The sequence below is a fragment of the Cervus elaphus genome, chromosome 13, assembly GCF_910594005.1.
Source record: "Cervus elaphus chromosome 13, mCerEla1.1, whole genome shotgun sequence".
Lineage (NCBI taxonomy): Eukaryota > Metazoa > Chordata > Mammalia > Artiodactyla > Cervidae > Cervus > Cervus elaphus.
In genome coordinates this window covers 58,773,300-58,907,419 of record NC_057827.1, presented here as the reverse complement: position 1 = coordinate 58,907,419, position 134,120 = coordinate 58,773,300, and the positions used below count along the sequence as shown (strand labels likewise).

At 38.3% G+C, this 134,120-nt stretch overlaps 2 protein-coding genes and 1 pseudogene across 4 annotated transcripts; 2 read left to right on the top strand and 1 right to left on the bottom strand.

Annotated features, from left to right (window-relative positions):
• The first annotated feature begins 3,280 nt into the window (after window positions 1–3,280).
• On the top strand, window positions 3,281–47,659 carry ATXN3 (ataxin 3). Of its 2 annotated transcripts, XM_043922325.1 has the most exons (11): window positions 3,281–3,376; window positions 8,865–9,029; window positions 9,258–9,302; window positions 10,812–10,897; window positions 11,316–11,382; window positions 13,976–14,063; window positions 21,862–21,994; window positions 22,340–22,506; window positions 24,129–24,225; window positions 31,916–32,007; window positions 43,428–47,659. In XM_043922325.1, the coding sequence occupies exons 1-11, from the start codon at window positions 3,353–3,355 to the stop codon at window positions 43,520–43,522; spliced, it is 1,059 nt and encodes a 352-aa protein (XP_043778260.1). In that variant the 5' UTR covers window positions 3,281–3,352; the 3' UTR covers window positions 43,523–47,659. The 2 variants fall into 2 exon arrangements, with proteins under 2 accessions (XP_043778260.1, XP_043778261.1); XM_043922326.1 differs by lacking the exons at window positions 10,812–10,897; window positions 11,316–11,382.
• An 11,101-nt stretch (window positions 47,660–58,760) lies between these two features.
• TRIP11 (thyroid hormone receptor interactor 11) lies at window positions 58,761–127,954 on the top strand. 2 transcript variants are annotated; one of them, XM_043922324.1, is made up of 21 exons: window positions 58,761–59,335; window positions 63,322–63,380; window positions 70,125–70,235; window positions 73,552–73,830; window positions 76,137–76,205; window positions 77,585–77,750; window positions 79,540–79,899; window positions 83,328–83,368; window positions 83,914–84,000; window positions 87,986–88,198; window positions 88,793–91,813; window positions 94,985–95,125; window positions 95,732–95,925; window positions 99,257–99,420; window positions 101,570–101,673; window positions 106,503–106,602; window positions 118,142–118,223; window positions 119,465–119,579; window positions 120,036–120,152; window positions 121,167–121,311; window positions 124,527–127,954. In XM_043922324.1, the coding sequence occupies exons 1-21, from the start codon at window positions 59,197–59,199 to the stop codon at window positions 124,745–124,747; spliced, it is 5,928 nt and encodes a 1,975-aa protein (XP_043778259.1). In that variant the 5' UTR covers window positions 58,761–59,196; the 3' UTR covers window positions 124,748–127,954. The 2 variants fall into 2 exon arrangements, with proteins under 2 accessions (XP_043778259.1, XP_043778258.1); XM_043922323.1 differs by having other exon boundaries at window positions 58,762–59,335; window positions 63,319–63,380.
• On the bottom strand, window positions 93,357–94,686 carry LOC122707006 (annotated as a pseudogene).
• Window positions 127,955–134,120: the final 6,166 nt, after the last annotated feature.

The window sequence follows — 134,120 nt, the reverse complement described above, 5'->3', positions numbered from 1 at the left end:
AAGCCTAATGAAATAATTATTAGTAATTCAACATTACTAAATATTGCCAGGTACTGTTCTATATGCTAAGGATTTGAACAAATCTACACAGTCATTTGGGAAAGTTTATTAATACATTCCAGCAAGGAATTAATCTGGCTTCCCAGGTGGTGCTAGTGGTAAAGAAACCTCCTAATGCAGGAGACATAAGAAACGTGGGTTTGATCCCTGGGTTGGGAAGATCCCCTGGAGGAGAGCATGGCAACCCACTCCAGTATTCTTGCCTGGAGAATCCCATGGACAGGCTACAGTCCATAGGGTCGCAGAGTCAGATATGACTGAAAAGGACTGAGCACACACACACAAGCAATTCATTCCAGAAGAGTTGAATCATGATCCTCCAAAACTCAAATCCATCCAGAACCAAAGACATTATTTGGAAATAGAGTCGTTGCCAATATATTTAGTTAAGGATATCTACTCGAAATTACCTTGGATTAGAGGAGAACCTAAATTCAATGATCAGTGTTTTATAAGAGGAGAGGTCACAAAGAGACACAGAAAGAAGAAGGCCATGTAAAGACAGAGGCAGAAATTGGAGTTAGGTTGTCAGAAGCTAAGGAACACCAGGAGCTTCCAGACGCTGAAACAAGCAAGAAAGGACTTGCCACTAGAGGCTTCAGAAAGAGCAGGGCCCTGCTGACACCTTGGGTTCAGCTTTCTGGCCACAAGGACAAAGAGAATAAATTTTTGTTTTAAGTCACCAAGTTTGTGGTAATTTGCTACAAAATAGGAAATGAACACAACTACATATTTTTCTGAATTAGTAATACATTAATTAACTCAAAAATCAAGACTAGGAACTTCCCTAGTGGTCCAGCGGCTAAGACTCTGTGCTCCTAATGCAGGGGGCCCAGGTTTGATCCCTGGTCTGGGGATTAGATCCCACAGGCCACAACTGAAGGTCCCACAGGCCACAACCAAGACCAGGTACAGTCAAGTAAACAAATATTTTAAAAAATCAAGACCAAAATTGCATACAATAAAATACAATTGTATATAATACAATACATCCCACTCTTACCACCATTTGCCTAGCTCCTTTCCCACTCAAACATGTAACCTCTGAGTTTTCTGTATATTCTTCCAGAGTTCTATAATGCATATACATGAAAAAATAAAAACAAAACATGTTTCTCTACACAGACATACATTTTCTTTAAAAAACAAACAACAACAAAAAAAAAAAACAGAAAAACCTGTTTGCATATTCTTTTTCACTTCCTGAGACCATGATTTGTTTCCCCAGCTAGGCTACAATTTCTTAAGAACACTATTTCCAATACAAGACTGTGGACTGTACATGCAGAGACACTTGACAAATGATAACCAAATCCTTCACTTGAGCACCTGGTCCTCAAGAGGAGTTTCATTTCCTTCCCTCCCATTGCCCCTTGGACATGGACTCACCAAGGTCACCAATGGTCTCTGTAGCAACACAATTTAGTGGGCTCTTATAAGTTCCTATGCTGCTGGACTTCTGGACAGCAAATGACACTAACTGCTCTTTGAAACATTTCCTTTCTAGGTCTTCCATAACATTACACCCTCCTGCTTTCCTCCCTCCTTAGCTATTCCTTTTCTACCCTTAGGGCTCTGCTAAATCCGCTTCCCAGTTTCTTCCTTTCCCCCAAGATGATTATATTCACTTTTGTGGTTTCAGTTCCCTTTTTTTATGCCAACAACTCCCCATTCTACAGCCAAACAACATATCTATCCATCCATCCACCTCAACACTGAATATCTCATAGATATTTCACATTCAACCAATATCTGCAAAGCATAAATTCTTTGTCTTTTTCTCTTCCCCAAAGATTCTCCTCCCAATTATTCCCCACCTCAGTGAATATCCTTCCTGCCACAGTGGCTACCTAGGGCAGAAACCCAGAAGTCTGACCCTAACACTTCTCTCTCTCTCATTCCCCACTCTCCCACCAAGTTTGGTTGAGTCTCCCTACTTGGTGGCTTAGATGGTAAAGAATTTGCCTACAATACTGGAGACATGGGGTTCAAGTCCTGGGTCTAGACGATCCCCTGAAGAAGGGAATGGTTACCCATGCCAATAGTCTTGCCTGGAGGATTCCATGGACAGAGGAGCCTGACAGGCTACAGTGCATGGGTCACAAAGAGTGGGACACTTTCATATTTTCAGTCTCACTTGCTAATTATCTCTCAAAATGGTCTCTCTCTATCACTAAGTTATGATGCTAGTCCAAACACTGTCACCTCTCCGAGGATTCCTCTGACAGTAATGGCTCTCTGCTTTGGCCAAACTGGATCATTCTAAAACACAAATCTGAGTCTGTCTCACCTCCTTGTAAAATCTTTTTATAGCTCCCCATTGCCTGTAAAAAGCATACCTTCCTAGGGCTTCCTTGGTGGTCTAGTGGTTAAGACTCCATGCTTCCAATGTAGGGGACTTGGGTTCAATCCCTCACCTGGGAACTAAGGTCCTACATGCCTGTGGTGCCAAGGAGAAGATTAAAAAAAAAAAAAAAAAGCACACCTTCCTTAACCTGGTTTCAGGGTACAAGACCTGCTCTTATCCTGCTCCTTCAGCTTCCCCCACCACTATATTGGGCTTTTCACCTCCCTCAATTTTATGCTTCCACTTCAGGGCCAGAAGAACACTTACATCTAGTAACAAGGTGTCTGGACTTTCTAGTTGTGCTGTACTTTCTTCATGACTCACTTTCCCCGTGTGTAAAATAGGGATAATAATGCCTACATCAAACTTTGCTGTATTAAATTTCTTAACATATGCAAAGCACTTCCAAGAGTGCCCACCTGGCAGTAAGTCCTATGTAAATAATAACTCTCATTTTCACACACGTGGTCGGTATTGAGATGCAATGAGAATTTCTGTGGGGGAGGAGCAAGATATTAAATCACCGTAAGCAAATATGATAAAAAGACAATACAAATACAAAGTAAAAGTAGAAAACAAAAAGAACATAGAACCTCAGTGATCCTTATTCAAAACAAATCCCCAGAAGCTTAAGAATCCATCACAATGAGTGGGAAGGGGAGATGATCCTCCATTCGGCAGGCGGCGCTGCAGCACTCCCCAGCTTGCGGGGATAACCCAGGGATGCTAGGATGCGCTACGAAGGTCACGTGCCCCTCATTTACCGCCCAGCGTTCACGCCTCGTCGCTCCACGTGACTCGCATTCTCGTGGATGATTGGTCTACGTGAGGCACGTGGGCAGGGCGGACCGTGGTGGGGCGGGGAGGGGGCGGAGAGGTGGGGCCGGGGGCGGAGCTGGAGGGGGGTGGTTCGGCGCGGGGGCCGTTGGCTCCAGACAAATAAACATGGAGTCCATCTTCCACGAAAAAGTGAGTGTCCACGTTCGGTGGGGAGCTGTCCGCGGCGTGGTGGCGGGCGTGGGGCGCGGCAACACCGCCTCCAGGGGAGCTGGGTGGGGCCCGAGAGGCCCCCATCCAGATCTCGCCGGCGGGAGGAGCTCCCCCGCGAGGGGAGCTTCACCGATGTCCCCATTGCACCCCAAGGCCCGTGCCCGAGGATCCGGAGGAGACCCGGTCCGGGGATATTTAGGAAGCCGGGAGGGGATAAGGGCCGGGCCGGGGGCGCCTCCGGGCACGAGAGAGGGGATGGCTTCAGCGCTTCCCCTCCACTTTCCGTGGGATTTCTTCTCCTGTCTCCCTCTCTCCGTCTCCCCACATCCTAGCTAATCACCTCTTGGACATCTCCCTCTATCCTTCCCAACTTCACCCGACTCTGCCAGTCCTGGTCCTTGGAAGAATTAACTTTTCCTTCTCTGGTCTCCTCAGTTCTATATTGGAATCTCCCATACCCTTAGATCCTTGTCCTGCACTGGGTCCGTAAGCCTCCCGAGGCTGGGACCTTGGCTCGTCCCATGGAGGGCGTGACACTTCAGCGAAGTGAAGTAGGAAACCCGGTGCGCCTCTGCACTGGGAAGTCGTCACAACAGTTTGTGTTACGAGATGTTTGGGTTTCGTTTCTTTCGGTAGTGGCATCTTTCCGGATCAGGAGGCCAGCTTTCTTGTTAGGTATTAAGGATGGGCAGGAATAATGTTGTTGTTGTCTGCCTAGCCCATTGTGCTTTGATTCTTCCATGACTATGCACTTGAAGATTAATGTTTGTGGCATGTGGATAAACTCGTCTTTTTTCGCATACAATTACGATTTCATTTGAGTGTGAATGAAACCTTCCTCAGGTCGGCTTAAACGCGTATCTTATTTCCTAGTAGTTTCATGTTTGGAACGAGTTGCTGCTGAGGCTGTTATTTAGTAGGAGCAAAGAGGTTTTGTTTTGTTAAATACTTATATATCCATTTTAAAATGCACACACACAGCAATCAAAGCAATAAGAGACAAAGGAAGTGCAGTATAAATTCAAACAAATTGTTATGGAATGCTTTTCTTTATAGAAAACATTTCAGAAAGTTTTTGTTTTGTTTTGTTTTGTTTTGGTGGATGAGGAAGGACTCAGTGTTTGGTTATCACTAATCTTTTCAGTTGACTGACATATATGAATCTTGGAGAAGAAATTTAGTTGCTTGGCTAAGGAGGTTGGATGAAAAGAACCTTAAGTGGACAAATTTTTATGACTAATTTCAGAAGCTTTGCTGTAGAACCAGATATTTCCCACTGAAAACTTTAAATTTTTCCACATCACTTTTTGAGGACCATGCAGTGGTTTTTTTTTGTTTGTTTGTTTTTTAAAAAACAATATTGATTAGTACCTAGTCTGGTTAGATTGCAGTGGAGGTAACTGCTTAATTATGATATCAGAAGAAGTTGGACACTAGCCTAATGAAAATCCACTAAACTTAGAGAAGTCACCCTGAATTATCAGCCTGAATTTAAAGACTCTTGAAGAACACATTTACCCTCATCACCTTACATGTACTTAGCAAATGAAGACTCTTCAGGTTCTTCAGGCATAGTTCAGAGGTAGGGAAAGCACCTATAACCATAGGACCCGTTGCCCATTTTCTACAGAGGCCATTTTGGGGATGTTTGAGCTCAATATGACATTTTCCAGAGCACTCCCTTCCCCTGCTCCTCATATAGAGTCAGAGAACCAACTGTGGCCGATAGGAATCTGTGCATGTAGGGATGTCTACCTGCAGAGAACTTTGTAGTCACTTCCTCTTGGAGTTCTGATTTCCCCATTTTCAGAGTTGTCACTTTGAGTGCCCTTTAGTAAGTTGAAATGTAAACTCAAGAGTTGTTCATTGATATGTCCCCAGTGTCTGGCACATGGTAGGTGCTCAATAAAAATCTAAATGAATCAAGAATGTTCCTTGAGCATCTAAGATGATATGGTGCTGTTTATCTAAACAGTTTTTCTGTAAATATTTTAGACTTTCCAAGTCATTTATGTTCTCACATATTTGTGTGTGTGTGTGTATCTGTATGCTTTCCCAACCATCTAAAAATGTGAAAATCATTTCTTAGCTACTGGTGCAGAGTGAATATGGCCCAAGGGCTAGAGTTTGCCAGTCCCTAACTTAAACCCTAATGCTACATGGCCACCTAGTACTGGTTTTTTGTTGTTTGGATTTTTTTTGGCGGGGGGTGGGGGGGGGGTGGGGGGGGTGGTGTCTGGTACCTGCTTTCTGTCTTTATCAGTTCTATTGCTGACTGCTCTCAGTGAGGTTATTTTTGTGCCATCTGAATTGATACTTTTATGCATTTACAACTGAGAATGATAACCGAACTTGTTGGGATTGTATTTAAAATTAGTGAAAATACTGGAAAGATGCTGAGCTTTGACTTTATGACATTCATGATGTTTTTGTTGTGTGAGAGAGAGACTACACTTTCCTAACCATCTTCAGGCTATTTGAGGTTTAAGAATCACCAAGTTCCAAATAAGTGGCTTAAGGAAGTGTTAATAGTACAAACTCTGCCTGGGTTTGAATACCACCTCTGCTGTTTGTAGTATCTGGTCACTGAATTAGGTAGCTCTTGAAGTGAAAGAGCGTATCTTAATAGAGACTTTTTTGTTATTTTGTTATTTGAATTTTTTATTAAGGATAACACATGTAGGGGCACAGCTCAATGAATTCTCATGAAATGGACACGTGTGTAAATAATATTTACATCAAGTAATAGAACATTTACCTGCATCCTATAAGCCCCCTATGTCCTCTTCCAGGATACCACGGCTCCCTCCACCCCTGCAAGGGTAACCTCTATCCTGATTTCTAACATCATTGGTTAATCAGTTTTGTCTGTTTTGAGATTTTGTAAATGGAATCATATATAGTATACTCTTTTGAGTCAAGTCTGGTGTTTAACACTGATTGAGTTACCCATTTTGTTGCAGGTAGTTGTGGTTAACTCATTATTATATAGTATTGTTATGTTATGTAGTTAACTCCTTGTTACATAATATGTTGTTATATAGTATTTCTTTGTGGCTATAACACAATTTAGCCATTCTCCTGGGAGGAGCCTTTGAGTAGACTCAATTTTACATAGTATGTTGTTATATAGTATTTCTTTGTGAATGTAACACAATTTAGCCATTCTCCTGGAAGGAGCCTTTGAATAATTTGCAGTTTGGTGGCCAATATAATAGGGCTTCCTTGATGTCTCAGATGGTAAAGAATCTGCCTGCAATGCAGGTAGACCCCGGTTTGATCCCTGGGTCTGGAAGATCCCGTGGAGGAGGAAATGGCAACCCACTCCAGTATTCTTGCCTGGAGAATTCCACAGACTGAGGAGCCTGGTGGGCTACAATCCATGGGCTTACAAAGAATCCGGTTGTAACTGAGCAACTCACTGTTACACAGTATGTTATTGTATAGTATTTCTTTGTGACTATAGCACATTTTAGCCATTCTACTGTGAGGAGCATTTGCATTTGGGTAGTTGTCTTTTGATGTACATCTGTATGCATTTCTGTTGCTTATGCTATGTACCTAATGGTGGAGTTGCTAGATCATAGGGTTGGTAGATGTTAAGTTGTAGTAGATACTCCAGATAGTTTTCCAAAGTGGTTAGACTAATTTATACTTTTGTCAGTAGTGTGGAACAGTTTTGATGTCTAATCCTCTCCAACATTTTAGTCATTCTGGAGTGTGTAGTAATAACATACTGTTAACATTAATATGCATTCCTCTCATAGTTAAAATGAAGGTGAGCCCCCTTTTGTGTTTTTTAATCCATTGGCTATCCTCTTGTGAGTACTTGCTTGTCTTGCCCATTTTTCAATAGAATATAAGTAGGACATCTGTTCAGTTCAGTTCAGTTCCGTCACTCAGTTGTGTCCGACTCTTTGTGACCCCATGGACTGCAAGCACATCAGGCCTCCCTGTCCATCATCAACTCCCGGAGCTTGCTCAAACTCATGTCCATTGAGTCAGTGATGCCATCCAACCATATCATTCTCTGTCGTCCCCTTCTCCTCCCGCCTTCAATCTTTCCTAGCATCAGGGTCTTTCCCTCCAACCTACATATTATTTGGTGGGAGGTGCTTTCTGGTAGTAGAAATACAGTAGAAGGAAAAAGAGGTGCAGACAAGTCCTCTCTCACCATCGTAACTATGATTTGAGGGGTAGATAGTGCCTTCTTTAAGTTCAAGCTGTTTATTCAGTACCAAAATAAGAAGATAAACTTGTCTCAGCCCCCTAGCTCACACTCAGACTGTCTCAGTGCTGCATTCCTGAATTTTGTTCCCAGAAAATTAAATCAGGAAAAAGATGTGTCTTGCATGGTGTTGGTCTTTGGGGTCAGATCTGTTGTGTGACATAGCTCAGAATAAATTGCAGGATGTCAGACAGGCTGGGTTAAAGAATAGACTTTTCTAGGGAAATGGATAACTTAGAGCATCAGGGTTTTTAGCAGGAGAAGGTATTCTCCCAACTGTCATTATCCCTTGGAGTCCAACCTGGCGCTGGGTGCACGGGGAGGGACCGCATCCACCCATGAGTCTCCCTTCTTATAGGGAAACAGGAGAGCAGCATTGTTGAGGGGAGAAGGGTGATACTCAGGCTACTTAGTTGAGGGTATCCTGGGTTTAGGTTTGGGTGCCAGTTGTGTGAGAAAGCCAGTTGCCAGTGCCCGAAGACCTTGGGGCTTGTGGAAAGTTGAATTCTTCCCACCCCCATAACAGGAAGCCAGTGATCCCACGGAGACCCGAGCTTGGATGCAGTCTCATTGCTGCCTTGTCTAGAAGTGAGCTCCAAGCATGATTTTCTGAGCAAGGGATTTTCTGAGCAGTGTGTGCCTTATCTTTCTTTAAGAGAACCTCATTTTTTTTGTAGCTACAAGTCTCCATAAACATGGAACAGAATTTGTCTTACTGTGTCAGTTCTTGAGATTCATCTGTTCATGGATTTGAAATTCCATGAATGAACATTTAAATGTACTCATTAAATGAAGTACATAAACATCCCATGAACAAACATTTAAATCTTATTGAAAGAACAAATGTTCTAGGGATTAAATGTTCTTTTCAGCATTAGTAATTTACCATGGAATTTCCAAAAGTGAATTTATTTTAGCTACTGAAAATGAGGGAGGCTAAATGTTTATTGTAATTTTTAGTAAAATATAAGATTTGATATAGATGATGTTTGTTTAATATAAATCATTGTTTTTGACCATATAATTGATCATATAATTGTAGTTACATTAGTGGTAAGAGTTATAAAATAAATGTTAGCAAGTGGAAACGCCCATACCTGGGTTATTCATGGTTTCTAAAGCTAAAACTGTTTGGTTTGGCTGTGTTAAGAAGTTAATGATTACATATCTCTTTGGAGAAGATATTGTACAAATCTGTTTTACAAATCACATTTGAATTTTTTCTTTTGGAAATATTAGCAAGAAGGCTCACTTTGTGCTCAACATTGCTTGAATAACCTACTGCAAGGAGAATACTTCAGCCCTGTGGAATTATCTTCAATTGCACATCAGCTAGATGAGGAAGAGAGGATGAGAATGGCAGAAGGAGGAGTTACTAGTGAAGACTATCGCACATTTTTGCAGGTACCGATTTTAAACTCACTAAATCATGCTTCTTAAAAAATGTGGGTAGTGTTTAGAAAGAGATGAGCTTCTCTTCCAATGGGGATCTGACTTGTTAATTATAACTCAGCTCTCGGCTTTGTAGATGGGAATGCACAAGATGTTATTTTAAATACGCACACTAATGACACTTTACTCTTCTCTCCCGACCCTTAATCCCCGCCCCAACCACCTCTCCAAATTCAACAGCAGCCTTCTGGAAATATGGATGACAGTGGCTTTTTCTCTATTCAAGTAAGTAGTCACAAGCATGTGCTAAGTGTTGTTTATATCCCAGGCTCTGAGTTCAGGGTGTGCTTTTCACAGACTTTCATAGTCACTTTATTGATGTGACCGTCAGAAGTTCCTCCAGTACATTGAGTATAAAAGTATATGATTATCCTTTAGAATACTAGTTTTCTATATAGATAAACATGAAAATTAGGACAGTAGATTCTTCGTTTTAGAGAAGGCCTTCCTTTTTCAAAGGAGGTTGGTAATTTGAATCTGTGAGCTAATAACTGTAATTCCAGTAAGTCACAGTATTTCAAAGGCTTCCCTCATGGATCAGCAGTAGAGAATCTGCCTGCCAATGAAGGAGACGCAGGTTTGCTCCCTGGGTCAGGAAGATCTCCTGGAGAAGCAAATGACAACCCACTCCAGTATTCTTGCCTGGGAAATCCCATGGACAGAGGGGAACCCTTTGCTAACCTTGCATTTAAATCAGCCTACCAGGATTGGATTCCTTCATTATGGTCTGTGGCTTTCGTCTTTTCCCTTTTTTGGAACTTATCTCTCCCCTTGAATTCTGTGGGTGAATATATATATGATACTCGGGAGACTGATTCTTTCATGTGTGGATCTTTCATTCCATTCCTAACACCTGTGAGGTGTATCCAGAGTTCTTTAGAACCTCTGTTGGGGGACCTGCAGATATCTCTGTATGTGTTCCCCTGTTCCGTCCTCCTGGACTCCTCGGTCACCAGCATTTCCAGCCAGGGCTTCACTGTGGATGGTTACAGGTAACAGCTGCTATTACCTGCTGTTACAGGTAACGGGCCCAGAGCAGGGGCCTGAATGGGCTCAGCGCTTGCCATTTCCTGTTTGTGCAGTGGGCACAGATCATTCACTTTTTGTCTATACTCATGCCTGCTTCACTTGCTGCTTTGTTGGATACCTTGGAGGGTAGGTGGTGAATTTTCAAAAATTTTCCTTTTTTTTCCTCCTCAGTTTGAAATAATCAAGTGTATCTTTTGGTTTCCTACAAATCACAAACCCACGATAAAAGAAGTTTAGACTTGATGAAAACTTCAGTTTAAATCCTCAGAAATAACTCATTTTAATAGATGTAAAATTATCATTATTCCGTATAGTAAGTTGACTGTCAGTTTTCTAAAGCAGGACTCATAGTAGCCAAATGAATGCAATGGACTTGCTTTAAGAATAGCACTAACTGGATGGAATATACATCTAGATTTTGGAGGCAGTTCTATCTAGGACATGTATGGTTCTCATACAATTCCAGAAACTTGGTGTAAAAGGTACTCTTTTAAATGTTATGTCTATATTGTTATATATGGATATTTGATGTATATAGTGATATATCCACATGCACACACACACACATACACACATGCATGTGCACTTTAAAACCCGTAGCCTACTGGGGAAATTTATCTATGAACTAAAATTGTTTCTACAACTAACATGCCTTAACACTACTTATTTGGAATTTAAAAAAAAAAAATTTTTTTTTTTTAACAGGTTATAAGCAATGCCTTGAAAGTTTGGGGTTTAGAGCTAATCCTGTTTAACAGTCCAGAGTACCAGAGGCTCAGGATTGATCCCATGTAAGATTATTTTGCTTTTCCTATATTTGATTTTTAAATTTATACTTTCTTAAAGGGGAAAAATAAGTCTGGCCTGCTTTTGTTGTGATAGTCCCCATTTTATCCCCTCAGGTGTTCCTGGTTTGCCTTTCGGGGCTGTCTGTGAACATCTGTCCCCGAGCCTCCCTGACCCCTCCACGTGTGGCAGCGCAGAGCTGATCCTTGAATGGGGTGTGGTGCTGTTGTTTTTGTATGGCATCACCGATCTCCAGAGATTTATACTGTTTTGTAATTCTTAAAAAATCAGTGATTCTTAAAACTGTAAATATAATCCGAAGTCATCATAGGTCTTGTATAGTATTTTCTAATTGACAAACTAAATGAATATGATTCTAATATTTCAGCTTAATATTGCATATGTGCTTTTTCCTGTTTCTAGAAATGAAAGATCATTTATATGCAACTATAAAGAACACTGGTTTACAGTTAGAAAATTAGGAAAACAGGTAACTCTTCCCCTCCTTGCCTGTCTTTTTTCTCATTCTGTACCTCATTTGCAACTAAAGTGTAAGGGATTGGTGCCTTAAAGATGAAGAAACTCACCAGTAATGCGTATTTGTGGCCTGGTTACAATCTAGATAGATAGGACGTAAGTAAAATTCTCTATTTAAGACAAGACAGCCATATTTAGACATAAGTAAGTTTTTATGTGACAAAGATGTTCTGTCAGCTAACTTCTATTTTTCTTAGGTTTGTGTTAAGCATAGCAGTGTCACAAAGCCTGAAATAGTGTCCAGTATGAATAAAAATTTTCAGCCAATTTGTTTTAGCTTAACAAGGTTATTCACATTCCAAAATGCCATGTAATACATGTGTCTACATAAATCATTTCTATTAAAAAAAAAATGGAATGTGTCTTGAGCAAGGTTTTTATAAGATCAAGAAAAGTACCAAAAGTGTTATTTTTAAAAATAATTACCAGTGGTCTTTGTATACCCAATACCATTTTTGAGACAATTTTTAATGTCCTTTTTCTCAGAATTTTGACTCTTTGAAAGAGGGTTACTGAAAACAGATGAATGTAATGAAAAAGAATGAATTATTGATACATGCAACAGCGTGGATGAATCTCAAATTAATTATGCTGAGTGAAAGAAACTAGACACAAAGTACTATATACCATAGAAAAGAAAAGAAGAAAGTGAAGTTGCTCAGTTGTATCCGATTCTTTGCGACCCCATGGACTGTAGCCTGCCAAGCTCCTCCCTCCATGAGATTCTCCAGGCAAGAATACTGGAGTGGGTTGCAGTTTCCTTCTCCAGGGGATCTCCCAACACAAGGGTCAAACCTGAGTCTCCCACACTGCAGGCAGACTCTTTAATGTCTGAGCCACCAGGGGCTCATTATAGTGTTCCATTTACATAAAAGCATAGAAAATGTAACCTAATCTATAATGACAGTGATTGCCTGGATGAGGGAGGCAAGGAGCAATGGATAAGGAGGATTACAAGGGGCACGGGAAACTTGGCAGTGACAAAAATGTTCACTTTCTTGGTGGTGGTGATGGTTTCATGGGTATATACATATGTTAAAACTTCAAATTGTACACTTAATATATGTGCAGTCTATTACATTTCAAGTACACTTAAATAGAGCTGTTGTTTTTTTTTTTTTTTTTAAATAAGCCAGTATGAAACAGAAAAGGAAATTAGGAAAGAGTACATTGAGTTAAATCAATACAAGATAATTCTGAAACAAAAGCCCTACTATTTTAAGTTTGCTGCTTAGAAGCAGCTTCATCTTAAATGGTCCCTCCTGGGTGGCAAAGAGCAAGTAAGTAAGTGTGGTTTGGTGCAGGAGAGACCCACCCAGGTAGGAATCAACCCTGGGAAAAACCAAGGCAGGACTCTCCCAAGTGTGTTTAACCTAGGGGTTTTATTTAAATATATAAAAATATGATCAGCTGTTCTTCACTTTCAAGATATGAAGTCTTAGAGTCTGGAATTCCTTTGTATTGATTTGCATGTAAACTTACATTATTATTTTGAGAAATTTTGTAAATGTTAGTTCTTCAAAATTGAATTTACACATTTCACATTATCTTTGACAAACTCAGCTTCCCTGGTAGCTCAGATGGTAAAGAATCTACCTGCCATGCAAGAGACCTGGGTTCGATCCCTGGGTTGGGAACTGCTGGAGAAGGGAATGGCAGTGCTGGAAATGTCAAATTATGGCTTATCATCTTTGGTTCTAATTTATATTTTTGATTAAAATTGTATTTTTCACTATAGACTCTTGTCTGAGGCCCCTGTGTAAAGAAAAAGATGAGAAAAATAATTATCATCTCTGGTAAAATTCACAAAAAGCATTTGGTGATGGTGCTGACAATAACTTCTGAAACTGCTCTATCTTGTGGGTTAAATTAGGATGCCCATGAAATAGTGAACAAACGATGTTAATTACATGCAGTAGTGGTTTAGTGATCTTTTAAAAATGAGTTGGTGATTAAAAATTCTCTTCCTGGAATGTCTAGCCTTCTCACAATTAAAATATTTTGACCAAAATTATCAGCAGTGGGAAAACTTCATAGTTGTCATTTTCCTTCCACATCAATATAATGTGATCGGGGTTTTGTTGGACTGTTCCTTTGAAAAAGATTTAATTATGGCTACAATAAGGATACTTTCAAATACTATCAGTTTCTTTTCTTTTTTGAAGGGGGGATTTAAAGTTTATGACTTAAAGCAGACTTTTAAAACATTTAATAGTGATAAAATTGCAACATTTTATTTCAGTTTTTAAAAATTGTATGATTTGGAGAAGGAAATGGCAACCCACTCCAGTGTTCTTGCCTGGAGAATCCCAGGGACGGGGGAGCCTGGTGGGCTGCCGACTCTGGGGGCGCACAGAGTCGGACACGACTGAGGCGACTTAGCAGCAGCAGCAGCATGATTTAATTACTTTTAAAAAATCTTAATTTGACATGTTTCAGTGTTTAAACAGTCTTACTAAGTTTAGATGGGTTATATCAGTTCATAACATGTGAAACTTATTACTTACAATGTGCACTAACTTAAATATTGACAATTTGTCTTCCAGTGGTTCAACTTGAATTCTCTTTTGACGGGTCCAGAATTAATATCAGACACATACCTTGCACTTTTCTTGGCTCAGTTACAACAGGAAGGTAAGTAAAGACTGAACACTTTTTATTATCTTTTGAAGTAGCTAAATGAAACTGTCTCACTAGAAGTGAGTATAGCAACTGTGTAGCAACCGTCTCAATAGAAGTGAGTATGGCTAAATAAAACCTTCTCTTTAGATATAAGCGTAGCTAAATGAAACCATCTCTTTAGAAGTAAGTGTAACAATAGTGCTTTTGTGACAGAGGCAGGAAAATAATCTTTGTTTTACATGGTGAGCTTTAGGCTGTGATTTGAATCATCCTGCTCTTTCACTTTTCACTTTCATGCATTGAAGAAGGAAATGGCAACCCACTCCAGTGTTCTTGCCTGGACAGTCCCAGGGACGGGGGAGCCTGGTAGTCTGCCATCTATGGGGTTGCACAGAGTCGGACACCACTGAAGGGACTTAGCAGCAGCAGCTCTCTTGGCATTCTTGCTGACACCTGGCCCTCCCCTAATGAGGCTGATTCCTTTGCAGACCTTCTATGTTATGGCTTTTTTGTCTTCCAGACCCCACATACCACAGAGCCAAGGGGAAGCTTAGGTATTCTTGTTCATCCTTACCCCTTTTGGGTCACTCTTCTTCCCTAAAAACTGCAGCTCCTTTGAAATATATATCACTAGAGTAAAGTCTGCCCCTTGCTCTTTTGCAGTCTTTTAAAGTCTGATCTTCCTTCTTTTCCACTGAAGATTTAAGATCTGACTCACTATCATGGCTCTACTTCAGCTCTTTTCATCATTCTTGGTGATTTCTACTACAAAAATCAGTCCAATCCAATCTCTTGCTTTTTACTTTCAAAGATCATTTTTTTCACTCTTGCTTGCCATTACTAGTAACTGTACCACCTTCAAAGTCTAATTATAAGTGTCCTATTCTTAGACTATTGTCTCCTATCTTTATACCATATTCTCTCTGGTTTTTTCCTTTGTAACAATTCTTTAAACCATATTACAAGCCTAAACATTCCCCTTAGGTCCTTACTTCCTATATTACCCCACCTGTTTTCTGTAATCATCATTATAATTCATTATCATTCAGTGATTATCGCTATAACACACTGTTGCGCTTCTCAGCTCCTTTCTCTTTCGCCCTCCATCATACTTTTATGACAAAAATCCCAACCCTGGTTAAAATCCAGTCTTGGACTTGTCCAGTCCTTCTCCATCAGAGCAGTTGAGCATGGTTAAAGATACAATATAAAATATGATCAATTTTGCTTTAAGTTTAGGATCACAAATTTCTAATGAGCCTTCAGTGCTACTTGATATCCTTACCACATTCTTGCAGTAAGCTCACCTACCACTTCCCAGGATGATGATTGCACAGCTTCTCCCTTCAGACCTCTCACCATCCCCTCCCGTTTCCTGACTCCTAGCTTATGGCCATCCTTTATGTTCTACTATGGAAACAGGAGCAATTGAAAGAGAACATCCTCATTCTTCTATCAGCAGATCATCACCCTGCTTCTCTCTCTCCTGTGCCTTTAGCCTGCGAGAGCAGGTGAGCTGTTCCCTCTGGGAACACTCTGGGGCCAGATCTCAGCTCCTCCCACGTACTCAGGATCTTTACTCCTGCTTTTGTTGCCCTACTCTCCTATGTGGTTTCCCGCTTTTATCTTATTATTCCTACTGTAGAGAAGTAAGCTCTTTCTCTCCATTGATTAAAAAGAAAAAGCTGCTTTTAATGCCAGGAAACTCCAGCTGACTCCCATTTTTACTTTCTCCTTAGAATCATCTCTAGTGTATTGTCTCCTATGCACGAACTCATTCCAGTTACACTGTGGTAACCAACCTGTCACTGAAAACCCTCTTCCCAGTGTCTCCAATGACCTCCAATTTGCCAATGCCAGTATTCAGTTCTCAGTCTTGCTTTGACATCATCTTTTTTAAGAGTATAGTTTAGTATACCCTCCTTTAAAGAGAATGAAACAAAATTTTGTTATCAAAAGTTTCAAACAAGTATAAAAGTATAGAAAACAATGTGATGGACCCTCATGTACCTTTTGCCAAACCTCAGCAAATATCTCATGGCCAGTCTTATTTTACCTATACCCTACCCACTTCTGTTTCCAGTTTATTCTAAGAAAATACTCATCATCTTAGCATCTTTGTAGATTTTTTAAATTAAAATCTTTAAAAGCAAAGACTCTTTAAAAGTATACATGTAGCCACTACACTCTAATGACATATAAACATTTAATTACAATTCGTTAACAGCACCAACTAGTCAACTCAAATCTCTCATTGCCTGTTTTTGTTTTGTTTTTTTAAGAGCAGTGATAGCTTAGGTGAACAGTATGTTCTGTTTTTTATCTCCAAAGAAGAGAATTTAGCATCAGGACTAGAGACGATGCTTCAGGCACTCAGAGCTTCCTATGGCAAAAGTTTTATGACAGTGGAAAAGGGTTAGGGAAAGCCTCTGACATGAACAGCAGAAGAGGGCAGAGAGTGCCCCACTCACTAGTCTTCAGTCAGCTCAGTCGCTCAGTCGTGTCTGACTCTTCGGCCCCATGGACTGCAGCACTCCAGGCTTCCCTGTCCATCACCAACTCTCGGAACTTGCTCAAACTCATGTCCATCGAGTCAGTGATGCCATACAACCATCTCATCCTCTGTTGTCCCCTTCTCCTCCTGCCTTCAATCTTTCCCAGCATCAGGGTCTTTTCCAATCAGTCATTCAAATCAGGTGGCCAAAGTATTGGAGTTTCAGCTTCAGCATCAGTCTTTTCAATGAATATTCAGGACTGCTTTCCTTTAGGATTGACTGGTTGGATCTCTTTGCAGTCCAAGGGACTCTCAAGAGTCTTCTCCAACACCACAGTTCAAAAGCATCAATTCTTTGGTGCTTAGTTTCCTTTATAGTCCAACTCTCACATTCATTCATGACTACTGGAAACACTGCAGCTTTGACTAGATGGACCTTTGTTGGCAAAGTAATGTCTCTGCCTTTTAATATGCTGTCTAGGTTGGTCATAGCTTTTCTTCCAAGGAGCAAGCGTCTTTTAATTTCATGGCTTCAGTCACCATTTGCAGTGATTTTTGGAGCCCCCCAAAATAAAGACTGTCACTGTTTCCACTGTTCTCCATCTATTTGCCATGAAGTGATGGGACTGGATGCCATGACCTTGGTTTTTTGAATGCTGTTTTAAGTCAGCTTTTTCACTTTCTTCTTTCACTTCCGTCAAGAGGCTCTTTTGTTCCTCTTCATTTTCTGCCATAAGAGTGGTGTCATCTGCATATCTGAGGTTATTGATATTTCTCCCAGCAATCTTGATTCCAGCTTGTGCTTCATCCAGCCCAGCTTTTCACGTGATGTACTCTGCATATAAGTTAAATAAGCAGGGTGACAATATACAGCCTTGACGTACTCCTTTCCCGATTTGGAACCAGTCTGTTGGTCCATGTCCACTTCTAACTGTTGCTTCTTACTTGCATACAGATTTCTCAGGAATCTGAGAAACCTTGCATACAAGTTAGGTGGTCTGGTATTCCCATCTCTTTAAGAATTTCCCACAGTTTGTTGTGATCCACACAATCAAAGGCTTTGGCATAGTCAGTAAAGCACAAGTAGATGTTTTTCTGGAATTCTCTTGCTTTTTCAATGATCCAATAGATGTTGGCAATTTGATCTCTGGTTCCTCTGCCTTTTCTAAATCCAGTTTGAACATCTGGAAGTTCACGATTCACATACTGTTGAAACCTGGCTTGGAGAATTTTGAACATTACCTTGCTAGCATGTGAGACGAGTGCAAATGAAACTAAACAAAGTTAGTCTTAGGCAAAATAGAGTGTCATAACAACTCAGCGTTTAAGGGGGGAGAAAAGTGTTATGTGACTAAGACAAAGGAACATAGGAAAAAACGTTTGTCCCTTTCTCCTCCTCGAGCGCCCCAGATCCCTTTCTCCTCCTTGGGAGGAGATTCCTTGTCATCCTACCTAAGAATTAAATTCCTCAGTAGTCTTTTACAATTTATTAATTTTTTATTTTTGGACGTGCTGGGTCTTCACTGCTACTTACGGGCTTTTGCTGGTTGTGGCGAGTGGGGGCTGCTCTCTAGTTACCGTGCACGCCATTCTCATCGCATGGCTTCCCTTGTTGCAGAGCACAGGCCCCAGGGCACGTGGGCACAGTAGTGGTGGCTCACAGGCTCAGTCGCCGCATGGCGTGTGGAGTCTTCCTGGACCAGAGTCTAAACCCGTGTCCCTACATTGACAGGTGAATTCTTTAGTACTGGGCCACCAGTGAAGTCCTCTAATCTCCTTTTTGATTCTTCTTTTTTTTTTTTTAGTATAGTTAAACCAGGTTGAAATAAGGGTCATTGATTGCATTGGATTGCTGTGTCTCTAAAACCTATCTATTAGTTTCTTCTCTTTATTTTTTTCCTCATTCTTTTGAAGAAAATGGGTCATTTGTTCTGTTTCTCACATTCTAGATTTTACTTATTGCATACTTTTTTTTCCCCCCCCCGAGCCCTTGATGAGCAATAGACTGGTCCTTAAATCTAGAGACTTGATCAGATTTAAGTTGATTTTGGGAGGACAGAAGACTCTTCATGGATGGTGTGGCACTTAATGTCCAGTTGTCTCTCTTTTTGTGATTTGAGTAGCTGCTAATAATAAATGCCTAGTCTGTTATTTCATTAATTAGATTTCCATCATTTCTTCATTTATTAGCTGGAGGACTCCTATACAAATAGACTTTCCTTCATCAACTATTTGGTTATCTTGAAGTATATAATTCATATAGAAAAAGCAGGATAAATATTTCTTGCCTTTTATCAGTTTTAAATATTTGCTCATAGTATCTTGTCTCCAAAGGTAACCAGTTGGTTTGTTTCTGTACTCTCATTGTAAACTAATCTATTAAAATCATAGTTCAGGGTTCCCCTGGTGGCTCAGTAGTAAAGAATCTACCTGCCAGTGCAGGAGACACGGGTTCCATCCCTGGTCCAGGAAGGTCCCACATGCCGTGGGGTAACTAAGCCTGTGTACCCCCACTCCAGTACTCTTGCCTGGAGAATCCCATGGACAGAGGAGCCTGGCTGGCTACAGTCCACGGGGTCGCAGAGAGTCGGACACGACTGAGCGACTCACCTTGTTCTTCTTCACCACAACTCTTGAGTCTATGGTCTAGACTTGGAACCACAACTTCTGAGCCCATGAGCTACAACTACTATAGCCCATGCTCTAGAGCTGGTTCTCCACAACAAAAGAAACCAGTGCAATGAGAAGTGTACACACCACAACGAGAGTAGCCTCTGCTCCCCAAAACCAGAGAAAAGCCAAAGCAGCAACAAAGACCCAACACAGCCGAAATAAATAAACCATAGTTCATATGTTTTAGTCTGTTGTAATTACTGTTGATACTCAATATTGTCACATCCTGGATGAGTGGGAACCTTTTGAACTTGACTCTCAAGCTTTTGAAATGACCACTCTAGCCTTTTGAAGCCCTTTTTAGGCCATATAATAAGAATTTTCAGTCTTGTGTATTTCCTTCCCTTTTAGTAATGGTGATGCAAGATCACAGTCTGTGCACTGGTATGCTTATTGCTACTAGGTTGGTTATCATGTAGGTCTCTCCAGTTTACATGTAGGATCATTATGTTGTAATGTCTTTGATTTTATATACTTTTATCTCTTTGCTTTTATGCCTAAAACCTTTGTTCCTAACTATATCTTCCCTTTCTGAAATACTGTCTATACTACTCTTCCAAGACACTATGCCCTAGTTTACTTCATATCATATTGGCTGCTGCTTTCAGATGCCTTTTGTGGATCTCTATCTAATGAAGTGACCCAGAGTCAGTCTTGGACAACTTCTTGACTGTGTGCCATCCCGTTATTTTAAATATCATCTCTAAATAAAGTCTATCTGCCAGTAATTCCTTAGACTTTTATCTTTTGCCGAGACATCTACCCTAAACACCAAACTCCTAACTTTCTCATCTCCACTCAGAAGTCCAGAAAGCATTTCAATCTGAATAGGTTTACAAAAGACTCATTTTTTTTTTCTCCCCATACTTGCTGTCCCTCAGACTTTCCATTTTCATAAGCCCCACTCTTCTTGCACATTGGTTCCTACATATTACATTGAGAAGGCAGCCTAGAGTAGTCTTTTAAAATATAATGCACATTGTGGTATACTTGTACTCTTCAACCCTTCAGTGGCTTCCTAGCACACTTAGAATGAAATCTAATCTTGAATAAAACCCAAGATCCTCACAATGTCACCTCTGTAAAAAGCAGTTTCTGCCCTTCATGATGCTGTTCATGGAATAGCATGGGGAGCTAACATAGTGTCTCCACAACCTAGACAACAGTTTTACTGGCATTAAACCTGTTCAACCATCTGAACTCTGAGTATACTTGTCCTTGTGAAAAAAAGTGTTAAGTGTGTTATGATTTACTCTTGAGTTTTCCATTAATAGGCCTTTTAATCTTTTTTTAATTTTATTTTCTGTTAATGCTCATAAAGAATATCTATAATAAGCACCAAAGTTGAAGAAAATTCATGGTAGAAAAACGAAAATTGGTCAAAATGACTTACGTATAGCCCACCCTTATTCGGCTATTGTATGGAGTAGCCAGCTGGGAAAACCTTGGCTTTCCAGAATTGTATTAATTAAAAAATTACATTGAAAAAAAAAAAAAAATTACATTGGACGAATGTAATTTTTTCAAAATACGAACCACATCTTCAGCACCTTGGCTAGAATTTCCAGGTCCTGTTTTTTTAGTTAGAAAGGGTGTGTGTCAGGGTCAGCTATTACACAGATGACTCACTTTACCTGTATCGCAGATTTTTACACACATCCTCTGATTGTATCCTCAAACAGCGCTCTGCAGAAGGTACAGCATAATCTGTTTAACAGTTGAAGGAATCAAGACATAGAGAGTAAAGTGATCAAGAGAGGCAGTTAGGCAACAGAAGCGCCAGGGCACTGAAACCCGGGCTGTCTGCGTGCACACTCCTTGCTCTTCCTCAGTCCTTTCGTTGCCGTTCTGTTGTCCCTTATGGAGTAAGCTACTTGGTCAAGCACTGTTTTAGTATGTTTTAAGTATATTTCCATGGAAAGTGAATGTAAAGTTGCTCAGTCATGTCCAACTCTTTGCAACCCCATACAGTCCATGGAATTCTCCAGGCCAGAATACTGGAGTGGGTAGTCGTTCCCTTCTCCAGGGGATCTTCCCAACCCAGGGATCGAACCCAGGTTTCCCACATTGCAGGCAGATTCTTTACCAGCTGAGCCACCAGGGAAGCCTCTTAATTATTGCCCCAGTCAGATTCTCCACAAATTACTAAGCACAAATTAGGTATGTTTCCATGTTCTTACTTAATTAGAGCCCTTTTCAGATTCAAATACTTCTCATAGTCACTCTGTGAGATGGCTCTTCCCATTTTACAGGTGAAGAGGCTTAGAGAGACTTCCTTGGTTGTCCAGTGGTTAAGAATTTGCCTTGCAATGAAGGGGACATGGGTTTGATTCCTGGTTGGGAAACTATTAATAAGATCCTACACGCAACCGAGCAGCTAAGCCCACATGCCACAACGAAAGATCCAACTAAGACCAATTGAAGAAATCTATGTATATGGAAGTGAGGCTTAAAGACCTTAAGTAATTTGTCCTAGGCCACCCCACTGGTAAGTGTAAGAACCGTTATTTGGACCCAGGCCTTCCTCACTCCTTGGTCTGCGGGCTTCCTGCTGTTGTGCTGCCTCTCTATCTGCTGTCATTTTCAATCAATTTTTAATCACTTGCTGGCTCTTGTAGATAATTTTTGCCTTTTTTTTTTTAGGTTACTCTATATTTGTTGTTAAGGGTGATCTGCCAGATTGCGAAGCTGACCAACTTCTACAGATGATCAGGGTCCAACAGATGCATCGACCAAAACTTATTGGAGAAGAATTAGCACAACTTAAAGAACAGAGGTAAAGCTGGGCTTGTAGTGTTGGGTATATGATAGTATTTCATTACGAGAATTAACTTTACATGCTTACATTGAAGATGTGGTCCTTTTATTGTTGGTGGGGTTTTTTTAGACCTTTCTGTTTAAGTGTAGCTTATTGGTTTAACTTTGGATCAGTTCTCTGAATTATTTAAGTGTACTTCCCAACACAAATTCATATCACAATAGGACCTTTGTATGATTAGACGTTATCTGCAAAAAAAAAGTGTACATTTTCAACTTACATAAACATCTTTGGTTTATAAATGTCTCTATAGCTAAAATAGAAGAACGGTCTGCAGTTATTATTTGTGCTTTTATTCTTTAGAGTCCAGAAAACAGATCTAGAACGCGTCTTAGAGGTAAATGATGGGACAGGAATGTTAGACGAGGATGAGGAGGACTTCCAGAGGGCTCTGGCACTAAGTCGCCAAGAAATTGACATGGAAGATGAAGAAGCCGATCTCCGCAGGGCCATTCAGCTCAGTATGCAAGGTATGGACATTCCAGCACTTACTTTATTTGTTGTTGAAGCAATTGATTTAGATCATTTTTAGTTCTTCTGGAAGTTAATATACTATTGGTAGAAGTTCTTTGACAGTCACTGCAGAAGCAGTAGCTATGTATAATCAGGTATTGTTTTTTTAGATATTATTTAATACAAATAACTTTTGGATATTATTTAATACATATAACTTTTTATGACTTGTGTTATATTAGGACTAGTTATATTTTTATTTCTGGTCATTCAGTTTGGTTATAATATTGTGCAAACACAGTACTAAATGGAACTAATCATTGTGAGGTTAGTGGACCCTTGCCCAGACCAGCTGTTTAAATGCATTCTAGTGGCTATGAAGGAAGGTCTGGACAGAGACTATAAACTGATTTTACAAAACTCTGAAACTTACTGGCAGTGGAACTTTTAGCTTAAGCTCACTTTGGTGGGCTCACTCTTTTAGCTCACCACACCTCTTCCCCCACCCACTCCCATCCCTCTCCCACCCCAGGGAATCCAAGTGGAGGGAAATGTCTGGGACGCTGCTCAAAGGGGCTTACTTAAAAAGTGTGACGGGTTTTCTTTTTGGGAGGAGTTGTTTTGTTTCTGTCTAATGTGAATTTGCCTTTTACTTTCTAATGAAATTACTCATCAATTGAATTCCTTAAGGATCTAAATAAAATTGGGTTTCTGTTAATATGAAGATTATCCTTTTTATGCTATATTTTATCCTGAACTGCTCATGCCTCCTGGCCACGTCTGAGTACTCTGTATGGTGCACAGGCCCATTTTGGATTAGCAGAGTCCTGCTAGGTTAGCCCAGTGGTGGACAGACACCAGCCTTATTAGTTTTAGATATTTTTGTGTACTTTACTCTTCTTCCCATGTCATTTCACAATTTGTGCAGAATCTGATTGGAGCAATAATTTAGTAAGAACACAGAAACATACTTAAGTTGTGTCAGTACCCAAATGTTTGAAGATAGAGGAATACACAGAATGGGTTTATTTTACAATCATCCACTTTAAGTTACTTCTAGGAATTCTGTGCCTTCAAAAGTGTAGATTGATTTCTGGGACTTCCCTGGTGTGGTACATTGGTTAAGAATCCTCTTTGCAATGCAGGGGACACGTGTTCAATCCTTGGTCAAGGAACTGAAATCCCACATGTCTCAGAGCAACTAAGCCCACAAGTGCTACAACTACAGGGTCTGTGTGCCTCAAGCAAAGATTCCCCATGGTGCAAGGAAGATCCCACGTGCCATAGCTGACTCAATGCAGCCAAATAAATTAATTAATTAATTTTTAAAAAGTGTAGATTCATTTCTAATAAGAGCAAGTAAGTGTGGTGCTAGTTATTTCTCCTACCAGATGGTCGTTGAGCTTACCTCATGTCCACTCTGTCACAAATGGTAGTAGGTGTGGTTGCAGTGGACACAGGTTAGATTGAACTACCTTATTCTGATTTTCCCTGAACCTTTCAGAGACTTTCTTACATTTACAGAATGGTACAGAATAGTTTTGAGAAGAAAACTTTTTGAAACCTCCTTCACCTGGTATAAACACGTCATGACTTGGTAAATAAAACTGTTTTTTGTTGTGTTTTATTTGGTTTTCAGGTACTTCCAGAAATAGATGTCAAGATATCCCACAGACATCGGGTTCACATCCTACTTCAGAAGAGCTACGGAAGAGAAGAGAAGCCTACTTTGAAAAGTAAAGTAGTTGGTACCATATTAAAACTGCATATTTTCTATTTATCTTGGCTATTTTGTCTATTTGTAGACATATAGCTTTGACCTAACCATTTATTTTATTTAGAATTCTCTCCTTTTTAAAGACTGACTAGTGACTGACCCTATGAACATTTGAATGTAGTTTTTAAAAGTTTATAGCTAATAAACTGAAATCAAATATAGTTTTAGGAGAAAACTTTGCCTCAGTACTAATTAAATTTTCATGAAATAGGGTGAAGGAAGTCTTGTAAAATTTCAGTCATCAAAAGAGAAATGGAATTGGATCAAGGCAAGAACAAAGCCCTGTGGTCCTTTGAATATACTTCTTGGTTACCTGACCAACCCTACAAAGTTCTCCTGTCAATTAATAGGAAAAACACCATTTGTCATAGAACACACTCTCAAATAGCGCTGGTGCTTAACCGCTCTGCTCGTTACCACACTGGGGGGTGCCACAGGCCCATCAGCATCGGGGGCATGAGAGGAACTGTAAATCTCAACCATCAGCTCCTAGGACCTAACTTTGTGCCAAGCTGTATAAGTGCTCTCAAAATAGAAATTTCACCCATATCATTATCCTTGCCAGTAACCATCATTCACAGGTCTTCATCCCCTTTTCTCTTTTTTAAAGATAAAACTCCATCTTACCATCAGAAGATCTCTAATAGATGTTCACATCCTCTGATCCCAGCTCAGAGAACTAAGGCAGTGGCTGAGTCTGGCCTGTTATTTACTATATTTTCTCAATTCTAAGATGCACATATTTTCACATTTCAACATCTCTGCAATGCGGAAGACTCTTACACATCATATTTGGTAGTACTTTAGCTGTATCTAAAATGTTGGCGCATTTTACATTGGATGGTGTAATGAAGATAATATTTACCTTGTTTTCTGTTTTTTTTTTTAAGTCACAACTCAGAAGTATATGAAGGAAAGTTCTGATCAACTGACATCCTCTTAATGTGAGATATTTCTAGTCTTTATTCAGTGATAGATTAATGGATTTAACTCTGTATAAAAATCTCAAAATAGTGCTTATTAGTGCTTGTCACTCCCTTTACAATTTTAAAATTAACTTTTTTATTTTTTAAATATGATAAACTTCAAATTTATGTGCAAGTAGAGAAGCTAGCATAAAGAACCCTGATTTACCTGTTGCCCACATGTAACAGATACCAGCACACTGGCCATCTTGGTTTTTCTGCCCCCGTCTCCCATGCTGTTTACTCTTGTACCACCACCCCCCCACCCCAGGGTGGGGTTATTTTGTAATAAATCTAAATCATAATATTTCATCTGTATTGATTTTCATGTCTGTCTCTAAAATACATGGTTTTTTCTTAATATCACCAAATGCTTTTGTCACACAATAGTGGAATAAAGATCACATGATAATTATTAATGGTAGTTCTATAATATCATCAACTAACTAGTCAGTGCTAAAAACAGCTTTCAGTGTTTAACTAGATAAAAAATAATATTTTGGAAAATTTATCTTATGAGATATCTAAATCTAAAAAACCACAATCCTACCTTTAATAACTAATGATAGTGTTTTGACAGTCACACACTTATAGTCACACAAATGCACGTATATTGTATATCATATGTTCTCATGATTGTGAATATTCTTTGCAAGAGGCTGTGTTGTAGTTCATAAAATGTATGTATCACAATTTATGAACCCATTGATTTTTGCTATTATAATTAATAATGCAATGAGCAATCCTTGCATTGACTTTATGCCTCAAATCTCTCATCATTTCTTCTAATTATCCTGAAAATTTCAGATTACTAAGTTAAAGTGCAGGAACATTTTTAAAGCCTTGGTAAAGATTTCTAAACTGCTCTCCAGAACAGTTTCCAAGTGATACCTCTACCGTGCTTTTCTGAGACTTTAGTTTTTTCCAGAATAAACATAGACATACTTTATAGAGAAACTGTTACATTCACAAGTACATCCAAGAAAAGGAAACCATCTTTAAAGTATAAAAACAAATCCCTCTTTTGTTAAAAAAAAGTTTTTAAGGGTTAAAAAAAGTTTTTAAGGATTAAAAACATAGAACTTTCAGTAAATTAGATTTTTTATAGCACAAAGGATAATGCAGTAACTAACATTTCATAATAACTAAGTAAGTTATAACAAGCACAGTGCTAGCTATAACTAATGCAGATGTTTTATTCAATGTTGTGCCCTTTTAAAAATGTCTGAGTCTCCTTTCTGATTGGGGGTAGTTGATTAGGTAAGAAAGTACAGTGATGGTTCCAGCTTCAGCTTCCTATCCCCTACCTCCTAGTTTGACTTTGAAAATACTGGTGGTAACTTGAGTAGACATAGAGAATGTTTTACACAGTTGTTGCTGAGAAGAGTTAAGACCTAACTTCTTGGGGTTGCTTTTTAACTTTGGTTAGTGTTCAGAATCCTGTAGGACTCATGATTGAAGGAGCTGAGAAACTAATTTTTGCCTTTCACAGAATTCCTGATTACTAAACCTAGATGGGTCCTTGTCACAATAGCTTGTATTGTGGAGAACTTGGCTGTAAGGCTGTGGAGTCATTTCTTACTTCTGATCTTTTCCAAACTTACCCTGGTGCTAATTTATTATTCATTGAAATTTATAGTTGTCTTTTTTTCTGTAGAGTATTTGAAGCTTCATACTTAATGTAATAGCCACAGTGTTCATGGATTAAGCGTGAAAATACTGTTGAAAGTCTACCTGTTAACAAATTTATAGTTTATGAGTAGGCATTGTTAGCTGATACTTTCATAGCTGTGATATTTTTGCCCAGTGGTAATCTCCAAATCCATGGTACATATAGACCCTGAGCAAAACTACTTTATCAGCTATATCATTGTGAAACCTTAATTCCCGTGTTATGAACATCAAATGAGGCAGTGTATGTAAAACTGTTTTGTAAACTGTGAAGTAGCCTACGGATACACTTAGCATTATTAATGTCTTCTCCAGATGTAACTCTGATATGATGCTGATTCTTTCTTTCTGTCACTTAAAAGAGTGGTTCTTAACCAGGAGAGAAACAAGGGAGCCATTCCCTTCTCCAGGGGATCTTCCTGACCTAGGGATTGAACCCGGATCTCCTGCATTGCAGGCAGATTGTTTACCTTCTGAGCCACCAGGAAAACCCAGTGTTTTCATAGTCATGGATTACTGTGATTTTCTGATTACCTAATACTTGAACTACCACTTCAGTGGTGTGATGTAGTTTATCAGAGTCCAGCTTAAAAAACAGAAACTACTTAGAGATTTTTTAAAATGTTTAACTGGAGGGTAATTGCTTTACACTGTTGTGTTGGTTTCTGCTGTACAACAGTGTGAATCGGCCATAAATATACATCTATCCCCTCCCTCCCTCTCAAGCCTCCTTTGGACAAAGCGGAATCAGGATATTGAGTTTAAGAACACACTGCTTTAGCTGTGCCCCTAGGACCAGGAGTAGCTGCCACCACAGTTGCCTAGACATGGGAACCTGCAGTCTGGCCCCCGCTGCTGCTGCCAGGAAGCAGGATTGTGGAACTGGCATCTCCATGACCTTACTTCCCAGCAGAGACCCACCAAAGCTGCAGGAAGAAGACTGTACCTCCCCTGCTGTGTATGTCTCAGGCGTGTGTTTAACTGGTAGCCAGACTTCTAACTTGAAAACAGTCTAAGATGTGTAGTTTTCAGTTTTCCAGCCTTTCTCATGCTGAAGGCATGTTAGAAGGCACAGGGGGGAAAGGATACTGACTTACCATTTGAACATGTTCCATCTTACAGTGTCCCCACATAGGAAAGTTGTCAAAATACTCTCAAGGCTGGCCGTTGATTTACTTCTCACTTTGAAGTAGAATGAAGGTTGTTTCTCTAAAGGCACTGTCTCACCTATCACTCCCTTGCATTCTGAAATACTTTCTTGAATGGAGGGGGAGGAGGGCCTGGACAGGATGTGCCAGGAATTCCTCGTACCTCACAGCCTGTCTTTTTCGTGTCACATTCCAGAATCAGAGTATGCTCGTGGGAGCCCACTGCCGCTGTGTCCCTTGTTAGCCAGGCTCACCAGAACCTGTGCATACATCAGTGTCTGGCTCAGAGGCCAGCAGGGAAAAACTGCAAGTCCCACTGGCTGAATTTGCCTCGTTGCTCATATTTAAAACACAAGATTAAGAGGGGCCCTAGATAAAAGTGTGCTATTCTATTCTATTTTATAGTGTTGTATGTGTTAGTTGCTCAGTCATGTCCGACTCTTTGTGACCCCATGGATTGTAGCCCACCAGGCTCTCCTGTCCATGGGATTCTCCAAGTAAGAATACTGGAGTGGGTAGCCTTTTCCTTCTCCAGGGGATCTTCCCAACCCAGGGATTGAACCCAGGTCTCCTGCATTGCAGGCAGTTGCTATACCATCTGAGCTACAAGCGAAGCCCTATTGTGTTATTGGTCATTTAAAAATGCTGCTTCTTCCTGACTTCAGATTATACTAAAAAGCTACAGTCATCAAGACAGTTTGTTACTGGCACAAAAACAGAAATATAGACCAATGGGACAAGATAGAAAGCCCAGAAATAAACTCATGTGTCTATGGGTACCTTATTTTTGACAAAGGAGGCAAGAATATACAATGGGTCAAAGACAGCCTCTTCAATAAATGGTGCTGGAAAAACTGGACAGCTACATGTAAAAGAATGAAATTAAAATACTTCCTAACACCATACACAAAGATAAAGTCAAAATGGATTAAAGACCTAAATGCAAGACCAGAAAAACATAGGCAGAACACTGGATGACATAAATCAAAGCAAGATCCTCTATGACCCACCTCCTAGAGTAATGGAAATAAAAACAAAAGTAAAGAAGTGGGACCTGATTAAACTTAAAAGCTTTTGCACAGCAAAGAAAACTGTAAGCAAGGTGAAAAGACAACCCTCAAAATGAGAGAAAATAATAGGAAATGAAACAACTGACAAAGGATTAATTTCCAATTATACAAGCAGCTCATACAACTCAATACCAGAAAAACAACCCAATCAAAAAGTGGGAAAGAGACCTAAATAGACACATCTCCAAAGAAGACATACAGATGGCTAACAAACACAAGAAAAGATGCTCAACATCACTCATTATTAGAGAAATGCAAATCAAAACCAAGAGATACCACCTTACATCGGTCAAAATGGCCATCATCAAAAAGTCTACAAACAATAAATGCTGGAGAGGGTGTGGAGAAAAGGGAATGCTCTTGCACTGTTGGTGGGAATGTAAATTGATACAGCCACAATGGAAGACGGTATGGAGCATTCCTTAAAAAAACTAGGAATAAAACCACCATATGACCCAGCAATCCCACTCCTAGGCATATACCCTGAGGAAACCAGGGTTGAAAAAGACACATGTATTTCACTGTCATTGCAGCACTATTTACAACAGCTAGAACATGGAAGCAACCTAGATGCCCATCAACAGATGAATGGATAAAGAAGTTGTACATATACACAATGGAATATTATTCAGACATAAAAAGGAGTGCATTTGAGTCAGTTCTGATGAGGTGGATGAACCCAGAACTTATTATACAGAGTGAAGTGAGTCAGAAAGAAAGATAAATATCGTATTCTAACGCACGTATATGGAATCTAGAAAAATGATTCTGAATAATGTATTTACAGGGCAGCAGTGGAGAAACAGACATAGAGAATAGACTTGTGGGCATGGGGAGAGGGGAGAAGAGGGTGAGATGTATGGAAAGAGTAACCTGGAAACTTACATTGCCATATGTAAAATAGATAGCCAATGAGAATTTGCTTTATGGCTCAGGAGACTCAACTAGGGGTTCTGTATCAACCTAGAGGGGTGGGATGGGGAGGGAGATGGGAGGGAGGTTCAAAAGGGATTGGATATATGTATACCTATGGCTGATTCATGTTGAGGTTTGACAAAACAACAAAATTCTGTAAGGCAATTAACCTTCAATAAAAAAATAAATTTGAAAAAACAGTAAAAAAAAAAAAAAAAAGAAAGAAATACCTTAGAGGGTGAGGTTGATAAAAAACAGAAAGTATCATTCATTAACCCATTAAAGAATTTTGTATTCATAAAAAAAAAAAATCTGCTTCCTTTAAAGATCCTTTTATGCATTTTTTTGAAAGCTATAGCTTCTTGCTTAGATTGTCAGCTGTTTATAAGTTTTGTTTTTTGAAAATTTTTAGCATATACATATGTATGTATATGAAGTAATTGTAAATTGATGTAAAAGCAGAAATAGTTCAGAGTTCCTTATACTCTCCACCTAGATTTCCCAATTGTTGATATTTCTGAACCACTTTAGAATAACTTACAAACACAATTTTCCATTATATTTCTCAAAACTTAAGTACAAACACAATTTTCCATCATATTTCTCAAAACTTAAGTGTGTATTTTCTGAGTATAAGGACACTCTCCTACCTATTTACATCATAAACATCATGTTTAAATGCTTTAATGTGTGAATTGTTATGACATGGATTTTCCTTTTGAAAAAATACAGGGAGAACTTACTTTAATGCAGCAGGTATTACTGAAACTTGATAATGCAGGTTAAATAGCTGTTTTAATTTCTTTCATTCATAAAGTACTTGGTGACGAGCACAGGTTTAGGTGCTGGAGAAACAAGCAGGATAAGCTTTGTGCTCTCATAGTTTATGATTCTACGGAGGGAGACAGGCAAAGGAATATCAGATGATGATAGTTTATACTGAAAATTAAATGAAAGTGTGAGAAAGGCAGGTGGCTGCTTTAGCTCAAACAGTCAGGAAATACCCTGTGTCCATGGGATTCACAAGGCAAGAATACTGGAATGGGTTGCCGTTTTCTCCTTCAAGGGATCTTCCTGACCCGGGGATCAAATCTGGGTCTCCTGCATTGGCAGGCAGATTCTTCACCATCAAAGCCACCCCCGAAGCCTCTGAGGAGATACTGAAGCCTAGATATGAATGACAGGGAGGAGCCAGCCATGGAAGGATCATTTTAATCTGCCCATAATTTGAGATGCTTTATCTTTTCAAAGGTGCTTATTTTCAGTGACTTCCAACAATATTAAGGACCTGTAAACCAACACATTTGCATAAAAATAGTGACTCCATTGGTACAATGTGTTATCTTTATGGTGAAAGTACCTATCTGTTAATTTGTCTGATAAATGTGAATTTTCTATCTAGGTTTCCTGGGATCAGCACTGTGATGCTTTTCAGTAACTTATGTCAGACTGATTGCTCTTTCTTTTAAAAATTGAAGTGTAGTTGATTTATAATGTGTTAATTTCAGGTGGACAGCAAAATTATTGAGAGAGATATATATATACATATATATATATATTCTTTTTCAGATTCTTTTCTGTTATAGGTTATTATAAGATATTGAATATAATTCACTATGCTATACAGTAGGACCTTGTTACATATTTTATATATAGTAGTATATATCTATTAATCCCAAACTCCTCATTTATCCCCCCCTTTACCCTTTGGTAATCATAAGTTTTTTCCATCAGCATGATTGCTCTTGCCTTCTTTTGGGGTGTTCAAGCCAGTGACGCTTTTGTGGAATCATTTATTTTCCATGGGAATGGTTTTTCTCATGGCATATTTATTCTTAGGTTTTGTTTTTTAAATGTGCATTCACTCTTGAATGTTTCAGGCAGCAGCAGCAACAACAAGCTCCACCAGGACAGCTTACGCATCTGTGTGAAAAGTCGAGCACAAGTTCTGAAGCACCAGACAGTGATCTAGGTATGCCTCCTGACCATACATCACGTCTGTTACCTGCATGCTCTCTTTGACACACAGGCTTCATGTGATTTTTGGCTTTATAGGCTTTTTTTCTCCTCTCTTTCATTATACTGAAAATCGTGAATGAATTTGTGATCTACTAAACTTTCTTGGATTAAGGAGCAGGCTGACTCCTTAATATACTTGTGTCTTTAAAACACTCAATGAATGTTTTGCTTTAAAATTATAAGTAGTACTTGCAATGTCATAGTAATTAGTACATTTTCCAAAAGTTTCTCAAAGATAATGAATAATAGTAGGTGGAAAATAAGTTCATTTTACTACTTGGAAAACTGAAAACACTTGAGTGTAGTCTTCATTACAACATAGAAGTCTAGAATTACTTATTAGACCTTGGTTTAATAAATAGGTCTTGAACATTAGCCAGTTATTGGTAGTAGAAACTGAGTGAAAAAAAAGCTGTATCCAACAAAGAACTTGTAAGTAGGACATAAAAAGAACTCTCAAAGCTAAGAAAATAACTCAAAAAGATAGGCAAAGGATTTGAACACTTTACCAGGTATATGGATGAAAATTGGGCATGAGAATATACTCAATATCACTAGTCATTAGGGAAGTGCAAGCTAAACTCACGATGAGATGCCGTTACACACTTACAAGAAAGACTTAAGAAAATAATTAAATTGACAATACCAAATGCAGGCAAGAATCAAAGCAACTGGGACTGTCATACATTATTAGTATGAGTTAAAATGGTACAAATCTGGAAAAATGCAAACTTAAATGTACACTTAACCATGGGATCCAGTAGTCCGACTCCTAGTATCTAACCAAGAGAAAAGAAAATTAGATTCACACAAAAACTTACTGTGAATGCTTTAGCAGATTTTTTCATAATAGCCCCAAACGGGAAGCTACTTAAAGGTTGTCCTTCAGATGGTGAATAGACATAAACTGCTACATCCAAACAATGGACTACTATTAGCAATAAAAAGGAATGAGCTGGTACATTTTCTTACACATTCTGCTAAGTACAGCTAACAACCCTGGGCTTTTGCATAAAGCAAATATAAGCAGAATCTGAAAGGCAGAGAGAAGACAAACTGGCTGGGAAGCTCAGGACCAGAGAAAGACAGAGTAGTTAGTAGCCTCGATTTTCTTTTTGCCCCAAGAAAAGCCTACTCTGTGGAGTCATTGATCATAGAGAAAGCAAGGAAATTACAGAAAAACATCTGCTTGATTGACTATGCTAAAGTTTGGCTGTGTGGATCACAGCAAATTGTGGGAAAGTATTAAAAAGATGGGGATACCAGATCACATTACCTGTCTCCTGAGAAACCTATATGTGAGTCAAGAAGCTACAGGTAGAAACAGACAAGGAACAATGGACTGGTTCCAAATTGGAAAGGAGTATATCAAGGCTGTTTATTGTCACCCTGCTTATTTAACTTATGTGCAGAGTATCATGTAAAATACTGGGCTAGATGAATCACAAGCTGGAGTCAAGAGAAATATCAACAACCTCAGATATACAGATGATGCCACTCTAATGTCAGAAAGAGAAGAGGAACTAAAGAGCCTCTTGATGAGGGTGAAAGAGGGGAGTGTAAAAGCTGGCTTAAAACTCAGCATTCAAAAAACTAAGATCATGGCATCTGGTCCCATTACCTCATGGCAAATAGATAGGGGAAAAGTGCAAACAGTGACAGATTTGCTTTTCTTGAGCTGCAAAATCACTGCAGATGGTGACTGCAGCCATGAAATTAAAAGATATTTGCTCCTTGGAAGAAAAACTATGATAAACCTAGACAAACCTCTGGTGTCAGTGGTCACAGGGAGCCTGGACTTCTACCCACAAAGAAGGAGGCATCCCTCTGGCTTCTTGCCTGGTTGATATCAGAAGAGGTCTATTGGAGAATCAAGTCTGTCACTGATTCGAGGCAGTAATGAGGCCATTCCCACAGTGTCAATGAGAAGCAGAAATGAGGCATTGCTATCCCTCCCAGTCAGGGGTATTAGCTGGAAGCCAGAATTCTCACAAGTGTTCAGCGGTAGTAGTCACACCCCATATTTCCCACATCCAGCAGCACTCTTTTTCCTCCACTGATGCTCAGGTCACCTGAAGCCTGCTGAAAGAGGAGATTGAAATAAGATTCACATTCTTGAAATGTAATACCCAAAATATCCAGGGTTCACTTGAAAATCATTTGTCATATCAAGAGCCTGGAAAATTTCAAGTTGAATAAGAAAAGACAATCAATAGATACCATCACCAAAATGACACTGATGTTAGAATTATCCAACAGGATTTTAAATTAAAAGCCATTATAAAAAATGCTACAGTGAACAGTGAACGTGCTTGAACAAGTGAAAAAAATAGAAAGCCTTAGGAGAGAAACTGAAGATATAAAGAAGAATCAAATGAAAATTCTAGCACTGAAAATTAACAACTGAAATTTTGAAACTCAGTAAACAGATTCAATGAATGAAAGGACAGAGGGAGGAAGAATTAGTGAACTTGAAGACAGAGTAGTAGATATTACCCATTTCTGAGCAACAGAGACAATTAGACTAGAAAAAGTTAACAGAGCCTGAGACCTGTGGGGAATATTTATTATATTTGTGTCATGGGAATTTCAGAAGGAGATGAGAAAGAAGATGAAACTGAAAAAGTGCTTATGGAAATAATCACTGAAAATCCCCCCAATTTGGCAAAAGATACCAGTTTGCAGATTCTAGAAGCTGAGCAAGTCTCAAACAATAAATCCAGAGAAATCCATGCCAAGATATGTCATAATCGTAACTTCTGAAAACTGAAGACAAAAAAGTAATATTACAACCAGCTAGAAGGACTTCCCTGGTGGTCCAGTGGCTAAGACTCTGAGCCTGGTTGACAACAAACTGTGGAAATTCTTAAAGAGATAGGAATACCGGACCACCTTACCTGCCTCCTGTGAAACCTGTATGCAAGTCAAGAAGCAACAGTTAGAATCGGACAGGGAACAATGGACAGGTTTAAAATTGGGAAAGGAATACATCAAGGCTGTGTATTGTCACCCTGCTTATTTAACTTATATGCAGAGTTCATCATGCGAAATCCTGGGCTGGATGAACCACAAGGTGGAATCTGGATTGCAGGGAGAAATATTAATAATCTCAGATATGCAGGTGACAGCACCATTATGGCAGAAAGTGAAGAGGAACTAAAGAACCTCCTGATGAAAGTGAAAGAGGAGAGTGAAAAAGTTGGCTTAAAACTCAACGTTTAAAAAACTAAGATCATTCGCATCCGGTCCCATCACCTCATGACAAATAAATGGGGAAACAATGGAAACAGTGACAGACTTTCTTTTCTTGGGGTCCAAAATCACCACAGATGGTGACTGCAGCTCTGAAATTAAAAGATGCTTGCTCCTTGAAAGAAAAGCTATGACCAACCTAGACAGCGTATTAAAAAGCAGAGACATCATTTTGCCGACAAAGGTCCGTCTGGTCAAAGCTATGGTTTTTCCAGTGGTCGTGTATGAACTCTGTCTCCAGAGAGAAGAGATCTAGCTCCACCCACCAGACACCAGTTCCCCCAACCAGGAAACCTTGACAAGCCACTGGTCCAACTCCACCCACAGGGAGCAGACTCCACAATTAAGAAAAACCACAAACTTCCAGCCTGCAGAAAGGGAACCCCAAACACAGCAATCTAAACAAAATGAAGAGGCAGAGAAATATTTAGCAGGTGAAGGAAGATGATAAAATCCCACCAAACCAAACAAAGGAGGAGATAAGGAGTCTACCTGATAAAAAATTCAGAATAATGATAGTAAAGATGATCCAAAATCTTGGGGGGAAAATGGATTTACAGATAAATAGACTAGAGACAAGGATTGAGAAGATGCAAGAAATGTTTAACAAGGACCTAGAAGAAATAAAGAAGAGTCAGTCAATAATGAACAATGCAGTAACTAAGATTAAAAGAACTCTGGATGGAACCAACAGTAGAATAACTGAGGCAGAAGAGAGGATAAGTGAGGTGGAAGATAGAATGGTGGAAATAAGTGAAGCAGAAAGGAAAAAAGAAAAAAGAATTAAAAGAAATGAGGACAACCTCAGAGTCCTCTGGACAATGTTAAACACCCCAACATTTGAACAATAGGTGTCCCAGAAGAAGACAAAAAGAAAGGGCATGAGAAAATACTTGAGGAGATAATAGTCAAAAACTTCCCTTAAATGGGGGAGGAAATAACCACCCAAGGCCAAGAAACCTAGAGAGTCCCAAACAGGATAAACCCAAGGCAAAACACCGCAAGACACATATTAATCAAACTAACAAAGATCAAACACAAAAAGCAAATATTAAAAGCAGCAAAGGAAAAGCAACAAATAACACAGGGGATCCCCATAAGGATGACAGCTGATCTTTCAATAGAAACTTCGGGCCAGAAGTGAATGGGAGGACATACTTCAAGTGATGAAAGAGAAAAACCTACAACCAAGATTACTCTACCCAACAAGGATCTCATTCAGATATGAAGGAGAAATCAAAAGCTTTATGGAAAGGCAAAAGCTGAGAGAATTCAGTACCACCAAACTAGCTCTTCCACAAATGCTAAAGGATCTTCTCTAGATGAGAAACACAGAAAAGGTTTATAAAAACAAACCAAAAACAACAAAGTAAATGGTAATGGGATTATACTTACCCATAATTACCTTAAATGTAAATGGTTAAATGCTCCAACCAAAAAACAAAGACTGGCCAAATGGATGCATTACAAAAACAAGACCCCTATATGTGCTGTCTACAAGAGACCCACCTCAAACCTAGGCACGGACACAGACTGAAAGTGCGGGCCTGGAAAAAGATATTTCACGCAAATGGATACCAAAAGAAAGCAGGAGTAGCAATATGCATATCAGATAAAATAGAATTTGAAATAAAGACCATGATAAGAGACAAATAAGGACACTATATAATGATCAAAGGATCAATCCAAGAAGAAGATATAACAATTACAAATATAAATGCACCGAACATAGGAGCACCTCAATATGTAAGGCAGATTCTAACAAATATGAAAAAGGAAATTAACAGTAACACAATAATAGTGGGGGACTTTAATACCCCACTCACACCTATGGCTAGATCAACCAAACAGAAAATTGGCAAGGAAATACAAGTTTTAAATGCTAATGATGAAATAAATAAATAAAAATAATAACAAAAAAATAAATGCTAATAATGGACCAGTTAGACCTAATTGATACAGGGCATTTCACCCCAGAACAATGGATTTCATCTTTTTCTCAAGGAAAATTTTCCAGGATAGATCACATCCTGGGTCATAAATCTAGCCTTGGTAAATTTTTTAAAAATTGAAATCATTTCAAGCATCTTTTCTGATCACAGTGCAGTAAGATTAGACATCAACTGCAGGGAAAAAGCTGTAAAAAACACAAACATGGAGGCCAAATAACACGCTTCTGAATAACCAACAGATCATGGAAGAAATCAAAAAGGAAATCAAAATATTCACAGCAACAAATGAAAATAAAAACACAACAATCCAAAACCTATGGGATTCAGTAAAAGCTGTGCTAAGCAGGAGGTTCATAGCAATACAAGCCTACGTAAAGAAACAAGAGAAACATCAAGTAAACAACCTAGCTTTAAACCTAGAGAAACTAGAAAAAGAAGAACAGAGAACCCCAAAGTTAGTAGAAGGAAGTTCAGTTCAGTGGCTCAGTCGTGTCTCACTCTGCAACACCATGGACTGCAGCATGCCCTGGTTTCCCTGTCCATCACTAACTTCTGGAGCCTACACAAACTCATGTCCGTCACATTGGTGATGGTGCTATAGAAGGAAAGGAATTATCAAAATCAGAGCAGACAAATGAAAAAGAAATGAAGGAGATTATAGCAAAGATTTGCAAAACTAAAAGCTGGTTCTTTAAAAAGATAAATAAGCAAACCTTTAGCCAGACTCATAAGAAAAAAGGGGAGAAGAGTCAAATCAATAAAATTAGAAATGAAAATGGAGAAATCACAACAGACAACAACGAAATACAAAAGATCATGAGACTACTATGAGCAACTATGCCAAAAAAATGAACACTTGGAAGAAATGGACAAATTCTTAGAAAAGTATAACCTTACAAAACTGAACCAGGAAGAAATAGAAAATCTTAACAGACCTGTCACAAGCAAGGAAATGAAAACTGTAATCAAAACCCTTCCAACAAACAAAAGCCAAGGACCAGATGGCTTCACAGCTGAATTCTACCAAAAATTTAGAGAAGAACTAACAGCTATCCTCCTCAAACTCTTCCAGAAAATTGCAGAGGAAGATTAACTCCCAAAGTCATTCTATGAGGCCACCATCACCCTAAACAAAACCAAACAAAAATGCCACAAAAAAGAAAACTACAGGCGTATATCACTGATGAACATAGATGCAAAAATCCTCAACAAAATTCTACAAACAGAATCCAACAACATATTAAAAAGACTACATCATGACCAAATAGGCTTTATCCCAATGATGCAAGGATTCTTCAATATTCGCAAATCAATCAATGTGATACACCACAGTAACAAATTGAAAGATAAGAACCATTTGATTATCTCAATAGATGCACAGAAAGTTTTTGACAAAATTCAATACCCATTTATGCTAAAAACTCCAGAAAGCAGACATAGAAGGAACATACCTCAACATGATAAAAGCCATATATGACAAACTCACAGCAAACATTATCTTCAGTAGTAAAAAAACTGAAAGCATTTCCTCTGAAAATCAGGAATAAGAAAAGGGTGCCCACTCTCACCACTACTATTCAACATAATTTTGGAAGTCCTAGCCACGGCATTCAGAGAAGGAAAAGAAATAAAAGGAATCCAGATTGGAAAAGAAGAAGTAAAACTCTTGCTGTTTGCAGATGACATGATCCGCTATATAGAAAATCCTAAAGATATCAACCCTAAAGATACCTAAAGATACCAACAGAAAATTACTAGAGCTAATCAATGAATATAGTAAAGTTGCAGGATATAAAATTAACAAACAGAAATCCCTTGCATTCCTATACACTAACAATGAAAAAACAGAAAGAGAAATTAAGGAAACAATCCCATTCACCATTACAATGGAAAGAATAAAATACTTAGGAATAAATTAGCGTCTGCCTACAATGCGGGAGACCTGGGTTCGATCCCTGGGTCGGGAAGATTCCCCATGGAGAAGGAAATGGCAACCCACTCCAGTACTCTTGCCTGGAGAATCCCATGGGTGGAGAAGCTTGGTGGACTACAGTTCATGGGATCGCAAAGAGTCAGACACGACTGAGCGACTTCACTACTACTACTACTAAAGAAACAAAAGACCTTTATATAGAAAACTATAAAACAGTGATGAAAGAAATAAAAAACACAAATAGATGAAGAAATATACCATGTTCATGGATTGAAAGAATCTGTATAGTGAAAATGAACATACTACCCAAAGCAAGCTATAGATTCAGTGTAATTCCTGTCAAGCTACCAATGGTATTTTTCACAGAACTAGAACAAATAATTTCGCAATTTGTATGGAAATACAAAAAAACCTCAAACAGCCAAAGCAGAGAAAGAAGAGTGGAACTGGAGGAATCAACCTTCCTGACTTCAGACTATACTACAAAACTACAGTCATCAACACAGTATGGTACTGGCACAAAGACAGAAATATAGATCAGTGGAACAAAATATAAAGCCCAGAGATCAATCCATGCACCTTTGGACACCTTATCTTTGATGAAGGAGGCAAAAATATACAATGGAGAAAAGACAGTCTCTTTAACAAGTGGTGCTGGGAAAACTGGTCAACCACCTGTGAAAGAATGAACCATACACAAAAATAAACTCTAAATGGATTAAAGATCTAAATGTAAGACCAGAAACTATAAAACTCTTACACCATACACAAGAATAAACTCTAAATGGATTAAAGATCTAAATGTAAGACCAGAAACTATAAAACTTATAGGGAAACATAGGCAGAACACTATCTGACACAGAATACTCTGTGATCTTTAAATCACAGCAAGATCCTCTATGACCCACCTTCCAGAGGAATGGACATAAAAACAAAAATAAATGGGACCTAATTAAACTTAAAGCTTCTCCACAACTAAGGAAACTATAAGCAAGGTGAAAAGGGGGCCTTCAGAATGGGACAAAATAATAGCAAACAAAACAACTGACAAAGAATTAATCTCAAAAATATACAAGCAGCTCATGCAGCTCAATACCAGAAAAATAAATGACCCAATCAAAAAGTGGGCCAAAGAACTAAACAGACATTTCTCCAAAGAAGAGATACAGAGGGCTAAAATACACATGAAAAGATGCTCAATGTCACTCAACAGAGAAATGCAAATCAAAACCACAATGTACCATCTCATGCCAGTCAGAATGGCTGCCATTAAAAAGTCTACAAACAATAAATGCTGAGGAGGTTGTGGAGAAAAGGGAACCCTTTTACACTGTTGGTGGGAATGCAAACTGGTACACCTACTATGGAGAACAGTATGGATATTCCTTAAAAAACTGGAAATGGAACTGCCATATGACCCAGCAGTCCCTCTGCTAGGCATACACAATGAGGAAACCAGAATTGAAAGAGACCCATAAACCCTAGTGTTCATTGCAGCACTGTTTACAATAGCTAGAAGATGGAAGCAACCTAGATGTCCATTGGCAGACAAATGGATAAGAAAATTGAGGTACATATACACAATGGGATATTACTTAGCTATAAAAAAAGAATGCATTTGAGTCAATTCTAATGAGGTGGATGAAACTGGAGCCTATTATACAGAGTGAAGTAAGTCAGAAAGAGAAACACCAGTACAGTATATTAATGCATATATATAGAATTTAGAAAGACAGTAATGACAGTCCTCTATACAAGCCAGTGAAAGATACACATGTAAAGAACAGACTTTTGGACTATGTGGGAGAAGGTGAGAGTGGGGTGATTTTGAGAGAACAGCAGTGAAGCATGTATATTACCATAGGTAAAAATAGATGACCAGTGCAAGTTCGATGCATGAAGCAGGGCACTCAAAACTGGTGCTCTGGGACAACCCAGAGGGATGGGAGGGGGAGGGAGTTCAGAGGAGGGTTCAGGATGAGGGAACACATGTATACCCATCCCTGATTCATGTCGATGTATGGCAAAAACCACCACAATATTGTAAAGTAATTATCCTCCAACTAAAATAAATTAATTTTTAAAAAAACCCTAGACAGTGTATTAAAAAGTAGAGATATTACTTTGCTTACAAAGGTCTGTATAGTCAAAGCTATGATTTTTCCAGTAGTCATGTACAGATGTGAGAACTGGACAATAAAAAAGGCTGAGCACCAGAGAATTGATGCCTTCAAACTGTGGTGTTGGAGAAGACTCTTGAGAGTCCCTTGCACAACAAGGAGATCAAACCAGTCAATCCTAAAGGAAATCAACCGTGAATATGCTTTGGAAGGATCGATGCTGAAGCTTCAGTAGCGAAGAGCTGACTCACTGGAGAAGACCATGGTGCTGAGAAAGATTGAAAGCAGAAAGAATAGAGGATGACAGAGAATGAGATGGTTGGATGGCCTCCCTGACTCACTGGGCATGAGTTTGACTGGACTCCAGGAGATGGTGAAGGACAGAGAAGCCTGCTGTGCTGAAGTCCATGGGGTGGCAGAATCGGACACAACTGAATGTCTGAAGAACAATGGGGAACTGGATCCCACATGCCACAACTAAGAGTTTCCATGCTGCAAGTAAAAGATATCCCCTGTGCCACTAAAAAAAAAAAGATCCTGCATGCTGCAACTAAAAGCATAGCCAAATAAATAAATACTTAAAAAGAACAGTAGGAGGAATAAAAATATGTGTAAACACAATAGACTTGCCTCTCCTCAGTTTTCTAAATTATATTTGATGATTGCAGGAAGAATTATAACTGATTTGGTTTTTACTGTAAAATATAGGAGATACTTAAGGCAATTATAATCAGTGGAAAGTAAAGGGAGGTTAAAATTTTTAACTTTATTTGAACTGGTACAGCCACTCTGGAAAATAATTTGGTAATTTATTTGGTAATTTAATTTCTGTAAAACCTGAACATACAGTGATAATAGAGCCATCAGTTATATTCCCATTTAATCCTAGAGAAATTAAAACTTCTATCCGTGCAAAAACCTGTACTTCAATGTTCATAGCATCTTTGTCATGATAAAAACTAGAAAAAAGCAAGTGACCTACAGAAGGTGAATGGTTAAACCAACTGCGGTACATCCACCCCATGGATACGTCTCAGCATTAAAAAGAAACCAGGAACTTCCCTGCTGGTTCAGTGGTTAAGACTTCTGTGCTTCCACTCCTGGGGGCACAGGTTAGATCATTAGTCAGGGAACTGAGATCCTGCATGGCATGTGGTGGGGCCAAAAGAATTTAAAAAAATTTTTTTAACTTTTTAAGAAAAAGAAACCAGTTGTGGATACATGCAGCAGCTTAGATGCATCTCAAGGGCATTATGCTGAGTACAAAAAAATAAATCTCAAAATCTCATACTGTAGGATTCTAAGTGTGTAGCATTCTAAAAATCACAAATTGATAGAGTTGGAAAGCAATTTAGCAGTTGCCTGCAGTTAAGGGATGTAGTGGGGGCAGGGAAGAGAAGTGTGTGTGGATAAAAAGGGATGGCAGGAGGGAGATTTTGGTGGTACCGTAACAGTTCTCAGTCTGGAATGTGGTGGTGGTGGTGGTTATACAGATCTTCACATACAATAAAAGACCATAGAACTATGCACAACATTGTAAATACCAATGTCAGTATTCAGATTTAGGTTTGAGCTGTAGTTATGTAAGATTTAATTATTAGGTGGAATTTAGCCAGTGTACACAGGACCTCTTTCAACTATCTTTGCACCTTCCTGTGCATAAATAATTATTTGTCAAAACAAACTTTTCAGTAACATATGTATCATTGACAGACACAGTTAAATTTTCTTTCCCTTAGCATAATGCTTTTGTTTAAGATGCCATATTCAAAGGTTGCATACACAATTCATGATTTCATTTGTGTTGACATGCAGGAAAAGGCAGAACTGTAGGGCAGACCTAGGGATTGGGAACTGACTACAAAGACAGCTTAAGGGAATATTTTTGGTGCATGGAATGGCTCTGTCTGTATCTGAGTGGTGGTGATGGTTATTACCACTTGGTATTTGTCAAAACTTGAGGAACTGTCAAAGAGTGGATTTTACCGTCTATAAGCTTTCAGAATCAACAAAGGAAACTATAGTAGTCAAGTAAACAGTTTCTGAGAGCTTACCTTTTGATGACTTTGGAAAATTTCCAGAACTTTCTAAGAAATATGTGTTTTATCCCCAACAGGTGATTCTATGAGTGAAGAAGACATGCTTCAGGCAGCTGTGACCATGTCTTTAGAAACTGTTAGAAGTAATCTCAAAACAGAAGGAAAAAAGTAATACCTTTCACAAATCATTTAGATATTCAATCTTTCCAATATTGTCCTGTGTGATTACAGCATAGGGTCCATTTTGGTAATGTGTCAAAGAGAACAATTTTCAACAGAGGAAAAAAGACTTAGGTGGTTTGCAAACAAAACAATGAGAGGGTGGAAAAATACATCAGTTGTAGGACTAAAAAATGATCCTGCAAACACTAGCCAAAGAGGCATTCAGCAATTAAAGAAATTTGAAATAGTTTTCTAAATGTTCTTTTTTCTTTTTTGAGTGTGCAATATCTAACATATCTAAAATTAGGGCATTTTTCTTGGATCTTTTTGCAGACCAACTAATTATAACTAGCTCTGGCCACAGAACTTTCCCCACACACTTTGTCTTCTTTTCCTCCCTTCTGCATAGGGAATCTGGCTCACTTTTATCATCTAATAGTTGCTCTTATTTCTCTTTAACCAAATTAACCTTGTAGGACAGTGTCTTCTCTGTATTGATAATAGTACTGGTCCCAGGATAAGCTGTTTTCCTTCTGACTATGTATGGTGCACTTGGGTGGTTTCTCATCTTATTTTCTCTGATCACAGTTTCTCTGTGATTTTTCATTATTTTCTACAACTCTGTTGAAAGACGGTAATGTTTCTTGAGGTTTTTAAGCCCTCTGAGAAGGGATCATTATTTCACGACTCCAGTGCATTCCTGTACTCTGAAATCAGCTCTACACAAGTATTTGAGAGTAAAAGAGAATTCTGTCATGTGTGAGCACATGCATTCCCAGATGCTTTGTGGCTCTCTCCTCAGTTATGTCAGAACTTTAAGGTGTGTTGTAACCCTCTTTCCTGCACCCTGTTATTTCCTTTTCTTTTGAAATTGAGAAAAATAGGAGGAGCATAGTGCACACGTTTCCTTCTGTTACAAAACACCATACAGTGCCCACCGTGAATGTATGATAGATGAAATTTGGCCTTCAATTTTAGTAGCAGTTTCATTTTATTTTTCCTCTTGTGACTGGAGCTGTCCTGTTTACAGTTGAGTTATGAAGTGTGGATGTCTGCTTCTGCTGTACATCTTTTAGTAGGTATAGCTTGCCAGAGATAACCATCTAGAACATGAAAATAATTTACCAACAAAACTGCATTGAAATTTCTACTGTGACTTGATACTTGCATCATGTTTAAATAGCTTCAAATTACAGAAGTCACAGTTCTTAATAGATTTGTAAATAAGAAAGTCTTTAGTTTTGATAAACCTTCTTTAATTGGGATGCAGAGTTTCTTGCTGGGTCATTGCAGTGGGATGATTTTGGTGAAAGTTAACCATGTCTCTCTGAAATGGGCCTTTTAGATTCTCCCCTTCCCTCATTCTCCATCCTCCTTTGAAGCCCTTTTGAATGTTGAATTGCTCATTAGCTAAAATTTAAGAAGAAATTTCAGCTGACAACTTAGAAAATTAAAGTATGATATATTGCCATACCCTGTGTATGGCTATACACATTTTATCAGGGAATTTTTTGATGTAGGATTTATTGCTAACTGAAAAGAGATGAGAAAATACCTTTTATTTATGATTATAAAATAGCTTTTACTTAGATAGAGACAGACTTTTTTTAAGTCATTATTTTGTGCCAAGTTTTATGAAGTTCCCCTTACATAAAATTAGACAGTTTTATTTTAAAATCTAAAGTTTTCTTTTGACAATTGAAAATGTTTCAGAAGAATTATAAACTTGTAGAAGTGCAAGGGATGTTGGAGTTTGGTACTACTCCCTAAGATTTACAAACCAAAATATTTTAAGACTGGACATTTCTATAGTTAACCCAAGTATGTTAGTCATATTTTCCATGGATATTTGACCTGTATCTTTTCTCATTGAAAAAAAATACGTTAAACTTTTCTTACATTTGAATTGATGAACTACCTGATACAAAAATGAGAAAGCGAATATACATTGAAAAGTTTTAATCTTGAGGGTTTATAAAGTTCTTATATTACACACCCTTGCTAAAGCACTTAAAGGAATACAGAATGTTGACCTTCTTTTGTTAGGGTTTTTTTTAAAGCAGGGCTGAGCACACACTGGATATATTTGAATGTGTTTATTTAGTTGTGAAATGTTACATTTGGCAGGCAGATTCAGAATCACTAGTAAACTGCCATCTTGTGTGGATTGGCATAAATATTATTGAACATTTAGATTCCATTTCCTAATTGATTGGCCAGTATGTTAAGATGCCAATGCTCATAACCACAGTAAGAAAATTTTTAAGTTACACAAAGCTATAGTTTACACATTAGGTAGTACGGTTTACTTTAAACCACCTGCAAGTCAGAAACATTGAAATTCACCACAACTGTCCTGCCAAGAACTTTATTTATAGAAAGATTTCCATTCTGTTTTACCAATTGGGAACACCTTAATGTTTAATATTTAAACTATTGGTATCATTTTTCTAATGTATAATTTGTATTACTGGGATAAAATACGTACCATGGCAATGCTAGTGTTATAAGTGAAGTTTAAACAAGCTTTGGAAATAACACTTTCACACTGATAGATGTCATGGATTTAATAAGTAGTTATATATGTTTCAAAAATTCAGAGTAGTTAACATCTAATCTAAACCATCATTAAACATTTTTACAGTAATTAACATATGAATATTTCAGTAATGCAAGTAGTTTGAAAAGGTTGCTGCAGGTAAACTGTATTTCACCTCTAGGATCTTGGCCAAATAATTTGCAATTCACAGAATATTTAAGATGCTTTCATTCTTTAAGACTTAATTTTTCTTAATTAAGGCTTTATTCATGCCATAGTTAATGAAGAAAAACTCCAAACTAGTTGAGGAGCAAAACTACCCATACTCTACATTGTTTCATTTAATGTTAAGTCAAATAAAATAAATTTTATGCCAGTAAGAGCCTAAGACATTTTCAATGTCTGAATGTTTGATACTGTTTTTAAATAGTATCACACTAGTGCCAAGATTTACTAAATGTCTTAAAATTGGCCCATTTGGAGGTGTGCAAATACAAAAAAGATTGATTCTCAGTGCACAAGCAAAAATGTAATGATAATAATTGAAATTGCCTAGATTGAAAAATAAATCTTAATGTTTTAAATTCTTAAGAGGATTCAATCATTAATATTGATGACTTCCTATTAGAAACTTTATCTGCAATTGGAGCCACCTATGGCCACTACTTTGAAAATTAATTGTTGCAGCTGGGCCCTGACAAGTATGGAGATATTACAGATGTGATCTTAATTAAGAAAAATCAGACTGGATTAATTATTTCAGCAGTATAAGTAATTTTTCATATTTTCAAAATAAAAACTGCTTCATTTCTGGTCCCTTTGTAACCAGCATCTTTTTTTTAAAGAAATGAATGAACTTACATTGTTTTTTAAATACACAAAATATTTTTGTTTCATTTTGCTTTCATGAATGAAAATATTATTGACATGGCTGTTTATTTCTTGAATTTTGATTTTTTTTTTGTTCAAGAAAACGTCTGCTATTTTAATTTTTTTTACAAAATGGTCTGGCATTTTTAAAAAGTAATGCTACTAACCACATCTAAATTATTGCAGTTGGCATGTTTAATTATCATAGTGTGTCAATAAATGTTTTAAGACTGTGGATTCATAAGACAGGGAGTAGAAAGCATTTGTGAAACATATTTGGAAATTCCTGATTCGTTGTAGGAAGCACTTCACTTGTCTCTTGCTTAGTTCAAAAGTGAATATTGTCAGGAATTTTTTAAAGAGGAAAACATACATTTGAATGTGATTATCTAATTTCTACAACACTGGATGAGTAGGAATGCATTTTTAAAAATTACTGTTCTGTATAAGTAGCCTTTGAAATTCCAGTAAAGAATTAAAAGCATCCTTCTGGCCACGACACAGGTGCACTGTGGCAGTGCCGTTGCTCAGGGCCCAGCTCTGCAGCCCTGTGCGTGCTCGCCTCTCTGAGTCCTTCTGCCGTGAATACACACACAGTCCTTCCTGTCTGGTCCTTAGAAAAGCCGGGCTTCCAAAGCACTGTTGAACACTGAGGATACTGTTGTTAATGTGGATGTTTGATGAGTTGTATTTTAAATATCAAAGATTATTAAATAAAGATATTGTTTGCTTTTTTTTTACTTCTGTTTATATTTCTTGTTAAGTTCATAGCTTTGCCTTCAAAGTGTGGTTGGAGCATTTACACCACTGAGCGCTTTTCAGAAATGCCAAGTTTCAGGCCACACTCCCACCTACAGAAACAGAACCTGCATCTTTAACAAGATCCCCGGGAGATTGCCACACAGAGTGAATGTGAGAAGCACTGTTTTATGGACGTGGTGATAAATGAAGCTGGCTAGGGGAGCCCACTGATAACTCCGTTCCAGCTAACTGCTGCCAGAGGGACCATTGTTACTGGATCCTCTGATCTTTTCTGAGAGGCTAAGAATTCCATATTTTTATTTGAAATCTGATTTTTAAATGTTAGCTTGATTTTTTCCCCCCCGACCCTGAGAGCCATACAACGCACACTAGTAAGAGTTTTGAAGAGTGCTGTTTTTCCTCACTGAACTCCGGACACCAGACTCTAACAATTGGCATCCATCTGATTCAGGGTCAAGGATCCTCAGGTTTTATGATGACGGCTATCGATTTTAACTTTAATTAGGGCTGGGCACAAATCTTGAAACAAAAATTTCCACTTGATGGCATGCGACCATCTTTTTAGTGTAACTCGATAGCCAAGTGGCTCTGATCTCATCAACATCACCTATGGGCCCTGTGAAACTTACTAGTTGATTTGAAGGCCCATTTTATGTCAGCTAAAAGCTTTTCGAAGGTTAGGGACATGTGGGGTTGTCCTTATTCTGAAGATTTGCATATTTTGGGATCCTTTTAACCATTATGTGCCTGCCAAGCTCAGTGCTCATCATTTTATAGGGAATTTGAGCCCCGCTGACCTTTTCAGCCTATACTCTTGACAGTTCCCCTTGAGGCACAGTGGAGCTAGCAGGCCTCATTTTAGGTCTTCAAAGAAACCAAATTCTTTCTCACCCCCAGGCATCCTAACACTCCACTTGCTGTTTCACCTTTGCCCTTTTGACGTCCTTGTCCCTTAAGGTCATTGGCCACCCTCTGCTATGAGGGTGCTTTCTCTTTCAATTGACCACCACTCTTCGCTGGACCTTGTTCTCTCAAGATTGTTCCCGTTCTCCCTGGATCAGAAACCCACCCCCCCCCAAAAAAAAAAAAAAAAAAAAAAACCAACAAAACCCTTTGTCTCATGAACTATAAGAGAAAAACAATTCTGTATCATTCATTCACTCACTCAAGAAGACCTGTGTGCATTCCTGGCATGATTCTGGGTTCTTGGAACAGAGCCATGAATCAGACACTCTGCTCCACTGCTCTTTGCATTCTGATTGGCCCTGAGGCAGAGGAAGCATTTAAATTACTGACCACGACTTCATAACACGTTAAGGGCTATGCTTGCTCTGTGAGATACGAAGACAAAACAAGATGATGTGATACCGTGTGACTGGGATGGAGGGCTGTTTTCAGACTGGGTTCAAGGAAGGCCTCTGTAGAGGTGCCTTTCAGACACCAGGAAAACCAGGAGGCAGCCATGCAAAGGTGTGGTGCCTATACCTGCCTGAGGAAACTGCAAGCGCAGTGACTGAGGTGGGGGTGGCTGCTTGTCTCTGAGGAACACAGAAGGCTGGAGAGACAGGCAGGTAAGTGAACAAAAGCTGGAGTATGTAGCATGTTAAGAGAAGTCTAGAAAGTGTAGCCAGATTGGTGTAGTAAAATGTAAACACAATCCAAACTTATCTTTGTAAAGCTGTACATAAGATTTTTGTTATGTACAAAAGCCAGCCCTCCCTCCCAGTCGCACATTATCATATCATCCTGTTTTGTCTTCGTATCTCACAGAGCAAGCATAGCCCTTAACGTGTTATGAAGTCGTGGTCAGTAATTTAAATGCTTCCTCTGCCTCAGGGCCAATCAGAATGCAAGCAGCAGCGGAACAGAGTGTCTGATTCATGGCTCTGTTCCAAGAACCCAGAATCATGCCAGGAATGCACTCAGGGCTTCTTGAGTGAGTGAACGAATGATACAGAATTCTTTTTCTCTCATAGTTCATGAGACAAAGGCTCTATTTTTGGTGGGAGGGGGAACACTCTGACCCAGGGAGAACAGGAACATACTCTAGCTTTTGTACGTAACAAAAATCTTACGTACAGCTTTACAAAGTAATTTTGGATTGTGTTTACATTTTATTACACCAAATAGTCTGGCTCCACTTTCTACACTTCTCTAAAATATTCCAAGCCTCTTTAAAAAAAATTTTTTTAAAAGACCATTAACTACATCTTTGACTAAAGAACATTCCATGCCAGTGCCCACCTTGTTGTTGTTATCGCTGTTCATTTGCTAAGTTGTGTCCAACTCTTTGGGACCCCCTGGACTGCAACACGCCAGGCTCCTCTCTCCTTCACTATCTCCTGGGGTTTCTTCAAATTCATGTCCATTGAGTCAGTGATGCCATCTAACCATCTCATCCTCTGCTGCCCCCTTCTTTTGCTTTCATTCTTCCCCAGCATCAGGGTCTTTTCCAATGAGTCAGCTTTTCATGTTAGGTGGCCAAAGTATTGGAGCTTCAGCATCAGTCCGTCAAATGAGGATTGACTGATTGGCTCTCCTTGCAGTCCAAGGGACTCTCAAGAGCCTTCTCCAGCACAATTTGAAAGCATCCATTCTTTGGCACTCAGCCTTCTTTATCCAACTCTCACATCTGTACATGACTACTGGAAAAACCATATTTTTTATTATATGAACCTTTGTAGGCAAAGTGGTGTCTCTGCTTTTTAATACACTGTCTAGGTTTGTCATAGCTTTCCTTCCAAGTGTCCACCTTAAGCAACCCAAAAAACCGAATTTTTAATACTCTAAGTATACTATCTCAGATCAGAATTTCTGGCAAGGCTCCCATTTACCACTTGTGCATTTTGTTTTTCTTCGCATCTTACATTTATGCAATATTTGTCATCAATATCAGAAACTACATTTCAGTTTAAAAAACTTAGCACCGTATTTTGTTTGTGAATCCACATTGTCAATTGTGGTTATTCATATCTGAGTCGTTCCTTTTTGTCTTTCTCAGCCACTTACTTCTAGTCCAGGACACCATCATATCACGTACAACATGTGCCATAACATTGGACCTGCTCACCTGGCCTTTGGCCGCTCTGATTTGGAGCCAGTCTTCCCAAAGCTGCTTAGTTCTGTCACTCCAATTACCTTTAAGTGAGCCTTCATTAATTTCTGTCAACATGTTGTAGGGAATGATGATGTGTAAATATTGGAAAGGATGATGCCTAATTATTTGCTGATATGACTGTATGCCTAGAGAACACAAGGAAATTAACTGAAAAGCTATTGGAAATGATGAAGGACGTCAATAAGTCAACAAAAACCAGTAGCTTGCTTGTATACCAGCAATAGCATGTTAGAAAACAAGATGCAGAAGTACCAAGCCTACCGATGTCTAATCCTTGGAACATCAGATGAGTCACAGGTTCCAAGCTAAGGTAAGTGGAATGGCCCTTTTTTCAGCTCTCAGCAAATACTGTCACACAGGCTCTGGACAGCTCTGCTGGTGACCAGAGTCCTGCTGAGTCTCTCAGAAAATAGATCAGAGGGATCTGATCCCATGTTGTCACTGTCTCCGTTGCATTCCTGCCCTCTCAAAATAAGATAGTTTCTCCAAAAGCTGTATTTCTATTCTGCACAGGGAGAGCTCTGTCTCCAATATGGACACCTTCTCAGGGCCAAGGCAGATTTGGCTTTTTTTTTTGACCAATCATCTCAAACGTCTTCCAGGGCTTCCACTTAAGTACAGAGGATTTCTGTGTGATTCCACATATATGAAGTACTTAGATTGATCAAATCCACAGAGACAGGAAATAGGATGGTGGCTGCCAGGGGCTGGGTGGAGCAATAAGGAATAAGGACTTACTGTTTAATGGGTACAGAGTTTCAATTTAGGAAGATGAAAAAAGTCCTGGAGATAGATGGTGATGTCTGCCTAACAATGTGCATGAACTTAATGCAACCAAATTGTATACTTTAAGATGGTAAATTTTATGTATATTTTATCACAAACAAAAAATACATAGGATGGACTTCCCTGGTGGTGCAGTGGGTAAGTATCTGCCTGCCGATGCAGGGGACAGAGGCTCAATCCCTCGTCTGGGAAGTGTTATGCCCGATGTCCGAATCCCCGAGCGGGAAGCGAGAAGGCTTCCAAGACAATGCAACTCGCAGGAAGGGAAGTTTATTACTGACTCGAGCCAGGACTCTCCGCCCGCAACCAACGCAGTGGTACGGGTCAGAGAGCCCCGAGCCCAAGCTGCTACACAAATTTATAGGGTGAGAAGCGGATTGGTTACACGTTTGCAAAGCAATTCCATTGGTCAATACTTTCGCGTGCGCGGGACTTTCCTTGGGGTTTCCGCCCCGTTCCTAATTTCCTAATTGGCAAACATCGGTCAGTGTTAAGTGAAAGCTAATTGGTTCTAATTGGCAAACAGTGGTCATTGTTAAGCGAAGGCTACCTGATAAGGCCTACTCCTAATCTAAGTTGCCTTACTTCTGCTTGCCTCACAGGAAGATTCCCCATGCAGCAGAGCAACAAAATCCATACACAACTACTGAGCCCACAGGCTGCACCTACCAAAGCCCGCGCACCTCTAGCCTGTGCTCTGCAACAAAAGAAGCAATGAGAAGCCCAAGTACCACAATGAAGAGCAGCCGCCACTCCCAGAACTAGAGAAAACCCTTGCAAAGCAATGAAGATCCAGTGCAGCCAAAAAATGAAAAAAAATTACATGGGATTGATTACTGTATTTACTTCCTTCCAAAATCCCACCTAAATTAAATAAGAAAAAAAAACCCTCAGGTACAGAGAGACCAGCAGAAGAGATGAATTCATTGAATTAGATTTGCCCATCATAGAAAAACCAAATATAACAATGACTTTACATGCTACAAGTCTTCAGGAAATGCAGAGATTGCCAGTCCAGGGGTGACAGGGTCACACCGTGTCAGGAATCTGTTTTCTGTATTCTGATGTTACATACATGGCTTCCTTTGCTAATGTCAACTTATGGATCCAAGACAGCTGCTGTGGTGCCCATGATTATTTCTGCATCTCAGCAATCAAGATGCAAAAGGAGGGTGGAAAAGGGCCATGTGCCCTGTCTTTAAGGTTACCTCCTTGAAGTTGCACACACCACTTCCACTTCTTCAACATGGGCCAGAAGTGAATCACAAGACCACTCCTAGCAACAAGGTGGTTTTCATTCTGGGTAGTCATGAGTCTTAGCTTGGGCACCCTTGAGACAGACCTTGAGATAAGGGAAAACTATTTTTCAAAAAGTGCTCTCAGGAAAAAAAAAAATGTTCTCAGGAAGGAATGGAACAGGTGTAGGGGAGTGGGAAAGTGAGATAAGAAAAGGAGGTCAGGCAAGCATGTAAGAGTAAACAGAGCCTCAGTCCTGCAGACAGGTCCAGAGGCAGTGTAGCCCCATCTTAGAGATGCTCCACGGTGGGCATGGGAGTTGTGCCATTTTAACATGCTACATGCTACATGAACAAGGTTATGTTTCAGCACTCTTGGGCAGAAGCAACGTGGTCTCTGGCAGTTCAAAGGCGGCCCTCTGCCAAAGAGAAACAGGTGCTGACTTTTGGGAGTAAAAGTACCCCAGGAACAGGTCGTGCACAAAACTGGTAGAGGGATGATGGGATCAGGAGGAACACTGGCATCTTCTGTTGTGCCACAGGTCCAGGTAAAAAGTGAGGATTCAAAAAAAAAAAAAAAAAGTGAGGATTCATGCAGTGTGCACAAAGGGGAGAACAGACTTTGGGGAACAATTCGCAGTCACTGTCATTTGAGGTGGGGGCTCCCCAGTGGCTCAGACAGTAAAGAATCTGCCTGCAATGCAGGAGACATGGGTTTGATCCCTGGGTCGGGAAGATCCCCTGGAGAAGGGAATGGCTACCCACTCCAGTATTCTTGCCTGGAGAATCCCATGGACAGGGGAACCTGGGGGGACCCAGTCCATGGAGTCGCAAAGAGTCGGACAGGACTGAGGGACTAACACTTTCACTTTCTTTCACTGTTTGAGGTGATAGGAGATGTTAACTTTTTCTTTTTCTTTTTTTTTATAATATGGAAAGTTGATACTGGAATGAGCAGAACTGAGGGAGCTGCATAGTAAGTATTAAACAGAAGGATGTCCCACAGCACACAGGACAGGCAGCAACAACTATCTTGGAAGGTAGGGGTGAGATGTGGCCTGAAATCAGGAGGATTGGTTAAAAATACCTGAAAAACAGCTGTTTCCCTAGAGAGGGGACATTCATCAATTAAAAAAATTTTAAATAATTTGCAGAACTGAAAGACATGGTTTTAAAAAGGGTTTGCTAAGTGCCCAGCACAATGAGTGAAATGACAAACAAACCCACCCAGGGCACATCCTTATTAACTTCAGAGCATCATATACAATAAGAGCCTACAGCTTCCAGAAGGAAAAACAAGGCCCAGAGAACAGGTCAGAGGAGAGTGAAGCAGGGAAACAGAGGACTCTGGGTAGAAGAAATGAGTCTAAGCAAATAATAGAATTCTTGACTCCTTCTTGAAAACAGAATTAGGAGTATGTTTTACAATTCTGTTGCTAACTTTTAGAAGGATTGATGATTCTGTAATAAACAGAAAAGGGCTTCCCAGGTGGTGCTAGTGGTAAAGAACCTGCCTGCTAATGCAGGAGACATAAGAGATATGGGTTTCATCCCTGGGTGGGGAAGAGCCCCTGAAGGGAGGGCATGGCTACCCACTCCAGTATTCTTGCCTGGAGAATCCCATGGACAGAGGAGCCCAGTGGGCTACAGTCCATGGGGTCACAAAGAGTTGGACATGACTGAAGCGACTTAGCACACATGCGGTAACAGAAAATTATGCAGATCTAAAAGATGGAATTTGTTAATTTCAGGAAGGACAGGTTGAAAAATAAAGGAAATGTAATCTTAGTACACCATGTGACTCAGCCAATGAACAACACTTACGTAGGCATATAAGGTAAACTTCAATTTGAATTTTTAACTGGTAAATTAAAATTTTAATTTTACCAATAATTATGATGTCATTCTACTGGGAGCTCAGAAGGAAGGGAAATAGACACAGGTGGTAATACAAGAGTTCTAATCTTTTATTTTCTGTAACTGAGAGTAGGTAGATAATGTCAAAAATTATGAGAAAATAATGAGAAAATGCTAATATAAGGATAATATTTAGAAATTGAGAGGGAAAGATCAGACTAATATTTTTAAATTCTACTCTAAAAAGTCATTTTTTTCTTTTTTTTTTCATTTATTTTTATTAGTTGGAGGCTAGTTACTTTTCAATATTGTAGTGGTTTTTGCCATACATTGACATGAATCAGCCATGGATTTACATGTGTTCCCCATCCCGATCCCCCCTCCCGTCTCCCTCTCCATCCCATCCCTCTGGGCCTTCCCAGTGCACCAGGCCCGAGCACTTGTTGCATGCATCCAACCTGGGCTGGTGATCTGTTTCACCCTTGATAGTATACTTGCTTCATGCTATTCTCTCAGAACATCCCACCCTCACCTTCTCCCACAGAGTCTAAAAGTCTGTTCTGTATATCTGGGTCTCTTTTTCTGTTTTGCATATAGGGTTATCATTACCATCTTTTTAAATTCCATATATATGCGTTAGTATACTGTATTGGTCTTTATCTTTCTGGCTTACTTCACTCTGTATAATGGGCTTCAGTTTCTCATTAGAACTGATTCAAATGGTTTTTTCTTTAACTAAACATTAAAAAAAAATTGGTTCTTTTCTTTTTGTATAAATAAACCTGTTTGGATGGTTTCTTCATAACAAAGAGACTGCTCTCCCTAGAGAAGTATTGATGATGCTGCCTCTTGAGAAATGGAAATCAGTTTGCAGTTGATAGCATTTTTTGGTTAGTTGTGTTTTTGTTTTCTTTTTTTAAAGAATCTTCTGTCTGTTGAGGTTACAAAAATCTTAAGTTCAGAATTTCAACTGGGCAGCCTAGCCCCCACCACAGGGAGTCGTTCAGGTTCCTGGGCTGTGTCTTGGTGTGTCTGCTGTAGCTGGGCTTGTTTTGTTACTCATTAAGTGGTGATGAATGGCCTTATTCGCTACAGGGGATTTTGATAGGAAAAGGAGAGGTGTCATCAGCCCAAGCTTCATCAAATTTGTATGACTTTTGTACAGTAAAAAATATCAAATGTATGCAAAAATAAATGACTCCCCTGTGTATCCATCAGAGGATAAGATGGCTGGATGGCATCACTGATGCAATGGGCATGAACTTGGGGAAACTTTGGGAAATGGTGAGGGACAGGGAGGCCTGGCATGCTACAGTCCATGGGTTGCAAAGAGTTGGACACGACTGGGTGACTGAACAGCAACAAGAAAACAACATGTACCTACCCATCACCCAGCATCAATAATGACCAAGTCCTGACAATTCTTGATTCATCCACCCTGTCCCCATTTTTTGAAGCACATCCCAAACATCACATCATGCTATATGTGTGTGTGTATTAGTCCCTCAGTCATGTCTGACTCTTTGCAACCCTGTGGACTGTAGCCTGCCAGGCTCCTCTGTCTATGAAATTCTCCAGGCAAGAATACTGGAGTGGGTAACCATTCTCTTCTCCAGAGGATCTTCCTGACCCAGGGATCAAGGCCAGGTCACCTACGTTGCAGGCAGATTCTTTAGCATCTGAGCCACCAGGGAAGTCCATCATGCTATATATATCAGAATCATGCTTTAAGTTTTTTGGGCCCTAGTCCATCACACTGAAAACAATCCTCAATAAAGAGGATTTTAGACATAGCTTTTATGTTAATACCTTAATACATAATATAAAGGCGTGTATTTTGTTTTCCGCATTAACTGCAATATCTTTATGGCATGACATGAATTTATATAAATGACACTCCAGAGAATTTACAACTCTAGGAAATAAGAGCTTGATTTACACCAAACTTTTCACTGTTATACAGGAACCCATTGAGGTTCTAAGTTCATGTGACTCCTTTTCTCTAAACAATCCTTCATTCTACTCTGAATAAAAGCTAGAGTTCTTACACTCGATTATTAGGCCCTATGTGACCTGTCCTCCCCTATTTGAACTTCTTGGTCCTCACTGCTTATCTCCTTTCTCCAGCCCACTCTGCTCCAGCCATCCTTGCCTTTTTGCTAATCCTCTAACCTGGCAAGACTTCTCCCGCCTCAGGACCTTTGCATCAGCTGTTTCTTTTGCCTGGACTGCTCTTTCCCAGATACCTGTCTCACTCTCTTACTTCCTTCAAGTCTCTGTTCAAATATCACCTTGCCAGTGAGGCCTGACCACCTTCGACGACATTTACAAGCGCACTCTCTCCCCTACATCCCTTCCATACCATTCTTACCCTGTTTAATATTGTTATTTCCCCCACAGCAGTCATCATCATGTAATACTTAATACATTTTCTCATCAGTTCCTTCCCAGTAGAATGCAAGCTCCATGAGATCAGCGACTTTGTGTTTTTTCTCCTGCTGTATCCCCAGTGCTCAGAATAATTTATTGTTGTTCAGTCATTCAGTCGTGTCCAACTCTTTGCGACCCCATGGAGTATAGCAAGCCAGGCTCCTCTGTCTTCTACTATCATCTGGAGTTTGCTGAAATTCATGTCCATGGAGTCAGTGATGCTATTAACCAATTCATCATCTACCTATGAATAACTTGCAGGTCACCTTTATGTCATACTTTCAAAACTTTAGACTTAAAATAGAACTCACCATGTACAGGCACTGTTCCAAGCACTTGAAAATCAAAGATCTAGGCAGTCAGACCCCAGTGTCTGCACATCTAACACCTGGGCAATGATGCCCTTTAAAAAATATATACAGAAAACATTTAATAAACACTTCTAGTACAAGATACAAATTTTATTCTAAAAGCATTCAGATTTCAGGGAGGGCTACTATTCCTTGGACATGAACTTGGCAAACTCTGGGAGGTGGTGAGGGACAGGGAAGCCTGACATGCTGCATGCAGTCCATGGGGTTGCAATAAAGTCAGATATGACTCAGTGACCGAATAACAACACTATTCCTTGGTGCCATCATATTTCAAACACTGGAGGCATTTCCAATGTTCCATTCACAAATAATGAAATCTCCGTTGTCCCCCGCTGTGAATAAAATCAAGGAGAAAGGTGCCAGTATATTAGGTTCTATGCTTAAAAGACCTGCAGACCTATCCTATTCTTTTCAAAGTCAAAAATGTGGCCGTCTCTCTGGCCAGGTAGTGTGGGTTCACGTAGCACTGCAGTAAATGCCTATAAGTCACGTGACCTTTTTCCTCTAGGGAGGAAAGCAACCAAGTCAGGACACAGGTGTGTGCACCAACTCTGTAACTGAGGACCCTGGGAGGGGTGGGCCCTTGCAGGGCGAGTGTCACAGTACCGAACGAGAGCGTTCACATTAGAAGAGCATTTCTTCTGCATAAAGTGGCCCTGCTGTCCTCTGCAGAGTTATTTTGAAACGGGTAGTCTGTATTTTTAACTTCATAGGTTACAAAGCTGGACAGGCAGCAGAGAAAATTTCCACTATGAAGGTAATCAACACAAGTATGTTTGCTGCCTGGACACTTGAATTTGCAACCCATCCTTTCTGTGTAACTTTGGTTCCTACCATAGTCCCCAGTACACAGCGGCCCTTGTCAGGGTGTAGAATAATCTCGTCACAGTACACGTGTGATAAGTTATGTAAAATCCACTTCTGATCCGGTGGAGGGTCCCCGCCCAGTCTCCTCGCACCGCTGCCTTCGCGAGGGTAATCAGAATTAATACACTCGGGTTTCCTCAAGAATAAGAGTCCATAGGGCTTCCAGGCTACACCGACTTCGGGGGGCACCCACTGAGGGTCGGCTCTGCCTGAAACCCAGCTGCAGCTGGCGAGAGCGCCGCGTCGCCGCGGGTACCGGTCGGTATTCCACCTGCGGCCAAAGCGGGCGGGCTACGTGGAAGTTGACCTTGCCCTGGGGCTGGAGGCTGCGGCCACCGCGGCCGCACTCGGTCCTCCGCGATCCCATGTTCCCCTGCACCCAGGACACGTCCGGCGGCTCTGCAGGGCCTTTCTACCCTATCACGGCGCCTCTCTATGATCCATAGACGCGTTCCTAGTGGGTGTCATGGCGGCCGGCGTCGAGTTGGCAGGAGTTGCCCACGGAATTGGGGAAAGTCACTAAAGCAGCAGCAGAAGTGGCCTAATCCGGATGGTGGGAAGTCGTGAGAATGAGTGGAAGCCCACGGGGGTGACTGTGTCATTGGAGGCAGGCCCCTGGTAAAGTCTGAGGCCAGGCCTTTGCGTTTCTAATCAGAGCCCGGCGGTTGGTGGGAGCCCTCGAAACCGGCGTGGACTGGAACCATTCCCTCTGTCGTGTTATCGATTCCTGAGTGTTGTGATTTGGACAGTCCTGCGGAAGCAGCGGTTTGAGGACATTTGGCAGAGTAGTCCGACGACGCTGGCCGCTTTTCTCGGAGCAGAGCGGACCTTCTCTAACCCGCAGCGATGTCGTCCTGGCTTGGGGGCCTCGGCTCCGGCTTGGGCCAGTCCCTGGGTCAGGTCGGGGGCAGCCTGGCTTCCCTCACTGGCCAGATTTCAAACTTTACGAAGGATATGCTGATGGAGGGCACGGAGGAAGTGGAAGGTAACAGCTGGGGCGATGGAGGGAGGGGTTTATTGGGACCCTGGGAGCGTCCGTTTGGTCCCCAAGTCCATCTGTCATGAGACGCAGACAGGTCTAGAGAAGTGTCCTAGAAGTGTCCGCCCTTTTTTCTTTACATTTCTCCTTTTGCCTCTTAAGTGATTTTCTCTAATGAGAGACCTCTAGGGTTGGGGGAAAGAGTTAGGGTGTTTCTCTTTTGAGTACCGGGGATAGCTCACAGCAGAGTGAAACCGCCCTTATATCGCGTAGAGTTTATTTTTCTTTGGTTCATCCACATCCACCGCTTACTTTGGCCTTAACTTGGAGGCGGAACTGATTTTGATCCTCTTCCTTTATATCGACATAGTTTAAAGAATTATTTGTATTATGACACGTAGTCACTTTTTTTGGCGGGAGGGGGTTTCTTCGATTTTCGTAGCTTAATATTTAGTGGCTCTTACCCTTTCTCACTTAAATATATGTTAGTGAAACGTGGGTATGGTTTTCCTATTATATTTTTGCTTATTCTGATGGCACATTACAGCGTCTCAGCTGAGAGTGTATTTTCATGCCTAATTGCCTAATGCCTCCCATATGCTCAGGAGAGCAAGGAAGGTAATCCTGTTCTTCGGGTCCCTTTAGCAACCTTCACTCATTTTTGAAGTCCTCATTTTGTTTTACTAATGAGTAGTGACCAGGAGTTACATGGTAATCGATGATTAAGTTAATTGCTGTTTTGATTTCTTGATACTTCTTTCATCAAGTAGTATTTAGATCAAAAGAATTCTTTAATTTCAATCTACGTCTGCCTCCAGAGAGGGTGGTCTTTTGGATGAGAGCAGTTCCTTTGCTAGTTTTGTTTGTTGTAAATAAATTAGCATTCTGGTTTTATTTTTTAATACTGATTTAATTGAGTATGCATGTTTATTTGGTTGAAGTAGAGAAAGATATTTTGATTTAGAAAGATAGTATCTATATTTAGGATTTCTGTGAGGTCTAAGAAGGGAAGAAGATTGGGTAGCTGCTATTAAATGATAGTTGGTACCATTTAACTGCTTGGGGTACCCCTGGGGTGGGGGGTACATCAGGTGGGACGGGTTGGGGTGGGAGTTAAAGGGATTCTTCCTGTGTTCAGGAAATGATCATGTGACATTGAGGGCTGTCAGAAGCAGAAAAGGGCTGGCTAACCTGGGGAATGCCTAGTCTCTCCTTGTTTCCTAGATAGGGGAAAACAGGTGACTATTTCTTTGACCCTAAGCCAGAACGTGCGCACTTACCCCTCCAACTTGGATGTCCTACAGGCTTAAGGTGGGATTCATTTTGTTTTTCCCACCAAATGTGCTCCCGTATTCTCACTTTTAATAGTTTCACCATCTACCCATTCTCCTAAACTTAGAAATCTTTGTCACATTGTTTTGCCTCTTTTTTCTCCTACTTTGAATTGGTCACCTAATCTTGTTCATCTGGTGCCTGAAGTGTTTCTTATATTTGTCCTTTCCTTTATTATTCCTCCTTCTTTAGTTCCCATCCCCGTTTTCGCTCCCACCCATTATTTCTCTTTCATGTCCTGTCACTTGTTTCTTCCTCCTTTATTCCGTATTCTGTTGTGTTACCAGTTACTTTTCTAAAAACAAATGTGCTTTAAAAATCTCTTGACTCTACCTACGGGATAAAACTCAAACGTCTTAACTTGGGGAGCCCAAAAACCTATCCTATCTGGGTTCAACCTACCTCTTTCAATCTTATCTCTTGTTCCCTCCCCCTTCTCTCTCAATAGCCACATAGATGTACATTCATATACACAAGCATGCTTGCACCCAGGGCTTCTGTACAGGGAACTTGGTGAGGTGCTGACAGAACTCCAAGCCCTGCATGGAAAGCCCTTCCTTTTTACCTCGTCCTCTACCCTCTTTGGGGCTTCCCTGGTGGCTCAGACGGTGAATCGTCTGCCTACAATGCGGGAGACCCGGGTTCGATCCCTGTGTCGGGAAGATCCCCTGGAGAAGGAAATGGCAACCCACTCCAGTATTCTTGCCTGGAAAATCCCATGGACTGAGGGTCCTGGTAGGCTACAGTTCATGGGGTTGCAAAGAGTCTGACACGACTGAGCGACTTCACTTTCACTTTTCACTTTCTACCCCTCTTTGCCTGGAAAACAATTTTTCTTGCACGACCCTGCTGACATGTCAGGTACCTGGTGAAACCGTTCTCAGTCCGTGGCAGGTTGAGTCGCTTGTGTCTAACAGAACTTTGTGGATCTCTCTCTGACAGCTCTATTTTATTTATCCTTGTATTACTAGTATGTGTGGTACCTTCCTTGATGCACAGTACGTGCTTAGTAAAAATTTTGCTAAGTGATTAAAAATCTGCTTTTATTGTTTTCTCTTTGTATTAAAATAGGACTTGCTTAACATCCAGTTTATTGATTTTATAAATCATTTAAAAATAGGGTCAGAATGCAGTTCATTTATTCATTCAACAAATGTTTATTGAGTGTCTACCCTGTGCCGACAATGAACAAGATAACAGTTTAGAATAGCACTATTGATACAACTTGAAAATTATCTATAGTTACAATATCAGGAAGTTGCTATTCTATCAAGCACTATACTAATTTAGGAGCTTGGACTTGGACTTTTAAATCAGACATGGATTGAAATTCCACATCCATGGGTTACAGATTGTGGGGTCTTCAGCAAATTATTAAATACTTATTATTTAAAAAGCAAAGTTTTCTTATCTGTTAAAAAGAGATACCTATCATGAATTTGGGAGGATTAAATGAAATCATGAATGTAACATGCCTAACCTAACACTGGGCCTAGCAAATAGTAAGCATTAATAAATGATGGTTGTTATTTTTGTTTTCCCTCATTGAGGAAAACTTTTTTGGTCTGCATAACATCTCCACCTTATCCTTAAAAAGGCCATGTTCTGGGGAGAGGGATATGGAGGGAGGTCTTCATGACCTTGTTTTTCTTTAATCTCTCTTTGAAACAGTTGCGGCTTCTAACAGTGACCTTCCTAAACAGATTAGATTATAATTTGTTCTCTTCTGAGTAGCAATTAGACAGTCTTGTCAGAGTTTCAAGCAATTTGTATAAACAACCACACAAGCATCCCCACCTAGTGATTTTCAAAACAAGAAGAGCGAGTTTGTCATTATTATTTATTGGATGCCACTTGTATTTTCTTTTGATTTAAACTATAATTCAGAGAAGTTATTTTTATAGTATTAAAGGGCTGAGAGTAATGAAAAATATTAATGCTTAGAAATCTAACTGTGTGGAGGTTGATTATCTGGCAGCATCAACGGCCATTTTGGTCCTCTAACTTTCCTTGTAAATGCAAATGTACAAAACAAGGCTGAGTTCATGCTCATTTTCAATAACTTGTGTCCATGTTACTTGAAATAAGTGTTCTTTTACTGCATTTTTATTCTTTGTTTAAGAGGTCACTGATTTTTTTGGTAGTATTGGAAGCAGAAAAAGTAAGACCTTAAACCCCAGTTGCATAAGAAGTTAGAAATATGTCATTGGGAATTCCCTTGGCAGTCCAGTGGTTAGGACTTGATGCTTTCATTGCTGAGGGCCCAAATTAAATCCTTGGTTGGGGAACTAAGACCCCACTGTGTGGCCAAAAAAAAAAAAAAAAAAAATTTTTTTTCATCCTATTTGCATACCTTTCATCAAAAATTATACTAAACAAACAGATTAATTTTCCATTACAAAATTTTAATGAATACTTCCAAGGGGTAAAGGTAGATGCTCTTGAATATAGAAGATAGGCAAAGTGACTTATATGACAGTAGACATCTGTAACAGTAGAGAGTAGTGATAACAATCAAATGATGTTTGTCTTCTGAATCTGTCCTCAGATCAGCATACCATTCTGTTTAAAGCTCAGTGAAATTTATTTTCCTAAAGATGCCTGTTTACTTCACATGATGTTGACCATATATTCAGTATATACCATTTCTTTTGTAGCAGATTTACCTAATGCTAGGAGAAAGGAAGTTGAAGCCATTCATACAATCTTAAGATCAGAGGTAAGGAAACTTAAAGATTTAGATTTTTCTTTTTTGAAATCATGAGTTATTCACACTTTATTTCAGTCCTCTCTTTTTAATGCACTTTTCCTCTTTCTCTTTATCTTAGTTTTCTTCTCTTTTTTGAAGCTCTGTCATGTTCCTTTGATGAAGATATAGTTACTTGTTACTGTTCTTTTCTGTTAAATATTCCCACCTCTGCTTCTGAATGGTGGAAGAAGGAAATCTGGCAAATATAGAAACAATAGTGGCAACAATTTACCATTTCAAGGATTTACAATGTTTTAATAGTGTGCTAAAACTGCAGTTGTACATTTAAGTGTAATGTGAAGAATGCATTTCTGTTTAATGTAGAGTTTTTAATTCCCTAACATTAAAAAGGTGTGATATTTGTATGCAGAGAATGTAGAATGTAAGAATAGCAAATTAATTTTACCATTTTTTTTCGTTATTAGTCAGTGCCTTGTGGTAACTAGCTCTGGTCATTGTACTTAATAGGGATGACGAAAACTTGAAAAGAGTTCAAAGGTAAGCCATAAAAAAAAAAAATGAAAGGTTTTAAAATGGCATCTATTGTAAAGTACTAAAGACATCTAACCATTGGGTTGGCCAGAAAGTTTTTTAGATGTTATGGAAAGCCCTGAACGAACTTTTTGGCCAGTGCAAGATTTAGCCTTTGGATAAGAATGGTGAGGGAAGATGTAATAGTATTTCGGCAAACAACATTCTTAGAGGACTGTGGTAAGCATGTTTTCCCTTGTTAAGCCCATAAAAAAAGAAAATGAAATTTAAATGTAAGAAAATACTTCTGAAAACAAGCATCATTGAACTCTGGTCTATATTACCAAGGGTTTCCCCAATGACCCAGCAGGTAAAGAATCCACGTGCAATGCAGGAGACACAGGAAATGCGGGTTCGATCCCTGTATATCAGGGATACCCAGGGAGGATATTGGATCCTCCAGTATCCCCTGGAGGAGGAAATGGCAACCACTGTAGTATTCTTGCGTGAAAAACCCCATGGACAGAGGAGCCTGGTCCGCTACAGTCCAGTGGGTCACAAAGAGTTGGACATGACTGAGCAACTGAGCACACACACGTTAGATTACCAACGTAAGATTGTAAATTTGAAAGTGGAAGGATCTCTCAAGAGGGACTACTGAAGTTTTCTGCCTCAGAGTGTGTGTGTGTGTGTGTGTGTGTGTGTGTGTGTGCATGCGTGTGTGCGTGTGTGCGTGCGCTCAGTCATGTCCAACTCTGTGTTGAACCCATGGACTGTAGTCCGCTAGACTCCTCTGTCCATGGAGTTTTTCACTGGAGCAGATTGACATTTCCTGCTCTAGGGGATCTTCCTGACCCAGGGATCGAACCTACATCTCTTGTGTCTCCTGCATTGGCAGGTGGATTCTTTACCACCACACCACTTGGGAAGCCCTATTCTGCCTCAGTAGAAGGTGGCAGTTTGGTGGCCCTTAAGAGACCTTAGCTGTAATTACCTCGTTAGTAGATGTTTTTGTGACAGATGAACTTAATAGCTTCTTTCTTTGTAAGACTGAGATAGGAAATAGTTCCTATAGTCTCTAAAGAAATCCTTGAGAGAGTACTCACCGTGGGCTTTCCCAGAAAAATTAGATGGCAGAGATGTGTGCAGTGGCATTAGTTAAGCTACATTTGCCAGTATATGTTTGGAGTGGGGAATGGGGGTAGTAAATGGATTAACCTGCTGAATGAATGACTGCTCTGTATTGAACTTAAGGCGGAAGATTGAAATGTTCTGTCCCTCTGTTGATTTCAACTCTAGTCTCTATCCTAGTGTTGTCCTTGGACAGTAGCAGGTATGATTCTAGTGTTCACAAGTATTTATTTTTGGTATAACATATCCCTAAGTGATAGCCAAATTCCTTGTTTGGTGCTTATTCAGAGTACTGTGAGCTTACTCGAATACTAGAGGATAACAGACTGTTGAACTTCTCAAGAGCTTTATTTTCCAAGGTGATTTTGACTATACGTAATTCCTGCCTTCTCTCAGCACATAAACACTTCATAAAGGTAACACCTTCTATGACTGTAAAAAGAAGGTGAACATATGATTAAAACCAGTAGGAAATTAAAACCAATAGAAAATTCTGTTTATTTAGAAAGCTTCAGTATAGACAGAGGGCAGTATATTTTCTAGAGGAAATTAGATTTGCTTACAGATGTTAATATTTGACATTGATTAAATTAGTTAGGCTTCCTGAGTTCCAAGTAATAGCAACCAACCTAAGCTAATTTAACCATCTTTGCCAAGAAAAATAGTCTTACCATTTACCATATGGATCCAATGGACTCTTAATTTTCCTGTTAAATTATTTTATAAATAATTTACAGAAAAATAAAGTGATAGTGAAATTTACAGAAGAATAAAGTGATAATGAAAAACTTCATCAGAAATTTCAGTGAGCACTTACAACAATTTAAATTTTTATTCCCTATGTTTCTGCCTTTAAAAACGTGTGTGTGTGTGTGTGTTTACACACATATGCATACATATGGTTTCCCAGGTAGCTCAGTGGTAAAGAATCCTCCTGCCAATGCAGGAGCTTCAAGAGATGCAGGTTTGATCCCTGGGTAGGGAATATCCCCTGGAGGAGGAAATGGCAACCCACTCCAGTATGCCTGCCAGGATAATCCCATGGACAGAGGAGCCTGGTGGGTTACATCCATGGGGTTGCAAAGACTCAGACGCAACTCAAGTGACTGAGCATGCATGCATATAAACTTATATATGTTTATTAACTTACATATGTTTATTAACTTTTTTAGTGAACTGGACTGTTTCTTGTAAATACTGACTCCAGATTTCAGTTACATCTCTGATAGATTTAGATCTTCTAGTTCTTTTTCCTGACGTAGGTCATTTAAACCAATACTTATGAAAACTTTGATGATATATGATTTTGTTAAAAACATGACTGCTACATAAATACAAAGTGCTTTAATTGTTAAATTTATAAATACCGATTAGAGTTATCAATCCACTGAGTTTTTTCATTTTTGTCATTTGTTTCCTCCTGGTCACCTATGTATACATGTGTCTTCAGCATTTGTCCACATAGGGACTGTATCAAGTAACTGTTGGTATATAAATATCATAATGAAATAATACTGTTATATGTCCATTTAACAAAATGGGATGGATGGCTCAGGTTTTTTTCACAAAATATTGTGAGATAAAATCTTATTGAATGATTATTTCATGAGAACACCGTATTTCCTTTTTGTTCTTGGAAATAGATTGTTCATTCCTCAGTTCTGAGTTTAAGAAATTCATGTAGGATATTGTTTTTCAAAGACTTGTCTGAGATTTTGCTTCTACAATCATTTTCACCATAACCATTAAACTCCAGAGTGCTGTTTCTGTCTCTCAGCATTTATGTTCTTAGTTGTCTAATTGTGGGATATTTTCCTCAGTTTTCTTCTCTGTTGAAAAGTGAGAATGAATTTCCAACTATGTGAAATGAAAGTGGAAAAAAAAAACCCCAAAACACCCAAAACAAAAAAACACTGCAAAGATAGTGTCTCCATTGGTTTTTCCTTTTTAAAAGATGATGTAGTACTTGGTTATTTCACTGTTATTTTATCATTCTCCTAGATGATTCCATCAGTCTCCATTTTCTCTTTTTTTAACATAGTTGTAAACAATTGATGAGTAATGATTAGTTCTTGTTGTTTAGTCGCTAAGTCATGTCTGACTCTTTTGCATCCCCATGGGCTGTAGTCTACCAGGCTTCTCTGTCCATGGGATTTCCCAGGCAAGAATATTGGAGTGGGTGGCCGTTTCCTTCTCCACATCTTTCCGATTCAGGGATCGAACTCACGCCTCCTGCTTTGTAGGTGGATTCTTTACCACTGAACCACCTGGGAAACCCTGATAGGATGATAATAATAGCAAAATGTTTCAAGGTACAGAAAAAACAAGATCATTATGACCTTGTGATTATTCTTAGATTTATAAGGGTGCCCAGTGTACCCCTATGGTAATTACAAAATAGAATCTTTTTGTTTGTTTGTTTTCTAAGTATATTGTTTTCTTTTTTTTGGAAGCTACTAAGAAAGAATGTTATAAATATCAGACCTTAGGACTGCTCAAAAAACGAAACTCAAAAACTAGAATTGGTTTTAGTAGACCTTGATAATATAAGAAGGCTTAAGCATAATGGGATAATTAAGGATAGAAGTATGAATCTTATGGATTCCAAGGGCAGAAATTTTAGCCAGTCTTTTAGGAAATGGCTTCAACCAGAACTGAACGCCATCAAGAATCTTTCTCATTTTTATTCCTCTCTCTTCCTAAGTGAACAATGCAAAGAAATAGAGTAAAACAGTAGAATGGGAAAGACTAGAGATTGCTTCAAGAAAATCAGAGATACCAAGGGAACATTTCATGGAAAGATGGGCACAATAAAGGACAGAAACAGTATGGACCTAACAGAAGGAGAAGATATTAAGAAGAGGTGGCAAGAATACATAAAGGAACTCTACATAAAAGATCTTAATAACCCAGATAACCATGATTGTGTGATCACTCACCTAGAGCCAGACATCCTGGAATGTGAAGTCAAGTGGGCCTTAAGAAGGATCACTATGAACAGAGCTAGTGGAGGTGATGGAATTCCAGCTGAGCTATTTCACATCCTAAATCAAATGCTATTGAAGTGCTGCACTCAATATGCCAGCAAATTTGTGGCCACAGGCCACAACAATATGTCAGCAGTGGCCACAGGCCTGGAAAAGTTAGTTTTCATTCCAATTCCAAAGAAAGGCAATGCCAAAGAATGCTCAAACTACCACACAGTTGTACTCATCTCACATGCTAGCAAAGTAATGCTCAAAATTCTCCAAGCCAGGCTTCAACAGTTAGTGAACCAGGAACTTCCAGATGTTCAAGCTGGATTTAGAAAAGGCAAAGGAACTAGAGATCAAATTGCCAGTATCCGTTGGATCATCAAAAAAGCAAGAGAGTTCCAGAGAAACATCTACTTCTGCTTTATTGACTACGCCAAAGCCTTTGACTATGTGGATCACAACAAACTGGAAAATTCTTCAAGAGATGGAAATACCAGACCACCTCACCTGCCTCCTGAGAAATCTGTATGCAGGTCAAGAAGCAACAGTTAGAACCTGACATGGAACAATAGACTGTTTCCAAATTGGGAAAGGAGTACATCAAGGCTATATGTTGTCACCCTGCTTATTTAACTTCTGTGCAGAGTACATCATGCAAAAAGCTGGACTGGATGAAGCACAAGCTGGAATCAAGGTTGTCAGAAGTGTCAATAACCTCAGATACGCAGGTGATACCACCTTTGGGGCAGAAAGCGAAGAGGAATTGAAGAACCTCTTGACGAAAGTGAAAGAGAGTGAAAAAGTTGGCTTAAAACTCAAATTTAGAAAACTAAGATCATGGCATCCGGTCCCATCACTTCATGGCAAATAGATGGGGAAACAGTGAAAGACTTAATTTTGGGGGACTCCAAAATTACTGCAGATGGTGACTGCAGCCATGAAATTAAAAGACGCTTGCTCCTTGGAAGAAAAACTATGACCAGCCTAGACAGCATATTTTTCCAACAGAGGTCTATCTAGTCAAAGCTATGGTTTTTCCAGTAGTCATGTATGAATGTGAGAGCTGGACCATAAAGAAAGCTGAGCGCCGAAGAATTGATAACTTTTGAACTGTGGTGTTAGAGAAGACTCTTGCGAGTCCCTTGGACTGCAAGGAGATCCAGCCAGTGCCTCCTAAAGGAAATCAGTCCTGAATATTCATTGGAAGGACTGATACTAAAAGCTGAAACTCTGATACTTTGGCCACCTGGTCTGAATAACTGACTCATTGGAAAAGACCCTGATGCTGGGAAAGATTGAAGGCGGGAGGAGAAGGGGATGACAGAGGGTGAGATGGTTGGATGGCATCACCGACTCAATGGACATGAGTTGGAGCAAGCTCCGGGAGTTGATGAAGGACAGGGAAGCCTGGCAAGCTGCAGTCCATGGGGTCGCAAAGTCAGACACAACTGGGCAACTGAATTGAACTGAACCTAAAATTTAAGTAATTTTTTCCATATTTTCCAATATCTTAAAAGATTGTGATATCTAAATTTATTGAATTATATTTAGAATATTTTCTGTACTTTTAAGTGTAGTTTTTCAAACAGTTCTACTAGTGGTTTTCAAAATGAATTTTTCAGAGATGCCTTGCTCAGGAGGCTGGGGTTCAGTCAGACAAGTAATGGGAGGCTTTGGCCTCCTACCTATATTTCAACCGTAAGTCTTTTTATAAAGGGTTTCTTTGAGAAACTTGTACTGATGAAAAAAAAAAACCAAAAAACTTGTACCTGTTCAGGGAGAACACAAAAGTTGAAACATGTATTCTAGGTCACTTATTTACTAGACATTTATTGCCTACAGTATGTTAGACACTGGGTGTACAGAGATGGGGAAAACACTGATCAGTGACTTTCTCTTAGCAGAAAATCAAGCTGAGCAGGGTTTTTTAAAAACAATTATGCATAATCTATTAACATGCTTATTGTACATGTAACTTTAATTGGAATTGTGTTTTAAAAACCAAAATTCTGAGACCTATAGTACATCTTTTTTGTGCATGAAAGAATATGTTTTTTATAATGTCCTGCACATAACTGTTACTAACATGTTTTACTTTTAGTCTTTTTGTTGAAAACACTTTTTTCTTTGCTTCTAGAATGAGAGACTCAAAAAACTTTGTGCTGATCTGGAAGAGAAGCATGAGGCATCAGAGCTTCAGATAAAGCAGCAATCCATGAATTACCGACATCAGCTACAACAGAAAGAGGTAAAGGTTATAACAGACTTCATACTTACTTCACTACAGTGTATTTAGGATGGTTTCTAAGAGTTATACATCAAGCTCTATTTAGATCTGTGAAAATATCAAAAGGGTGTTGAAGTTAATAATTCCCAACTCAGTGTGATATCACTGATTTAACAAGGACTCTGTAAGCTTTTATGTTTATATTACATAAACTAACCTTTGTGGAGTTTAATTTCTACTTTCCAGAAGAATAAAAGTCTTTGTGTAAAATATCTTCAGGCGTCTGTTGTTTATAATTTCCGATTTTATGAAACTTATTTCTCACCTATTTATCTAAATTGTTTTAAATCAATGTGATTGCTAATAACATTTCTTTTTTAAAGAAAATGATTTTAACTACAAATGTTAACATATGCTTATTCATGTTTACTTGATTTTCCATGGAAAAACAGAAGATTAGGTATTTTATAGTTGACTTACCTTGTTCTGTATATTTTTTCCTCTTTAGTTTGATAGAAATGGTTATTTTGGAGGTAGGTTATCTTGCCTTTGCAGTGCCAATAGTATTATATAATTTAACCAGTGTTACTGAATCCTTAAAATAGAGACTGTGTACCTAGGTTTTGTACCTGTGTACCTAGGTCATTGAATTCTCTTTAGTTTTAGTACATAAGTGGAATTCAGTAAATGCTTCTATTGAGCCATTTCTTGTTTAATTATTCAGATCATTGGGGTGTTGTTCAGTTTGTTGATTAAATGTTCATTTCTACAATCACTTTATATTTGGGTTTTAAAAATTTAGATGCATTGATTTCTAGTTCTTTTAGTGACATACTAAGATGAAAAAGTAAACCACATTAAAGATTAATATTTAAAGAACTTAAATCTGTTTGGAATTGGTTTCATAAAATACAATAAAAATGACAATACAATAAAACTACAATACAATAAAATACAATATTACTACAAGATAAAATGAGTGTAAAAAGCAAATTTATAAGTTCAAGTTAAAGTGAAAAGTCCTTTTTTTTTTTTTTAAGATTCAGCAGATATAAAATTATTCTGTCAAACTACTTTAAAAGTTTTTAAACCTTATTCTTTTAGTTTTCTGTACTTGTCATGGACTGGAGCAAACATTCATGACTCTGGTCCACAGACATACTTTGAGCGGCACTGACTTATACTCCGGTAGAGCGGTAGCTCCCACCTAGGGGTTTATAGCTGAATCATGAAAAATACACATTGTTAGATCTTCTTGGAGATTCTGATTTAGTGTACTGGGAAGGAACCCTGGCACTGGAATTTTTCAAAAATTCCATAGCTGATTCTGATGCTTACATCCTAGTTGAGAAAACTGTGGAAAATTTTGATATTTTATTTTTTACTTGGCTGCTGTTATCATAGGGCAAATGAAAAATTCACGTTTAGGAATACATCTTTTTAAGTAGAGTTCGTACTTTTTACCTCTACAACTTGATGTAACTGTCTATTGTATGATGAGAACTTCCTTTGCATTATAGCTACATTTGAAAAGAACTGTTGATTTCATTACTTCTTACTAGAATCAAAGATAATACATACTTTAGATCTGCTGTTTTCTTTTTTTTTTTTCCCCTTTATTAGTTGGAGGCTAATTACTTCACAACATTGCAGTGGGTTTTGTCATACATTGACATGAATCAGCCATGGAGTTACATGTATTCCCCATCCCAATCCCCCCTCCCACCTCCCTCTCCACCCGATTCCTCTGGGTCTTCCCAGTGCACCAGGCCCGAGCACTTGTCTCATGCATCCCACCTGGGCTGGTGATCTGTTTCACTATAGATAATATACATGCTGTTCTCTCAAAACATCCCACCCTCGCCTTCTCCCACAGAGTCCAAAAGTCTGTTCTGTACATCTGTGTCTCTTTTTCTGTTTTGCATATAGGGTTATCATTACCATCTTTCTAAATTCCATATATATGTGTTAGTATGCTGTAATGTTCTTTATCTTTCTGGCTTACTTCACTCTGTATAATGGGCTCCAGTTTCATCCATCTCATTAGAACTGATTCAAATGAATTCTTTTTAACAGCTGAGTAATATTCCATGGTGTATATGTACCACAGCTTCCTTATCCATTCGTCTGCTGATGGGCATCTAGGTTGCTAGATCTGCTGTTTTCTGAATGTTTGTTGTCTTCATTGTGATGTTCAGAATGCCCAAAGATGCAGATTGCTTCATATCATTTATGGGAAAATAAGATTTGCACATTTCTATAAACCTCAACTAGAGAAGGGGCTTTGATACGAAAAAGTGTCTGTTTACTATGACATCTGACATATTTGTATTTGGCTTTTCTTTGTCTAATTGCTTGACATTATACCTGTAGGAATAATGTTACTCATTGGCTGTCTCCTCAGGTCAGATTTTCCTTAGTTGTGGCAGGATATCTTTTGGACTAGCTTGAGTATTTTACCGAGAGCTTATTTTAGTTTTCTCTAGCTCACTCACTTTCATGTTTTGTGTAATCTCTCATTTGGAATGGATATGGCATTATGCTAAGTCCTGTGTTTGTAACTTCTTTTGGATGTTGACTTAGTATTGCCAGCCTTCAGTCAAAACTCCATTTGGCATATCACAAGTTTTATACAGTTCTCTTCCTGAATAGAGTTAGAAGATTTTCACTGGCTTCTCTTTGCCAAAGCTAAAACCAAGGCCTCTTTGAATACATGATTTCCTTCTGAGACTAATGGGCTAATTAATAATCTACAAGGCTTACTGTGAAGATCAGATTAATAAATCAAAGGTTTCTTTCAGCTGTTTTGTGTAGACCAGTACAAGTTATCTGACTCATGGTGCATTAGCCCAAATCCAGCCATACACAATCAGGTTCAAAAGATTCTTCCAACAGGTGTTCTAAGGAAACTCAACAGTGCGTAGACTGCCGAAGCTTTTATTTTCTCATCTCTTGAGGCTTGATAATCACAAACAGAACCCGAAGAAATTGCCTATGCCAAACTACCTGATAATGTAGTATCTCCTGATGGTAAACTGATGTTTAACTGAGCATTTTGTTGCTTTAGTTGATGTATGAGTGGAATTCTTTTCCTCATACTAATCAAAACATTATCTCTGCTTTAACTGTGGTAATCATGTTTGTTTTTGAAATAAAAGTGTTATGTTGAAAAAAAAAAAGTGTTAACGTTGGGATGTTATAGACAACTTGGATTCAGTTGGTAGAGTACAACCATTGGTAATTATAAAATATTATAACTTTTAACATTATGAATATATTAAAGGGTCAGTATGATTATTTCACAGTGCTTTCTCTAAAATACGGATTATAAATATAGGTAGAAATCAGCCATCTTAAAGCAAGACAGATTGCGCTACAGGATCAGTTGCTGAAGCTGCAGTCCGCTGCTCAGTCAGTGAATTCAGGAGCTGGTGGTGTACCAGCAACTACTGCATCTTCGTCATTTGGTTATGGTTTAAGTCATCATGCTTCAGGTTTCCATGACGATGACATGGATTTTGGCGACATCATTTCATCACAACGAGAAATAAATAGATTGTCAAATGAAGTTTCAAGACTTGAGTCTGAAGTTGGCCATTGGAGGCATATTGCTCAGGTAGGTAGAATTTTCATGAATTTCTGAAAACTGAGTGAGTAAAAATGTTCCTGCTCTATATAGACGTTTTGGTATCAGAAAGAACCCTGGACTAGGAAATCAGAAAACCTGTATTCTATTTCTAATTCTACCAGTGACTTTTTAAATTGGTTTTAGTCAGGTCATCATTCTCTGAGCCTTAGTTTCCCCTTCTGTGCGATATTTGAAAGAAATTTTTTTTTTTAATTTAAAGCAAGAGAACTTTAAAGGTAAAAGTTACAAGTTCAGCCCTTAAAAGAGATAAAAACAGAGTTGCTGTGGTTGAACTTGCACCTTTTTCCCTGGAGTCCCTGAGACTTCCCTGGTGGAACTCGGAGCTCCAAGGCACCAGATTTGAAACTGTTCACGTAGATGGTGATGTGAGGTTCTTGTTTGCATTGCTGTTAGTCGCTCAGTCATGTCTGACTTTTGGCGACCCAATGGACTATAGACCACCAGGTTCCTCTGTCCATGGGATTTCCCAGGCAATGATACTGGAGTGGGTAGCCATTCCCTCCTCCAGAGGATCTTCCTGACCCAGGGATCAAACTTGGGTCTCCTGCATTGCAGGCAGATTCTTTGCCATCTCAGCCACCATTAGTTATACATTAAATGAAAAAAATCTGATAATAGATTGGTATTATAAGACACAAAATATTTTGTGTTTTTTTCCTCAAATATTAGATATTAAGTCCTTTGTATTTTGGACTGTAAACTTTCTTCCAAGAATCCATTTTTTGTCTTGTATATCAGATTTTATGTATTACTGAGGTAGCCATTGTACTCGAGACCTGAAATAAACTGAAATATTGCTCATACGGACTTTATTTTATCATTGTGGAGAAAAATAAAGTATTATAAGACATTATTTTCTATCTTTTTGTCAGTGTAATCTTGTTATGTAAATGAGAAAGCTTCCCAATTAAAATGATCTCCTTGCTTCCCAAGTTGCTGGGTATTCCTAGTACCCAAGATAAACCTTAGAGAGGATGATCTGTTAGTCCATCTTATTCCTAAAAGATGATAGTTCCTAAACTTTATATGTGTAAGAATAACCTGAGAAATTTGGCGATATTGTAGCTCCAGTGTTGCTAACCAGAGTTTCAAGGTTAGTATTTTGTAGGCTGTTTTAGGGTGATGGAAAATAGTCAAGTAAGTACTCAGGTGATACTGATGATCTGAGGAACACATTCTAAGAAACATTGCCAAGGTAAGAGTTCATGTGGAAAAGATGGATTTTTGGTATATTTACTTCAGCATATCTTGAATGCCTTCTCTAAGACAGACCTGTACTGGGGTATTATGGTGAAAAAGGCATAATTGGGTCCATTTCAGGGGGCTTAATTTTCTAGTAAGGCATAATAAAAAAAATAATGTTTGTATCATACTTTAATTTTTATGTTTCCCTATATACTGATCCAATGCATTGTCTTTAATAACTATGTGAGGTATTTGTTACCTTTGTTTTGCAGATGAGCAAAGTAAAGGTTTAAGTAACACACTCACTGTCACAGTGATTTAAATTGTGCTTTAAACACACATCTTTCAGCTCCAAGCCCTGTATTCTTTCTAATGTATTGTGTTCCTTCTTTTAATCAGAGAGCAACTTTTGGTTCCTTAGCATGCTGTGGTAAATGTTAATAAAGATAAAGGAGCAATACACAGCTTTGAATGAAAAGAAAATCATCCAAAAGCCAATACATTAATATTAGCATTAGTAGTAGTATTAATATTAGCATTAATATTAGGTAACATTCCATTTTAGAAATTACCTTTTAGGAAACTGCTTGATTATCATCAAATTTAAAATTTGTTAAGTAAAGAAAAATATTCTGCGTTGTTTTTTTCTTATTTTGTAAAGGTATTGTCTTCCTCAATTAGTTAACAGACTCTTGAATAGTATCGTTTATTTACTGTGTATTATTACTCACTGTCTGACTAGGTTCTTTAGAAGGTGCTTGGCAGTCTTTAATAAGAATTTGTCTGAGAAACGCCCCCCCCATTTTTTCTTTTTTTTTTTTTTCATTTTTTTCTTACTTACGTTTCTTTTTCTATTTTTACTGAAGTGTAGCTGGTTTACAGTATATTAGTTTCAGGTGTACAACATAGTGGTTCAGTATTTTTATAGATTATACTCCTTTTAAAGTTACTATAAAATATTGGCTGTATTCCCTGTGCAAATGCCCCTTTTTTTAAAAAAAGATATCTTTTATTAAAGTTAGTTTTTGGCATTCTCTTTTATAAGAAAATCAGAACAGTTACTTTCTAATTCTGTTTTTCTGATCTAGACTTCTAAAGCACAAGGATCAGATATCGCTGATCAAAGTGAAATTTGCAAACTGCAAAATATCATTAAGGTAAGGTGGATTGTTGAAACAATGGCTGTTATACATCTAAAATTTGCTTATTAAAAGTATAAGCCTAAATTAATAAAAGACTCATTTATAAAAGTATTTTATAGATTATGATATTCTCTTTGGGTTTTTTTGCTGTTATATCTTCTCTTCTTTATGACACTTTTTTTTTTAATGACACTTTTAAGAATATAAAAATATATCTTTCCAAAGTCATTTGGTTTTGGACATTTATTTATTAGGTAGTTTATGTTTCATAAGTCTGTTTTCTACTGTGTATCTTGTAAAACTGTTTATTGAAACAGTTCCAGGGTTACTGAAATTTCAAGGATTAGGATTAAAGAACACTGACAGAATATAATGTTAATGTTATTTATTGTAAATAGTTATTTTCCCTTCATGGTGGAACTTTACTAGTTTGTATCAGTCATTTCCAGCTGTCCTGCCTTGGTCAAATTACTTAACCTTTACAAGCTTCTGATTTATCATCAGTAAAGTAGATATTATCATAATACCTCCCTTGAAGGATTGTTTTTGAAGTTTAAGTGTAAAGTTCCTTGTCAAGTACTGGGACGTAAGTAAGTGTGAAAGACTAAAGAATAGCTTCACTTGTCTTTTCAGGAAATTGAGGTTAATTTACAGATTAAGATTCTTGGCTATAAGCAAAAAAACCCCTGTCTCTAGCTAAGTAAAGCATAAGAGAATTTATTGGAAGAAGTCAGGAATAGTCATTCCACAGGATTGAAGGGAAAATGGAGCATGTTAGTCTCAGGAAGGATAGAAATAGGGCCAGCATGAGAAATCTAGGTAGTGGGACACAGTGGACAGGCTCTCCAGGGTGCGGCTGTTATAATGCTTCTGGTCTAATTGGTTTCCTCCTTTGAAAGATGCATCTCAAGATTCAGGTTCCTAGGGGAGAGAGAATGGTATCAACTAGGGTAGCGAGACATCTTGGTTGACAGTTTAGGGGTCCCGTCAAGACTGAGAGAAGGAAAGGCTGAGCAAAAAAACAGCTGTACTAGGGCAACAACAGGAACAGATTGGCCAGAGGTGGACACTGATGTCGGTGGACTGTGTTATTAGCAGGAGAGATTCATGGTCACAGATACTAATGAAAAAAAGATGCTGATTGCTTTTTGTTTCAGTTGTTTCTTCCTGGTGCTCCCTCATTAAAAGTAGAAAAACAACTTCTTAAGGCCCAAGAAAGGGAAGGGTGGAGTCTTTTAGAATTATCCAGATTTGAAGCCTGTGTTTAAACTTTTTTCAGCCTTAGCATGTTTAGAGAATTATTTTTAATAATATGGATTTTTGCACAGCAATGAAATAGCTTAAATTTATTTATTATAAATAAATGTGGTTAACTTTGTTCAATTTTTTTTAAGGAACTTAAACAGAATCGAAGTCAGGAAATTGATAACCATCAACATGAAATGTCAGTATTGCAGAATGCACATCAGCAGAAATTGGCAGAAATAACTCGTCGGCATCGAGAAGAATTAAGTGACTATGAAGATCGGATTGAAGAACTGGAAAATCTATTACAACAAGGTTATTAATTTTGTTATTTTAATGTATTATATGACAAACCTAGCTGATATAAACTTGGTCTAAATTCTAAAGAATGAATAAATGACTAGTTCTCATCTGCTGGAAATTTGCAGTGGTACCACTATTGTTAAGATTCTGCAAAAATGAAAAAGTCCTTTTACCTTTGTGGTAAATAGTTATAACAGAGATTTCTTTGGATTGTTTGGTGTGTTTTCACTTTTTTTCAGACTCAGATACAAAGGCTTTTAGTATTTGATTTCAAATAACATTTTTCCTGGGGCTTCCCTGGTAGCTCAGCTGGTAAAGAATCCGCCTGAAGTATCGGAGACCCCAGTTTGATTCCTGGGTTGGGAAGTTCCCCTGGAGAAGGCATAGGCTACCTACTCCAGTATTCTTGGGCTTCCCTGGTGGCTCAGCTGGTAAAGAATCTGCCTGCAATGCCAGAGACCTGGGTTTGATCCCTGGGTTGGGAAGATCTCCTGGAGGAAGTCATGGCAACCTGCTCCAATATTCTTAACTGGAGAATCCCCATGGACAGAGGAGCCTGGTGGGCTACAGTCCATGGGGTTTCAAAGAGTTGGAAACTACTGAGCTACTAAGCATAGCACAATATCTTTCCTCTAAATGCTTTATTTATTATAGTAACTTAACTTTTTTTTTAAGGACTATTTTTTTAGAGCAGTTTTAAATTTATAACAAAACTGAGGAGGTACAGAGACCTTGGTTATACCTCATCCCCCCACATGCACGGCCTCTCCCACTATCTACGTTACTCATCAGAATAGTACATTTTTTACCAAGGTACATCATAGTCACCCACAGTCCATATTTATCTTAGGATTTATATTTGGTGGTGTACATTCTATGGATTTGGACAAATGTATATCGTTGTATCTTACAGAGTATTTTCACTGCTCCAAAAATCCTCTGCTCTGCCTGCTCATTCCCCTGTCCCAGCCTTACAGCCATTCTTCTTTTCATTTTCTTCATTGTTTCTCTTTTCCAGAATTATCACAAAGTTGGAACCATATAAAAGGTAGCCTTTTCAGATGGACTTCATTCACTTAGTAATATACATTTAAATTTCCTCCATGTTTTTTAAAATAATTTTTTATTGAAGTATAGTTGACGTACTATTGTATTATAAACTTCAGGTTTATATGTTTCCTTTATGTTTTTGTGTTTGTTTTTCCTTTATGTTTATGTGTATGTTTCCTTTATGTTTTTCTGGCTTGATAGTTCATTTCTCTTTAGCACTGAATGATATTCTGTTGGTTGGATATGCCACAGATTTTAATTGTTCACCTACTGAACAGCTGAGTCGACTTAGCTTGCACGCATGAACAGTATCTTGGTGGTTTTCAAGTTTTGGCAGTTATGAGTAAAGCTACTGTAGACATTGCTGTTCAGGTTTTTGTGTGGAAATTTTTCAGTCCCTTTGGGTGAATATGAAGGAGTATGATGGCTGGATCAGATGGTAAGAATATTGTATTTCTTAGTTTTGTAAGAAATCATTAAGCTCCTCCAGGCTGGCTATGCCATTTTGCATTCCCACACAAGCCGTAAATGAGAGTCCCTGTGGCTCCGCATACTTAAGAGCATTTGCTGGTGTTATTCTTCTAATTTTGGCCGTTCTAATAGGAGTAGTATTACCTCACTGTTATTTTAACTTTTCATTTTAAGATCTTCAAGTTCTGAAGTCTATTGAATCTTCAGTTGTATATAGCAGGCTATTTGTCTCTTGGTACTTGATATTTGATGTGTCCCTGATTTTATATTTATGTCCTAGGTGGCCCAGGAGTTGCAGTAACTGATCACTCTAAAACCCAAGAGATGCAAAAAACTGTTCAAGTTCTACAGGCTGAAAAAGTAGAGTCTACAAAAAAAATTGAAGAACTTGAGAATAAAATAAAAGACATAAGTAAAAAACTATCTTCTGCAGAAAATGACAGAGATGTTTTGAGGAGGGAACAAGAAAGACTAAATGTGGAAAACAGACAAATACTGGAAGAATGTGAAAGTTTGAAACTGGAATGTAGTAAATTGCAGCCTTATTCTGCAGAGCAGAGTGACACGATGACAGAAAAGGAAAGAATTCCACAGAGTTTATCAGTAGAAGAAGTGTTCAGACTGCAACAAGCACTGTCCGGTATAAAATGTTTGGAACTTATTTCTGATTGGCGTTTCACTTCATACTAGTTGTTTGTAGAGGCAAAACATTTGAATGATCAAACACTTCATGGAAATTAAGTATTAATGGAAATGACTGTGAAATTAAAATAGAGTTGTTTGTGTTGGATTCAGTGCTGGGTAATTAATAGATCACAAATAGGATATTTCTACTTAAAAGGGTTAAGAATTGGCTAGGTTTCTTGCCTTCCTCATCTTTTAAGTTTTTACGTGGAACTCGTTGACTTAGGGAGCTTCCTAGGTGGTGTAGTGATAAAGAATCTGCCTGCCAGTGCAGGAGACGCTAGAAATGCAAGTTCGATCCCTGGGTTGGGATGATCCCCTGAAGTAGTAAATGGCAACCCACTCTAGTATTCTTTTCTGGAAAATTCCATGCAGAGGAGCCTGGTGGGCTACAGTCCATGGAGTGGCAAAGAGTTGGACAGGACTGAGCGCGCACACACCATTGACTTTGGAGCCCATGTAGATTTCTGAGAAATGTTTATATAGATACTTGTTGGGAGGATGTTACTAAACACTTCCTATAACTCATCAGTGTCCAGACCCTCCAGTTAGAGAATGCAGTCTACCTTCTTCAGAAGTCTGTGTTACCTTTCAAAATGATCTGTGTCTAAGCAGACCTTAGAATTACAAGAGCCGTTGGTCTTCCACCACTTACCATGCTCATGATTATATTTAGTTATATACCAGTGTTCTGGGTTTCCCTGGTGCTCAGATGGTAAAGAATATGCCTGGAATGCCAGAGACTCAGGTTCTATCCCTGGATCAGGAAAACTGCCTGGAGAAAGGAATGGCTACCCACTCCGGTATTCTTGCCTGTAGAACTCCATGGATAGAGGAGCCTATCAGGCTACAGTCCATGGGGTTTCAAAGAGTCGGACATGACTGAGTGACTAACACACACACACCCCAGCCCCGCCACCAGTGTTCTAGGTTACAAAAAGTAAATATGAATGAAATAGGCCAAACACCTGTATTTGTTTATGCCAGAAAACATAATGGGAGGTCTTCCACTCAAAAGATGCATTTTGTTTTTCACTCTCCTCACAAAATGAGCTGTCAGTTTATAAATTCATTTGTTCCTGCTCTGGTGGTTTCTAGCCCTTGTTTGCTTACAACCCTCTCCCCCCACCCCCCACCTGCTGTGCCCCTTCTGTATTCCTTATTTAGTTGTTTATCATGAGCTCCTGACCTGGAGTAAATTCAAGGTTACGCTTAAAGTAGAGTGACCCTCCTCCCATCTTCCTTTCCCTACTTCGATAGGTAGCAGTTTCTCCCAAAAGAGAAAACTCGAAGTCATCACCATGCAAGTCCTGAAGGTTCTCTTTCTTTGACTTCCCTCTGCTGAATGCTCTTTCAGGATTGTGTCCCAGAGGAGCTCTAGGGTTTCTCGTAGGTGCCTCAGTCTCGGGACAGCGGGAAGGCTGTGTGGTGGGGTTCTGGACTTCATTCGCCTTTGACTTCAAAGTAGCTCTGTTCTCAAAATTTATTTTTTAATATATTGGGTGACGTATATGGGTTTTTTGCTTTAAAAACTTACTGATCTAGTCTTTCCCCTTTTTTCCATTTCCACTGCCAGTGAATAACTTCAGCCAATCACACTTTCTTTTTGCCTTTTTAACCATAGCAGTCTCTCGTGCTCAGTCGCTTAGTCATGTCCAACTCTTTGCAACCCCAGGGACTGTAGCCCGCCAGACTCCTCTGTCCATGGGGTTTTTCAGGCAAGAATAATGGAGCAGGTTGCCATTTCCTACTCCAGAGGATCTTTCCCATCCAGGGATTGAACCCGCATCTCCTGTGTCTCCTGCATTGGCAGGTGGGTTCTTTATGACTGCACCACCTGGGAGGCAGTCTCAGTAGAGCAGAATAGCATAGTGGTTAAGAACATGACTGGGTTGGAATCCAGCTCCTTCACTAACTAACTGACCTTGGGCAAGTTAATTTGCATCCCTATACTTTGTTTTATTCATCTATATGGTTGAGATAATCCTATTGCATTCATGGTGGTGGTAGTAGGATTTTGAGTTACTAGGTGTAAAGTTCTCTCTAGAACAGTGTGTAGCCCATAATAAGCATTATAAACGTGTTATCTGTTATTCTGTGGTTTCCATGATCCTTCTTCAATATATATTTTTCTGCTCCCAGAATGATTTTTCAGAAATGTAAAGTAGGTCACTCCCCTGATTTCGGTATTTTGTGGCTCCCTGTGAACTTCAGTGTACAGTCTAAACATCTTAGTTGGACATATGATGTCTTTCATGATCTGGTCTCTGTCTGCCTCTGCAGTTTCAACTGTTTCCATTCTAACATTCTGAATTTTAGCCGTGTTGAACTTTGTGTATTGCTCCATAAGCCAGCAATGTTATGTTTGAACTCTTGCCTTTGCCTGTGTTGCTTTTTCTGCGTGGAGCGTCTCCATTTCTTTTCAGTAACTCTTTGTTGTTGTTGTTCAGCCCCTCAGTCATGTCCAACTCTTCATGACACCCGGTACTGAAGCACGCCAGGCTTCCCTGTCTTTCACTATCTACCAGCATTTGCGCAAAACTCATGTCCATTGAGTCGGTAATACCATCCAGCCATCTCATCCTCTGTCACCCCCTTCTCCTCCTGCCTTCAGTCTTTCCCAGCATCAGGGTCTTAGCCAGTGAGTCAGTTCTTCGCATCAAGTGGCCAAAGTATTGGCACATCAGTTTCAGCATCAGTCCTTCCAGTGAATAATCAGGACTGATTTCCTTTAGGACTGACTGGTTGGATCTCCTTGCTGTCCAAGGAACTTTCAAGAGTCTTTTCCAGCACAACATTTCAAAAGCATCAATTTTTCAGTGCTCAGCCTTCCTTATGGTCCAACTCTCATGTCCATACATGACTTGGAAAAACCATAGCTTTTACTATACAGGCCTTTGTCGGCAAAGTGATATCTCTGCTTTTTAACACGCTGTCTAGTTTTGTCACAACTTCTCTTCCAAAAAGCAAGGGTCTTTTAATATTCTGGCTGCAGTTACTGTCCACAGTGATTTTGGAGTCCAGGAAAATTCTAATCTTAGTTCTTATACTATATTCCTGCTGCACAGGCTAATCAATTCATTGTGAAATGTAGTTAATGATTTTAATCAAGGCAGTAACTTATGACTTATTCAGAATACAATTATAATTCTTTCTTATACTATTCTGTAGGATTGTCTTTTAACATAATTTTGGACTGGCATTTACTTTATGACTTCTTTGGTACAGTCAGAAATACAAAATAACAAAACTATGTTTCATTGTTGGGCTTGCTCATTATGCTTATAAATAACATTTTAATTGGATTCATTCTGAGTTTAATATAGGATATAATTAGTAAGTTATTTCCAAGAATTTTAATGTCAGACTCATTGTTTTTTACAGATGCTGAAAATGAAATAAAGAGACTGAGTAATTTAAACCAGGTAAACTCATTTTTAAGAGAGAAAGCTTTTGTCTCTGGTTTACCAAGAGAAAGTATTTTGATTATAATTACTTATTTTGTATTTTTTACAAATTCATGTGAACTTATCCTTGGAACTTTCATCTTATAATTTTATGTTTGCTGATTAGTAATAGAAACTTTTTACATCATAAATTGACGTAATTTTAAAAGTTACATAATTGAAAAATGCAAGTATATCTCTTAGAAGGTTAATTTGACAGATGTTATGTATGTATAGACAGTAGTAGTAGATTTTGATTTCCCCTAAAGAATTCAAGGAGTTTTTTTTTTTTTTAATGATTACGAGTTATTTTGTAAATGTATTGACATATTTTTTCAAATGTAATAAAAGAAATCCTCTTTAAGAATATCTATAAAATGATTGGATTTAGATGGACCAATGTTGTATGCTTATAATTTTTATATATTGCCAGAGAGTAGAAATGCACAGTTGTATCACTTGCCTGCTTTTTTGTAAACTTGAAATTTCTTATTTGAAAACATACCATTTTAACGTTCTTCTAGGATAATAATCTCGCTGAAGACAATCTGAAACTTAAAATGCATGTCCAGGTTTTAGAAAAAGAGAATTCATTATTAAATCAAGAAAAGGTGGGTACAATAAAAATGGGGACAGAATTAAAATTGTAGATCATAACCAAGGGCCAGTTTTTAATCAGAATGGCATATTCAGTTCTCAGGAGTCCTGAGGTTAAAGCTGATCTCACTGATGCTTGTCAAACCAGGATGAAGTACTTGGGCAAGGTTCAGAATATGAGAGGCTTTTCAGAGTTTATGTTTAGAGGTAAGCCAGTAGGCACACAGATAGAGTAGGCAGAAAAGATAGGTAAAGGCTCTGTGTTGGTTTTACATGAGTCTTGACTGCAGCAATATACACATGTGGGTTTAGAGTCTAGAGTGGCATACTATATTGTCTGTATACTACTTGTATGTCCAGAATGTGTCTGGTGTGGTTGACAGAAGTTTCTTCGTGGTGAGGGGCAAAGGGAGACATTCTCACTGGTAGAAATAAGTATACTGGTGGCAAGGATGGAATAAGATTCTGTAATGCAATGTTGGGAATGGGGAAAGGTAACATTTTAATGCTTATACCACATGGTAAGTCTTTGGTTAAGGTAGCTTCTTAAATATAGAACAGTTGTAGGCTGGTGTTATTTATTATTCTTTTAGGTCAGTGTCTCAACTCAATTTAAAATGTTAATTTTAAAATAGTAACACTTATTTTCTGATATATGTATTCAGCATAATACATCCTAAAAAACTGCAGACAGTAAAACAGGAGTATCCTTCACACTTCTGTTGACTGGCCTCTTCATCCGAGCCGTTCTTTTTCTGTCAGTTTCTTGTATATCCCTCCAGACTGTGTCTTTGCATATATGGTTTTTATATATAAATATGGATGGGCCTTCCAGCTGGCGCTGGTGGTAAAGAATCCACCTGCCAGTGCAGGAGATTCAAGAGATGTGAATTTGATCCCTGAATCAGGAAGATCCCCTGGAGAAATGGCATCATACTCTAGTATTCTTGCTTGGAAAATTCCATGGACAGAGGAGCTTGGTGAACTACAGTCCATGTGGTTGCAAACAGTCAAACGCAGCTAAATACACACATCGTTTTTTAAAGCCCAGAGATTAGCATATTATATACTGTGCATGCATACCTTCATGTTGTATTTTCACTGTCCTTGCACACCTAGTGTAACATATAGACAGTGTTTCTCAAAGGGGCGCTGTTGCCACTCAGGTGGGAGCGTTAGTTGTGGGCACTGTCCTCTGACATGTAGGCTCCTTGCACCCACTTTTCTACCCACTAAATGCCAGCAGTGTCTTCCATTCATTTTTAATTATTGCTTATGTTTCCTCTGTTCTTCCCGTCTTCCACTGCATTCTACTCATTCAATTATTCTTTTCTGTAACTGGTGGCCCAGGTGTTTTTTGTAGTTTTCATATGTCTTACATGCATTTGATAGGGCCTGTAACCTTCTTGTGATAATTTTGGATTCTATAAATAACTATTCCTGATAGCTGTTTCTCCTTTCTTTTAATGTTACATGATCCATTGCCAGTTTTGATTGAATTGTGTCTGCTATGGGTCAAGGCTGTATATTGTCACCCTGCTTATTTAACCTATATGCAGAGTACATCATGCCAAATGCCAGGCTGGATGAAGCACAAACTGGAATCAAGATTGCAGGGAGAAATATCAATAACCTCAGATATGCAGATGATACCACACTTAGGACAGAAAGCAAAGAGGAACTAAAGAGCCTCTTCATGCAGGTGAAAGAGAAGAGTGAAAAAGTTGCCTTAAAATTCAACATTCAAAAACTAAGATCATGGCATCTGGTCACTTCATGGCAAATAGATGGGGAAACAATGGAAACAATAACAGACTTTCTTTTCTTGGACTCCGGAATCAATGCAGATGGTGACTGCAGTCATGAAATGAAAAGACGCTTGCTCCTTTGAAGAAAAGCTGTGACAAACCTAGACAGCATATTAAAAAGCAGAGATTATTACTTTGCCAACAAAAGTCCATCTAATCAAAGCTATGGGTTTTCCTTTAGTCATGTATGGATGTGAGAGTTGGACCATGAAGAAGGCTGAGCTATTTTTGAATTGCTGTTTTTGAACTGTGGTGTTGGAGAAGGCTCTTGAGAGTTCCTTGGACTACAAGGAGATCAAACCAGTCCATCCTAAAGGAAATCAACCCTGAATGTTCACTGGAAGGACTGAAGCTCCAGCTCCAGTACTTTGGCCACCTGATATGAAGAGCTGACTCATTGGAAAAGACCCACATGCTGTGAAAGATTGAAGGCGGGAGAAGGGGATGACATGACAAGATGGATGGCATCACCGACTCAATGGACATGAGTTGGAGCAGGCTCTGGAAGATGATGAAAGACAGAGAAGCCTGGAGTGCTGCAGTCCATGGGGTGGCAAAGAGAGACGTCTGAGCGACTGAACAACAACAGTGGGTCTGCTCGCTGGTTAAGAATGCCAAGAATACCTGCAAAGTCATTACATTTTTAAGATGCACATGACAAAACATTTTACGGTTCTTATCTTAGAATTTTTTTTTTCTTGGCCACACCGCATGGCCTATGTGATCTTAGTTCCCCAACCAGGGATTGAACCCATGCCCTCTTCAATGGGTGTGCTGAGTCTTAACCACTGGACTGCCAGGGACGTTCTTCTTGTGGTTCTTCTAATTGAACAGATAACTTTAGAAAGGCATAAGAATGCTGTTTCCATCTTTCAGTTGTAGTTCAGGAGAAACTTTGAATTGGAGAAGAATGTAAGGCAAATGTTCTAATATAGTTTTCATTGGTCTCTTTTGTAAGATATATATTAGACTATAGGAATTTGAGATTCTTATTTACTTTAAAAAGGATTCCATAGAAGTTTGCTTTCAGAAATCTCTGTCAGGGTTTCCCTGGTGGCTTAGTGGTAAAGAATCACCTGCCAATGCAAGAGACATGGGTTCGATCCCTGATAAAGGACTATCCCATGTGCCTCAGAGCAGCTTGTGATCTAGAGCCTGGGAGCTGCAGCTACGAGTCTACACACTGCAACTGCTGAAGGCCCAGCGCCCCAGAACCCTTCCTGCCCAACAAGAGAGCCACCACGATGAGAATCCTGCACCTGGCAGTGGAGAGCTGCCCCCACGTGGCGTAACTAAAGAAGAGCCCGTGCAGCAGTGAATGCCCACTACAGCCAAAAATAAACAAAATTGTGAACAAAAACAATTTCTGTCAATGAAAGACATCTTTACAGTGATAGTTTGTGACAACATCATATTCAGTGATTGAAATAATGTTGAAGCACAGGGAACTGTCCCATGTCGGGGATTTTTGAGGAGAAGCATTAAATACAAATAGGACAGAACATAAAATATACTTTAAAAGATCATACACGGGTTTATCTTTAGGAGTGTTAGGTTTGAGAGTGGGGAACCTAGTCTGTGCTTAGGTGAGATGGTAGAGGAAGGAGAAGAGGGTTCTTTCTTGGGTCAAGAGAAGATTTTATGTTCTGACAGAAGCCAAGAATAAGGGAAACTACTTTTATGAGGAAGCCTTTTATTTTCTAATTAGAGAGGACAAACTTTAGTGATTGAGTTTTGATATTTCCTGTTTTTGTCTGTGGCTGTTGGTGGCGATGTTAGGGAATGAAAGTGAGGAGAGCTAGAAGGCTTGGGACATTTTGGAAAGTATGTGTGTTGTGGGAGGAAAGGAGGAGACAGAAGGGAAGTGGCCGTGGAGTGGGATTGGGAATCCTCTCAAAAAGGAAGATTTTTGTGTAAAGAAGTTGGAGCTAGAGTACAAACTTACAGTTATTGTATCTTGTCTGGGATTATAGAAATGGTTTGGTTGAGCTGAAAATAGTAAATGAATGAAGGCTGTGGCTTGTTGAATTTCATGTATTACTACTGAGATACTATTCAGTAATGTTTCTAACAGAGAACATCTAAAAATAGATTCCCAAGCTTTGCTTATATATGTATATTTTTAATCTTTTGGTGTCTCTTCTTCCAATTGACAGTATGTGGTATTTTTTTTTTTCTTTTATCATTGAAGGAAGAACTTCACATGTCACTTTCAAAACTGAATAATGAGTATGAAGTAGTTAAAAGTACAGCTGCAAGGGATGTGGATTTGGATTCAGAATTATGTGATTTAAGACGAAATTTGGAGGCAAAGGAACAAGAACTCAATCAGAGCATTACTGAAAAGGAAATACTAATAGCTGAGTTAGAAGAATTGGATAAACAGAACCAAGAGGCTACAAAGGTAACTATATTAAATATGTTTTATCTTAAAGACAGTGAAGGAGTAAATTCTACTCAGTAGACTGAACACTGGGTTAATAAGCAATACTGATGTGATTTAATTTCTGTTATTTAATCAGTATTTTAGTGATGCTCTAGTTACAGAGGTTGTCAAACTTCCTGTAAGCTTTAGGTAGTAAGTATCTGACTCTGTATGCCATGTAGTCTCACCTGCAGCTACTCACCTCTGCTGTTGTCATATGTAATGAATGAGCCTGGCTTTGTTCCATTAAAGCCTTGTTTACAAAAACATGCAGGTGTTGATTTGGCCTGTGGGCTATAGTTTGTTGTCTCCCTGCTTCCCTGTTTGAGTTGAAAATCACCAACGTATATCATCTATCTTCTTTGCTTTCAAGTTCTAACCTCTGCAAAAATAGATTTGCTATAAGATAATTAGTAAATAACTTTGTTAGGAATTTTTTAAAAGTTGCTTTAAGAAGGATTAGAAATGTTTAAGGATTATTTTCCTATTATGTATGACATTTTTTAAAGTTTTCTTTAGGTATTAAAATGAGAGAATATTTAAAGTTACTCTCCAAATTACTTTTTCTTTCAGCACATGATTTTGATCAAAGATCAGCTATCAAAACAACAAAACGAGGGAGATAATATCATCAGTAAACTGAAAAAAGATCTAAGTGATGAAAAAACAAGAGTTCATCAGCTTGAAAATGATAAAATGAACATTACTAGAGAATTAGATGTGCAAAAAGAAAAGTTAATTCAAAGTGAACTGGTACTAAATGATTTACATTTAAGCAAGCAGAAGCTTGAGGATAAAGTAGATGATTTAGTAGACCAGCTAAATAAATCACACACACAAAATTTAAGTATCCAGAAGGAGAACTTTGAACTTCAGGAACATATTAAACAAAAGGAGGAGGAGCTTTCTAGAGTCAGGGATGAGTTAATGCAGTCTCTTAATCAAGACTCTGACAGTAATTTTAAGGATAACTTACTTAAAGAAAGGGAAGCTGAAGTCAGAAAATTAAAGCAAAATCTTTCAGAAATAGAACGCCTCAATGAAAATTTAAAGAAAGTTGCTTTTGATCTCAAAGTGGAAAATGAAAAGTTGAATTTAGCATGTGAAGATGTTAGACATCAGTTGGAAGAGTCTCTTGCAGGTAACAGTCTGATTGCTGTGGAAAAAAATGCCATTGTGGAGGCTCTAAAACTGGAGAAAGAACAGTTAGAAGCAGAATTGCGTCAGGCTGAAAAGAGGTTGTTGGAAGAAGCAAGCAAGTATGAGCAAACCATTGAAGAACTGTCCCATGCACGCCATTCGAGCACCTCTGCGTTACAGTTAGACCATGAACGTTTAATTAAACTCAATCAAGAGAAGGACTTTGAAATAACAGAACTCAAAAAGAATATTGAGCAGATGGCAACTGATCATAAGGAAACTAAGAAAATTTTGTCATCTAGTTTAGAAGAGCAGAAGCAATTGACCCAACTTGTAAATGAGAAAGAAAGTTTTATTGAAAAGCTTAAAGAAAGAAGTTCAGAGCTTCAGGAGGAATTAAATAAATATACTCAGGCCCTAAGAAAAAATGAAATTTTAAGGCAAACCATAGAGGAAAAAGACAGAAGTCTTGGCTCCATGAAAGAAGAAAACAGTCATCTCAAAGAAGAGCTGGAACGACTGAGGGAACAGCAGAGCCGAGCTGCACCTGTGGCTGAACCTAAAACCCTTGATAGTATTACAGAGCTAGAATCCGAGGTAAATCAGCTGAATATAATAAAGGATAATCTTGAAGAGGAAATAAAGCATCATCAAAAGATAATTGAAGATCAAAACCAGAGTAAAATACAACTGCTTCAGTCTTTACAGGAGCAGAAGAAAGAAATGGATGAGTTTAGATACCAGCATGAGCAAATGAACACCACACACACCCAGCTCTTTTTAGAGAAGGATGAGCAAATTAAGAATTTGCAAAAGACAATTGAACAAATCAAAACCCAGTTGCACGAAGAAAGATCGGACATTCAAACAGAGAATTCTGATATTTTTCAAGAAACAAAAGTTCGAGGCCTTAGTATAGAAAATGGAAGTGAGAAGCACGATTTATCTAAAGCTGAGACTGAAAGATTAGTGAGGGGAATAAAAGAACGGGAGTTGGAGATTAAACTTCTAAATGAAAAGAATATATCTCTAACTAAACAGATTGATCAGCTGTCCAAAGATGAGGTTGGTAAACTAACTCAGATTATCCAGCAGAAAGATTTGGAGATACAAGCTCTTCATGCTCGGATTTCTTCCACTTCCTACCCCCAGGATGTCGTTTACCTTCAACAGCAGCTGCAGGCCTATGCTATGGAGCGAGAGCAGGTGCTGGCTGTTTTGAGTGAGAAGACAAGGGAGAATAGCCATCTCAAAACAGAATACCACAAGATGATGGATATAGTGGCGGCCAAGGAAGCAGCCCTTAATAAGCTGCAAGATGAAAATAAAAAACTGTTTACAAGATTTGAAAGTAGTGGCCAAGATATGTTTAGAGAAACCATTCAGAATTTATCCCGTATCATTCGAGAAAAAGACATTGAAATCGATGCATTAAGTCAAAAATGTCAGACCTTATTGACAGTTTTACAAGCATCCAACAGTGGAAATGAGGTTGGAGGTGTTAATAGTAATCAGTTTGAGGAGCTCCTACAGGAACGAGATAAGCTAAAACAACAGGTCAAGAAAATGGAAGAGTGGAAACAGCAGGTAATGACCACAGTACAGAATATGCAGCACGAGTCTGCCCAGCTCCAGGAGGAGCTTCATCAGCTTCAGGCACAAGTTTTGGTGGACAGCAATAACAGCTCTAAGTTACAAGTGGACTACACTGGCCTGATCCAAAGCTATGAGCAGAATGAAACCAAGCTCAAAAATTTTGGTCAGGAATTAGCACAAGTTCAGCACAGCATAGGGCAGCTTTGCAATACCAAAGATCTTCTTTTAGGAAAACTTGATATTATTTCACCACCGCTCTCCCCTGAATCATCGACTGCTGCTCAGACAGCAGAATCTCTTAGAATAATTAAGTCTGATGTGTCGAGTGAGTCTTCTAAACAAGAAATAGAAGAGCTGAGAAGATCCCTGCAGGAAAAAGATGCGACAATTAGAACTCTCCAGGAAAATAATCACAGATTGTCTGATTCGATTGCTGCTTCCTCAGAGCTAGAAAGAAAAGAGCATGAACAGACTGATTCAGAAATTAAGCTGCTGAAGGAGAAACAAGAGAGCTTACAAAAGTCACTGAAGGAAAAAGACCTCTTGATCAAAGCCAAAAGTGATCAGTTACTTTCTTTGAATGAAAATTTCACCAACAAAGTGAATGAAAATGAACTTTTGAGGCAAGCAGTAACGAACCTGAAGGAGAGAACCTTAATTTTAGAAATGGACATTTGTAAACTAAAGGGGGAAAACGAAAAAATAATAGAAACATCCAGGGGAAAGGAAACAGAGTATCAAGCATTACAGGAGACTAATATGAAGTTTTCTATGATGCTGAGAGAAAAAGAATTTGAGTGCCATTCATTGAAGGAGAAGGCTCTAGCTTTTGAGCAGCTACTGAAAGAAAAAGAGCAGGTATGTTCTGGATGGTGTGTTGTGGAAGGAAGTTTGGGGGTGGAGGAGAGATTTTAGTGTGCTACTTTATTGATGTTATCTTCAAAGGGGAAGGTGAATTTGTTCATTTAGAAATATGTACTTCAAAGCATTGTGCTTCATTCTAAATAAATTTTCCTCAGAGGCATCTGAGGAAAAGTTTTTCCCCAGATTACTAGTTAGTTCCAATGATTTGTAGTGCTAGATTAATTTTTTTATGGTCTAAGTAGAAAAGAAGAGTTTAGAAACTGTTTTTCATTAGAAAATAGAAATATGTTACAAGAGAGAACTTGGATGTTACTGCAGTTTAATCACATTTTAGGCATATTTCAGTAACTACTGGCTTTAGAGCTTCTTGTATATTAAAGGAAGTTCTGTGGAATACATGCTACATCTTTGACAATGATTTGCAGTAAGAAATACATTTTACATTGTGACACAGTAAGCGTGTGTGTGTGGAACACTGAAGCAAAAGCTTCAGGAATTACCCTCATTACATGTGATGCTCTGTTAAAAACAAGTTCTGTATGACCCATTACATTGACTTTTATGAATTATTCACAGCCTGGTATTTGAAAAGCATTAGCCATGAATAGTACTTTTCACATAGTGAACTCAGTAATTATTCTAATCCTAGCTGTGTCACTGATGTGACTTTGGGTATATTTTGTCTTTATTGGTTTGTTTATTCAACCATAAAATGAAAGGTTGTATATCGGTTAAGGTGTCAGCAGTTTTTGATACATTTAAATTTTTACATGCAGTTGATGTTAGATTTTGATAAGAATGTTGAAGACCTAGTACATCTTACTATGATCAAAGCTATCAGCTCTTTTGGTGTAAGGCCTTTTTACTCTTGATTTCTATACTTAGTAGTGGAAATTTGGAAAAGAAATGAGGCAGAACAATGGAATATTCAAAACGTGCTTCTTGGGTGTTTACATGCTACCAGGCGCAACAAAATAATTTAACTTCTTTTGCCAATTGAATTCTCTTTTAAGAATCTCAGATTAAAGCTTGGGAATGCTTGATGTAGTTTTCACTTAATAAGAAAAGTCTAAATGTCATCTTCCCCTTCTTTGTCATCTAATTAAGTAAGTACACTGATGTGTTGAGGTGTGTTCCTCCTTTCAGGAGTAGCTTGTTAGCTTTTATGGTACTGGTCTGTAATCCATATTAAAAAGACTGTCAGGGTAGAAGCTTTCTATTGCTTATGAGCCAAATTTGTGTGTAACGATTAAGAGCGTGTAAGAGTATAATAGAGGAATGGAGGACAGTAGGTATTAATTTTTCATGTGTTTTTCCTATTGTATGATAGTTTTAGCATCTCATACAATTTATTTCATTGCCTTTTATAGATCCAAAGTATGCAGATTTAATTAAGGTTCACCTGTCTTTCAGGAAGCTTTCCTAAGTCAGTTAAGTTGTACTTAAGTACGTATTGTATTGAAGTTAATTAGCATAAACTAATTTCTTATAATACCCTATATAATTGAAGAGTACCTTTATTATATTTTTTTGGGGGGGGAGCAAATAATTTTTATTTTTTACAAATACACCAAAGAATCATGCAGTGCTGCCAGCATTGGATGCAATCCTGGGCCACAAGTCTGCACATTCTTTGCAACTGGTCCTGTGATGGCAGAACCTTTCATCTCGCCTTTATTGTTTACTATGACCCCTGCATTATCTTCAAAATAAAGAAACACACCATCTTTTCTCCGGTATGACTTTCGTTGTCTAATTACCAGCGCTGGATGTACCTTCTTTCTGAGCTCTGGTTTGCCTTTCTTGACTGTGGCCATCACCGTGTCACCCACACCAGCGGCAGGAAGTCTGTTCAGTCGTCCCTGACCCCTTCACAGAGATGATACACGGATTTTTGGCTCCTGTGTTGTCAGCACAAGTTGATCACGGCTCCAACCGGAAGGACCAAGGAAATAGGAATTTTGCACCAGAGGACCCACCACATCCTCGCTTGAAGGCCGGAAAGGGACAAAAAGCCCTTTGTTACGTTTTTAACGATTAAATAGCATTTTTCTTTAGGGAGAAAGCTGTGTTCTCAGCAGGAGATCTTCAGCCTTTTAATTTTCAAGCATTTTTACTTTTTCTAGTATGAAAAAAAATTTAACTGAAAAACTATTTGGAAAATATTGGCTCCCTTTTCCAGGAGGGGGTGTTGAGATAAAAGGTTTTATGTTTTGGTTTTGATGATTTGCCTTGAGGGACGTGTAATTTATTCTTAAAGAAATGGAAAGTTTACATGGAAATGTAAAAATAATACCAATCTATTAATAGATTCAGACAATATGCATATTTCATACAGAGAAAAGAATTGGCTGTAAACAGGCTGACACTTTTTTGTGCTTTTTGGAATTCCAGCTATCATCTTAAATTCATGGCCCTGCTTTTGCAATGAAAGTCTTTAATATATTGTGCTTGTAAGGAATGCATTCAGGAATAAATTTTCACAGCAGTCTAGCAAGATATCATTCCTGAGTTGCTTTCATTAAACTGTTGCCAAAATGTTCTTTTAAAATAGACTGTGCATGTGAAATGACTTCCCTTTTTTCTCCTCTGCCAACAGCTTGGCACTATACTTCCCTAACAGCAGTTGTGTGTGCTTGATAAGTGCTGGCATATACATGTGCATGTGCGCACACACACTCGGGCAATTTGGGGGTTTGTGTACACTTTGTTGTGTAGGATAGATTTGAGGAGATTGTGTCCTTTGAGTCCTTTTTTAAAGCATTTAAAACTCTTTCTTTAAGAATAGTTTTAGATTATTAAAAAGTTGGGGAGATAGTAGAGCCTTCCCGTAATACCTCACACTCAGGTTGCCTTATTTTTAACATCATACGTTACTGTGGTACCTTGACTACAAATAATGAACCTATTTAGATACATTAATACTTTATTTGAAGTTTCTCAGTTTTTTAGCAGATATCCTTTTCTTATTCCAGGGTCCCATCCAGAATACATTGTATTGAGTTATCATGTTTCCTTAGGCTCCTTTGGACTGTAATGGTTTCTCAGACTTTCCTTGTTTTTGATGATGTTGACATAGTTAACTGAATTTTTAAATTATTTAATGAAGAAATGTCTTTTTGAAATGTATTTTTCTTTAAAGCTAAAATTGTTTCTTTCCAAAAGGGCAAGACTGGGGAGTTAAATCAGCTTTTAAATGCAGTTAAGTCAATGCAGGAAAAGACAGTTATGTTTCAACAAGAGAGAGACCAAGTCATGTTGGCCCTGAAACAGAAACAAATGGAAAACACTGCTGTACAGAATGAGGTATATTTTCACTTTAAAGAAGCAAAATCTTAAAAACTGCTAAGTAAGAAAACTGTAAAAATTATCAAGTAAAATGAATTTCTCTATTAGCTGATTTTTATCTCAGTCTTACTCTGATGTGCTTTAGTAGGATTTTGATCTCCCAAAGTGTGTTGTTTCAGTTTTCAAGCAAAAACCATGATCTAATCATTATGTTGTATACGTAAAATTAAATTATACCTCAAGAAAAGAATAAGATTGCATATCGTGGATATAAAAAAAAATTTCCTGCCTGTAAAGTATAAAAAAATTATTTACTGAAAAAAGTGGCCTGTCGCAAAAAGCTTAGTACTTTGTAGTTTTATTTTTTAGTATAGCCAACATTGGGAATGAGATCTTACAAAGTAAACCTTCCATATTCAAGATGAGGAGAGAATTCCTCCTCATCCTCCTCCTCATTCAGGAGAATTTTTTTCCTAGCACAAATGTGTCTTGCAATATGAGAAATTAGTATGCAGTTAATACACTTCAGTAATGGAGAAAAGATTTAAAAAACAAAGTGGCTTGTAGGAAGGAAAGGGGAGAGCTTTTAATGGAGGAAAAATAAATGAAATGTCCTCTACCTAGGTTCAACATTTACGTGACAAAGAATTACGCTTAAACCAGGAGCTAGAGAGATTGCGTAACCATCTTTTAGAATCAGAAGATTCTTATACCCGTGAAGCTTTGGCTGCAGAAGACAGAGAGGCGAAACTAAGAAAGAAAGTCACAATATTAGAGGAAAAGCTAGTTTCATCCTCCAGTGCAATGGAAAATGCAAGGTAACTTTTTCTTTTTTTTTTTAATGTTAACATTAACTGAACACGTCCTGAGTGTCAGACTCAGTAAGAATTTTTCATATTTTACCTCATTTTATTCTCACAGAATTCATTAGCTCTGTTTTACAGACTAAGAAAGTAAGGGTAAAGAGATTTAGTAACCTTCCCAATATCAGGGACATAAAGTACATGTGTAGTTCTCACACTTGGGTTTGTAACCCTTACCCATTTGGCATTCAAACTAAAGCTTCTCTGAATCTTAGTTGTTATCCTGTATAATTCCTTCTCATCATTTTAGGAGGCTAGGCCTAAACTCTGACCAATTTAATTAGCTTTCCCAAGTTTTCCAATAACTAATTTATGTGATTTAATACCATCTCCTGCCCCAGGCCATGCACTGCAGCTTGCAGGGTCTCAATTCCTGGGATTGAACCTGGCCCCGGAAGAGAAAGCCTGGAATCCTAATCGCTAGGTCACCAGGAAACTCTGTGATTTAATTTTTAATCAAGTGATCTAAAGTTGGACCGAGTTTGGATGTTAGAATAAAAGATGTAACCTGTGAAGGCCTAGGTCAGTGTGAATTAACTCCAGGCTTACTAGAACTTTTGATTGACCAGGTCCCTGCGTACATATTTTTCAGTTTTATTTCTCTCAATAAAAGTGTTTTTTTTTTCCTTTTTACAAAAAATGTATTTTCCACTTCAAGAAAATCACATAAACCAAAAATAGTTAGAGCAACAGTCTCATTTATCCAGAAACACAGTGGTTTTTTTTGTGCCTTTGAATGCTTCTGTATATGTGTATATATATATTGTATATTATTTTCTTAAAGCAAAATGGTTGAGATCATACTGTTTATACTGTTTTGTAACCTGTTTCTGTCAGTTAATAATATGAATATCAGTACACATTAAGCTATGTGTTTCTGCAGTATCATTTATGGCTACATAGTATACCATTATTGTATTTGCCGTAATATCTTTAAGGCACTCATTTATTATCATTTAGAATGTTCCAACTTTTCAGAATTACTAAGAGTGCTGCTTTGATAACCCAAAATAGGCATTTTTGTGTTGATGATAGATTATTTCCTTAGTGTAAATTTTGAAAAATGGAAATTCTGGTTTGAGGGGTGTTTTTAAAGCATTTGAAATATACTGCCAAATAATCTTCCAAAAATATCGTATCTGTATTTGTGTTAGTTGTATGTGCATCTTTTAATCTTTTTACTGTATATGATGCTGAGGGAAATACAAGGATATAGTAGATATTATCTCTGTCTGCAAAGACATTATAGGGTAATACTTCTGAGGGCAAACTCCTTACCTCTTTTGTTGGATATATTATTGTACCTTCAGACTCAGAAGAACTTATTTAAGAATTAAAACAGTGAGTGAACATTTGTGTATGTTTTTCACATTGGCAGAAAAAAACATCCTCAACCTGTAAAATTGGTCATCTTTCAATTTCAGGCTGTTATTTTCTCTAATTAAAAGTAGCTAGTTTCTAAAAAAAGAAAAAAAAAAGTTGCTAGTTTCTGCCTGTTTTCGTTTACCATTCATAATAACTGTCAAATAGTCTTCGCTAGGTAGGCCTGTGATCTGGTTGCTCCTTTTCAGAGCCGCGGTAGTTTCTTCATGATCTGGGCCCAGGCTCTCTACCTCCTTAGCATTATTTCTCACTATGATCTGCATCCAACCAAACTGTATTACTTTTTCAGATAGAGCTATTTTCCTACTTTTTGTTACCTACTCTTTCTTTATAAAAAGAGTGGGCCTGATCCCTAACCGTTTTTTTGTTAATCTGACTTGTTCTTCAAATAGCACTTCCTTCATAAAGAATTCTTTGGTTAGGCCCCCCCACCTCAAGTCTAAAGTCAAACCCTAGTGTGATGTTTGAGTCTCGGATAGAGCACTTGTATTTTACTTATGAGTATAGGTAATTGTTGACCTGCTTTACACTTTCACCCACCCAGTGAAGTGTAAAGTTACTGGGGGGTAGAAATGATGCCATTTATTTTACACCCTTCCCACAGTGTACATTCTTACACATAGTTTCATAGATGTCCAGTAAATATTTGGTGTATAAGTAACTCAAATCTATAAGATAAGGTTGTGGTGTTTTGAACCCTTAACAATAGTAATATCTTGTATTTGTTAACATTTTGAATGATATCACAGTTCATTTCATCCTTGCAATTGAGTGATTTGCTAACAGGCAAAGTTGCATAAAGTCCAGGGACAGAAGAGGGGATTTAAGTTAAGTCCTCTGCTTTTTCCACAAGAGGGTGCTGTTGGGTAAAGTTTCTTCAAAGTGAGCTGCTCTTAATTGGCTTTATTGGGCTGCTCTGAATAAGAATTTAACTGGCTGGGTATTGAAAACCTAGGAAAGGCTATCACAGTATTTTGTATGTAATAATTATACATTAAAGAAGTATCTCAGTGACATAAGCCTATAGGTGTTCTGTAAATCTCTTAGGGATCTCTTGATTTATTATTTGGAACAAGTGTAGGGATTATTTAATATAAACAGAAAGACGATAGTAAAAGTTAATTAACTCATAATTAGGGCAGTTAATCAGTGGGATAGCCTTTGGAAATTTGTTAGTTCACTAGGATTGCGAGTACTAAAAACAAGAGGGTATCATAGAATCCATTGCTTGTTAGGTTGGGCTGGACAAAATGACTTCCAAAATCACTTATAACTTACCGGTAGAAGTTTATGATAAATTACACCTAAGGGTTTTAGCCTGGAAACAAAAGTTGCAGGCTATTTGTGAATTTTTCTTACGTTGACATTTCTTGATCAGCACAATTCTGTTTAAAATGACTGCTCCTTGTTCAAAGTCACCTTCACATGAAGGATGACTAATTTAACAAAAGCAGAGAGAACAAAGATCAGAGGAACTCTTCAAGTTTGTTTGAAATCTAACTTAAATTTAATGCAATGAAATGTAGGGAAGGTCAGATTCATAGAGATAGAAAGTAGAATGGTAGTGCCCAGGGGGGACGGGAAGTTATTGTTTAATGGGCGTGGGGTTTCTGCTTAGGAAGAGGGAAAGCATTCTAGAAATGGTTGGTCGTGATTGTTACACAGCCATGTGAATGTACTTAGGACTATTGAACTGTACACTAACAAGTGGTCAAAATGGTAAATGTTATGTATATTTTACAACACACAAAAAACATAGGGAAGAGGTTTCATCTTGTTAAAGTATCTGAATACTTTGACTGTAACTTGCATTTAGTGCAATAGTATGTAGGGAAGATATTTCATTTTGTTAAAATGTCCAGACAGTTAGAAACGGTTTTACTTTTATTCTTTCTGTTCAAAGCCATCAGGCCAATCTACAGGTAGAATCGTTGCAGGAACAGCTGAATGTGGTATCCAAGCAGAGGGATGAAACCGCGCTGCAGCTCTCCCTGTCTCAGGAGCAAGCGAAGCAGTATGCGCTGTCACTGTCCAACCTCCAGATGGTCCTGGAGCACTTCCAGCAAGGTCAGTCGTATGGCCAGTCTTCCAGTGAAGAAAGTCATTGTACGGTTGACCCTTGAACAATGCATGGTTGCTGACTGCCCCACGCAATTGAAAATCCACATACAACTCGAGTCCCCCCAAACTTAACTCCGCTTTTTTTTTTTTGGCTGCTGGTTGGCATTCGGGCATCTTAGTTCCCCGACCAGGGATTGAACCTGTGCCCCCTGCAATGGAAGAGTGGAGTCCTAACACTGGACTGCCAGGGAATCCCCTAGCCCCCACACTTAACTCCTAATAGCCTACTGTTGACCAGAAGCCTTACTGATATCGTAAATAGTCAATTAACACATTTTTATATGTTGTGTATATTATATACTGTATTCTTACCATAAAGGAAGCTAGAGAAAAAATGTTATCAAAAAAATCATAAGGAAGAGAGAATACATTTACTGTACTGTATTTATTGATACCATAAGTTATGTTACCTGTTTACAAGATGAATTGTTTGCCTGTTAGTACCTACATCAGTATTCTCTTGTATGATAAGAAAAACACTGTAGATGTTATGTATACTACTAACACTAGACATCAAAAATGAAATGTGTGAAAAAGAAATTCATATTTATAGGTATAATGATTCATGATTGATAATGAAGAAGCAGTGTTATTGCTTTATGATAGCCTAGCCTTTACACTAATAAATGGTTATAAAGTTTTTATGATATATAACAATATGGTCATATTCATAATATAGTACTGGAAACAGTGTTACGTTTAAAAAAAAAACACTTGTCATGATAGCCTGATAGGCAGTTTTTCCAATACCTTATGGTATTGCGATTCTTTGGAAGCAAAGTTACAGAACACTAAGAACACTAACACATTAAATTTATATTAATTATCACTCACCTTCTGCCTGTGTTATGATAGATCTTCCTAACCTAGGGATTAGTCGTGTCTGGCTCTGTGACCCCATAGACTGCAGCACATGAAGCTTCCTTATCCTTTATTATCTCCTGGAGTTGATTCAAACTCATGTCCATTGAGTTGGTGATGCCATCCAACCATCTCATCCTCTGTCGCCCCCTTCTCCTGCCTTCAGTCTTTCCCAGCCTCAGGGTCTTTTCCAGTGAGTTGGCTATTTGCATCAGTGGCCAAAATATTGGAGCTTCAGCATCAGTCCTTCCAGTGAATATTCAGGGTTGATTTCCTTTAGGATTGACTGCTTTGATTTCCTTCGTGTCCAAGGGACTCTCAGGAGTCTTCTCCAGCACCACAGTTCTAAAGCATCAATTCTTTGGCATTCAACCTTCTTTATGGTCCTCCTCTCACATCTGTATGTGACTACTGGAAAAACCATAGCTTTGATTATACAGTCCTTTGTCAGTTGGAGGGTGAATCCACTTTGAAGAGTTAATCATCAATAATTACTGTCCTTTGAAATATTGGTTAATTTGTTCTTAGCTGTTTATCTATACTTTAACTGCATTTTCTCATTTGGGTGGAAAATACTTTTGTAGGCACTAATGATAGGACCTGGTACTGTGAATGGTACCCTGATAACCAAACACACTTTTTCCCATCTACTTCCCATCCGTAGATTTACCCCCTTTAGATCATTCACCCATCCATTTGTTAGTTCATACATTCAGTAATTACTGAGAATGAATGAACTGCTAGTAGGGAGGAGGTGGTTAGAGGATGTGATGCTACTGAAGTAACGAAAGTCATAGTTTTGTGACTGAGCAAACTTTTACGTTTGTACATATGTACATATCAGGGTTACATATCCTGTGGTTGAAATTTTGAATTTTAAATGCAAGAGTTCTCTAGGTCTGCTCTGTATAATACTAGAGTGGACATGTGTACAAGATAGTGTGATAGTGGCTGAGGCCATAGAGACAGCTTTGCTAAAGAGGAAATACTGATATTTGAGTAGAGTTCTGAAGGAAAGGAAAGTTTGCAAGATCTGGAGAAAGATTTAAGCAGAGGAAACTGACCTCATTAATTTAATTCCGGTTAACATCACTACTAAGGCATATATAACTTTCTTGTTGAGACATTTGAGCTATTAATATTTTTGTTGTATTATTAAAGTTTCAAGTGGCTTAAAATTATAATTTTATCACACAATTATAAAAAGCTAATGTAACTTTTTTCTCCTCTGTAGAGGAAAAAGCTATGTATTCTGCTGAACTAGAAAAGCACAAACAGCTTGTTGCTGAATGGAAGAAAAAAGCAGAAAATCTGGAAGGAAAACTTGTGTCATTACAGGTTGGTTAAAATAATTTACTCTTGTGAATTTTATTATTCACACAACAATTACTTGTACAATTTTTGCCTTGGAAATAATCTCCTGAACAATTAATTTAGTAAATGTTGTTGCTGGGACATAGCAGTGAACAGGATACTAAGAATTTCCCTCGTGTGACTTATAGTTTAGAATAGACACAGCAAACATGAGACTTCCATTTTCAGCACAGGTGGGCACCTTAGAGATCATTTTTTTAAAAATAGTGTATCATTTTGACTTTATAATTTTCTCTTTTCAACAAAATATATTGGGTACTTTATTTCACATGGATTAAAATAATGTATATTATCCCATTAGATTTTTTTCTTTTGCAAACTAATTCTTTAAAATATTTTTCTCTTTATTATTATTGCTGTATTTCATACATAAAAAATTATAAGAAGTAAAATGAACCTTCATGAAGAGATATGATACCAAGGTGACTTGCTTTTAGATGTAGGATAAACCCTTCCAAGTTGTAAGTAGACTCTGGTGATAGCTGGTGGAAAATAATAAAGTTTTATTTATGTGTCATGGTGAATATGCAGCTTGGGCTTATTAATCTTGTAAATATCCTTTAATGTTCTGAAATTTTTACTAAATGTTGAGTGACTGCAAAACAGTATTTACTCATTACTTTTTTCAACTTGAGTTTTATTACCAAAATGTCATGTTGATCTTCCAGAAAATGATCAGCATAGAGGTTGCAAATTCATCTGAAATTTTCACATAAATAGTATTGTAGTCTAGGTTTTTCTTTTTATAAACTTACTCATATAATATCTAGCATCTTATTTTCATTAAAATGTTCTAGTATTAGGGCTTCTCTGGTGTCTCAGATGGTAAAGAATCTGCCTGCAGTGCAGAAGACCTGGGTTCTTTCCCTGGGTTGGAAAGATCCCCTGATGAAGGAGGAAAATGGCAACCCACTCCAGTATTCTTGCTTGGAAAATCCCATGGACAGAGGACCCGGGTGGGCTACAGTCCATAGGGTTGCAAAGAGTCGGACATGACTGTAGTGACTTAGCACACACACTAGGTTTGTTTTTTTTTTTTTAATAAACTTACTCTAGCATCTTATTTTCATTAAAATTTTCTGGTATTAAATAACTTCTATTTGAGTCATGTTTTATGATCATGTGTTTGAGATTGGGGATAACATTAATTTAGAGGATTGTGCAAAACAATATTTAGATAATATAGGAATAGCAATACAGCAAATACTCACATGCTCACCATCTTGTGTAAGAAATAGAATGTCACCCGTTGAAGTTCTGTAAGCATCCGTCCACATTTCCTCCTCTCCTTAGCACCTTTTATTCTTTTCATCCCTTTGTTTTCCTTTATGGTTTTATCGAATATATCTGTGTCTTTTTATAATACATTGTTTGGATATATTATAAAATATTTTCAAACTGTATGAATGGAATTCTAAACTGTATGTGAATTGAATTTTTCTGAGACTTGCTTTTTTTTTGCCTAGTGTTATTTTCAGAAATTTCAGTCATATAACATATGTTGAAAGTTTCATTATTTTCACTGCTGTATTCGTTGCATGAACATATAATTTATTTACCTATTTTACTGATAAAGGACATTTCCATTATCTGCTATACAAACAGTGTGGTTATGAATTTCCTTGTTTATATTTCGGCTCATTGGAAAAGACCCTGATGCTGGGAAAGATTGAGGGCAGGAGGAGAAGGGACGACAGAGGATGAGATGGTTGGATGATGTCACTGATTCAGTGGACATGAGCTTGAGCAAAGTCCAGGAGATAGTGAAGGACAGGGAAGCGTGGCATGCTGCAGTTCATGGGGTCACAAAGAGTTGGACACACACATGCAAAAAAAATGAAGAGTCGAACACAACTTAGTGACTAAACAGCAATGTCGTCTGGTGCACATATAAGAGTTTCAGGTGTGTATCTTGATTGGAATTGCTGGGTCATGGGATATATATGGGCAATTTCAACTTTACTAGATTTGGTGGCAGATTGTTTCCTAAAACATTTGTGATGATTTTTCTCCTGCCAGTAGTACTGTGTGTTCTTGTTCTATTAATACACCTCTGGCAACACTACTATTACCAGAATTTTTAAACTTTTCACCAACGTGGTTGGTTGTTGTTCGCTAAGTCATGTCTGACTCTTTGTGACCCCATGGACTGCAGCTTGCCACGCTTCCCTGTCCTTCACTGTCTCCTGGATTTGCTCAAACTCGTCCGTTGTGTTGGTGGTATCATCTAACCATCTCATCCTCCTGCCCTCAATCTTTCCCAGCTTCTTCCTTAGAGAAGGGAATGGCAAACTACTCCAGTATTCTTGCCTGGAGAACCCCATGAGCAGTATGAAAAAGCAGTGTGGTTGGTGAGAAGGGCTCTCTATCTTAAGGTTTTAATTTGCATTTCTAGTAGTGAGGTCTAGCATCTTTTAAAATGTTTATTCACCATTGGTGTTTACTTTCTGATCAGCTCTTTAACACATTAAAAATTTATTTCATCTGATGCTTTTAATTGTTTTCAGTGGGTCTAAAACATCTAGTCTGTTACTGTTATAAGTCCAGATCTTCTTTTTAAACTAATTTTATTTTTAAAAATTTAAAATGTAATATATATTTAGAAAAATAACAAATCAGAAGAAACTGAGAGGGAATTAGTAAAGATAAAAGTTGAAATTAATGAAATAAAAACCCAAAAAATGGTGAAATGAGTAGTGGAATCTATAATTTCTTAAAAAAATTATATTTATATTTTCTTAACTGTAAATGCTGTGAGGTTAACAAATTCATTTGAAAGATTAAATTTATATTAAATTTAATCTTGTAGATTTCAAATGTTAGGTTTTTTAATTTAAAATTTTTTGTTTCAGTCTCTTTGTGTATCAGTCAAGCTTCAGCCTGAGAAGCAGAACCAGTAGGATGTGTATGTGTTTACACGTATGCACACACACACACACATACATTGATGTATATACTGTATACAGGTTCACACATATGAGATTTATTATGTGAAATTGGTGATATGATTGTGGGGTCTGGCTAAATAAGTTGGAAATTTGCAGGTTTGATAATATGGAAAGATCACATCATAGGCAGGCTGGAACTCAGGTGTGGGCCAAAGCCATTGTCCACAGTTGGTCAAGAATGTAAATCACAAACAGGATGAACTGAAGTGGGCATGGGCTGAAGCTGCTGTCCACAGATAGAATTTGCTTCTCTTTAGTAGAGAAAACCCAGTTCTAGTTTCAAGACATTTCAACTGGTTCAGTCAGGCCCACCCTGATTATTCAGAATAATATGCCTTCCTTAAATTCAGCAGATTAGGAGCTTCTATTACTTTTACAGAATATCTTCATAGCAACATCTACATTACATTTGCATAACTGGGGACTAGCTTATCCAAGATGATACTACAAATGAAAAAGCTATCACACCCTGATTCAAGATGATGAGACTGTGATCTCACATTTTTGTGGGTGAATCCTCTAGAATAACCAAGAAAATTGTGTAAAAGAACAATAGTGAGGAGGGACTTGCCTACTAAATGTCAGAATGGAGCCATAAATCAATACCATATTGACTAGTAGAACAGAAGGAGAATCCAGAAATGGAGCCCAAGTAACATTTGAGAATTTAAAACTAAATCCTAAACTACTTTTAATTTAATGGGGGAAAGAGTAGATTAACTAATAAACAGTGTTGGCACAACTGGCTATTTATACTGAAGAAAATAAAATTGGACCCTATCTTACACTATATACAAAAATAAATTCCAGTTGTATCCAAGCAAGGATTTCTTAACTGTGAGAGGTGCTGGAAGTCTGGAGGTGTTCTTGGCTGTTACAGTGACTGGGTGGATCTTCTGGCAAGTGGGTAGGGGCCAGGAATATCAAAAGCACTTCCACTGAGAATACTGTTTTAAAAGTGGTTGTTGTTCAGTCGCTAATTTGTGTCTGACTCTGCCACCCCATGGACACGCAGCACTCCAGGCTTCCCTGTCCTTCACTGTTCTCCCAGAGTTTGCTCACACTCATGTCCATTGAGTCAGTGATGCCATCCAACCATCTCATCCTCTGTCACTTATATCTTTAACTTTCATATTTTAAAAATATAAATGTTAAAAAAGAAAAATACTTTGCAAGAAAATCTAGAAGACCACATGTCCAGAGGCAGGGAGGAGCCTAACCTCAACTAAAACTCAAGAAGCAAAGTCAGACATGTTTGACTATATTTGTAACACTGATGACAGAGTGTTCATATCTGCTATACAAGGTGCTCTTACAAACTAGCTTATAAAAGAAGGACTTCTCAATGGAAAAATGGGCAAGGTATGTGAAGATTTTTCCATGAGGGTAGTTCCAGCTGTCCTATAAACATGAAAAATGCTCAAATCCACGGGTATGTAGTTAGAGAAATAAAAGTTAAAGTAATAAAGAAACATCACTTTTATACCCATCAGACTTGCAAAATTAGAAAGAACATTTGTTGCTATATTTCTTGACTTTTTTATCTTTTTCATAGTTTTTTCTCTTATTATTATAACCTTTAAAATTTTTGTCACCATGTTGTCTTTTAATAGCATTCTCTCTCTTTTTTATATATATATATAATTCCTCTGAAAGAGACATTATGATGTTGTGAAGTGTGAGTTTTATCTTTCATACTTACCAGTATCAAATGAACTTGTCCAGGGTCAGAGAAATATAGCTTCATCAGCTGAAAGGGATTGATTGACTTTAAGCTGTCTTCCAGCTCTATAGTTTGTGAAGTAGGTTTTGCATGCTGCTTTTTAATGAACTTTTCTTTCTCAGGAACGTTTGGATGAAGCAAATGCTGCATTAGACTCAGCATCAAGACTTACGGAACAGTTAGATTTAAAGGAAGAACAAATTGAAGAACTTAAGAAACAAAGTAGGTTTTTTCCTTTTTCTTTTTTCCCCTGCGATACCAGTGATGAATCAGGTGTAGTTTCCTGCCATGCGTTGGTACAGTCGAGTGAGAACAACTTCTGTTAGAATGTGACTTCCATTTCTGTTCCCCATGATGAGTTTACTTTGATTTGAACACGGTTCCTAGAGAAACCAGAGTTGTTAGTTCTTCTGAACAATGGGCTGTCCAGTTGTGCTTTCTGTCACCTTGTTGACCACCTGAGGGATAGATTTGACTGAGTCAGCTTGTCGCAGTGTGACTTTTCCCTGTTCAGTCCATGTTCATCCTGCCTAAAGCTGTCTGATATGTTAAAGGAGGCAGTGTTCTTAGTTAAAAGAGTCACTTTTTGTGGAATGAACATCTGCCTATAAGTAGCGAGTTAGATTGCAGATGATGCTTTACATGCAGGCACTCATGTGTGTTTTGATGCTTGTGAGTTACCTCACAGGCCCTGTCAACTCCCTGGGCTGAGTCCTGTGTTTAGGGTCATCAGTTGGGCCTCAGATAGCCAGGAGGTCATAGGGCTTTGCTAACTCTAGCTGCTGACAGAGATGGCATGTCCTTGTTTAACCTCTGAGTTAATGGTCCCCAGGAAGTGGAAGCTATTCTGTGGCTGCATGTAGTAGGTAATGATTAAAGGTTATCGGAAGGGTGATAAGAACCTAGAAATGTATCAGCTTCCGGGGATGGGTTAGGAGCAGTAGTACCAAGGCATGTAATTAAGGAATTAAGAAGCACCTCTTAACATGAGGTAGAAATAGGCAAAAGTAGGAGATGGCACAGCCCCAACACTGGCAGACAACAGGAAGCGGTGACTTGGACATTAAGGAGGCAAGCAGAGAAATCACTGCATTGTGGACACCAAAGGACAAGCCAGATAGGTGGCCTAAAACAAGCAGGAGACAGGAGATGAGAGATTGTTGGGAATAAAAAAAATACTAAGAGAATGTGAAGTAGTATCCTCAAGGTCACTAATCTGAGGCAGATTAGTGCCCAGCTAAACATCCTCTGTTTACTTTGTAAGATTTGGCCAGCCTTGGAACTCTCAGTGTAATCGAGGGGCTGGAAATGGACAAGGAAACAGTTATATATTGGGTCTACATGAGCATTTTATATAAATGTACTGTATTCTTTAGTCTTCCCATATTTTATTTACCCTTCACAAGAAACTAAAGTAGGCAGTATTAGTTGCAGTTTATAAGACACTGAGATTTAAACTCTGCTCTTTTATCCTTGACCAAAGTTCATAATAGTTCCATGTTGCTCTATTTCTTGTCAGGAAAACAATTGTTTATAGGCTAACTTGTATTCTGTTCTATGTATATCTCCTTTGAAGATAGGATAGTATCCTGTGAGTTGTACCCTAAATATTGAAATGGTTGCCCTTACCCAGAGGCAGTGTTTATTTGGAAAACAGTCTAGTTAGGTTGAAGGCCAGTGTAACTACAGCTTTACCTGGAAGACATATGGCAACCTGGAGGAAACACACTGAGCAGCCAAGGGAGTAGCCGAAGAACTGATGTCTTCAGGCGGGGCTGGACTAATGCAGGCAAGAGGGCAGTATTCTGAGCCAGCTCCTTGGTCTGGGACAGCTCAGCTGCATGTCATGCTACTGTGATATTTAAGTTCACCTCCCCTTTTAGACAACTACCTGTGTTTTTCCCAGTAGATGATAAGATAGAAAAAAATGCTGTGACTTATTGTAGTCACAAATATTTTCAGAGTCCCTGCACTACTTAGTAATTTGTTCAGGCACCCATTTAAATCCTCAGTAGTAAAATATTTTTAGATTTTGATTGTAAGTGACAAGGCTTAGGTGGCCTAGGTCCCTATTCATGTAAAAAGTTACAAGTAATAATCATTGTAAATATACAGGACTCTGGGCTCATTTTGTGAAGCTAATATGAACCACAGAAAAAGTTCTAATTATGCTTATACAACTGCTATTTGAAAGGGCAGGCAAGAGGCCAGTGTTGCACAGACAGGAAGGGGGAGGGGGGCTAAAGGGACAGTTAGTTCTGTTATGTCTTTAAGTCATTCTTGTCATTTAAGCTCTTCTTAACAGTCTGTTTTCTTTTATTACCTAAGTGCTTAATATTACTTTTAGAGCTCTAAACACAAATGTGATTTTATTTTCTCAAAGCTGCACTTTTGATTTGATAATATAAATAAAACTTTGATTGGCTTGGTTGTTGCAAAAGAATCATTGTATATTTTCTTTCATAGATCATTAAGTACTTTAAATGTTGATTGATGTTGTAATACTGTACTTTATTTTTAACGCAAAACTTGGCCAGACAGCAAAAATATTTGCCAGGAGAAACAATTTTGAAAAAGACAGATTGGCTTTTGTTGCAAGAAAGTACATAGAGGCTTGAATCGTAGAGGCAGAGTGTTCTTTTATTTCTAAGCATCTGTGGACTGTCAATGATTAGTTGATATGCAGTTTCAACATTTAAACAATATTAGGAAACTCATTTTAAAAAGCAGTATTTTATTTGAAATGCTTATGTCACTGCTACCAGAGATGAGATAATTCAGTCTGGTCAAACATATGAAAAGGGAGCTGTTGCTTATAACACCAGTATTAAAACAGATTGTTGATGGTTTCAATCATTCTTAGAGGAGATAATTGTTAGTGCTGTGTATGTGCAATTGTGGTTATGAGTTCCAAGTATTTACAGGCTTTGTGTGAAAAGTATGAAGATGCCTTAATTAGATGTTAAATACTTAATGTGAACCAACTACTTGGCTTCATATTAGATGCTGTGTGAGATACTAGCTAGGATCCCCCCCTTCTCTTTTTTATAGGAACTTAGTTAAGGAAGTAACACCTGGCATAGATACACACCATAGGTTCATAGTTTAAGACAGTGGTTCTCAGCTCTGGTCAGAAAGTGCATATTTACTTCTCCAAGAATCCCATTAAGGGTTAGGGACATTCCATGGAGAAAAGAAACCTGAGTAGACAGAGCTCTAAACTAGTAGTAAGATTTTACTCCCAAAATGTAAGATCTTTGTCTTTTCCCCCTCACCCCCAGCCCCACACACCATGGGAACGTAACAATGAAAAGAAACCCTCAGATCCTGTAGGTGCTATAATTTAATAGGTAATGTTGGCTGGTAGAAGAATTACTGCTTTCTTTCCTTTTAGAAATTTTTCTTTTAGCATTTTTTCTGAAAGTGTTCTTTTTCAGTGTAGGTCCAAAGACTTATTTCACATGGAATCCTAGTTTTTTTAATTTTTTTTCAAACTTAAGACATTAGTCTTCTGTGAAGCAGATAGGATAATGTCTTTCATGAACTATTCTGAGTTGATCAGAGTTCAGAATTTCTATGGAATTGTCATTCATGGGAGAATGTACACCTATGGAAACCTAGACTACAGCTGTACTATTAAAAGATATGTTACACTGCTATGTTCATGGACAAATTTAGCATTTTCTTTCTTTTGCTTATTGTTCTCTATCATCATCCTTGAGATAAATTCCTGCTTAAAGTGAAAATGGTTGGATACAATTGAAATAGGAAGCACGAAAGAATTACTGTTTTGATAACTGTTATTCAGAAGGGTGGTGAATTTATGGTACACCAAGAAAAATAAGTTTTCATAAGCAACGCAAGTTTAGATTCCAGCACCGGGGAATGTGCCAGTTTTATAGCCGTATCTTAAAGGGCCCCATCACTGATTTTTTTTTTAAGGTTTTGTTACTGCTTTTTAAAAAAGTCTTCTATAGAAGAGTTGAGAATGGAAAATTTCCTTAGAGTGTTTTTTTAAAGAAAATCTAGAAGAATGTATAAAATGAGCCCCAGTAAACCAACTGTAATACGAAGCATAAAAACATTTTAAAACTACAAATCTAAAAAGTTTAAACTGTTTTTCATGGAGCCACCTTTATGGTGCTGGAAGGTAGATTTTTTATTTTAAATAAAGACATTCCGTTTTCCAGGACATGATTTATACAAGAAAACATATAATGTCCTGTTGAACATAGGCCAGATACATTCCCAGACGCTTTGTTACCCAAACCTTTTGAGGGATTTCTTTATAGATGTTTTTGGCAGAAGTTGTGATTTTAGAGGAAACATATAAGAAATACCAGATGCAGTTTTCTGAGTTGCCATAAATAGTTAAAAAATTGTGATGATATAAACATCTGGGTGTACTAGAAAACGTCAAAATTTTTAATTAAGAAAAAAGTTTATGTCAATTAGGTAAATAATTAGGCCCTTTTCAACTTAATGGTTTTATTTCTTTTTAACTTTTTAATGGTTATATTTTTTAAATGTATGTCTCATTAGTTCTTCTAAGTATAAAGGGAAAAGCAAATTATGTAACTTTGAGAATTTTTGACTTAATGTGTTTTGTGTCTTTATATAGATGAGTAATTTGTAAGATAAATCATTTATTCTTTTTGTCTTGTGTTACATTCTCAGATAGTCTCCCTTCCCAGAGAAAAAGCAGTCATTCTTTTATTTATCACAGATTCATCATTTTCTGCTGTGTACCAAGCACTAAAATAAGTGCTCAAGATGCAAAGATAGGGGACAAGAGCTCTACCTTTAGGAGGATAGTCACATATTTGCAACAAGCTATTTGAAAAGAAAGACAATCTATTCTACCTCATGATGGTGGTGTGGAAGGGTGGAAAAGGCTAGTGAAAGGTTTACTTGCCCTCACTTGAATGGCAAATACGTCCAGTGAAGCAGGCAGAGAGCTGGGAAGGAACATTCTAGACAGAGGGAGGAATTCATATGAAACAGCATCAGATCCGAAAACTGGCTGAAGATCTAGTGGACTAATTGTGTGTGTGTGCTGCACTGGTGTGGAGTGTGGAGAAGGCAGAGGTGGGAGTAAGCTGTTGGATCATGAACCCAAGTTTTAAACTGGGGCTAAATTATATTATAATTTAGTATAGTATAGCAAATAGGACTAAGTAGAGACAGGGGAATTGGAGAGCTTCTTATACGGGGCACAAGTTCTTTTCATCCAACTGTTGCCATGCAGGAAAATGGGTACAGGGTTGCTAAATCTTCAGATCTTTCAGAAGACAGACACCAGAAATGTAGACTTTGATATGACTTGTAATTTAAGTTAAAAAAAAAAATACCCTGTGGGCTTAACACACATTTCTTTATATCAGATTTAGTCCATGCTGATATTCCAACAGTGAGCTTTCAGAAATGGGTCTCGGTTTAGTCTGTAGCCTTCTAGAAAGCCATTTGTCATTAATATAAATCAGTACATATTAGTATACACTGATGGTGATATTCAGTAAGTGGCAAAATTATTATTATGACTTGACTGGTTACTGACCCAATTGAGGCCCTTTCTTTTGAAATATGACAGGTCTGTGTCATATTTAAAATTTTTAAAATTTAAAAATTAAATATATAACTTGATTCACAATAGTCAGTCTTTTAAAAAATTGTCAGTTTGTTTTGATATGGAAGAATGCATTACAAATTATCTGAATTTTAATTTAAATAGTTGAGAGAGGAAGGTGGAGAGGGAAAATAAATTTGATCTGATTACATTAAAAATATTTACATAAAGTTTCTTTCACACACGTAGTAATTCTAACTTAACTGTACAAATAATCCAGTAGACTTCAGCATTGATAATTTTAATCAGATTCCAGTCTATTAAAACTCAAGTTAATGAGAGTATACTGTATTCATAAAATTTTTTTGTGAGTTCTTTGCTAGGAAATGGAGTTTCAAAAATTACTTTTCATTCTGCAATTAATAATTATAATTATGGAACAAGAAAGCATTCACCATATACTCTCGACCTTAAAATTCTGTTGAAATGGTTGAAAAGAATTGAGTTATAAGACAAAGCAGATGGTAATATGTCTTCAAATGTAAAGAAATACAAGGTGCCTTTATATTTAAAAAATAAAATTTGCTGTTATAGTGAAAGTGATCTTGTATACGTTGAAATTCTGTTAATAAGAAGACCATCAAATTTCTAGCTTTTGCTTTGATTATATTTAATTGATCAAAGAGGCTAGATCTCCTTATATTAGATTTACTATATCAGATTTAAATTTATTTTTTAGGTAGCCTGTCCAAGTAAGACACCAGACCCAGCTTATTTACTGACATATCTGTGTGCTGTGCTTAGTCGCTTAGTCATGTCTGACTCTTTGTGACCCCATGGACTGTAGCCCGCCAAGCTCCTCCGTCCATGGGGATTCTCCAGGCAAGAATACTGAAGTGGGTTTCCATGCCCTCTTCCAGCAGATCTTCCCAACCCAGGGATCGAACCCAGGTCTCCCACATTGCAGGCGGATTCTTTACCATCTGAGCCATCAGGGAAGCCCAAGAATACTGGAGTGGGTGGTCTGTTCCTTCACCAGGGGATCTTCCTGACCCAGGAATCAAACCGGGGTCTCCTGCATTGCAGGCAGGTTCTTTATCAGCTGAGCTTCCAGAGAAGCCCCAATTAACTAGATACTTGTAAGTATGAGCTCTGTATGTATTACACATGAATCTTGCTGGAGTGTTAGTGAGAGGTTCGCTTTCTGACACCCCTTTGTTTCAGTTTTTGAGATTCTGTTACCCATTTTAAGTTGAATTTGTCAGGGATAAAAATGACATGTAAAATTGTGTAGTGGGCCTGTGTCTTAACTCCTCCAGGAGTCACCCCACAGTTGTTTCAGCCCATCTTAAGAGTCTTGGATTCTGCCTCTGGCAATCAAAGACTACTGTGGCTGCTCAAGTCGCTGAATGGCCAGCTCTTATGTGCAACCCCCAGAGAAGCAAGTATTTTAATTAATGAGTGGGTTTCCCTATGGGACCACCGCACAGTATGAGGACTAGGCTCCACCACTCCCCTAGATTTCTCAGTCACCTGAGAAAACCGTAACCGGCAAGGAGCAGTCTTGTCCCTTTATTCCTGGAGCAAAGCTCTCATATATTCTCCTCATCTTTATCCTGAAAAAGCTGTATCTATAGACATACCTATAATAAAATCATATTTCTAACATTCTTTTCTTCCTTGTGTTGACTTATTGCCTTAGTTTGTAAAGATGACAAGGCAAAATGGAGGAAAAGTTATCAATGTTAGTGTTAACCAAAGTGATACATATTATTGATGATAGTTACGCAGGGTTGAAAGATGGTATTTTAAGAAATCATATGAATGAGTTCTAGTACTTTATATAGCACTTTACTATTTAGAAAAGTCATATTTAATCACTCAGTAGATTCTCTCAAAATCTCTTGAGATAAGCAAGCTCATTTTGCAAAATAGACCGTGAAGTCTGGCACTGGTGACAGGACCATGATTCATATTCCAGGTCTTGTGACAGGAGCACGGTTTCATGCAGGTCTGACTCTCAAGTCCTGCTCCAGCCGCCTTTCTTTTCCCAGCGTGTGTTATTAGTCCTTCAGTTGTGTCTGACTCTCTGTGACCTCATGGACTGTAGCGTACCAGGCTCCTCCTTCCATGGTATTCTCCAGTCCAGAATATCAGAATTGGTTGCTATTCCCTTCTCCATGGGATCTTCCCAACCCAGGGATTGAACCCAGGTGTCGCACATTGCAGGCAGATTCTTTACTGTCTGAACCATCAGGGAAACCCTTTCTTGGTCAGGTGGCTGTTAAATAAACTTGAGTCTTGTCCAAGGGAGCTTAGTCATAAAATAGCCAGTGACTTTGTAAGGAGTGTGACCTAATTTTACAATGCTTTCTAAAGACAGTATTATAGTACAGTGTTACTAACTGCAAATAAAATGGAAAATTGTGATGTACTGATTTGTTGTAGTCACTCACATTTTATGTTTACTTTTGATTTTAAATCAAGTGATGAAGACCCTGGCACCATCTCTCGGCATTACAAAGAGGCTCTGATATGGTTTTAGGGTGTCAGATATTCAGAGTAACTCTTACCCTAAACCAGACCAATCCCAGTTACTTTGTTGCTCAACTTTATGAAGTGTACCCTGTCCCTGCCCTTTTTTCCCCTTCTAATTTCCAAAGGATTATTTTGGCATGTTTTTAGGTTATTTCACAGGGATATTATGTTTGGCTATATACTCACTTCTGAATAACTGTATTTTGCCTGCCCATATGAATACGATTCTGATTTCAAATTGTGGTTTGAGTTAGTGTGCAGTTTTTGCGGAGAAGCATTGAGAATCTGATGGGAGGAGAATAGGTGTGCCTGGAGAAAAGAGCAAATCTCTAGGGACCTTTGAGGTCAGTATTCAACTTTCTTTTCTAAATCTTTCCTAGTTAATACCACCCTTCCAACCCTTTCCCCCAAAGTCCAAGGTGGTTTTCTAGACTCAAGTATCAGTATCCACTTAAACTACTACTTGAATTTTAAATAGCCCTCTGCATGTTTTCAAGGATAGTCACACTGTCAGTTCTCTTTCTCACTAGCTCAGGACTAGCTTGTATTATGATAATGAAATTTTTAAGAAATTTGTACCCTCTTATCTTGGCCTTAAGGATGTTTTGAGGGCTTCCCAGGTGGTGCTAGTGGTAAAGAACCCACCTGCCAATGCAGGAGATGTAAGAGACGTGGATTCAATTACTTGGTTAGGAAGATTCCCTGGAGGAGGGCATGGAAACCCACTCCTGTATTCTTTCTGGAGAATCCCATGGACAGAGGAGCCTGGCGGGCTACAGTCCATGAGGTCACAAAGAATCAGACATGACTGAAGTGACTTAGCACACGTGCACGTGAGGATGTTTTGCTTATATATTTCAGAACACAGACCTTTCAATAAAAATTTTACCAATATTAACTAATTTTCATCAAGGAATATTACTACTTGAACTTATTTAAGATGGATTTCTTGATCAATTTTTCATAGAGCAAAGTTTAATTTTTCTAATTTATTTTACTGAAGTCATTTTTATCAGAAGCAAGGCTGTGAATTTTACTCTGAAGATGTCGAGTTATCATTCAGTTTTCAGTTCAGTTCAGTTGCTCAGTCATGTGCGACTCTTTGCGACCCCATGGACTGCAGCACGCCAGGCCTTCCTGTTCATCACCAACTCCTGGAGTTTACACAGACTCATATCTGTTGAGTTGGTGATGCCATCCAACCATTCAGTTTTATCTTTTCGTTTTTAATGAGACAGTATAGTATAATGGTTATATTTTGGTTATACTCCAAAGTAGTGTTATCCATTAAAAAAATACAATGTAAGCCAAAGTTAGAATTAAAAGCATTTTAGTAGCCTCATTTAAAAAGTAAAAAGATACTGTGAGATTAATTTTAATAATATATTTTATATAACCTGATGTATCTGGAATTAATCATTTTGAAATGTAATCAATATAAAAACCATTAGTTTTTAGAAGAAAGTAGATAGGAGAAGGGGAGTCTCAGAAAGGGAAGATGGGGGTCGGATAATTTGACCTTCTCTTCTGCCACCTTTCCGTAGCCTCGGGGAGAAGTGGAGGAGGATGAAAGAGAAGACTGTGCTCCTCTGGCTCTTACTTTAGTTGAGGAGTGGGGTGGTTAATTCAGATCATGAACAAGAGGTTAACTTACTTGCTGTTCTTCCTCTGAATAGAGTACTAGAAAAGGCCCCTTCACTAGTAAAGGCCCACTTGGCACCCTGGTTTGTAGTGTATATGTGTCCATTAAGAATCTACGATATCTTTTTCTTACCCAGACTTAAATAATAGTCTTGTTCTCTCTGTGTGTCTGTCTGTCTCTTAGTGTCCAAGCTTAAATTCTTCCCTGGAAACACAGGAAAGGAAACGTTTGTAGTAGATTTTCCAAACACAAACCTTGCTTTTATAATATGGTTATGACAACCATCTCTGTTTTGGTAAAAGTTAGCCTATTACATTTTGCAGTTCAGATTTTGGCAATTTGGAAAAGCCACAGTCATTGCAAACAGTTAAACTGGACATTTTGTATATACATTTAGTACTGTAAATCAGAATTTTAGGCATTGTACAGACAGAATGAAAACATAAAGCAGATGAATCTGGCTTAACATGTAAGGTTCAGAGAAAACTTCTTTGAGGAAGGGACTTGGGCACTGAGATGTGAAGGGTAAAGAGTTAGTAGGCAGTGCCAATGGAAAAGAGCTTTCCAGGCTGAAGGAAAAACATTTGCAGAGGTCTGCAGTGGGAATTGAGAGTTCAGAAATAAACCATACATTTCTGGTCAATTGATTTTCAACAAAGATTCCAAGAGGATAGTTTTTTCAACACTTTGCTACTGGAACAACTAGGTATCTGCACATATAGGAACCTTGGACTCTTACCTCACACCATTCAGAAAAAGTAACTCAAAGTGGATCATGGACCTACATTTTAGAGTTAAAGCAGTGAAACTCTTAGAAGAAAACATAGGAAAATCTTCATGATACTGAGTTTAAGCAGTGGCTTCTTAGGGCAAGAAACATAATAAAAAATAAATTAGGCTCATCAAAATTAAAACTTTTGTGCTTCAAAGGGTACTGTCAAGAAGGTGAAATGACTGCCCACAGAGTAGAAGAAAATATTTGCAAGTCATATAGTGGATAAGGAAGCTTGTATCCTGCTACTACTAGGAAAATACTGCATAACTCAAAGAGTAGGTTTGTAGAAAGAGGTCAAAGTCTAGTGTTCAGATGTGAATATTTCTTGATTTGAAAAGTTGAGCTCTACTGCAAGACATTCTCCTTTCATTTCTTTCAGAATGAAATTTGTAATCTAGCTTGATGTTAATAAGCATCTCTGTTGGCTCAAACTATCCATTTCTGAGGAAACAGGTGTAGACTCCGTGGGTCTGCTGAGAGTTCCTTAGTCTAGGAATCCATGGCTCCATGGCATGGTTGATTAAGAACAGGGTCTCTCCCTGTTGTAATTTTAGACTTTGCTTTTAATACTGTTTAGATTCCAAGTGTTCTGCCAAGACTTTACACATTTTGCTTCCTTTTCAAATAACTAAGAATTTAAAAATAAAATAGTCCAAACAGCTTTCTAAATCAGTCAGAAGCTATATAGTATCTTGCCTAGTCTGTTAGAACCAGTAATCTGAATTTTTTGCAGTTTACCTCAGGATACTTTGCCCTGGCAGCTGCCTCCTGAGCCATGGTCTTGATTGTGTTAACTGCTTTTCTTCGTCAGCTCACCAAAAAAGAGTCCAGCCAGGAAAATGGAAAAAGGAAAATCTAAAATTGTCCTTTCCGTTTTTTCCTGTTAAAAAGTGGCTCTAGAAATGTTTCATGCAAGGAAGCAGTGGTGAAAAATCTCTTGTTTGCACTTAAGCTTCTGAAGAGAATGAAAACCTTTGGTTTCTAAATTTTCTGTTAAAGAATTAATTATTTTATTGGGGGTAAACAGTGTAAATTAATGCATACTCTGGCTTCTAAGTAATTTCTATACCAGAGAGCTTAATTCCCTGAACCAAAGAAGAGATGGATGTAATTTAATATTCCTAATTAGAATAAGTACATATATTCAAAATTCAATAAAGATGTCGTAAATCTCATTTTATATTCATACAGATTATTTTAATCAGTTAATGACTGTCTTTATTCATGTATTTTAAAACAGATGAGCTCCAACAAGAAATGCTGGATGATGTACAAAAGAAATTGATGAATTTAGTAAATAGCACAGAAGGAAAAGTGGACAAGTATGCTTTGCCTTTTACTTTTATGTATTTTATGGGGATCTCTTTTATGGTAAAAACAATTTCTATATGTAAATGTGTGTGATTAAGTTTTAAAAAACCTTTGTTTTTCTTATATAGTGATGAGTTGCAGGTAGTTTTAATGAGGGGTCAATAACTTGCCCTCTCTTGGTTTTTAAATAGATTTTTCCAGCTTAAGATTCTTTTTCTTAAGACCATATGGAAGAGATCACCGCAGTATGAAGTACTTCGAAAATATGAAGTTTATTCTTACCATTCTTTTTTGTTCTCTTTACTGCCCTTAAGTGGACTTATCTTGCTCAAATGCTTTAGGTGTGAAACCTAAGTATATATGTAGTATGTATCTTTAACATTTTAAAGATTTAGATATTATTAGCAAATTTTTAATAAATGTGAATGAATGGGGAAATATAAGCATAACCATTAAGCACAAGAACTGCTGCTGCTAAGTCGCTTTAGTCATGTCCAACTCTGCGCAACCCCATAGACGGCAGCCCACCAGGCTCCGCCGTCCCTGGGATTCTCCAGGCAAGAACACTGGAGTGGGTTGCTATTTCCTTCTCCAGTGCAAGAAAGTGAAAAGTGAAAGTGAAGTCGCTCAGTCGTGTCCGACTCTTCGCGACCCCATGGACTGTAGCCTCCCAGGCTCCTCTGCCCATGGGATTTTCCAGGCAAGAGTACTGGAGTGGGTTGTCATTGCCTTCTCGGAGCACAAGAACTATCCATCACCATTTAGGATAGGGAGGGAAAGAGAAATCTGAAATGTCTCCTTATGATATCAACCTGAGCAGGCACTGAGAATTACTAATGAAGCACCAATCTCAGTTGATTATTTGATTGAAGAAAGTGGGTGGCTTGTTAAGTGATGTTTTTAAAGGGGCACATTTTGAGTTGTTTGCTGTGTTCCTTAAGTGGACTTGTCAAGATTTTGTTAAAGCTACTTTAAAAGATTTTACTGTTTAGTGTTCTTTATAATGAGTGCTGTTTAAGTATAATTAAATATTTGTACGTTCATTATTTATTGTTTGGGTACACTGGATACTGAGACAACTGGCAAGTTAGCCTGCTCTATTTCTGCCTTCATTTTCTTTCTTTTTTTTTTAATTACCCTTTTTTTCCCCCATTTATTTTTATTAGTTGGAGGCTAATTACTTTACAATATTGTAGTGGTTTTTGCCATACATTGACATGAATCAGCCATGGATCTGCCTTCATTTTTACAGAGTCCTGATGAGAAACCTCTTCACTGGACACTTCCACACACCAAAACATCAGCGTCATGAAGTGTTACGATTGATGGGAAGCATTCTAGGTATCAAAAAGGAGGAAATGGATCAGGTAACTGAATCATTTAGTGCCATTCTGACTATAACTGGAATACTTGACATTATATAAAAGAATCTCAATATATTTATAACTAAAATACTTGGCATCATATAAATATTTTTTTCCTGTGTTTTATATAACTTTTGTTGAATACAATAATGTAGAAATGGAATCATTTTATACTACAGAGAAGATTTGTGCAGTTTGTATAATATTAGCTTAAATGTTTCATAACTTATAAGTCACCATTCATATCAGAATGCTGAAAGTTTGAGAGATGACCGTCCTTAGGTTTTATTTGAGATAGTGCTTGGGATGACATTTCAGTGTATATATAGCTTCCATCAGTAGGAAACTGGGAAATGGACTTGAAAAGCTTGAGTTACTGCCATCTGAAATCATGTAAAAATGCTTCCGTTTTCTTTTCTTGTATTGATCATATTTTTCTGTTTTAAAATAATCTTTCAGTTGTTGACTGAAGACCAGGGTGGTGTTACCAGGTGGATGACTGGGTGGCTTGGAGGAGGATCGAAGAGTGTTCCCAGCACACCTTTGAGACCAAGTCAGCAGTCTCTGCTTAACAGCGTAAGGCTCGGCTTCGTTCTTGCTGAATAGGAATAGCGACATCATTGTGCATCACATTCGTTTGCAAAGAATTAGACTTCTTTTTCAGGTTATTCTATACAGCCCTGTTATTTTGGAGTTGTGGAAACTGAGATGCAAAAAGGTGATTAGCTTATGGATAGTAAGCCAGTTTTAATAGTTTTATTGCATATAGGTTTTATTTTAACATTTTGTTTACATGATACTTTTATTTTTTGAAATAATAACTGTTCCTTCCGTTGTTTTTGATCATACTGCTGTCAGCACATAATCATTTGTCTCTGACTACTAAATTATTAGATTCTCAAAGACAGAGGCTCTGTTTTATGCCTGTGTGTATCTTTGTAGTCATTGAGCCAATTGAATGCTTATTGAGCACCTGCTGTGGGTCAGCCCGTTCTGAGCATGGAGAATGCAAGCCACACACCATATAGATGAAGTGCTTTTCTTCAAAAAAACTGACATTCTGGTAGGAGGTAGCAGTTAATTAACATGAAAACATGATCCCTGGTATACAGGAGGCTTAAAATGAGTATTAATTGAATTGAGTACCACTGTGAGTTAGAATGTGGAGTTTACTTCTTCATTTTATTTATTTATTTATTTAAACTAAAGAGGAAACTAAGGATAGGTGACTTGCCTAAAGCTGGTGAAAGATAGAACTCTTAAATTGAGTGGCATAAAATTTAAAGGAAAGTTCTACAGTACATTCTTTTAATCTGATAATAATGTTACTGGTGACCTTTTACTGTACTCATTGATTGGGTGCTACTGTACTCATTGATTGGGTGATTATTTGATGCTTGTTTTCTGTCGATACCTGTGTATCAGTTAGAATAGTAACACTTTTAATTGTTCATAAGGCTTTTTTATAAAGAAATGATTCAGATAGCATGACTAGTTTTTAATATGAATTAGGATAGCTGGTACAGTTTCTTAGTTGTAGTGAATATAATTTTATTATCTGCCTAATATATCCAAAATATTTCTTCTTAGTCTTTTTCAGAACTTTTTGTTAAATTTCTAGAAACAGAATCTCATCCATCTGTTCCACCACCCAAGCTTTCTGTTCATGATATGAAACCTCTAGATTCACCAGGAAGGAGAAAACTAGATACAAGTACACCAGAAAGTTTTAAAGGTAAAATCAGATACTTACTTTCTTTTCTACAATTTAAAAAGTTGATGATTTATGACTATGTTTTACAGTGATACCAACTGAAGTTTTAGTGTTTTTGAAAATGTGCAATGACTTCTTCCAAAATTCCAATAAGGCATTAGATTTTGGCTTCATATATATATTCTTATAGCAATCTAATTTAGCTTAGGTTAATTTAAGCAATATGAAATATTTTCCCTTTCAGTTCAGTCGCTCAGTCGTGTCCGACTCTTTGCGACCCCATGAATCGCAGCACGCCAGGCCTCACTGTCCATCACCAACTCCTGGAGTTTACTGAGACTCATGTCCATCGAGTCGGTGATGCCATTCAGCCATCTCATCCTCTCTCGTCCCCTTCTCCTCCTGCCTCCAATCCCTCCCAGCATCAGGGTCTTTTCCAATGAGTCAACTCTTCACATGACGTATTGGAATAATCCTCTCTCTGCATAAGCCACCTTGAATTATTCTTAGGAGTGCTTGGTGGAACTGGTAACCCTTTGTTCACCCATTTTCCTTTCTCACTAATAGTGCTTATTGCTAGTCAGAGTTAGAATTGTAGTTTATGTAGTTAGAGATTTTTTTCCATGTGATAATCTTGAGTGTTACACTCAGTAACTAAAGTTGGTATGTTAGTAATATTTACAAGAGCAGTTTAGTAAACTAGCTTAGACATCCAAGAACATTATGAAGCATTCTTACGTGTTGAAAGGCCTGCCTGGAAGCAAATGGTTTGGTGGTTCTACAATATGTGGATGTAGTTCTCTATCCTACTTGGTTGTAAGGATCCTATTTATGCTGTTCACATCCTCTGTATTGGCATGCAGTAAAGTTTCCTAAGTTCAAATTGAAGTTAGACTCTCTGTTCATGTGCACGTGCATGTTCAGTCGCTCAGTTGTGTCTGACTCTTTGCGAGCCAGTGGACTGTAGCCCTTCAGGCTCCTCTGTCCATGGGATTTCTCAGGCAAGGATACAGGAGTGGTTTACCATTCCCATCTCCAGGGAATGTTCCCAACCCAGGGATCAAACCTGGGTCTCCTGCATTGCAGGTGGATTCTTTACAGTCTGAGTCACTAGGAAAGCCCATTAGACTCTGTACAGATTCTTTATTGGAAGGGTTATATCTTTTATCTGAAATCTTCATATTTTAATAGACTAACATGTTTGCTAGCTGGACTGTAAAGGTACATATTATATACTCTCAAGTTTATGTCACTTGCTCGGTACTTAAAAATTTGGATAAAATACTGAATTTATATTGTGAAATTTTAAGAACTTCTTTAGTCCTTCTCTCAGCTCTCAGAAGTTGCTCAGTCATGTCCAACTCTTTGTGACCCCAAGATTGTAGCCTACCAGGCTCCTCCATCCATGGGATTTTCTAGGCAAGAGTACTGAAGTGGGCTGCCATTTCCTTCTCCAGGGGATCTTCTCAACCCAGGCATCGAACCTGGGTCTCCTGCATTGCAGACAGACGCTTTACCGTCTGAGCCACCAGGGAAGCCTTCTTTAGTCCTTCCTTAGATGAATATTTCTATTTTCCTGAACTTTTATAGAAAGTGAAAGTAGTAAAATTATTTTAGGTAAAAGATTTGTCTACTAAATTTAGGCTTTAGAAAAGTCTTAACTTTAATGTGTAGACTATACTAAAAACAGTTTTTTCTTGTTATACTAGATTTTAGCTTTTTTTTTCCTTTAATTAATTAATTTTTGGCTGTGCTGTGTCTTCATTGCCGTGCAGGCTTGTCTCTAGCTGCAGCAAGCAGGGGCTACTCTTTGTTGCCACGCATGGGCTTCTCACTGCAGTGGCTTCTTTTATGGTGGAGCACAGGCTCAATAGTTGTGGCACGTGGACTTAGTTGCTCCAAGGCATGTGGGATCTTTCCGGGCCAGAGATCTCCCCCTTCTTTCCTCTCCTTTCCTTTTGTACACCTCCCTACTTCAGTTATCAAGTCACATGCCAGATTGATTTGTGTTGCTCAGAGACAAAAGCCAGAGCTTACCATGTAGCTATTTCAGAGTTTGGAAAATTGTCATTCACAGGAAAAAGTACAGCTTATGGACCCAAGGGTGCTCAGTGATAAGTAGATTTGATACATTTGTCTCAATGCTTCCTTTGTTTTAGAGGCCTCTTTTATTTGAGTTTCCCATTGCTGAAGAGGGTGTCTTTGAGGGGTTGCTTGTCTCTGAACAAAGAAGTTGTTAATGGCCTTGGGTAAAGCAGAATTCTGTCCACTAAGACTTGAGGGCATAAACTAAGTGCTGTTCCAGTAAAAACTTAATTGTTCAGCCTGACTTCACAGAAAAATAATCTAATGAGAATTGTTTTCAAACCTTTGAATGTCTAAAAGATGACCGTTTAATGTAGTGCATATATTGCTTTTTGTTTTGGTAAATTAATATTAAATCTGATTGTTATTATAATACGGATGCCAGTTTTTTTCATGACCATTTAAATTATTTGGGCAGTCCTCCCTTCTTTCAAATGGTTAGATAGAATTTGCCTGGTAACATAGGAAACACGTTTTAGAAAACTGCTGTTACAGTAAATGACATTAATCCCCAGAACTGGGAAGCTCCCTCCGTGGTTCAGACGGCTTACTCCGCAGAGAGTACCTCTGCCTGTGTCACCCCTTCCCCTTCCTTGCCCCCTCTGGGCGCGCAGGTCTCTGCCTGACTGCGTCTCCCCTTCCCTGCCTCATTCCGTATAGACAGGAATTCCCTGGCGGCTCAGATGGTGAGGAACCTGCCTGCAGTGCAGACACGTGGGTTCGATCCTTGGGTCTAGAAGGTCCCCTGGAGAAGGGAACGGTAACCCACTCCGGTGTTCTTGCCTGAGGATCCCATGCACAGAGGTGCCTGAAGGGCTAAGTCTGTGGGATCACAAAGAGTCAGACACAGCTGAGCAACTAACACTTTCAGCACACAGTACAACACACACAACTGGTGTTAAGTATAAGACCGCAGTATTAATGTGTTTAAGTATACTAGCTCTGCATACAGATATTTCTCTCTCCCATTCCTTTCTCTTATTTATTGCTTCTTTCACCTTCTCTGTTTCATAGATCCCGCTTATCAGATCCAAAACCTAGCAGCATATAAGTTAAATTTATTTGGGGGCCAAATCTCAGAACCTAAAACACATGTATACCAGTGACCAGATAATATGTGGGAGACTAAATCATCCTTGTTTGTCATTTAGATACAGCGGAATCCAGGGCTGGTCGAAGAACAGATGTGAATCCATTCCTGGCTCCCCGCTCTGCAGCTGTGCCTCTCATTAACCCAGCTGGACTTGGACCTGGCGGGCCTGGGCATCTCCTTTTGAAACCCATCTCAGACGTTCTGCCCACATTTACGCCTTTGCCAGTGTCGCCTGACAACAGTGCCGGAGTTGTGCTGAAAGACCTTTTAAAGCAATAGATTATTCTCAAGCCAGAGATGACATATATAGCACTTTAAAGAAAAAAAACCATGAACACTATGTGTACATACTTTATCACAAAGTGGCCTTTTGGAAAAAGTCATGTATTTGTTTGCAGTTATACTTTCTCTAAATTTAATGCTAATATTCTTAATGCTTTTAGAAATGGCAAGAGTTAAAGGAGGAAGTGTTTGCTGTCTTATCTCCTTTTCTTCCCCTGTCTCATTTGACCTAACTTAAGCTAGAAACATTCTTTTTAATTTTAATTTATAAAAGTAAGAAAAAGAAAGACAAAAATACTAGTACCTATAAGTTCTTTCCTTTTCAAGCTCATTTAAACTAGAGACCTATAGTTTTGTTTTTTTTTATCTTTTAAAGATAATCAGTAGATTTACCAAAAAAAAGGGGGGGTGGGGAATAGTAGTGACTTATCCACATAGTGTAAAAGTTGATCTAAAGCATGTTATTTATCTTCAGGCCAAGAACAAGGTTGTCCCTGGAGGTGACAGGTGTCCTGAGGTAGAAGGCGTGTTGTCTGGCTCTCTGCAGTTTCATCGTGTGTGTGGATTCATGTGACCACAGCACAGAGACAACACAGTTTGATCCAGGATCCCCTCCTGCTCCCCTTTCACAGTCATAGCCACCTTCTCCCCTCTCGGCTCCTTACCTTCTGGCACCCCCTCACGACGCTCCTCTAAAATGTTGTCATTTCAAGAGTGCCCATTCACTGGAATCGTGTAGTGTAACTTTTTGAGATGGCCTTTTTCCACTCACCGTAATTCCCTTGAGATCCTTCTACATTGCTGAACCTATCAGATGCTTCTTCCTTTTCACTGTTAAGTACATATTGTCACTGTATGGTTTCGCTTTAAGAGCTAAAGTGTCTCTTTAAAGATACCATCTTAAAATGTTTCCACACCCCTACTCACAACTTTGATCTAAGTGTTAAATTGTACAGCTGCATTTACAGAACTATAATCAGCAATATCCCTAGATACACCTCCTCCTGCCTCTGTCTGAGGTGTTGACGTGAGAGGGACGGCCGCCCAGGGGTCGTCCGTTATCTTCACAGTCACGAGGGCAGTGAGATCACTTGGGCAACAGCAGCACCAGGTGTTTGGAACTTAATGGTAAGGGAGTATCCCTTTAATTCTTTTATAAACCCCTCATAAAAATCCTGACTTGGAGTTTAATTATATCAGGATGTTCATGTTTGTATTAGTTGTTGAAGTTGTACATTTAAAGACATTTCTTTGCAAATTTTGTAAATTTCGATAGGCCTTTAAAATAGAAACATCTGTATAATAAGGAAAGATGAAAATTATACTAATCCAAATATGTAAATAGGCCTGGCTCTGGCCAGGGCTAAATTTGGTCATTTGTAAATTTTGCTGTGATTAACTGTATACTTTGTACTGTATTTAGAGGATTGGAAGTCATTACGTGTTGCTAGATAAAGCTTGTTTTTCTGGAAAATCTAGTAACTTAGACATTGCTGCTTCAAAACGTCCCCTGTCTCCTTGGCTAACTTATTTATATTGCCATTCTTTGTTTAGTATACTTTAAAGGGAGTTGTCATATCAGTTCTATATTAGAACTATCAAACTGCCTCTTCTCTGTTTTGTCCACTATTGTTTCTCTATGAAATTATTACTTTTAGGTTTTATAAGGTCCTTTCAAAGATACTTTTACTTTCACTGACTATCCTAAATTATTTGCTGCTTGCCATTGAATTTTCATTTCAGTGTGGAGCATCTGAAATAAAAGTTTCTCAGTTTAAAAAAAAAAAATTAGACAACATGATCCTTTATTTTGAAGGAATATAATAACAGAAAAAAATGTTCTCTTTTAATTTGGAAAGGAGATGCATGGTGGGTATAAGTATCATGTCATCATATTTTAAATGCCTTTTATGATATTTTCAGTATTTCCTTTCCTGCTTCCAAACAGCCTATCCCCCCTCACCCCATAGTTTAACAGAAGTTGGAAAGCTGTTATGGGTGGATTGCATATCTAAACATCCCACCATGACCTTACATGGCTGCTATTTTTAAAAGTATGTGACCTTGTCCTAACGCTGTAGTACCTAATGTTTCAATTGTATAATCATCGAAACTATAGCTCACTGGTATGCATACTAAGTGTTTGTTGATCTAAACCAGACATAACTCATCTACTTTTCTGAATTAAGTTGTGTCAGAGATGAACCATCTGCTCAAGGAATCTTCTTAGTAATCATATAGTGATGAAGCATATAATTCTGATGTTAGCAGTTGGACATTGCTAATGCTAATTTTATTGCAGTACTTTAACTACAGTAATTTTACTGTTTATTCCTCTAGAAACTTACTAAAATTTGTGGTGGAATTTTATCATCGCTGCCACAGTTTTCCACAACATTCCTAATGGTTTTCAACTGCTTTATTGTAGTAGAAAATTCATCCAGCCATTGGATTTGATTTTAGCGTAATACTGTATTTCATGGTTATTTTTTAGTTCCTGCCATTATTGAGTTAAAAACTAAACAACAAAAACATGGGGGAAAAGGATTGACTTTCTTAAAACCATCCAATTAAATATTAAATATCCCCCTCAAATAAAGCCTCAAGTTTATTTTAACCTTTTAATAGACAGTTGAAAGGAGGGAAAAGTCAAAATACTTTTCCAATCAGGAGATGGGCAACAAAACAGTACTGCTTCAGGAACAAGAGAGAAATAAGAATTATTGATAAAGCACTATTATGTGTCATACTTAAGGCATATTAATTTTATTTTTAAGGCTAATGAAGTTTTTCATATATCAAAAGTATTTAAAACATCTTCCACTAATAAAAATGTATCTTTAATTTTGTAAACATCAAGTATAACATTTATATATTCCTATGGAAAAAATTTTCACTTTTGTGGAAAAAATAATGGTACTTTTAATGATCTGACATTTGTGATTTGCCAGTCTTTACTTTCTAACTTATTAAGGTTTCTCTAGTTAAAACTGATAAGTTGTCTTTTGACTTTTAGGGAAATATCTTATGGAATATTTTACAATCCAACCTTAATACTGGGTTGTATTTTATGGAACTAAGGTCAGTGCATTTCTGAATTTCTCAGGAGCACTGCAAGGCAGAAAAACTAGTCCAAATAAAAATGATATATGTAAACTGGCAATGTCTTCATCCACAATAAAAAAAAAACTTTTTTAGCAAACAGCTGCTGACTTTTTCTTTAGAAGGGGGAGAAATGACTTACACATGTTGTTTATAGCAGCAGTTGATGAACTACTGAAGCTAATATCTTCAAGTGTTCACCGGATGTCTGCTGTTAGACAGTGTTTGAGCTTTGGAAATGTTAAATATGAACAATTTAGTAGATGCTCAAGGTTATGTGTGCAAAGAGGATCTGAGAGGTTTTAGCCAGGCCTTTTTTCCCCAGAGGTGATAGTATGCATCAGTGGGCTCTTGGGTTTTTCTGCAAAATAATCGTCTATGTACTCAGTTTTTCTTAGATGTGGAACTTGTTTTTTTGGTTTGTTTGGTTTTTTGGCCACACTTTAACATGCAGGATCCTAGTTCCTTGACCAGGGGTTGAACCCCTGCCCCCTATATTGGCAGCTCAGACTCTTAACCATTAGACCACCAGGGAAGTCCCAAAACTTGTATATTTTTAACTATTCATGTGGTAGGATTGGAAGGAACATGAGTTTTAAAGTTGAGAGATGGACTGGAGTACAGATTTTGAACCTTTCTGTGTGACCTTTAACAAAATACTTTCACCGTGTAACTGATTTTTCTTGTCTCTAAAATAATGCCCACCTATTAAACTTAAGGGGTTGTAAGGATCAAATGACTCGTTCATTCATTTCTTGTTGTTCAGTCACCAAGTCATGTCTGACTCTGTGACCCCATAGACTACAGTACACTGGGTTCCTGTGTCCTTCACTCTCTCTCAGAGCTTGCTTAAATTCACACCCATTGAGTTGGTGATGTTATTTAACAAACTCATCTCCTGCCTCCCCCTCCTCCTTTTGCCTTCAATCTTTCCCAGCATCAGAGTCTTTTCCAATGAGTTGACTCTTGGCATCAGGAGGCCAAAGTATTTGAGGTTCAGCAATAGTCCTTCTAATGAATATTCTGGCTTGATTTTCCTTTAGGATTGACTGGTCTGATCTCTTTCCAGTCCAAGGAACTCTCAAGAGTCTTCTCCAGCACCACAATTTGAAAGCATCAATTCTTTGGAGCTCAGCCGTCTTTATAGTTCAGTTCTCACATCTGTACATGACTACTGAAAGAAACCATAGCTTTGACTATACAGATCTTTGTTGGCAAAGTGATGTCTGTGCTTTTCAATTTGATGCCTAGGTTTTGTCATAGCTTTTCTTCCAAGGAGCAGGCATCTTAATTTCATGGCTTCAGTTACCATCCACTGTGATTTTGGAGCCCAAGAAAAGAAAATATGTCACTGCTTCCACTTTTTCCCCTTCTATTTACCATGAAGTGACAGGACCAGATGCTGTGATCTTAGTTTTTTTTTCTTTATGTTGAGTTTCAAACCAGCTTTTTCACTCTCCTCTTTCACCCTCATCAAGAGGTTCTTTAGTTCCTCTTCACTTTCTGCCATTAGGGTGGTATCATCTGCATATCTGATTTGTTGATATTTCTCCCAGTAATCTTGATTCCAGCTTGTGATTCATCCAGCCTGGCATTTCGCATGATGTACTGTGCATATAAGTTAAGGAGGGTGGAATATACAGCCTTGTCATACTCCTTTCCCAGTTGGAAACGAGTTATTCTATGCCTCATTCTACCTGTTGCTTGTTGACCTGCGTACAGATTTCTCAGGAGACAGCTAAGGTGGTCTGGTATTCCCATCTCTTTAAAAATTCTCCAGTTTATTGTGATCCATACACTAAAGTCAAAGGCTTCAGTGTAGTCAATAAAGCAGACATAGATGTTTCTCTGGAATTCCCTTGCTTTTTCTCTGATCCAATGGATATTCACAATTTGATTTCTGGTTCCTCTGCCTCTTTGAAACCCAGCTTGTACATCTGGAAGTTCTCCCTTCATTTACTGCTGAAGCCTAGTTTTAAGGATTTTGAGCATAACTTTGCTAGCATGTGAAATGAGCCCAGTTGTATGGTAGTTTGAATATTCTTTGGTATTGCCCTTCTCTGGGATTGGAATGAAAACTGACCTTTTCCAGTCATATGGCCACTGCTGAGTTTTCCAAATTTGCTGGCATATTGAGTGCAGCACTTTCACAGCATCATCTTCTTAGGATGTGAAATAGCTCAGCTGGAATTCCATCACCTCCACTAGTTTTCATAGTGATGCTTCCTAAGGCCCACTTGACTTCACACTCTAGGATGTCTGGCTCTAGGTGAGTGATCACACAATCGTGGTTGCTTGGGTCATTTAAGACTTTTTTTGTGTAGTTCTATGTATTCCTGCCACCTCTTTAATCTCTTCTGCTTCTGTTACATCCTTACCATTTCTGTCTTTTATCCTGCCCATCCTTGCATGAAATGCTCCCTTGATATTGAAAGGTTGTTGTAGACCCACGAAAAGACGCTGGGATTCTTGGCCTCCGGAGGAGAAGAGTTCAGTCCGGGGCCAGAGATGAGGCTTGATCGCTCAGAGCTTTTGTGTAATAAAGTTTTATTAAAGTATAAAGGAGATAGAGAAAGCTTCTGACATAGGCATCAGAAGGGGGCAGAAAGAGTACCCCCTGCTAGTCTTCAGCTGGATGTTATATAGTCACTAGCAGTCTGTTAATGAAGGAAAGGAATGTCTTAAAACTCAGAATGGCACCAGGCCCCTCATCCATAAGATGTATTTTGGGATAATCTTGGCACCAGACGATTCATCCCAGGCCATAAAACAATTGACTTGAATCTTGTAGAAGGGCAGATTACCATACAAATAGTTTCGTTTACATAGACTAGGGGGAAAATGTCTGAGTATAACATAATGGTTTGTCAAGTAGGTTCTGAGCCATTAGGCATAACTGACTGGAAGCCAGAGTCTGGGGTAAATGCATAGTATATTAACATAGTTTAAGACAAATATTTCCATAAGGAAAATGCATTGGTTAACTCAAGGTTTGAGAATAGTTAACTTCACCTGATGGGCTGCTGTCGCACAGAGGTCGCACAGAGTCGGACACGACTGAAGTGACTTAGCAGCAGCAGCAACTTCAGGTAAAACCAGGTGTCACTATGGCAACACAGTATTTTAAGAGAAACCTCCTTTTAAATTTGTATAGAGAAGGAAAAAAGTATTGCTAGCTTGTTTCCTCCTGCCGCTTAAGAGAGAGAAAAATGTCTGACACTTGCAGCCAATTTCCTCTGTTTGGAGACCCCTGGCCTTCTTGCCTGTTACGCTCTCAATATCTCCCATTGAAGAGATCTCTAGTCTTTTCCATTCTATTGTTTTCCTCTATTTCTTTGCATTGTTCATTTAAGAAGGGTTTCTTATTTCCCCTCGCTATTCTTTGGAAGTTGGCATTCAGTTTGGTATCTTTCCCTTTCTTCCTTGCCTTTCACCTCTCTTTTCTCAGCTATTTGTAAGGCCTCCTTAGACAGCCACTTTGCCTTCTTACATTTCTTTTTCTTTGGAATGGTGAGGTCACCGCCTCCGGTAAAGTGTTACTAATCTCTGTAGTTCTTCAGGCACTCTGTCTACCAGATCTAATCCCTTGAATCTATTCATCACCTCTACTGTATAATCATAAGGGATTTGATTTAGGCCATACCTAAATGGCCTAGTGGTTTTCCCTACTTTTTTCAATTTAAGTCTGAATTTTGCAATAAGGAGGTCATGATCTGAGCCACAATCAACTCCAGGTCTTGTTTTTGCTGACTCTGTAGAACTTCTTCACCCTTGGCTACAAAGAATATAATCAGTCTAATTTTGGTGTTGACCATCTGGTGATGTATACGTGTAGAGTCGTTGTGTTGTTGGAAGAGGGTGTTTGCTGTGACCAGTGGGTTTTCTTTTGACAAAACTCTGTTAGCCTTTGCCCTGGTTCATTTTATACTCCCAAGGCCAGTCTTGCCTGTTACTCCAGGTATCTTGACTTCCCACTTTTGTATTCCATCCCCTGTGAGGAAAAGGACATCTTTTTTTGGTGTTAGGTCTAGAAGGTCTTACAGGTCTTCATAGAACTGGTCAACTTCAGCTTCTTCAGCATCAGTGGTTGGGGCATAGACTTGGACTACTGTGATGTTGAGTGGTTTGCCTCGGAAACAAACCGAGATGCTATATTTCACAAAATTACAGTACTTTTAACAGCTTCATCTTTTAAGATTTTAAATAGCTCAACAGGAATTCTGTCACCTCCACTAGCTTTGTTCATAGTAATGCTTCCTAAGGCCCACTTGACTTCACAATCCAGGATGTTCATTCATAATATTTATTAAATGAATAAATGTACCGCTAGTGGAAATGCTGACTAAAGTCTGTAGTTCTATACAGATGTTAGAAATTGTGATAATCACTGCCAAGAAGTGGATAAGAATGTCAGGGATAGGGTGTTACTAAATCCAAGTGTTGTTTCTAGACGGGAAGGAGAGGTGAAAAGCGTGAAGTGCTTGTTGCTCTGATGGGATACGTTGTAAGAAGAATCTCTTAGATTTAGGAACGGGCTCAGGAAGTTGTTGGTTCTGACTTAGAGAAGTGATGGTGGAATGGTGGGAACAAAAGCCATGTTAAGTAGGTTGAGTATGTGCTGAGCAAGTGATGATGGTGTTTATAGGCAACTCTTCTGAGAAATCAGGTTAGGAAAGGGGATAATGGGAAAGGAAAGTAGGGTGGAGGGAGTTGTTAGCTGGGAGATTTGAACATCTGTCAGTGCTTTTGGGAAGGACACATAGATAAGAAACAGTTCTTGCCCAAACCCATTCTATTGGAATACCAATTATTACTAACTTGAACCTTGTTTTCCTATCCTTGGGATTTAGGTCATGTGAATATATATCATATATCTGAGAGTTTTATGGCATGTTATTATTATAATTTAATACATCCAGTAAATTATTAGTCCATTATAATTACAACAATATTTGTTTTGGAGATAGAGAAAAATTCAAGAATGTTCATAAATGCATCCCCCTTAAGGCAAATATTTGAACCCTTAGTTGGTTTTCTGCCTTGGCTATTGCTGTGTATCTTCCTTTTAGCCCTTCTTGGGTTGAGAAATTAATACTTTGCACTATAATGATATTTTGACTGTGATCATTTTCAGCTGTGACTTTTTTTTTAAACAAGTGTACTCTCCTTTTTACCTCTGATATTCGTAGACTTCAGTGAACTGTTTTTGACCCTCAAGAATTAAATCTAAAAAAAAAAAAAAAAAGAATTTCAGTGATTGAAAATGCTTGTGAACTTAATGTAGCTTAAGAGTTTGGTAAAGTTGTTTTCTAGATATACTTGGACTGTTAAAAATGTAAGACACGTTATTTTGTAAATTATGAGGCATTTTAGATGTTGAAGAACATTATATTGTGAGAAGTTTCCCTCCAACAACGGTAAATCAGCCTCTAGCCCTCTGGACCCATGGGTAAATGGATATGTATTTAAAGGGCATTCATGTCCCAGAGCAAGGATCATCCCAGGTATTGCAGGGAAATATGATTTCATTTAAAGAAAAGAGTTCGGGGTCTTCCTAGGTGGTCCACTGGCTAAGACTCCACACTCCCAATGCAGGCGGCCCGGGTTTGATCCCTCGTCAGGGAACTAGATCCCACATGCCACAACCAGGAGTTTGTATGCCTCGACTAAAAAAGATCCCATATGCCAAACTAAAGGAGCTCACTGGTGCAGCCAAATACATAAAGTAAATATTGAAAAAAGAAAGAAAAAAGTTGGAAAGACAGTAACAAGTTTGCTCAGGTTTCCTATGCAGCTCCTTCCGTTTAGTTGTATTTAAAGAACCACCGTGTCATCTAGGAGTTAACACATTAATCCCTTTACAAAAGGATTTTCAGGCACTCTCTGCGAATAAAAAGGGGACAGTGGTGATAAAGTTACAAGTTGCAGACTAATGAGGTAATTTTTTATTTTTGAAAACTCATATGGAATGTATAGTCTTTGAAAAATGTTGGAAGCATTTCAAAGTCATTTCTCTAAGGCATTTGCAGGGCCTCATGCAGATTTACTACTAGAATAGTCTGGATACAGGCATTCAAACTGTGTTGTTCCCTTTAGGACCGCACTTGCCAACTGTAGCTCCTGTGTTGAAAAATATTGATGATGGTAAACATCAATTCTCCACAGAATTGCTACTTGAAGAAATTAATACTTCCATTTTTAGAAGTCTTTTCACTTTTGGTTTTTTCCCTTCAGACATTAGTTTTACATGGTGAAAAGTAATTTTACC

Coding starts and splice junctions, on each gene's coding strand:
- ATXN3 (XM_043922325.1), top strand. CDS start 3,353: ATGGAGTCCATCTTCCACGAAAAA. Junction 3,377..8,864: donor AGTCCATCTTCCACGAAAAA/GTGAGTGTCCAC, acceptor TGGAAATATTAG/CAAGAAGGCTCACTTTGTGC. Junction 21,995..22,339: donor GCACAACTTAAAGAACAGAG/GTAAAGCTGGGC, acceptor TTTATTCTTTAG/AGTCCAGAAAACAGATCTAG.
- TRIP11 (XM_043922323.1), top strand. CDS start 59,197: ATGTCGTCCTGGCTTGGGGGCCTCGGCTCCGGCTTGGGCCAGTCCCTG. Junction 73,831..76,136: donor ATTGGAGGCATATTGCTCAG/GTAGGTAGAATT, acceptor TTTCTGATCTAG/ACTTCTAAAGCACAAGGATC. Junction 88,199..88,792: donor AGAACCAAGAGGCTACAAAG/GTAACTATATTA, acceptor TTTTTCTTTCAG/CACATGATTTTGATCAAAGA.